The sequence below is a fragment of the Cupressus sempervirens genome, chromosome 3 (assembly GCF_028749045.1).
Source record: "Cupressus sempervirens isolate cs-2001-9-10 chromosome 3, ASM2874904v1, whole genome shotgun sequence".
In the NCBI taxonomy this organism is placed as follows: Eukaryota; Viridiplantae; Streptophyta; class Pinopsida; order Cupressales; family Cupressaceae; genus Cupressus; species Cupressus sempervirens.
The window spans coordinates 707,838,015-707,982,193 of NC_143120.1; the positions used below are offsets into that span (position 1 = coordinate 707,838,015).

The 144,179-nt window shown below is 33.8% G+C and overlaps 1 protein-coding gene and 2 long non-coding RNA genes across 3 annotated transcripts; 2 read left to right on the plus strand and 1 right to left on the minus strand.

Annotated features, from left to right (window-relative positions):
* The first annotated feature begins 63,893 nt into the window (after positions 1 to 63,893).
* Positions 63,894 to 66,324, plus strand: LOC149568715 (uncharacterized). The gene is made up of 4 exons (XM_089817614.1): positions 63,894 to 64,276; positions 64,367 to 64,557; positions 65,580 to 65,664; positions 65,787 to 66,324. Exons 1-4 carry the CDS (start codon positions 64,089 to 64,091, stop codon positions 66,211 to 66,213), a joined length of 891 nt encoding a protein of 296 aa, XP_089673740.1. The 5' UTR covers positions 63,894 to 64,088; the 3' UTR covers positions 66,214 to 66,324.
* A 14,472-nt stretch (positions 66,325 to 80,796) lies between these two features.
* Positions 80,797 to 81,590, minus strand: LOC149568716 (uncharacterized). Its single transcript, XR_016361698.1, has 4 exons — positions 81,520 to 81,590; positions 81,354 to 81,431; positions 81,191 to 81,253; positions 80,797 to 81,091 (listed from the first exon to the last, which is right to left on the minus strand). It is a non-coding gene; the product is annotated as an uncharacterized LOC149568716 (long non-coding RNA).
* An 18,513-nt stretch (positions 81,591 to 100,103) lies between these two features.
* LOC149568717 (uncharacterized) lies at positions 100,104 to 101,153 on the plus strand. The gene is made up of 2 exons (XR_016361699.1): positions 100,104 to 100,148; positions 100,893 to 101,153. It is a non-coding gene; the product is annotated as an uncharacterized LOC149568717 (long non-coding RNA).
* Positions 101,154 to 144,179: the final 43,026 nt, after the last annotated feature.

The window sequence follows — 144,179 nt, forward strand, 5'->3', positions numbered from 1 at the left end:
TTTTTTGAACTTATATTAAAGACATAGAAACTTAAAACAAACAAAATATGCCACCTTCCCTATGCACTTTGCTTCATTTTACTTATTAACTAGGTCTAATTGAAGTACAATTAAATAATTTGAGAAGTGTTAATAAAAACATCCATATTTCTCATCAAGAATTTCTTTAATTTTAGTGTTGTTGCAATATAATTACTTTGAAAATTTTGTAACAATTATTTATTTAAAAAAATACAGATCATTAGATAACATAATAACTAAGAATTTAGGAAAATAAAGTTTTCCCTTTCTTAGAAATTTACTTTTTAAAACAAGGAATGATTTAGTAGAATCAACCTAAGAGAGACCCTCTTTTAACTACTCCATGAAATGTGTATTCAGTCGTTTGCAATCACCATATATGACAAGTTAAATTTTTGCATTAAATAGTTAAACTCTCCTATGCTAAAACAATGGCTAGGTAAGCTAATCCATAGTTTTTTAAAAACTAAAAATGGCCTAGATCAAACATTAATTAAATTTAAATAATTGAATTAATTAGACTAATTTCCCTCTACTATGTAACGGAATTAAATATATAATTATATTTTCATCTTTAATTAATTATTTCTTTTTGAATTAAATCAAATTTAACCCATTCACGTCTTATTCCACCTCATCACATGATACAACATCTATGGCTAAAATAATTAATTCTTTTGAATTAATTAAATCCTCACCAACCACTAAAAGAAAAAGATAACTTGCAATGAGAGAGAAGCTCCCATCTATCACCAAATAGCTTTCCACCTAAGATACATCCCAAACCTTGAATAAGTTCTATTAATATGGATCACTTCTATTCCATGTGTAAGACCCCCCACCTCAATAAGGACTTGTATGATCATGCTTCGTAGGAGATTAACAAAGTCATAATATGTTTTCATTAGATTACTAAAGCTTATTTAATTAGTTGATTGTATTGTAATTGATGAGAGCAATTATTCGAACCGCCTCTCTGTATTAAATGTAAAAATACATATGTAGTTCTTGTTATACATCAAATATGTTTGGAATCATTAATCTTACAAAGAGTTTCTTATAACATCTTTTACAAATAAAATTTTATTTTCATGGGAGTATATATGTATTGATATGTATATGTATATGTGTATATATGTGTGTATACACATACACACGCATACATATATACATACATATCTTTGAGGTACTTGAGTTAAAGAATACAATTGGAAAATGGTTACTGATAGTAGTCTAAAGAATTTTTAACTTCTCTACCTTATGACATGATGATGCATATGTAATAGTGATACATTATGTTGAAAATGATTGATAGCATTAGATATGATATATTTCATGCTATGATGGATTACCTAATTTTTGTTGATATGATCATGCATATATCTTGATTAAATAATGCAATTGACTTTATGGATAAGCACCTTATCTTATTACATTTTATCTCATGATGATAATTAAATATTTTTTGTAATTGCATTATGGTCAATTGAATTGAATACATAATGTGTTTCAATAAATATGTTCTATACAAACTGACTCTAAAATGGTAAATTAAGTCCATGTAATGTGATTATGGTTTTAATGTGAATTATCCATGTTTTTATTTTTGAATATTGGAAAATAGTGAATTGATTTTTGGTTGAAATATGAGATAGAAATTCATTGATGTGATTTATTTACATTGTATATGTGTACAATTTTGTCTTCTACTGATGGAGAATTGAATTTGTGTAGGAAAATTATTATGGACTAGGACTAAGCCTATGTGTGACAGTTGGGTCTACAATACCTCAATGTGATTTTTTTGCAAATGGGATCACTTGAAAGTTTTCTCAAATGTGAATTAGCGAATTTCTAGTTACAAAATTATGTAATTTCCATAGACATTCCATGTGGAAGGTGTGATGTGTAATCATAGTGTCACTTGACACTTGTTATTTGATTAGGTGAAAAACAAAAATGTCCAACTAAGGGTGAGTAGGCTAGAAACTATGTCTTAGGATGAGCCATGTAGGTTCCCTATGTGAAACCCTTGATTAAAGAGCTTTGAATAGGGTCAAAATTGTTGAAACCCATATACAAACATTAGGTGGGTTAAACTAACTCCCACAATTGGGTTAGGATCGTTTTTGAAGGCCCGCATGGTAGGCCTAGGGGTTAGGGACATTTTTAACCATATAAACCCTCATTATGGACTTAGGGAATGACCGAAAAGTTGGTTTTCCCAAGACATCTGAGTTTGAAGGGTATATAGATCTTGTAATTTGTATTTAAGTTGTGGAATGAAAAGGGAAACCTGCAATATTATTTTCACTTCAAAAGGTCTTGATATTTCATTTTTTTCTATTTTATGAGTATTTCCATTTGCAAAAAAAGAGATTTTCTTTTGTAATTGACATATTGCATCATATATATAGTACTTGTCCTTATTATTTTAATTAAATGCCTATAATAGTATATGTGTTATAATGCATAGATGCAAACTTGAAAATAGAGAAAATAATAGAGTTTCGAAAAAATACACGAAGAACATAGATCAAGAAACACAAAAATAATAAGTTTTCAATTCATTACAGATTTGATATTAAAAGAAGAAACATGTATGCAAAGACATATAAAATGTTAAGTTAAATAGAACTATCAAAAAACACCTGAAATCCTCTTGATATTACAATAGCCTTATACCTATATTAGGACGATATCTTGAACAACCATTGTCTATAATATTAGTATTAGTTTGGAGTAAATGTCATGAGGAAAACTTAAAATTGTATATATCTTTGCATACATGTTTCTTCTTTTAATATTGAATCTATAATGATTTGAAAACATATAGTGTTTGCATTTCAAGATCTGTGTTCTTCATGGGTTTTTTTTCAACTCTCTGCTTTGCTCTATTTTCAAGTTTGCATCTATGCATTATAACACAAATATTATTATAGGAATTTAATTTTTATTTTTAAAGGAAAAGTTCTACATGTACGTGTGTGTGTGTGTGTGTGTGTGTGTGTGTGTGTGTGTGTGTGTGTGTGTGTGTGTGTGTGTGTGTGTGTGTGTGTGTGTGTGTGTGTGTGTGTGTGTGTGTGTGTGTGTGTGTACATACATACATACATACATACATACATACATACATATGGTGATATTTCTATTGCTATCAGGATTTAATTGTGTAGTTTTTGAGTTAAACTCAATGAGCCATGTTTCATGAGTAGTGAGTCACATGAATCCATCTCTCATGATAATAAATGGAACACTTAGCACTCATTTTTTCTAGATGATTCTCATAGAGGTGAAGCACCGAGACTTCTTGGGAGGTCACCCATCCTAGTACTACACCTATTTGAGCAGTACTAGGGCACACTCACTAGATCTAGGTGATGCTCACAGAGGTGAAGCATCGAGACTTCCCTCAAGGTATCCATCCTAGTACTACTCAAGCAGGTGTAGTATTGGGATGGATGACCTCCTAGGAAGTCTTGGTGCTTCACCTCTATAAGAATCACCTAGATCATATGAGTGTTAAGTATTCCATTTATTCTCATGAGAGATGGATTCATGTGACTCACTACTCATGAAGCATGATTTGGTGAATTTAACTCAAAAATGACACAGTTAAATCTTGATAGCAATATTTTTGTGTATGTGTGTGTGCACGCGCACACGCACGCGTGTGTGTGTGGGGAATTATGTTCTTGTTGGTTCTAAGCAACATGTACATAATAGGTAAACTTGAAGTTTGGAAAAAAAAGGTCTGTATATCATCTCTATAATTTTATTAAAATAGATTTATTTTTTAAAGTGTAACCATGTTACAAATTTGTAAGTAATGATTACAAAAATATATCAATAGACAATTTTAAATTATGACATAAATGAACTTGATAAATTGGAGTTTTGTCCACTTTTGTGTAAAATTTAATTATATTTATATAAAAATTTATCTGTACATAGATAAATGAGTACATATAAATACATTATTATCAATATATAAATGTAGATATTTGGAAACAAAAAAATACTATTCCACTCTCTTACACAAAATACAATAATATAAACACTTCACTTTAAACATAAATTACAATCTCTGAAATAGACAAAACATATATACCCCATATTTTATTATTTGAAATGAATATTAAACTATTCCTATAATTTTATAGCATCAAATGATGCATATATTAGTTTACAATATTTAAAAGTAGAAGAAATTCCAAAATTCAAAATTTACAATAAGATAGAGTAATTAAGCTCTGTTTGAGGGCGAGGGTCCAATTTTTTTCAAACCTGGTACAACCAAGTCATGCACTATGACATGTAGTACATTCGTCATCCCTCTAAGAGGGAGTAGACTATGGTGTCTAGCCACCAAAAAAAGGTGGTTGCCCTTCAGAAACAAGAGCCAGTGGCTACCTGACAACTTATATGGACCCATATATAGTGAGGCACCAGCTATGGTGCAACTTATTTGCACCATGTCGTTTAGTATTTCCATTTCTGTGAGATAGCTTTGATCTGTGTGCAAAGCGAGCTGTACTTTACATTCCATCAGCTGACTCAAAGTGCATTTGATTTCATAAATGTCTAGTCAAGCCAATTCTAGCCATTGCGTCAGTTGAACAATCAAAATATTACATCATCTTCCACATATGGTTTCTTTTTATTAATTTTAGATGATATTTTTTAATTATTTATTTCTTAAAAGCCATAAAAAGAGTGTTATATCATATAGAATATATGTTTGGAAATGTGTTCAAAAGATAAATCTAATTATTATTATTATTTTTTAAATAATTATTTACTATTAGTAAATAGATTATTTATGATGTAGATTTCTCTTAAGGCATAATTTTTGAAAGACCATTTGGAGGAAGACTATATTTAGAATAAGTTATTATAAAAGATTTTGTTTTTCAATAATATCAAGCACATGATCCTCTCTTATAAACTTCATAAATTTGAAAAGAGCAACCTATAGTGAATTTTAATAAAATTTAGCTCAACATTGATCTCTTTTTTATTTAAGAATTCTCTTGCTTGTAGAATATACATATGAATATATGAGGTTTAAATATTTGATTACTTAAATTTTTAAGAATTATTTTATTTTTATTTTTTACTTATTATTTATTATTTTTTCATAATTTAATATTTTATTCTTATTGTTAAATATTATATGTTTACATATTTTTATAGTAGTTTTTAAAGATTTTTTATGTTTTTATATAGAAAACAAATAATTCAAAGATATTTAGAGTTGTATAAAGAGAAGTGGAAAGCTTTAGATTTGATATTTAAAATAAAATAAAATTTAAAAAACTAGCATTTAATAATCAAAACTTAAATCAGCAAAGATAAGAGTAATTTTTTTTTTACACATAAAAAATAATCAAAATTTAAATAAGTGTAAATGCAAATTTGCATGTAGTATTAAAATGTCAAATGTATTATAAAATTGTGCCTATTAAATTTAAATAAGTGTAAATGCAAATTTGCATGTAGTATTAAAATGTCAAATGTATTATAAAATTGTGTCTATTTAATCATTCAAATGGTTTTTTTTAATTCTATTACATAGAAATCAAAATTTAAATCAATGTTAGCATTAAATGTAGGACATATAATAATGATGAATCCACATCCAACGAGATTAGAACAAAATATTTTTAAAATTATTTAACCAATATTTGAGCTAAAACAAATGCATCTTTAGTAAACAAAGAGGAAATGTACATATGATATTTTAAAAATGCTCAAATGTGATTGGATGTAAGTATCTAGTTAAATCAGTGGCATAGAAAGTTAAATCATAGCAATGGTTCTATGTTGGAACTAATAAGAGTAGTGAGATATAAATATTAGAAATATGTATAAATAAGAGTAGTGAGATGTAATAGAAATTAGAGATGAGATAGAAAGGTAAGATTAGACAATTGATGGGAAAACCAATGAGCAATGACACTTCTTTAATCATTATCATATGTCCTACATTTAATGTTAATAGTTATCATATGTCCTACATTTAGTTTGTGCTCCATTTACATTTACATTGATTTAACTTTTGATTTCTATATAATAGAATTAAAAAAACCATTTGAATGATTAAATAGACACAATTTTATAATACATTTGACATTTTAATACTACATACAAATTTGCATTTACACTTATTTAAATTTTGATTATTTTTTATGTGTAAAAAAAAATTACTCTTATCTTTGCTGATTTAAGTTTTGATTATTAAATGCTAGTTTTTTTAATTTTATTTTATTTTAAATATCAAATCTAAAGCTTTCCACTTCTCTTTATACAACTCTAAATATCTTTGAATTATTTGTTTTCTATATAAAAATATAAAAAATCTTTAAAAACTACTATAAAAATATGTAAACATATAATATTTAACAATAAGAATAAAATATTAAATTATGAAAAAATATTAAATAATAAGTAAAAAATAAAAATAAAATAATTCTTAAAAACTTAAGTAATCAAATATTTAAATCTAGTGTATTCATATGTATATTCTACAAGCAAGATAATTCTTAAATAAAAAAGAGATCAATGTTGAGCTAAATTTTATTAAAATTCACTATAGGTTGCTCTTTTCAAATTTATGAAGTTTATAAGAGAGGATCATGTGCTTGATATTATTGAAAAACAAAATCTTTTATAATAACTCATTCTAAATATAGTCTTCCTCCAAATGGTCTTTCAAAAATTATGCCTTAAAAGAAATCTACATTATAAATAATCTATTTACTAATAGTAAATAATTATTTAAAAAATAATAATAATAATCACATCTATCTTTTGAAAACATTTCCTAACATATATTCTATATGATATAACACTCTTTTTATGGCTTTTAAGCAATAAATAATTAAAAAATCTCATCTAAAATTAATAAAAAGAAACCATGTGGAAGATGATGTAATATTTTGATTGTTCAATTGACGCAACAGCTAGAATTGGCTTGACTAGACATAATGTAAAGTACAGCCCGCTTTGCACACAGATCAAAGCTATCTCACGGAAAGGGAAATACTAAACAGCACTGTGCAAATAAGTTACACCGTAGCCGGTGCCATAGAAATTAGACTACATACTTCAATTATGGCATCTTTATGAATCTCAAAATTTAAATTTGGCATACATTTACAAGTGGCCTCATGAGATTTTAACCTTAGGGAATTATTATTGTTGTCGTCTGCTTAGGATATGATATACATCTCTGTTAAAGTAAAATTCTTTCCATTATCGTATAGCAATAGTAATAATAATGACATTTGTTTATCTTGATAAGGGTAGTTTGACTTTTGAAGAAGAATACCTAAACTAAACGTTGCAATATTATGGGGGAAATATTTAATGTTTGAATTTGTGCACAAGGGGTAATGCGATATTAATTTGTTCGTACAAGGAGGAATTAATACACTAAGTTAATGACATCATTATGAACATGAGATATTACAAAAAATTTAGTGAAAGCATGAAATTGGTAATTAATATTGGATCGCATTGACACTTAAAAATTGAAGTCTTCAATATCCTCTTTCAACTTGACCATGCAATTATTACATTCAAAAAATGTATGCTAAAGGCAAAAGGGGATATTAGTTTTAAAAGTCATTAATTAAATCATCTATTAAGTATTTTTAACCAAGCAAGTAAATCATGTATGTTGTAACTTAAATGCTAGTATAAGGTCTCATATTTTAAGACTAGCATATGTTTTGAGGAAACATTAATATAGCATTATTGTAACATAATAACACCCATTAATTGAAATATAAAAAATATCAATGTTTTAAGAGATATTTAAGTGTATTCTTTTAGGGATTTTTTTTTTTTTTTTTAATTTTAAAAATGCGCTTGGTAAACTTTTTAACGTGACCAGTAGCGCTGGCGCGACACGCCCATCGGTACCACCAACGCTTTGACCTGGAGCTATGAACCAATGAGGCCACAAACGGGGGACCTCATCCCCATGAGATTTGAACCTGGATGGCAAGGATAACAACGCAACAACTTAACCATCACAACATGCCACTATTGGCAAAAGGGTTTGTGGTAAACCTAGTGTGACTCGAACTGGAGTTGATGCGTAGCACTGGGATCATTAGCCTAACACTACACCTCACGACTCGCCTTCACACCAACTCGGCTACTCACTCACCCTTAAAAGGGTTTGTGGTAAACCTAGTGTGACTCGAACCGGAGTTGATGCGTAGCACCGGGATCATTAGCCTAACACTACGCCTCACGACTCGCCTTCACACCAACTCGGCTACTCACTCACCCTTTAAAGGGTTTGTGGTAAACCTAGTGTGACTCGAACCGGAGTTGATGCGTAGCACCGAGATCATTAGCCTAACAGTACGCCTCACGACTCGCCTTCACACCAACTCGGCTACTCACTCACCCTTTTAGGGAGATTTTAATAATAAGGGGAGATCTAATGGACAAGGTATATTTATTCAATAAAAATATTAATGTTTAGATGGTAGTAGTAACAAAAATATGATCCTAGTTAATATGGTTTGATATTTTACTTTATTGCACTAGGGATGTTATATGTTAGTCATTAGAATAAGTTCCATCCCATTTGTTTATTAAGTTCTCATTTAATTTAGAGATAAATATTAGAATTTAATTTTTGGGATGTTAGATACTAAGGCAAGAGTTATGTTATAGTGCAACTTTATGGATTATCAGATGTATGTGTATTATTTTATAGCTTCATAATGGAGTTCAAAATATAATCAAAATTGTGTATTAAAGCTTTTCAAATATTATTTATTGTAATGTAGGTAGTTTCAGTTTTTCAAGAAGGGCACATCATAAGTTTTAAATTTATTCTATTGAGTAATGAAATTATCAAATGAACTTATTGTTGGTAAATTTAGGGAATATCATTTGACTGTATTATTTAATTAGATTCTAAAAAAAAATTTTATAAAATGCAAAGAACTAAATGTGTGCAAAGGTTTCTTATTTACTAGATATTTCACAATTTGGCAAGATGGTTGATAAAAGTAATGATCATAGTTTGTTGTGTCCCAAAGAAAAAAATGCATACACTAAATGTTTTAAATGATACACTCAATTATTTTCCTTGTTTAATAAGAATATGATATCATTTAGGATAATTAATTGAGTTTTGATTTTATTTTATTTAGCTAGTTTTAAGTTATCATATTGTGATTAGGATTTTAAGTTAAATGGAGCGATCTAAATATGCTAACTGTAGAGACAAATTTACTATAATTTTGCTAAGATTGCAATGATAATTTGTTAGATCATTTTGTTAACATCATTTAAATCGATAGTAGAAAATTAGAATGTTAAGAGTTTTGATGTCAACAAGTCTTTAGGTGTAGTAGAAGCGACATTATTATCTTATTAGTGTGGGCTTTTGTCTACCAAGGCAATTAGGAGATTAAAACATGAATGGTGTTTAAACCACACTTTATAAATTTGCTTCTTGTATGATTGAAAGGAGTATAAGTTGTTCTAACATTTAAAAAAATATAAATGGGATCTTAGTGATTTTAATCCTACATGGGGGTTAATATTTAAGTTCTCTTATGGGCAGCAACAAATTAGATAACTTGGGTAATTTAAGTTGGACTCATAGGAACAACAATTAGTAAGAATACTAGTGTTATTAGAGTGGCATGTTAAATCATAACATAATTAATTTTCTAACAATTTTAGACTTTAGATGACTAAGTTACTCTAGAAAAATTATGATGTTGCAATAGAATTAATAAGAGGATGACCTTAATTTAATAAGGCAGAATATTGTTTCTTGAAATAACAAGATGATAGGAATAATGCTACTCTAAATTGAATGAAAGTATAGTAGATACTTTATTTAATTGTTATAACCTCTTCATTTGAGTTTTTCAATGGAACATTAAGATTCTTTCTCTAGGAGAAGGTAAGGGACTATTCATTTAAAACTAGAAGTAAATTTGGAATAATAATGTGATTCCACCTCAATTTTGACAACTTTCAAGGATTAGAAACATAGTATTTAAAAAATAATAATAATGTATTCTAGATTTGTGTTTGATTTAATAAATGAATTTATATGTTAAAGTTATTATACACCTTTTTAAAGGATCTATGTAGCAAACGATAGGGATTGTAGTAAATCGTTATCATATTTTAGCAAATGGGACTTTATCTAATCAATTGTCATTATGGAATCATAGTTGTAAATATTGAAGGATATCTTTGAAAGGGAGTATATTATTTAAACTTATTAAAAGAATTAAGTCTAGAAAGGGGAAATATTATTAATTAGTGGTCCAGAGTAAAGCTATTTGGTTGGATTAATTTAATCGTATAGTTAATCCATTTGATTTACTGAAATTTTTAATTGAGGAGTAAATCCATTTTACACTCAGTATCCTCAACATGTTCTTTTAATGTAAAAAAAACTTGCACGTAGCCCATAGTAGTTAAACCATAACAAGAGATGTTGACATGACAACGCTAGTCATAATTACCTTAATTGCAAACTCAAATTAATATATTTTACGATTGCAACACTATGACAACATAGTTTGGGTTACAGTTCAATGACTAATTTATCCAACATTGGCACAAAAATTTGGTGACACAAATTTACATTTATAACAGATATCCTTATCAATATGTAAACATTTCAATAAGGGTAACAACATTATGGTAATTGTACTAAATTCGTTAGGGTATAATGCACTATTTTTACCAAGGATAAAATTAACTAATGTTCCACTATAAAGATGTGACCATGGTCATCTACTAATAAGGATATGAGTTGCAATAGATAAAGATAAAACTCAAGCTATAAATTTAGGTGGAAATGTAATCAACTACATTTTTAGGCGATCAATTGTGTCATAACCAAAAATCATCTTAAATTGATAGAAGTGGTCTAAAAATTATTCTTCAAAAGAATATTAAGTTTTAGTCTTTATTTGAAATAATAGAATTTTTCTTTGTTGGTGAGGAAGTTATCATCATTGTTAGATATCTTTCCGAATAGGTAAGTTAAGAAAATTATGTTTGGGTAAAGATTGTATCCTATAGTTCTATATTATTATCAAGTAAGAAATTATTTTTACAACGTATTGCATAAAAAAATAGTATGACTCCCTTTAGCATTATATTAAATTAAGAATAAATAATGTTCTTAAACCTTTTGTTAAGGTCTAAGTATGAGAATAATATAGAATGATATTGACAATGAAATTGAATAATTTAATTGATGTGCATTATTGTTATGTTTTTTTTCCTAGATATATTTTGTTTGTGATATACAATAAGAACATTGTTAATGGATGAACTTTCTAAGGAATTGTATTCTAGTATATTTGTTATGATTATAAATCTCACTAAAATGTACATGTAAGAAATAATTTCTACATTAAAAAAGTACAAAATAAATGTATTGGGAGGTCATTAAGTTAAGGCCTTAATTGTAATAAGGGTGTGCTTTAATTGAATTTACCCTAGATCATTTCTTAAAAATATTTTTAATAAGAATATTTTAATGGTTGTTCAAATTGAAACTTATGATGTTGTAACTATGTACCATGTAAGTGATGTGTGGGTAAAAGTACCAATCCGTGTCACCCTTTTATAAAAGAAAAGGCTAACAAAAATATAACTATTCAACTTCAATGATAAAAAAATTGTATTATTATTTAGATAAGTAAACTAATGAAATGTGTAGAAATGGATGAAGTTTAGGATTATTATTTTAATGATTATTTGGAATAATAATTGATATATTTTCCTAATTTTTAAGAACGATTTTTAAGTTGCTGAAAAATGATGAAAATGAGAGGTCTACTTTGCACCAAAAAACTAGATGGAAATAAACCTTTTCCTCTTTGGTCTTAGATTACGTTATAGATGACATATATAGCTAGATCAATCAAGAATAAAAATTGGCTTTTGACCTATATTTTCTCTTTTATAACAATTTAAATTTCAACTCACCTGAAATTGATAGTTTTCATCTCCCACCACATTGTTCAAAATAATCTATTCTAACCGAAAGAAAAATTATACATTTTTTAAGAGGACTCCCTTCTCTAGGTGTCATATGATTTTATTTTATTTTAATAAGATTTACTATATTTTTCTTTCTTAAAATCAACATATTCTCAAGTGTTAAAATATGTACTTGTAGTATTTTGTAATTACAATATACTGTATATAAGTAAAATACTATGAACTCTATATGAGATTTTTCTTAACTTTGAGTTCTATAAAATTGTGTTTATATGCTATTAAAAAAATATCATTAAAAATAATAAGAGTTATTGAAACATGAATTTTCTGAAATAATTTTATTTCTTTAATAATTGGACACAAAGTAGTATAAAGCATGTATTAAATACACATTTCCAATTGGAAAAGTGTGAGAACATATATAGCTTAGCTAGAATGAACTTATCTAGATCATATGTTTGAAAAATATTATTTTTAGATAGAAATACTCAAATTCAATCATTCTGATAAGTCAATTTGAAAGGTGACACAACTTTGTACTTTTACCTGTGTGTTATGGTAAATCCATAATTTTATGTATGTGAACCTCGTGAATTGTAACCACCATAATTTTTGTAGTAATGTAGTATGCTTGTGGGGATGTTCAAAGTGAATATATATTTTGAAGCATATGTGTATTGTCAAGTGAAGTAAGCTAGTAAATCTTGTGAATACATAAATGCCCATATATTTAATAATGTGAATGTGATTATATTTAGTAGGTGTGCTTGTGATGTTAATGTATTGATATTGTATTGGTATTCTTGTCCCTTTTCATTTTTATGTTAAAAAGGAAGGGTACTTATGATATTATAATAGTTTTTTTCTCATGCATTATTGTGCTAAAATGTGTTGCCTACTTTATGGTGTGTAAAGGTGTTTCAATTTATTTATTCTTGCTTTGAGATTTTGGAGGATAATCTCACCCTTGGGATGGAAGAGAAGCCTAAAGGTGGAGGAAGTGGTAGTCCATTGAGTGTAGAACCTCTCTTCTAGGAAGAGAGGGGGCTGTAAGGATTATGGGATTCTTGTTACTGGTTATATATTTTTGGGGCCACAAGGGAAGCTTTGTCTTTTGGCCATTTAGTGGTCAAAAGGTTCTTTAGTTTCTAAGAAAGTATGTGATGAGAAGGGTGGCATAGAAACTATTGAGAAAGTATGTGATGAGAAGGGTTGTGTGACAGTTGTTGATAAATTATGTGATGAGAAGAGTTGTGTAGAAGCCTTGTAAAGGAACACGCTGTCATATATATATTTGTATCCTTCTCCTCTTGGGCAATTTGTCCACCTTCACTCAGTGAAGGTAATTAATAGACACCCCATAGAGTGTAGAGACTCTCTTCTAGGAAGAGTGGGATAAGCATGGGATTATGGGGTCCATATGGATATAATTTTCTTTATGGGGGTTGTAAGGAAAGCTTTGTCTTGTAGTCATTTGGGGGTCTTAAGGATTGTGTTTGCGATGTTGATATATGTGCCTTGAGAACACAAGTATTACTTTGTTAATGAACATTCTCCTCATCAATACTTGGTCCACCTTTACCCCATTGTTTTAGTCAGTAAATTTTTGAAAACCTTAGGTTGGGAGTTCATGTTATTGTATTTATATATTCTTGTAAATATTGCTGACTTTACATGTGGGACTAATGTTGGTTATGTTTTATGTGGTAGATATCACCTCTAATGAGGTGTGTTATTAAATTATGTGGCTAGTGAATTGTTAACAATTTGGCTAAGCTAAACATTGGATGTTGTCATTTATGGCAACATTTCTTCAGTATGAAGATGACAAACTATGAAGACTAAATTATGACATTCATACTTAGAAAGTTGTCAAAGTATCTTATGGTTTTTCTAGTAGAATAGATAGAGTTTTGGTTGGTGAGATTCATAGGCATATCATGGACACATGAAAAGTTAGGTATGGATATGTGACACTCTGATGATGATGTACGCAAGTGCATAGGTCGATACAAATAATACAAATAGAGTTATGGACAATTTATCAGATACAACAATATACAAGTAGAACATAACATAACATAAAATTGGATATTTTGGGTTAAGGAATTTTTTTTTTTTTAAATAATTACTTAACTAATTAGGGACAACATCCTAGATGTTAGCCCTAAAAGGGAAATAGTTGATTATGTATTTTGTAAAATGTATAAAGACATGAAGGTCAATTGGGTAGTAATTTGTAAATTAGAAAGGTATAGAGGAAAGACTACGAATGCAAAGTTTAGAGAAGTGATATATGTGATGTGTGATATGAAAATTCTATTGTATGATCTGAGGAATGAGAACTAAGACAAAGTTCTTGTTGAGAAGAAACGGCAATATTAGATATTGAAAATATCAATAGTAGTGTAAAAGAGGGTTTTGTATCTATCTCTTGGTATTAAGGAACTACATTGTATATTGCATGTTTGGGCAATGAGCTCATCTTGCATACATTTTGTATTTGTATATCACAACTCCTAATAGGTTTGAGGATTCTAACAAGGTCTAAGACACTATACAGATCTAATAGACTCCTAAAAGGGTTAATATCTTTCACAAGATACTTTTGATTAGTGGATCATTTTGTGGGTACCATCTCCATTAGGGTTTTCCCTTGACCATGGTTTCCCTAATTAACAAAATATTATGTTATGAGTTCTCTTATTGCATGTTTATGTTTACTATTCAACATAATTAATTTACTTTCATATGCAAGTCATAAGCTTGTTAGTAATATCTAGTGTTGGGATAAAGTTTATAAAATAATGATTCACCCTTCTTGCTCTTAGTATTTCCTATTTCTAACAATTGGTATCAGAGCAAAAATTCTCACAAGAGGCTTAATATCTTGAGTAAGACCTATATGGATATGGAACAATCACAAAAGAACCTAGAAGCGGCTCTTGAGTAGATTAATATTCTCACTAAAGAAAGAGACACTTAAAAAGAAATATATGAAGATGCTAAAGACTACATTGGGAAAATGAAAGTCAAATTGATCACACTACTACATTTGGGCCCAAATTACAATGACCACTCATTGCCCAAGTGACAAAAACATGAATTGGCTCCAATCGGATGGGCATCAGACTTTTATTGTCGCAAATTGTGACAACAAGGGCATCTGTTGCAATTGTGATGGATAAAATGGTCGTAACTTGGAAGAACTTTGTTATAAGAGAACTTTATGTCATCGATGTTAGAGTGGGGTTTCCATTGCACTAAAAGACCAACCTTTCAATGCCCGATATAACCACTCAACTTATATTATACATGAGGTGGTTAAGCCCTTGTAAAAAATCTCAAGGGGAGTGCTGACCAAATTTCTAACAATCTCCCCCTCAACGCTACTTGAGGGTCTAAGGATTCGAACCTGTGACCAAGCTCTAATACCATTTGTTAGAGTGGGGTTTTCATTGCACCAAAAGACTGATCTTTCAATGCCTGATATAACCACTAAAGTTATAGTACACAAGAGGTGGTTAAGCCCTTGTCACAAATCCTTAGGGGAGTGTTGACCAAATTTCAAACAATCCATGTAGTGAAGATGGTTCTATGCGATATATCATCTCTCCAACACAAAAATCAATATTTATTGTAGGAATTTCATTGGGGACCCATTGTTTCTATAGATGTTTGTACTTAAAGGGCACATTAGAGTCACCTTCACTCTCATCATCATAAGAAATGACCCTTCTTGAGAAAGGAAACATTTCATGTGCTTATTGAATTTCTTTTTGATATTTTAACCTTGAGTTGATCTCCTTGATTTAGACATACCAAATGTCTCACTTTCTTCTCCCATTCCTACATTTTCCTCACTTGAGGAAGACAAATATGAAAAATACCTATTCCCTGGTACCTACATTCATGAAATAGGAAAGATAGGTGGCAATGAGAGAGATATTTTACAAATAGTAAAAGACATTAATCTCTATGCATGGGGTATACTAACTTATACCTTATGGTCCATCATCGTCATCGACATTGTTACCACCACTGTCATGGTCATGGTGGTCATCATCATCATCATTATCATCATCATCCTCATCATCATCATGATTAGTAGAAGAATCATCATCATGATAAGTAACAACATCAGGAGTTTCAAGAGCATCATTGACTAACTCTTGATCGTGATCCACTTCTTCCTCTTCCTCAATATCTTCTTCTTCCATCACATTATAATTTATTGGCCTTCCTCTTGGATCATGTCTAACAACAAATGACCAACCCAGATTGTGTGGAACCTCTAAGTAAAATACTTGCTCACATTGGCTTGGAAGAACATAGGGTTCATCCCCAACTGGCTCAAACAACCTTGAATTAATAATTGGAAATCCATTCTCATGCTCAATAATAATTCTATTAGGATCATTTTGATTGAGTCATAGTCTGTACCATTTGACAACAAAGAGAACTAATCTGAAGGAATTAAAGTCATAGTCAAGTATATCAATCAAAATGCCATAGTATTGATTTTGAGATTCTCAAGGATGTAAGTCATTTCTATATGAAATGTTGGTCACCTAGAAGACTGCACTTATCCTAGAATCACAAGTTCTCTTCATGTCATCAAAATATTTGATGCAAAATTTATAACCATTGCATAACATAGCCTTGTGGTGTTTCACCTACAATAATTTCAAACATGTATAAATTATTGTATCATGAGTTCAAAAACATACAGGTTATTAACAAACTTATAAGTACCTAGAGATCTCTTAAACCATATGATAAATCTATTTCCTTTTGTGTAACATTGGAATCTCCATTATAATGATCTTGTATAACCAATGAAGAGAAGGTTTCCCATTTTAATCTATGAGAAGAATGTTGACATTGTTCAATCCATACCATCATCCAATCTTTTGATTGTTTGCAATAAACAAATGTATTGCATCCCACTCTTTACCAATTGTACAAAAGTAAATAGATGACTTACAATAGATTTATTTTGAAGATTAAAAATTAATTAACTATAATAAGATCTCATAATTTATTACCTATCACTTTCCTAAATCTACCATTCCCCACCAAGTACTCCGCTTCAAATTTTTTAATAGAGTCAAGATCCCAAATGCAATCTATATGGGTCTTTTCTACAAGATTAGGAAGCTATTGAATAACGTACACCATCATCTAGTATACCATATATCCCTCAACCATAGAACCCTTGAGATGTACTCTTTGTCAAACCAAACCCTTCAAAAGTTTCAAGTGTCTCTAAACCATCCACATTAACCTAGGTTGTACAAGTCCACACAATTCAATCTCCTCAACTTGGTGTATGAGGTAGTGTTCTTGTGCAATGAAGAAAGTTGAAGGTAAATACTTTTGCATTTCACATATTAGTAGATGAATTATTTTCTTCCAATATTTAATATCTTCTTTATGGATTTATTTAGATGACAACCACCTACAAGGGATTTAAGACACAAAAACATATAAATACAAGACTTTAAATATATTACTTATTTGGTATATTGAACAAATATCAATGCTTACCTCATGTATTCTCCAAGATCATATATGACTTCTTAGATATTATTATCGAAGTTATCTAGGAGAAATAGGGGTAACATGTACTATAAAAATTGCCGACTAATCATTTCACTCTTTCCTAATGTAATATAATGAAAATTGAATGCAGTTTTACAAATATGCTATAAATACAAAAGACTGTGACTTACCTTGATGAAGGTATGGAAATCATGCATTTTCATCCTTGGCCAAATTCACTTTTCTTTGATACGAAATTGCTTATATTCATAGGAAATCCTATAGGAAATCAATTTTTTTGTATCACTTCTTTTATAGCATTACTTTTCTGCTCCATTAATAATCAAGGAAGGGAACTTGCATTAATATGTTCTCCATAGCTATTTGATTCAATGATATTTTTTATTGCATGATTAGAATCATGAATGTCACTACAAATTTTGGCAAGTTTTTCTCTATCACACCTTCCATCCAATATTTTACATAGTGTCTTTGTTACATTCTTTCCAATATGCATAGTATCAAAAAAATGCATAATTTGTAGATGCTCATAGTAGGGAAGCCTAATTAATTCTCTGAGATAACATTTTAGTCTCTTTGGAAGGTGGTTGATGATGCCTTAATGACCTTCATGATCATAAATTGCATAATTAGCCAACAAAACACAATCAAAATATATAATTTCTAAACATAAACCATTCGGTGGAGTGACACTACCTCGAATTATATTATATTCCAATTGCCATAGGTGAGGTGTCATTCTGCATGGCTTTGATGTAATCTCTTCTTTCCCATTGAAAAGATGTTTTTTGGCACTTTGATACTTAGGAATTCCATGCAGGAAGTTTCTGTGGAGGAAGTGCCTATTCTCATCAGGCTCCCGCTTTCTTAAACTTTTGGAATTATGAGATTTCATCTTTGGACCACACCTTGGACATGCAAATTTTCCCTTTGTTTGAAGACCTACAAGATAATGATACAATTGGATTAAATATGTTCATTTTTGGAATCAGTATTATCGTGTACAACTATATTTCAACATAACATTACACAAAAATGTATTAACCCTGAGGCATCATGAATTTTCCACACAAACATTGCATGGAATTAAAATTGATTTTGTCCAATTGGTCTAGAGATATCATACATAGTGAAACCATTCCATAACACCAGCAACTCATCGATAAGAGGCACAATATATACATTCATATATTTCACTTGGTACTTACTTGGTTGAATGAACAACATCAAATAATTATTGTAGTCATTTCACTCCAAGGCTTATAATTAAATATAGGTAACAAAATAATAATAAAATACCTACAACAATTATTGCCAACATAACATGCTCCCCCTTGATTGACATCCATGGAGGAAGGTTATTGTTGATAACAAAAATAGGCCACACCGAGTAAACAAATCTCATCTCTCCAAATAGATTGACATCGTTAGTTGCTAGAGAAAGCCTGATATTTCAAGGTTCTTCTTTAAAGTGTAGCCACTTCTCCTCTATGTCCATAAATGTTGAAGCATCTGCATGCATTTGAATAATGTCATCTCGACTTCTATTACATGCATGGTAATCCATAAATTGTGTCAAGCTACTACACCTAAATAATCGTTTAAGACATGGAATAATGGGGATGTAACAAAGAACATTGCGAGGCACCATTTTGTTACTTGATCATCTTGATATCTTCTTGTATGACATTTGGGGCATTCTATTGCATTTTTGTGTTCTTTATGATAAATGACATGATCTTCAGGACACACATCTATTGCTTGATACTCCATTCCAATATGTTTCATAGTGGCACATAATTCTTGGTACAAGCGAGAGAGAACATTTGATGGTGGTAACAAATAGTCACCTATCAATCTAAAGGAAAAAAAATAAGTCATTAGTATAAACAATCCTAATGGTACACATTTCACCTTTTATAAACTATAATAACATATATGACAAACCTTAGCATATGTGACATTATTATGTGGTATAAACCAATCATAACCTTCAACTTCACCAACAACAATACAACAGAGAGAAGATTTGATTAGGAACCTCTGTAAAGGGTCATGTTTGCCTTCTCAAGTAGAGGTATATCATGGATGGCCTCAATGCCATCCTCATCATAATAATAATCATCATCAGCAGCAGCAACAAAAACATCAGTATCAAATGTGTCATGGATCAATGCATTTGCACCATCATATTCAAATGTATTTTTTGGCACATGATCATCATCTTCCATGAGATCATGTTCTTCTCCTTCAATATTCACAACTCCATGTTCCTCTAAGATGTGGTGGTCCATATCATGTACTACCCTAAGGAGATAAACCTATACAAAATGATAATAATAAAACTCTTGTTTTGTGGTTCATATGTATATTAATTGCAAAAATAATATAAAAAACAACTTGCTAATGGATGATAAGCAAAGCCCCCTTCAATGTGACCATTCTCCCTACAATGTATCTTAGCTATTTTGATTTTGATTCTTCTTATTTTCTTTAAGTTGTTACAACTCTTGCAAGGACAATAATAGTTGTCATCATCTTCTCTTTGAAAGTTAGACAACAATCTAGCGATTGTCGCCCTATTTTGATCAAATTCTCTTGTATTATCTGACATAATCATCCTTCACAAGAATAACTTATTCTTGTAACCTTATTGAGTTGGTTGTACTTAATGTTTATATCTCCACATATGGTTTTGAAAGAAAAAATTGGTGTAATTAATGTGTATATCTACAAAAATATTGGACATGTACTTAACGTTTATATCTACACATATGGTTTTGAAATAAAAATTTGGTGTAATTAATGTGTATATCTATAAAAATATTGGACATGTTGTACTTAATGTATATATTTACACATATGGTTTTGAAAGAAAAATTTGGTGTAATTAATGTGTATATTTGCAAAAATATTGGACATGTTGTACTTAATGTTTATATCTGCACATATGGTTTTGAAAGAAAAATTTGGTCATGACCTTGTTCAAATTCACCATTATTCCTTTTCAATATCCCACTTTTGCATTTCATCTTTATTCTTCACATTTCTCACTCAATGATCAATCCATCTCACACCTATAAATATGCTCCATTTATATCTCCATCTACCATATCAACACAACTCCCATTTCATATTGATTACTCATTTGGACTATCTTTCTTCTATTGATAAGTTCTGATAGTGGCAAAGAACTAATTACCTTAGTTATTGATGAGAACCAATAGATGTTATTGTCTAGCTTAGGGACATAATGAGAAGATATGGGTGCAATGAAGGAAATGTCATAATTTGTGTTTCATTTATGCCTATTTTTTTTTATTTTGTTCAAGGGAAGCCCATCAATGCTAATAGAAAATAACAATGCATTTTCTAAGAGTTTACAATTGTTCAACAAAATTAATGTTTTACAAGAAAATGCACTTGAAGAATTTTTAGCTCATAAGAAAGAACATGGTGTTGATTTCCCTCATTAGGTTTGATGTAGACACCATGAAAATGATCTCATATTTTACTGGCCTACCATATTAAAATATTGGGCATCCTACACAACTTTTGTATGCTTTGCATCTTCAATTGCTTTATTAAAAAATTCATGAAAAAGGGAAAAGACATGTATCATTTCCCTCATTAGGTCCAATGTAGATTCCATGAAAATGATCTCAAATTTTACTGACTTGCCATATTAAAATATTTGGCATCCTACACAACTTTTGTATGTTTTGTGTCTTCAATTATTTTATTAAAATATTCATGAAAAAGGCCAATTAAACCCACCTATGCACATGCCACAAGAATATTGTTTGTCCTCTCATTGAAATAATAAGACCCAAGATCTACAATACAATATATAATGAATGCAACTCTTCATGAGTATGGGCACCAAAAGGGTTTCAATTTTATACAAGCTTTGTATTAGTAGATCTAGATAAATCAATTCCTTCAATTGGGTTTTTTTAATGCTTCAATTGGTTTTCTTGGGTTTGAATCCAAAACATCTATAATAGGTAATAGATATGCTTTATACTTAGATTGTAGCCTAAGGTGGTGGAGCTAACAAATGAATCTATTTATGTATATTTGGGATTGTTGCATTCTGCCAATATTTGACATAGTTCCTCCAATGCTAGCAAGAAGGATAATATGTGCCACCAAACTTAGTCAATTTCTATCTAAATCATTCAATTTTATTGGCAATTAAACTTGAAATTTGGAATGTGAGAATCGAAGATTTCCTATATGTTCAAAACTCAAACCAAATGGATGTTGGTAGTTTTGTACTAACAAACATGAGTGATTCAATTATATTCACACACATCTTCTTGGTTAAAAATGGATATAGGTGTTTGTATCCAATTAACATTCTCACAACCATTTTAATTGATTTTATTGTCAAAAATATCATTTTCCTCCCTTTGTTGAATTTCCTTGATTATGATTAAAGAATAACCCCCCACACATATAAATGTACAATTATATATCACTAAGTGATGTCTTGTGCATGTAAAGAGTTGCATTACATATGTTAGATCTGCCATCATAGAAAATCAATTGTAATGGGCACTCACATATATTCCAATGCAAATATTGCCTTATATGCACAATTGGTCAATGTTGTACCTTACACAAGATAAAAGAATTATAGGTACAATTAATCAATCTTGTACTACACTAGATAAGATGTTCTCTATTATGCATAATGTTTAGCTTTTCCATTGCTTATAAGAGTGTTTCAAGGTTGGGAATCACTTCAACATCCTTTGCATGGTTTAGAGATAATGTCATTGTGGCAAAGGCTTCTGCAAGGGAACAAGCCTTGTGATTATGGCATTTACACAAAAGCAGAACTTGCTTCTTCAACTCCTTACACTCAAATTATAATGCCTAGCTCAGAGATCCTTGGAACAAGGATTCAATTCAAGCCAAGATATTTTTTTTTACAAGTATGAATGTACATGACAACATCATACAGGGATCACATAGATCACAATGGAAGACTTTGCTACAATCCTGGCAACCAATGAATCTTCGAACGTCACTATCAAACTAACACACGTAAACAAAGGCCAACAACAACCACACAAATGATGAGGGCTCAAAGAAATGACCACTCATCAACAAAACACCAAGCTAGGCCATAAATGCATAATCCTAAAATTTGGAAAAGTTTGAAATCCTAAAGCCTTGAAATTTGGCTAAGTTCAAATTTTTGAAGCCATAAAATCTCCTAGAATCTTTATCTTATCTCGGAGAGGTCTAAAACCTATCTCAAAAGACTCATCACATATACTAAAATATATCTTAAGTATAAGGAATTAAAATATACATCAACTTATACTTAAATGATACATTTTAAACCCCTTAGAAAGACTATTTGAACAAGAAAGGTGTGAAATCCAACAAGGTGTCCAAAACCAACTTTCAAAACTTTCTTAGCCAAGCCTAACTGCTCCCTGTTTCTTGCACAAGGAAGTACACTGGTCTCCAATCTCATGTGAGGAAGTGCACAATCTCGTGTGAGGAAGTACCAAGAACTAAATGAACCTTCACATTCTTGCATGAGAAAGTACCAAGAATTGTGCGAGGAAACACATCAGCAAGCCAACACACTTAAGGAAAACAACCTAGGAAATGAATTTCCTCCACATTGAGGAGTACCAGATCCACATAAATCAAGGAACAAACACTCAAGTGCATAAAAACAACAAAGAGGAACATCTATCCATTTAAACCATAGCAGTAAAGAATGTACTAAAAGAAACATTGCAATGAACAGAAGTAACATCACAATGTACAGAAATAACATCATAATAACTGAACAACCAAACTAAGTATGCAGTTCCTCCCAATTCTCAATAGCATCATAAGACCATCATGGATCCTAGCCATCCCCCATGACTAACATCCCAAACTATTGACCAAATTGTCGATTTTATCTTATAAGGATGTCATACTATAACATGCTACAACATAAGATTAAGGAAATCTAACATGCTAAAAATAAAGCATTAGATAATCTAATAAATCAATCACATCATCTATCATATGCTAACATCAGATGAATAGGAAATCTAACATGCTAAACCAATAAGAAATATATATGCTAATACAACAATTCACATCATCTAATCATATGCTAAACACCATAATATGGGAATGCGTCAAATAGACTAACATCATCTAAACATGAAATCCAAGCATTCCAATAAAAGCATAAATAACAAGAAAGCATACTCCAAAACCTAAAGCATGAAGTGAAAACATCCAACAATAGTTGTACAAGGATAAAAGACCATCTCTATATACTGGTCCCTATTAGTGGTGAAGGTAGCTATGCTGCCCAACCACATGGAACCCATAGGTCCACACCCATAGTTTTGATGGAGATAATGATCCAACCACAAACACATGCAAAGAAAACATCCATGGCTAACACACATGCCAAGCAGTATGATGACTGAATCCAAGACATAGACAATGCATAAACTACAGGTCCTAGTCAAACACTCAATGGGCTACTAAGTAGGGGCTGACATCATGGAGAGTCACTTGGCATCGACAAGCCCAAGCTAGTACTGGTAGCTCTCCACTTCCCAATGGAAGGAGCACATCTCGAATCCTTTTTATTATCTTTAAGTTTTATTAGAACTCGCACATTTTATTTAGTTATCAATTGATTACAAAGCTTCTACACACCAACCCTCAGGAAATAGACACTAGGTTATGGAGATAGAAGCCCCCTCCATATGCTACCCTACCCTACCCATGCTTGTCCTACGACAAGTGCCTATGAGCATGCATATTCCCAACCCAACCCCAATGATCATAGCTTCTAGAAATACCACAAAAGATCAAGCCTCACAAGTCACCTGACAAATGTACACGTCCATACTCGTGTGTGGCGCACCACCATCATGAAGATCATAACACAAGGACTGGATGAGAACAGAAGAAAAATATCACTCAACCAAAAACAACTTGGGAGGATGGATTCTCCACGAATCCCAAAGAACAATAAAATCATACATCATTAAATCACTCAACCAGCCTCAACCTGGGAGTATGAATTCTACAGGAATCCCAATGATGCAACAAGACCAAACATCATGAACTCACTCAACTAGACTCAATCTGGGAGTATGGATTCTACATGAATCATAGTGTCCACAAAACAATAAGGGTCTAAGAGAGACCATAACATCCGGTACAAAATCATTCAACCGAACACAAAGTCAGGAGTATAAATGCAACACACGTCTCAATGCAAACACAAAAGTGCAACAAAGGTCTGACTGATATCCAAATGGATAAACTAAGTCTACAACCTAACGCATGCCAAGAAAACCTGAGAAAATAGGGTGGCACACAAAATGAGGTAAAAACCCCAATTTTTTGAAAACTTCAAAATTAAAACCCATTTGGCCTTTTGGTACGAAAACCTCAAAAATCCAAAAATAAATAAGTTTGGACACTGTATGCAAAAACAACCAACATAACAGGGAAAAACCCCAAACCCTCATCCCAAAAAATAGGGAAATGCTCATACCTGACCAACCAGGCAAAACTAACAAACAGAAGTAGAGAAGAACACTAGTTCTCAACCTCCAACCAAACGGCTACCAAAAATCGAAGCAGAAACAATAAAATGGGAGAGCCCTACCTCATAGCCAAAAGGGCAAAATGAAAATCTAAACCAGAAAATAAAAACCCCATAGAAGTGGCCAAAAATCACGGCAATCCAAGGCCTCCCTGAGCTAGATCCAACAAGCTCAACCTTGTGACAATCCCATGCCCATAGCTTCTACAACAAACAAAATAGTGAATCCTCATGAAGAGGATTTTGGGTTTTACTCTCCAATTTTCTAATTCAAAAGTGACAAGTGAGGAATTAAATTCCTTTTTGGATACTTATTCACTTTTTGAGTGAATAATCAATTAGAGCAAATAACTATCAAACCTAGTTAAATCAACCCAAACAAAAATAGGCTATTCCTAGAAATAGGAATTCATCTATGGAAAAGTTGCCAGAAATTAAAATAAATCAATTAAAAATCTTGAAAACCCAAAAACACAGAAATTTCCTTAACAACTTTAGCGACAATGCAAAACTCTGAATGCATAGACATGCTCACAGGTCTAATCACATAATGCAAAAGAATTTAGATTTGATAATCACTGAAAGGATTGATTAAACAATTAAAATAAGGATACATTGACCATATAGGGATGACATTGGTAAAATATGAATAGTTGAATCATCAACTCCATGTGTACTACTAGGGATATAAATCCTGCACAATAAACAACACGATCAAGTGTAATTGCATATAATAACATAGCTGAAGCAATAAATGCATTAAATCACCTAATTTAACCATTTATTTAATTATACTGAAATAATCTATTTACATCACTCACGTTTGCATAAAGCATAACAACACAAGAATGAAGTTTACACAATATAATAAAATCTAAAATAATTTCTATAGAAGTTCAACAAAAAATTTCATCTTTCATATATAAGACTTTAATGATAAAGTGACAAGGAAAATTTATTAGTAATGGGATTGAACTCAGACCTATTAACAAATGTGAAATCCTATTAATAGTAGCAATAGAACGCTAAAAAATTAGCAATGTAATTAATAATTTGTCATTTTGTTACAGTAAATTTTAGAGACATGAGTGATGTAAATAATCTTAATGATGTATGTTTGTGTATACTTGGGCCAGCCATACACATAGGGTATCATATTTTGATCTCATTGCTAGATCGTGTTTTATCAATTTGATCAATTTCTTCAAGTAAGTTAAAAGGTAGCATTAGTTCATTTATGAATCTAATAGTTTCTTTTCTTTTCTTAAAAGGTGGAATTTGCAACAGAAAGAGTTAAAGGACCAACTCAGTGATGCCATGACATCACTTTTTGGACCCAATGTCTTTCAAAGACTTAGGCCCTTTGAGAAAGAGGGCCAAGCTTTGAATTATATTACGTTCAACTATAGTACCCAAATGAAAAAATAAACTTTTATTATGAGCAGCCCCCCTATATTCCCATTATTGAATGGGATAATCTTATAAAGGATGCCACTCAGATAAAAGAAAAATATGATGGAGAAATAGTACCACCTGATGAAAGAGGGTATGTCATAATATTAAGAATGAAATTATGTAATAATTACTCTTAATACTTATGTGATTTAACATATTTCAAAACATCATGTAGGTTGCCTGACACGTCAAAGGCAATCGAAGCAAGAAAGCAGAAGCACAAGTAGCATAGGCTCGACTCAGGTGGATATTAAAAACTTGTTGCACAAGTTTTAAGTATAAGTAAATGAAAAATTATATGCAAATATTTATAAATTGTAAAAAATTTGGGCTTGATGAAATTGATTACAAAAAACAAAATCATGATACCAAGAAAAAATGTAGGCCATGGAGTTTTAAAAAATAATCTCTGGAGAGGACAGAAATTAGACTACATGAAAGGCTATATAGCCATGACTGAATGACTCCGAGCAATGAGTGTGCAAGGTTGTCTATGGGATCGGTTGATGAGGTAAATAAGTCAATTAATTTTTATTTCAAATTGAATACTTTATCAATTACTGTATTTGATATTAAGTTCCAAAAATATAAGTCATTATATTTGTTTAAAGTAAGAAAATAATGATTATATATTTGTTTAAAAATTTAAAGTGAATATATTTATATGTATTAAAATGAATGATTAAAAGATTTCTCATTATTTGTCTTGTACTTATATGTATATATTGCTGATAAATGCTCTAATTATTTACATTGGATTGTAGCTTGCCAATCTTGATACGTCAGTCGAGCACCGTGGAGGCAGTGATTCAAATGTGGATCCTAGTACTCAAGGTATATATTTTCTATTCAATTTTTTATTTCTGAATTATTAATACAAGTAAAAATTTTTAATTGAATTTGATGTATTAGTACCATTTTAACTATAATATGTGTTGGGATTAAAAAAAATCATGTATTGTAGTTGCAGGGGATGTAGAGGTTGTTCTTGATGAGCGTGTTGAGGTCCAAACCGACAGGCAAATTGATGTGGTTGGAAAAGGTAATGAGCACTACAATAATCTTTAAAATCTTTAAAGTCTCAATTTTTAAAAATTTAATCTTTTTATTTGTTATTGCATATAAATTTCCTTTGCAAAGGACAACGAGTGCACATTCACAAGTGAGAAGAAATATCGATGACAACATGGATATGCATCTCCAACAATATAGGGAAGAATAAAAAAAGAAATGATTCATGTAACTTATGTAACTTATTTGATAATGATTAATGTTTATGTACAGATGTTTTATTTATGCTCTATTAAATGTTCATGTGAATGTTCTAATGAATCTTATGTTTCAATGTTAATGTGAATGTTCTAATGAAACTATGTGTTATTGAATGTTATCATGTGATAATTCATGAATGTTACATTTTATTAATAGAATTAATGAATATTAGATGTTAATGGGGAATTTAGATGTTGACCTTGATTAGTATAGAAAATTAAACTATTCTTGAAACCAAGTGAAGCTCAACATTAACCTATGATTTCATGACAACAAAGTGTGTGAATCTCTTGGTTTTAGGCAATGAAGAAGGACACCATAGTCAAACTCATTCATTTATGAAATTTAGTTTCAATATATGAAGTATTCAAAAGAATGGTTTACTATGGGATTGCCTCAAATTATTCCTCTCTAAGGTATTTTATTGTTTCTATTTATCTAGAATCGTGTTTAATTGCATTTGATAACTTTTGTTGTAAATTGGGAGACACGAAGAAGAATTTGAATAGTGAAAAAAAATGATATTAGGTCATTCTAAATTATAAATTGATTCATGAACTATTATCATTATTTCTTTTGAGTGTGGTGATATGTTGAATAATATTACATAGAGGAAGTAGAGGATCATAAAGTCTGGTCAAAGATTTTTCTTCAAAACATGGCCAAATTAGCAAAGGAGGCCACCACAATATGTTGTGTACTTGAACCTATGTTTCATTTTTTGATAGTGGGAAAATCATAATCAACTCACACTATGTGTTCTATATGACATGCAACGCTTAATGGAGAAAGTAGGTAACATTTATAATTTTACAATTTATAATCCTTGTTGCAAATTATAATATGCAAAAGTCAAACTTCATTGGCTACATCTCTAGCTAGGTTTATATATGATATCTACTGATTTGAATTTTGAACTTTACTTTCAAAATACTTTTGTAGATCATTCTAGTCATTTTCTATTGTCCATGCTCATTAAACATCTTGATCACTAGAATGTTGTAACACTAATGAATGTTTTTAGATACTCTGGCCAATGTTGAAACTTCAAAATCTCAAATATTTGTAGGGATTGTATTGAAGTCCTCACTGAATTAGTGCTTAGCCAAGAATAATATAAGAATGCTATGGGACTATCACGCTTCACAAAATATCATAAACATTTACTTGGCAACATTGACATCAATGACCTATTATTATTTAGTGCGGTGGAAGACAAACACTATCATATTTCTTTGGAACTCGACAACCGACATGCATCCACACAAGAATGACATCTTATCTGGTGATGGTTACTCAACAATCTGACTATGGCTTTGTGAATAAGGTTGAGCTTGATTCTTCCTTTATCATAGAATAGACTCATTGATTACCTTCTTTGTCAAGAAAGAACTAAAAATTTTAAGGTTCCTTATATTAATTCACACACGCTTCATAGGAGGGTCTATTCATATATTTCCCATTCTCATGGTTATTCGTCCTATGCCTAGGTTACTCTATGATCTTGCCTACTATTATCTGATTTTGGAGTATAGTCATTGTCTCAAGAAAGAATAGAATACTCTTGAGATAGTTGAGCTTATATCATTAAACATCAATAGACATTATTTCAAACTCCACAGAATGTGCCATCATAGAAGAGGTATCTCTCTGAATAAATTTGATCTTTCTCTTAACTAGGCTTTGATACCATTTTAAAGATCCCATTTAAGATTAGAGTTAATATTTTTTGTCAAGTCTGAAATCACCAAACACCAAAATGAGAGAATATTAATAGATTTCAATATCTTTCTTAGCTTTGAGAAATTGGTATAAGTATGTTATGAAGGAGACATTTCATGAAAGAACATGTCTCCACGATGTAAAGCCATGTTTGTTCATGGCATGACTTCACCATTAACTAATCAAATCATAAAAATGGCCCAGATCTAATTAGTTAACTTTAACCAATATTATTATAAGCCCAAGTCATTGATATGCATAGAAGAAGAATGGATAATATACACAATCCCTTTCATGTATCAACATTATTGTATTTGATCATTTCTTGACCAATTCTATGAATGAATATTAGACCATTACTTAATATATTACAAATAAAGGATAGTAATCAGTAATATTTTGATCCCCTCCCAAACTGCATTTATGGGACTTGTCTAAAAAATCAATGTGGTTGAAGCTCTATTAGAATAGAGTAGAATCTTAAACACAAAATACAAAAATAATTATATAACACAACACAACTCTATTACAATAGAAAATAATCTCTTTTATTCCTTGCTCAGCCAACAAAATTTTCTAGAATTTTCTAGGCACATATTGGAGAAGACTAAACAAAGAGTGGTGTGTTGCTTGCTGCTTTTCCATACAACATATATGTATAAGCTTGAAGAAGAGATCCCCAACATTTTACTTGTGCCTTTTCCATATGATAATTTAGAAATGTTTAGTCCTTGGGATACCACTTTATCCATTGGCTAAGTATTGAAATAAAAGTAATGCATTTTGATATTTAGTCATTAGGCTGGCCTCTAATATTTCTAGAAATAATGATTCTTTGGTGACTAACACACACCAAACCGATCACAACAATAATGGATTTGATACCAATATGATGTAGAGGGGATTGTGATTTAACTAACCAAACACATTTTTTCTTAACAAGGTCTTAATGATCATCTAATAGTCTACTCATTAGTGGCCTTCCTAGTGTATCTAATAAGACAATCCAATAATTCTTGGTAGAGTTACAAACTCTCCAACCAAACAAACCTTGAATCCTATTCCTCTCCAAGGACTACCTTTCCACAAGTGCTTTACTAACTAGGATATAATCAAATTAGAATTTCTCATAGAGAATGAATGTGTTTTTAGGGTATGTGTACGATCATGGTGTGCCAAAAAGTGGCGATGTGAAAAGAATAGAGTTTGAAGACGTCTAAAAGCGCTTCAAAATCTGCTTTGACTTTTTTTCACCTATCCAGGTACCAAACCTGGAAGGTAAGGCTGAGCCTTACCGGATATTCGATCACATATTAGATATCCGATAATTAGTGTAATCATATTATAACAATATAATTATTATAATTATTATACTATAATATAATAATAATATTATTATATTATAATCGTATAATATTATACTATAATAATAATATTATAATGTATTATATTATAATAATATATTGTATTATAATAATATAATATAATATTTAATATTATAATATATAGTAATGTAATATAATATATATATATAATATAATATAATATAATATAATAATAAAAAAGTAATATATTATAATATAATATATAATAAAAAAATATAATATATTATAAATTATAATAATATAATATAATATAATATAATATATAATATAATGTAATATATTATATATAAAATATAATATAATAATAAAAATGTAAGATATTATATGTTATAATTAATATATAATATTGCAAGCATATCGGATATCTGATACTTGTGCATAACATAAAATAAAAACATAGACCTGTGGGCCCTCTTATTACGTTAATTTGGGGCCAATATTATAAGAGTGATCAGATATACGATTCAAGATCGGATATCAAATATTAAGGCATTTTTTTTCCAACTCATTTTTAACCTAAATTCAATAGATTTTAGGATGATTTTGTTTGTTTTAGTTGAATCTAGGGTTTTTTTGAAAAAAATGGTTAAAATTAAGGTTTTTAAAAAATATATATTACATTTTGCAATTCAATAGGAATGGCTTATCAAAATAATGACACTAAGGCAGGAAATAATATTCCTCGTAACCCCCCACTAAACGATCCAGTACCCCCACAAAACTGTCCACCAAATGATCCTCTACCCCCTGAAAACCCTCCTCAAATCGAGGATTTGATAAATGAAAATCTCACCGAGTTGAGAGGTTTGCATAGAACATATAATAATGCACCTGCATTGGCTCCTATGTTATCCACATTAAACACCAGAGTGGATAACATTGAAACCCTTATGAACCAACAAAATGTCACTCTTCATTGGCGTGATAAAATGCACAAGATGTTTGATGATGGTTTGGATTATGATGGGGTTGTGGCCCTCAACATAACCAAAGACAATTTGGCTAGCTTTTTTGTGAACCCAAAAATGGGTTTACCAATCGACGCAAAAAAATCCAAACTATCGATTAAATGGTGCACAAATGACGCCATACGCGCAAACTTTTGAGATTGTTGGTGGATGGTCTTTGATATCCCTCCACATGGAAATTTAGACATACCATTTTATTTCCTTAGAAAATTATATGCAAAATTTGTGTTGAAACTTAAAGTGAACTATTGGAGCATGAAGCCCAACATGAGCTTAGGTCTAGGAGCTCCCAACGGAAGAAAGCTGGCACTTTTGTCCCCCCCACTGATATCTCCCCCCCTCCTTGAGTGCAACATCTAGATATTGTGACAGAGGCTAGCTCTCAGACCATTAGAGCCATTCATAGGCTGAGTAGCCTAATGATATCTTAGGCTAGGTCAGTCCTACATCCTCGTGTCGATGATGCTAGTGCTAGTTCATCATCGGCTAGCTCATCACATGTTTGTGTGCCTCACACTTTCATTACATGCAAGACTATTTGCCTTGGTCCCATAGGTGATCTTCCTGAGTATCATTTTGTATTAGATGAGGATACACTAGACACATGCGTAGAGGCTACAGACCCTGATGCGAGAGAGGAGGGGAATGTAGAGGCATGGACTCCTTCAGTATCGATACGTGTATATATTTTTTTGTTATGACATATTCGACTTAAATTTAATTTTTATAATAGGGTAATTTTAATTTTAAGCCATATTGACTTTTATATGTATGCGATCTTCATTCATGTTTAGTTGATGACCAAGGAGGAGCTCAGACAGATTGATGATGCCACGTTCTCGGCCATTTCATTTGGCCTTGAGACATCTACAGTACATTATGTTTTGTTCGCATTTTTTTTCTATTTGATATTGTAGCATATATGGTTGCTAATCTTTCTTTTATCTTGCAAGTACCACCTATCCCAGGGGGGTAAAGTACGAGGGGTGATCCAGCACACATTGAAAAAGGAAAGGTAATTAGGAGCTTTCTATTTGATTAAATATCAATGCATTCTTGTAAAATGTTTTTGGTAATCCCTTTTAATTACATTCTTTATTGTATATAGGGTGTGGCTATTCGCGATGAGCTTGTATAGATTTCACATCGTAGACCATCAGGGATTTCTATTCGCACTGAGAGCCCCATTGTATGTATAAGTATCATTTATTTTTTATTATCCTTATCTTCATAAATAAATTCAAAACTAATTTCCGTGATATTAACAACTACTATTTTGTATCTCATAGGAGACTCCTAGTGCACATGAGGTCTGACGAGAGAGTTATGTAGATTTGATGATGCAGCCACTCTCTCTTCAAGAGGAGCCTACAATAGTAAGTTGTAGTTTGAATTCATGATTAAATATTTTATAAATTTAGCATGCTATGAATTATAATGTTATAGTTTAAATTGTAGATTCATCTGACAAACGTATTTGAACATATATAGCCCACAATCAGAGAGGTACAAACATTGTCGAAGGCATACGAGAGGACTCGTAACCGGCACAGGAGGTTGATGAGAGAGGTATTTATTATGAAATTTTGATAGTATAAATCTTCATTACAAAAAAGATCATTATGCATTTGAGTAATTCAATGTTAGATACAAAGAATCATATAAATTTAGTAGTATCACTTTGGGTTTTCCTTTTTTGTTTATGTAGGAGGCATCTGATCCACCTAGTGCAGTGAAGAGGCTGCATTTTGTTCATCCACCAGCACCCTAAGATAGTATAGTTGTTTTAGGATGCATCATGAGACATTTTGAGATGGCATATGCCACATTGTATACAGAAACATTGATATTATACACATTCTAATGGCATGATCAGCCACATTTTGTATATGGATCTATGTATTTTGATATATATTTGAGTACTTTGTCTATGGATACATCATCTTTGATATATATTTGTGTAAAATTTTGTCTATGGATACATGTATTTTGATATATTATTTTGTCATTTATGTGCACAATGATAAACATATTAATTTAGTATCTAGTATTGTTCAATTTATCGTGGATCATGTGTATTGTTCATGTTTATGTAATATCATTAATTTTGATTATGTTTTTTATATTCGATTCAAATGCAATAATTTTTTAATAAAATTTTAACAACCTTTATTATCAAATTTGGATGCAATGTATAATTTGAAGTGCTATCATGACATAAACACACTTGTTAACCTCCTACACAAGGTTCAGATAACCCCAAATCTGATTTTAAACTCCACCTTCAACCTTGAAACTAACTCTTGGCTTCAAATATAATCTCAACATAGTTAAGGAATCTACTCCTCAACCATGGATTATATTCCCAACCACCAAGTCATTCATAGATTCACAATCTTTGATAACTAGCACTTCACTTTGTTACTATCCTCATACTACAACTTTTTAATTTCAACATAACTTCAAAATATCTCAACTTAAGAGACTTGATTGGATAGTTCATTGATAGCCCTCACAAGCTCCAAGTTATTTTATGCCTCAACATCATTTTCCTGTAACATTCAATAGTTCATCGATAGCCCTCACAAGCTCCGAGTTATGACCCTCAGAAGATCGACCTTGAAATGCACTTAGAGCACCTTAGAGACTCCTTGGTATGGGATGGCCACGGATGATGGATGGTCTCCATGGCCTAAACAAGGATGTGACTAGGGTTCACCCACCCACCCAGAGCTAATGGCACTGATAATTCGATGCCAAGATCAACAATTTCAAAGTTACATTGTGGTGCACCTATGAACTGAGGCACACTGCGAGTTTTGGCATCGAGTGAGATCGTTGTGTCGAATCCAAATAGAATGTGATCTCTCAAAAATGAGATAGGTTATTTTAGGCCTCAGCATCACCATCCTATAGCATTCAACAGTTCATTGATAGCCCTCACAAGCTCCAAATTATGACCCTCGAAAGATCGACCTCAAAACGCACTTAGAGCACCTTGGAGACTCCTCGGTATAGGGTAGTCACAGATGATGGATGGTTTTTGTGACCTAAACAAGGGTGTGACTAGAGTTCACCCACCCACTCGAAGTTAATGGCATTGACAATTCGATGCCAAGATCAACAGTTTCAAAGTTACGTTGTGGTGCACCTATGAACTGAGGCACACTGCGAGTTTTGGCATCGAGTGAGATCATTATGCCGAATCCAAATGGAATGTGATCTCTCAAAAATTAGATAAGTTATTTTAGGCCTCAGCATCACCGTCCTATAGCATTCAATAGTTCATCGATATCCCTCACGATTTTTGAGTTATGACCCTCGATAGATCAACCTCGAAATGCACTTAGAGCACCTTGGAGACTCCTGGATATGGGGTGGACGCGAATGATGGATGGTCTCCATGGCTGAAATAAGGGTGTGACTAGGGTTCACTTGCCCACTTGGAGCTAATGGCGCTGACAATTTGATGCCAAGATCAGCGGTTTCAAAGTTACACTGTGGTGCACCTATGAACTGAAGCACACTGCGAGTTTTGGCATCGAGTGAGATCGTTGTGCCGAATCCAAATGGAATGTGATCTCTCAAAAATGAGATAGGTTATTTTAGGCATCAATATCATCATCTTGTAGCATTTGATAATTCATTGATAGCCCTCATGAGCTCTAAGTTATGACCCTCGAAAGATCAACCTCGAAACTCACTTAGAGCACCTTAGAGACTCCTTGGTACAGGGTGGCCACGAACGATGGATGGTCTCTGTGGCTAGAACAAGGGTGTCATTAGGGTTCAATCGCCCACCCAGAGCTAATGGTACTAACAATTTGATGCCAAGATTAGTGGTTTCAAAGTTACATTGTGGTGCACCTATGAACTGAGGCACACTGTGAGTTTTGGCATCGAGCGAGATGGTTGTGCCGAATCCAAACAGAATGTAATCTCTCAAAAATGAGATAGATTATTTTAGGCCTCAACATCACCATCCTATAGTATTTGATAGTTCATCGATAGCCCTCACAAGCTCTGAGTTATGACCCTCGAAAGATCGACCTCAAAACACACTTAAAGCACCTTGGAGGCTCCTCAATATGGGGTGGCCGCAGATGATGGATGGTTTGTGGCTAGAACAAGGGTGTGACTAGGGTTCACCCACCCACTCAAAGCTAATGGCACTGACGATTCAATCCAAGATCAACAGTTTCAAAGTTACGTTGTGGTGCACCTATGAACTGAGGCACACTGCAAGTTTTGGCATCGAGCGAGATCGTTGTGCCGAATCTAAACAGAATTTGATCTCTCAAAAATGAGATAGGTTATTTTAGGCATCAGCATTACTGTCTTGTAGAATTTGACAGTTCATTGATAGCCCTTATGAGCTCCGAGTTATGACCCTCAAAAGATCAACCTCGAAATGCACTTAGAGAACCTTGGAGACTCCTTGGTATGGGGTGGTCGTGGACGATGGATGGTTTTCATGGCCCAAATAAAGGTGTCACTAGGGTTCACCCTCCCACCTGGAGCTAATGGAACTGATGATTCGATGCCAAGATTAGCGATCTCAAAGTTATGTTGTGGTGCACCTATGAACTGAGGCACACTACGAGTTTTGGCATCGAGCAAGATAGCTGCGTTGAATCCAAACATAATGTGGTCTCTCAAAAATGAGATAGCTTATTTTAGGTCTCGGCATCACCATCCTATAGCATTTGATAGTTCATTGATAGCCCTCATGAGCTCCAAGTTATGACCCTCGAAAGATCAACCTTGAAACACACTTAGAGCACCTTGGAGACTCCTTGGTATGAGGTGGTTGTGAACGATGGATGGTCTTCGTGGCTAGAAAAAGGGTGTAACTAGGGTTCACCCACCCACCTAGAGCTAATGGCACTAACGATTCAATGCCAAGATCAACAATTTCAAAGTTATGATGTAGTGCACCTATGAACTGAGGCACACTACGAGTTTTGGCATCGAGTGAGATCGCTGTGCCGAATCCAAGTGGAATGTGATCTCTTAAAAATGAGATAGGTTATTTTAGGCATCAACATCAGTGTCCTGTAGTATTTGACAGTTCATCAATAGCCCTCATGAGCTCCGAGTTATGACCCTCGAAAGATTGACCTCAAAACGCACTTAGAGCACCTTGGAGACTCCTCGGTACGGAGTGGCTACGGATGATGGATGGTCTCCATGGCTAGAACAAGGGTTTCACTAGGGCTCACCCGCCCACCCAGAGCTAATGGAACTGACGATTCAATGCCAAGATTAGTGGTTTCAAAGTTACATTGTGGTGCACCTACGAACTGAGGCACACTACGAGTTTTGGCATCGAGCGAGATCATTGTGCCAAATCCAAATGGAATGTGCTCTCTCAAAAATGAGATGGTTTATTTTAGGTCTCAACATCACCGTCCTATAGCATTTGATAGTTCATCGATAGCCCTCATGAGTTATGAGTTATGACCCTCGAAAGATCAACCTCGAAACGCACTTAGAGCACCTTGGAGACTCCTCGGTACGGGGTGGCTAGAGATGATGGATGGTCTCTGTGGCCGAAACAAGGATGTCACTAGGGTTCACCCACCCACCCAGAGCTAATGGAGCTGAAAATTCAAATAGTTCTAGCCATTAAGAGTTAGATTTTGAAAAGTTGTCAAGAAAAATGCAAAAGTTGCTAAGCAACTTTTTCCAATTTTTACAATTTTTGCAATAAGACAAGTTTTATTGCAAATTGTTTGCAAATGGACTCTACAAACTCCTAGGGACCCTAATAATGTTCTAAACATGTATACTTACCTAAAAAATATGGAATTTATCAAAAATCCACTTTATTGGACCAATTGATGGCCAAGGCTTATAGTTGCACCATGGGGTCTTGTGTCCATAAAAAATGTGGATGGTCACAGGGAGATCATTAGATCTAACCCTAGACCTTATTACATCAAGAAAAGAAAATTGATTAGGTGCTTTGCACTAGTGTTCCATGTATTGATGTGATAAAAAAGTGCATAGAATGGTTAGTGATTGTGCATACCTCATGTATGCGTTACTTGATTTATTTATTTTTGATGAGATGTGGTTGGTATGTGATCGATTAACAAGCTTTCTTAGCATGAGAATTTTTGGATAACCAATCCATTTTTCTACTAATTCAAATGGGTGTGTCTAAGGGCTCAACATGTTTGGGTGATATTGAATCCACATGATAATCACTTGCTCTTCTAGAAATGCTAAAGGGTGTATGAAAAGGGACTAGCATCCTTTAATATTATAGAATTTCATTTTTGTGCATTTTTATGGATATGCATTTGGAAACATGTCATGCATTCTTGAAAATTCTTTTTATTAGATGTAGTAGGTATGTGGATGATCAACAACCTTGTATTTCATTAATTTTATTGGACTAAGAACCAGTTTTCCTCTCAGTTGGAAGGGTGGGCCTAAGGGTTCAACACTAATTGGTAATGTTGAACCACCTTGGTAATGAATAGTTCATTTGGGGAGGCTTGAGACTGCATGAAAAGGGATTCTTTTCAATTTTACTCTTGTTTCAAGGGGTGCGCCTAAGAGCTCAACATGTTTGGTGATGTTAAATAACCATATTAAAGAATAGCTCATTTGGAGATGGTAGCTAATCACAGCTTACAAGATTATTTTTATAGTATTGTAAAAGTTTTTTGTGAGAACCTTGCTACTAAAAATTTAGAGTATATGCAATTTTCCTAATGATTCTAAGCATGGTAACCAATGGAAAAAGAGTTGGCATGGTTGTAATAACGCATGGTACAAATCATGAACCAACAAAAAGGAGACACATTATGAACCATGATGGAATTGAACATGAAGATCATTATCGAGAGGATCAAATGCAACATGTTGCTTCAGTCCCAAATGTTGAAAATATATAAGGGTTTGACTTTGACAATATACAAGATCACATTATTAGAATAAAATAATAAGTAAAATTACATGACGACATATGTCCCTAGGGGTCCTAGGGACATGTTAGAATCCTTCATATGGGTCGAAGGGGGTCATAGGTTGACTATGACCCCCTTCAACCCATTACATGATGACATATGTCCCTAGCGACCCCAAGGGACATAGTAGAATGTTTCTTATGGGTCAAAGCAGGTCATAGGGTGAACTATGACCCCCTTCAACCCATTTCATGAGGACATATGTCCCTAGGGGTCCTAGGACCCCTAAGTACATATTAGAATTCATCCTAGGGGTCGAAGGTGGTCATAGGTTGACCTATGACCCCCATCGACCAATTACATGATGACATATGTCCCTAAGGGTCCTAGGACCCCTAGGGACATATCAAAATGCTTCCTATGGGTCGAAGGGGGTCATAGGTCACCCTATGATCCCCTTCAACCCATTAAATGATGACATATGTTAGAATCCTTCCTATGGGTCAAAGGGGGTCATAGGTTGACCTATAACCCCCTTCGACCCATTACATGATGACATATGTCCCTAGGGGTCCTAGGACTCCTAGGGACATGTTAAAATCCTTCATATGGGTCGAAGGGGGTCATGGGGTGACCTATGACCCTCTTCGACCCATTACATGATGACATATGTCCCTAAGGGTCCTAGGACCACTAGGGACATATTAGAAATCTTCATATGGGTCGAAGGGCATCATAGGGTGACCTATGACCCCTTTCGACCCATTACATGACAACATATATTAGGGACATATTAGAATGCTTCCTATGAGTCGAAGGGGGTCATAGAGTGACCTATGACCCCCCTTCAACCCATTACATGATGACATATGTCCGAACATATTAGAATGCTTCCTATGGGTCCAAGGGGGTCATAGGTCAAACCTATTAAATGACGACATATTTCCCTAGGGGTCCAAAGACCCCTAGGGACATATTAGAATGCTTCCTATGGGTCGAAGGGACCTATGACCCCCTTCAACCCATTACATGACAAAAAATGTCCTTAGGGGTCCTAGGATCCCTAGGGACATATCAGAATGCTTCGTATGGGTCGAAGATGGTCATAGGTTGACCTATGACCCACTTTGACCCATTACATAACAACATATTAGAATCCTTTGTATGGGTTGAAGGGGGTCATAGGTTAACCCATGACCTAATTCAACCCATTGAATGATGACATATGTCCCTAGGGGTCCTAGGAACCCTAGGCACATGTTAGAATCCTTCATATGGGTCAAAGGGGGTCATGGGGTGACCTGTGACCCCCTTCAACCCATTACATGACGACATATATCCCTAGGGGTCCAAGGACCCCTAAGGACATATTAGAATCCTTCATATGGGTCAAAGGGGGTCATAGGTTCACCTATGACCCCCTTCGACCCATTACATGATGACATATATCCCTAGGGGTCCTAGGACCCCTAGGGACATATTAGAATGCTTCCTATGGGTCAAAGGGGGTCATAGTTTGACATATGACCCGCTTCGACCCATTACATGATGACATATGTCCTTAGGACCCCTAGGGACATATTAGAATGCTTCTTATGGTTCAAGGGGCTCATAGGGTGACCTATGATACCCTTCGACCCATTACATGATGACATATGTCTCTAGGGGTCCTCAGACCCCTAGAGACATATTAGACTGCTTCATATGTGTCAAAGGGGGTCATAGGTTGACCTATGACCCCCTTCGACCCATTACATGATGATATATGTCCTTAGGGGTCCTAAGATCCCTAGCGACATATTAGAATCCTTCCTATGGTTCGAAGGGGTTAATAGGTTGACCTATGACCCACTTTGACCCATTACATGATGACATATGTTAGAATCCTTCATATGAGTCGAAGGGGGTCATAGGTTGACTTATAACTCACTTCAACCCATTAAATGATGACACATGTTAGAATCCTTCATATGGGTCGAAGGGAATCATGGCGTGGCCGATGACACCCTTCGACCCATTACATGATGAAATATCTCCCTTCATATGGGTCAAAGGGGGTCATGGGGTGACTGATGACCCCCTTCCACCCATTACATGATGACATATACCCCTAGAGACATCTTAGAATCCTTCATATGGGTCGAAGGGGATCATGGGATGACCTATGACCCCCTTTGACCCATTAAATGATGACATATGTCCCTAGGGGTCTGAGGACCCCTAGGGACATATTAGAAAGCATCATATGGGTTGAAGGGGGTCATAGGGTGACCTATGACCCCTTTTGACCCATTACATGATGACATATGTCCCTAGGGGTCCTTAAACCCCTTGTGACATATTAGAATGCTTCCTATGAGTAAAAGGGGGTCATAGGATGACCTATTACCCCTTTCGACCCATTACATGATGACATATGTCCCTCGGGGTCCTAGGACCCCTAGGGACATATTAGAATGCTTCTTATGGGTCGAAAGGAGTCATAGGGTGACCTATGACCCCCATCGACTCATTAAATGATGACATATTTTCCTAGGGGTCATAGGACCCCTAGGGACATATTAGAATGCTTCCTATGGGTCGAAGGAGGTCATAGGTTGACCTATGACCCCCTTCGACCCATTACATGAAAATATATGTCCCTAGGGGTCCTCAGACCCCTAGGGACATATTAGAATTCCTCATATGCATCGAAGGGACCCATTACATGATGATATATGTCCCTAGGGATCCTAAGATCCCTAGTGACATATTAGAATCCTTCCTATGGGTCGAAGGGTGTAATAAGTTAACCTATGACCCACTTTAACCCATTACATGATGACATATGTTACAATCCTTCATATGGGTCAAAGGGGGTCATAGGTTGACTTATAACCCACTTCGACCCATTAAATGACGACACATGTTAGAATCTTTCATATGGGTCGAAGGGGATCATGGGGCGACCGATGATCCCCTTCGACCCATTACATGATGACATATGTCCCTAAGACCCCTAGGGACATGTTAGAATCTTTCATATGGGCCGAAGAGGGTCATGGGGTGATCGATGACCCCCTTTGACCCATTACATGATGACATATGTCCTTAGGGGTCTTAGGACCCTTAGGGACATGTTAGAATCCTTCATATGGGTCGAAGGGGATCATGTGGTGACCTATGACCCCCTTCGACCCATTACATGATGACATATGTCCTAGGACCCCTAGGGACATGGTAGAATCCTGCATATGGGTCGAAGGGGGTTGACCCATTACATGACAACATATCTCCCTAGGGTTCCTAGGACCCCTACGAACATATTAGAATGCTTCTTATGGGTCAAAGGGGGTCATAGGGTGACCTATGACCCCCTTCGACCCATTACATGAGGACATATGTCCCTAGGGGTCCTAGGACCACTAAGGACATATTAGAATCCTTCCTAGGGGTCGAAGGGGATCATAGGTTTACCTATGACCCCTTTCGACCTATTACATGACGACATATGTCCTTAGGGGTCCAAGGACCTATTACATGATGACATATGTCCTTAGGGGTCCAAGGACCCCTAGGGACATATTAGAATCCTTCCTATTGGAAGAAGAGGGTCATAGGTTGACCTAAGACTCCCTTCAACCCATTACATGATAACATATGTCCCTAGGGGTTCTAGGACCCCTAGAGACATATTAGAATGCTTCCTATGGGTCGAAGGGGGTCATAGGTTGATCGTTGACCCCCTTTGACCCATTACATGATGACATATGTCCCTAAGGTCCTAGGACCCTTAAGGACATATTAGAATGCTTCTCATGGGTCGAAGGGGGTCATAGGGTGACCTCTGACCCATTTCGACCCATTACATGACGAGACATATTAGAATGCTTCATATGGATCGAAGGGTGTCATAGGTTGACCTATGACCCCCTTCAACCCATTATATGATGACATATGTCCCTAGGGGTCCTAAGACCCCTACGGACATATTAGAATCCTTGCTATGGGTCGAAAGGGGTCATAGGTTGACCTATGACCCCCTTCGACCCATTATATGATGATATATGTTAGAATCCTTTGTATGGGTTGAAGGGGGTCATAGGTTGACCTATAACCCACTTTGACCCATTAAATGACGACATATGTCCCTACGGGTCCTAGGACCCCTAGGGACATGTTAGAATCCTTCATATGGGTTGAAGGGGATCATGGGGTGACCAATGACCCCCTTCAACCCATTGCATTATGACATGTCCCTAGGGGTCCTAGGACCCCTAGGGACATGTTAGAATCCTTCATATGGGTCGAAGGGGGTCATGGATGATCAATAACCCCCTTCAACCCATTACATGACGACATATGTCCCTAGGGGTCCTAGGACCCCTAGGGACATGTCAAAATTCTTCATATGGGTCGAAGGGGGTCATGGGGTGACCTATTACCCGTTTCGACCCATTATGTGATGACATATGTCGCTAGGGGTCTTAGGACCCCTATGCATATATTAGAATGCTTCATATGGGTCAAAGGGGGTCATAGGTCGACCTATTAAATGATGACATATGTTCTTAGGAGTCCTGAGACCCTGGAGACATATTAGAATGCTTTCTATGGGTCGAAGGGGGTCATAGGGTGACCTATGACCCCCTTCAACCCATTACATGATGACATATGTCCCTAGGGGTCCTAGGACCCCTAAGGACATATTAGAATGCTCCCTATGGGTCGAAGGGGTACAAAGGGTGACCTATGACCCCCTTCAACCCAATAAATGATGACATATTTTTCTAGGTGTCCTAGGACCCCTAGGGACATATTAGAATACTTTCTATGGGTCGAAGGGGGTCATAGGTATACCTATGAGCCCCTATGACCCCTAGGGACATGTTAAAATCCTTCATATGGGTCGAAGGGGGTCATGAGGTGACTGATGACCCCCTTCAACCCATTACATGATGACATATGTCACTAGGAGTCCTAGAACTCCTAGGAACATATTAGAATGCTTCTTATGGGTCGAAGGAGGTCATAGGGTGATCAATGACCCCCTTCGACCCATTACATGAGGACATATGTCCCTAGGGGTCCTGAGACCCGTAGGGACATATTAGAGTCCTTCCTAGGGGTCACCCTTCGACCCATTACATGATGACATATGTCCCTACCTGTGACCCCCTTTGACCCACTACATGATGACATATGTCCCTAGGGGTCCTAGGATCCATAAGGACATGTTAGAATCTTTCATATGGGTTGAAGGGAGTCATGGGGTGACCTATGACCCCCTTTAACCTATTACATGACGACATATGTCCCTACTGGTCCTAGGACCCCTAGGGACATGTTAGAATCCTTTAGATGTGACGAAGGGGGTCATGGGGTGACCTATGACCCCCTTCGACCTATTACATGATGAAATATGTCCCTATGGGTTCTAGGACCCCTAGGGACATGTTAGAATCCTTCATATGGGTCAAAGGGGGTCATGGGGTGACCTATGACCCCCTTCGACCTATTACATGATGATATATGTCCTTAGGGGTCCTAAGACCCCTAGGGACATGTTAGAATATTTCATATGGGTCAAAGGGGGTCATAGGTTCCTTCGACCAATTACATGATGACAATGTCCCTTGGGGTCCCAAGACCCCTAAGGGCATATTAGAATGTGTCTTATAGCTTGAAGGGGGTCATAGGGTGACCTATGACCCCCTTCAACCCATTACATGAGAAAATATGTCCCTAGGGGTCCTAGGACCCCTAGGGACATATTAAAATCCTTCATATGTGTTGAAGGGGGTCATGAGGTGACCTATGACCCCCTTCGACCCATTACATGAGCAAATATGTCACTAGGGGTCCTAGGACCCTTAGGGACATATTAAAATCTTTCATATGTGTCAAAGGGGGTCATGGGGTGACCTATGGCCCCCTTTGACCCATTACATGATGACATATGTCCTTATGGGTCCTAGGACCCCTAGGGACGTATTAGAATCCTTCCTATGGGTTGAAGGGGGTCATAGTTTGACCTATGACCCTCTTCAAAATATTACATAACGACATATGTCCCTAGGGGTTCTTGGACCCCTAGGGACATGTTAGAATCCTTCATATGGATCATAGGGGGTCATGGGGTGACCTATGATCCCTTTCGACCCATTACATGATGACATATGTCCCTAGTAGTCCTAAGACCCCTAGGGACATATTAGAATGCTTCATATGGTTCAAAGGGGGTCATAGCATGACCTATGACGCCTTTTGTCCCATTACATGATGACATATGTCCGGACATATTAGAATGCTTCCTATGGGTCCAAGGGGGTCATAGGTCAAACCTATTAAATGACGACATATTTCCCTAGGGGTCCAAAGACCCCTAGGGACATATTAGAATGCTTCCTATGGGTCGAAGGGGGTCATAGGGTGACCATGACCCCCTTCAACCTATTACATGACGACATATGTGGACATATTAGAATGCTTCCTATGGGTCAAAACCCTATGACCCCCTTCGACCCATTAAATGACGACATATTTCCCTAAGGGTCCTAAGACCCTTAAGGACATATTACAATGCTTCCTATGGGTCGAAGGGTGTCATAGGTTAACCTATGACCCCCTTTGACCCATTACATGATTACATATGTCCCTAATAGTTCTAGGACCCCTAGGGACATATTAGAATGCTTCGTATGGGTCAAAGGGGTTCATAGGTTGACCTATGACCCACTTCGACCGATTGCATGACAACATGTGTCCCTAGGGGTCCAACATATTAGAATATTTTGTATGGGTCGAGGGGGGTTATAGGTATACTGATGACCCACTTCGACCCATTAAATGATGACATATGTTCCTAGGGATCCTAGGGACATATTAGAATGCTTCCTATGGGTTGAAGGGGGTCATAGGTCATCCCATTACACAACAAGATATTAGAATGCTTCTTATGGGTCAAAGGGGGTCATAGGGTGACCTATGACCTCCTTCGACCCATTGCATGATGACATATATCCTTAGGGGTCCTAGGACCCCTAGGGACATATTAGAATGCTTCATATGGGTCGAATGGGATAATAGGTTGACCTATGAACCCCTTCGACCCATTACATGATGACATATGTCCCTAGGGGTCCTAGGACTGCTAGGGACATATTATAATCCTTCCTATGAGTCAAAGGGGGTCATAGGTTGAGCTATGACCCCCTTCGACCCATTACATGACAACATATGTTAGAATCCTTCGTATGAGTCGAAGGGGGTCATAGGTTGACCTATAATCCACTTCAACTCATTAAATGATGACATATGTCCTTAGGGTCCTAGAACCCCTAGGGACATGTTAGAATCCTTCATATGGTTCGAATGGGATCATGGGGTGACCGGTGACCCCCTTCAACCCATTACACGATGACATATGTCCCTAGGGGTCCTAAGACCCCCAGGGACATGTTAGAATCTTTCTAATGGGTCTAAGGGGGTCATGGGGTGACCGATGACCCCATTAGACCCATTTTATGATGACATATGTCCCTAGAGTTCTTAGGACCCTAGGGACATATTAGAATCTTTTGTATGGGTCAAATAGGGTCATAGGTTGACCTATGACCCACTTTGACCCATTAAATTATGACATATGTCCCTAAGGGTCCTAAGACCACTAAGGACGTGTTAGAATCCTTCATATGGGTCGAAGGGGGTCATTGGGTGACCTATGACACCTTTCAACCCATTACATGATCACATATGTCCCTAGGGGTCCTAGGACCCCTAGGGACATATTAGAATGCTTCCTAATGGTTAAAGGGGGTCATAGTGTGACCTATGACCCCCTTTGACCCATTACATGATGACATATGTCCCTAGGGGTCCTAGGACCCCTCGAGACATATTAGAATCCTTCCTATGGGTCGAAGGGGGTCATAGGTTGACCTATGACCCCCTTTGACCCATTACATGACAACATATGTCCCTAGGGGTCCTAGGACCCCTAGGGACATATTAGAATCCTTCGTATGGGTTGAAGGGACAATATTATATTTTATAATTATGTTATATTATATATTTTAATATAATTATAATATATTATTCGATTATATAACAATAATAATCATATGCGTTACTAGATTATAGATTTAATAATAATAATAACAATATATATTATTATATAGAATAATTTTATTATATAATACTAATATATATATTTAATAATAATAATATGTCATATATATCAATATATTATATTTAATAATAATAATCATATATATTACTATAATATAATAATAATTATAATATTAATGTTCACACATTCACGAAATATATTTTCTAAAATTTTCTAAAGTTATTATTTTAAGTTTATTTCCCTTTTAATTTGTCTCCCTCAAAATTTAAAATTTAAAAAAACTTCACTTTTGAAATTTCCCTCCAAAAATGGGTTGGAACTTACCAGACCATATCGGATATCTGATTTGAAATCGGATATCCGATTAGGCCTGGTATTTACTAAGCCTACCCAGTCAACCCAAAATACCTGTTTGAGGAGGGTTTCAGTGACACTCAGACTTCGGGTAGCCATCCGAAAATTTTATTTTGATCGAAATTGAATGAAACTAAAAGGATTTTTTAATATCACTCTCAAGATTCTATTGATATAATTGCTATCAAATTATGAGTTCGATAAGTATTTATTAGCTAATTTTCAATTAAGATTATTATAATGTGTTGATTGACATGCTGATTGAAAAATAGCTATAACTTTCAAATGGTATAACATTTTTTAAATCTAAAAGTTGCGTCAAATTCTATGCTTCACCTAGTATAAGAAAAAATAAATAAATTAAATTTGGTAAAATTTTCTATTAGTTAAGATGGTCAGACACGGGAGTTTTTTTTTTCCAAAAAAGTTTTGATAGAAAATTCATATTTAATTATTTATTTAGAATTAAAATACCAAAAAATATGCATCACATCTGAGCATGAGTCTAGTTTTTATATCCATAATTATATTTTAAAAATATTATCATTTGGTTTTGATTATGGTGGTCAGACGTACACCTACTTTTTATTTTTTCCCTTAAATTTTTGTAGTACTGCATTAAAATCCAAACTTTCGACCAATCAATTATTTTTTTCTCCTAATAAGGCCTTGTAGTTTAGAAACTACATTCAATTTCCTACAGATTATTTTTTTACAACTTTTGAATATAAAGTCCATAACCACTTTAAAATTATGTGTCAAGTTGACATAACCCTGATTTGCTGATTTTTCACTACCATTTAAGGCCATAGTTTGGTACACCATGATCCTGCACATACCCTTTATGTTACTTAGACCCAACATGTAACCATAGATACTTTGGTTCTTGTCCATGAATAAACCTACATTCCAATTTGTTGCAGTGAGGGCTAAAAGAGACATGATAAAATTATCCCTCCTAATGAGGTATTTGAGTTTTTTCTCCTACAAATCCTAAATGACCCCCAAATTAAATTGCATGTTTAGAAACTTTTTTCAAGCTATGAAATAGTATCAAAGAATGAGAGTTTTTTTTTTCTCCGAACTTCCTTCACCTAGATTGAGAAAGATTAGGCTTGGTTTGTAGATTTAGGACCAACTCACTCTATAAGTTAGTATTGAAAATATTCACTAGGCATCTCTATTACTAAGGACAAAATCCTATACCCTTGATGGTATGATTTTTATATGTTTTCATTGTTGGTCAAAACCTTTATATTATGTTGTATGACATAAGGAGAAGTGTTATCAAAGAAGTGTTATTGATATACTTGTAATCTGGTCCAACTTCCATTAACTTCTAAGATAAATATATCATTGGATTCTTTATCTTGTATTTACATTCTCATTGGGACTTATTTATAGTTTTCTATTGATTTTTCACTGTTATATTTTCCAATTTGCTTCTAGTGTTTTCGCATCATTCTTTCTTTGTTTCTACCAAATTGTCTATTTGTTCTCATCTCAAATGCATCCTTTTGGAATAGGGTGAAATCATTTGTTAGACAAAGGATTTGTATTTTTGTGGAGTAATATGTTTACAAGAACAAGAAATAACTCCTTGTGTTGTTTGTATTGTAAAAAAAGATTGAATCTTTGATCTCACATGAACCTTGATCTAATATCTCCTTTTATCCCCCAAGTTTTTAGGATGGGGAGGATGGTAAGGGGCATCCTTCCACTGAAACAAGAATATCATGCCATCTTAGGGTTATTTTGGCACCAGGTATTTTTCTCTCTATGTTGCTAGGCTTCCCATTTTATTAGCCTTTTAAGCTCCCAATGGGTTTGCTTCACATTTCTTCTTAAACACTATTTTTTTGTCATTTGCATTTATTGTTGTTTCAATTGTTTTCAAAATGTGTTACAATGTTTAACAGTTTTTGAATTTAATTGTGTAAATAATTTTTTTTTATTAGAATGCAAGAGAGCTGAGTTAAAAAAAAAATAGGAAAAGTTAGTTTATTCAATCATTACTTTTATGTACTTATTTTCTTCTAGTTTTGATTTATTTACAAGTAATTACAAGAAGGGCAAGATTTGTTATTTTGTTGATTTTAGAATTAGATTTTTTTTTTTGGCTATAAAGAGTTTCCTTTCATGCAAACATGAATACAGGAACATAGAAAAGAATGTTTTCCTTTCATGTAAAATCACTCCAACCCAAAATTCCACTTTAATCATTCATTGATGACATCTTCAAATTTTTTTCACTGCTATGCAGTCTTCCAGTGTAAAACTATTCTCGATATTATGGGGTGTAAAGCCAGAAAAAGAAGAAAAGTTTACATATGATTGACTATCAAGAACACACACCTATTGGACTATTTTCTTGTACCCCTTGTGTTTTGTGTGATTGACTACTAGGAATACAAACCTAGTACACTATTAAATCCTACCACTTCAGTGTGCTTCACAATAAGGAAAGTAAACCTTTTTGGGTGAATTGACCCCTCTCTCTCTATATGTAGATCGTTTCATGAGTGATAGAGTTTAGATGCCATAATATTTTTGAATTCCCTAAAATCCAATATTCTATTGGAATCTGAATCAAATCTGCGAATCATACTCTCGCACTATTGACCTTGTGTGAACCAAGCGAAGACAACACCTATTGCAGGTCAATCGAAGATATGTATCCATCTTCATTCCTATCAAACACTATAAATTCTTCCCTCATATCCTTCAACTCATCTACTATCTCTTTATCTTCATTAATTATGATTGACTAATATAATTGTACAAATTGTTCAAACTAGACGTACCTACAATTCATGTCTTCAACTTTGCAAAGAGAAGTGAACATGTGTGTGAGATCTTGTTCCAAAATTGGTATTCCAAGTTTGGATAGGAAGCCATTGATTTCACCAATAGTCATAACCCCATCAACATTCTCATCTATAATTTCATAGACTCTTTTGATCTCATCAAGATGGGTCATTAATTTTCTAATGGTTAGACGACGGAAACCAAAATAAGTAGGAAATACTTGTGTAATTTGAAATAATGTAGCTTTTTATATGAATGTATTTATAGTGTGAGTGAAATAATTTTTTTAAAAAAATATTTCAATAGGCCATCACAATTGCAACAACCTAGTTCGACGGAATGACATTGGACGAACAACATTTTTGTTGCATGGTCATTTCCATTGTGATAGCTAAATCTAATAGATATCTATCACACCCATGGCATTGTTGTCAAAAACCATCACAATTGTGATGCCAACTCTGACATATGACCGTTGGCCTTTGAGTGTGTGTGTGTCACTATTACGACGACATAGTAAAACTATCAGATGTCATAATTATCATCCCAATTGTGATGGAAAAGCCTTCAATCACAATTTGTGACACCAAAAGTGTGATGCCCATCTGATGGGAGCCAATTCTTTGTATTATCATTTGGTTAATGGGAGGTCGTCACAATTGCGATGGCCTACCATCATAATTCGGGTCAAAATGTAGTAGTGCCAAAAGAACTTAATCTCTATGGAGATAGTCAAAAGACTAAATTTTAAAATGACAAGATACCCACAACCGTACTCTATGGAATGGTTTAATGAAGGGAAAGATATTCAAATTAATTAATATTGTCACCTATCAAACTATTTAAGGATGAAGTAATTTGTGATGTAGCACCTCTAGATGTATGTGATATTTTATTAGGGAAACTATACATGTATCAAAGGCATGGGGTGTATGAATCTAGACCATGTAGTTTCACAATCAAGCTTGGTGAAAAGAGGTATCAAATACCAGAGGTATGTCCAACTCAAGATGCTTCTTTGATAAATTCTAAACAATGTAAATGTTTAATTTTTCAAACTATAACTTGTGTCTTCCCAAAGATTTATCCTAAAAAAATTAATTTAGTTATTCTTAACACACATGCTAAGGTGGACACAACCATATACCAAAAAAAGGAGATGGATATAATTTTGAAAGAGTATCATAGTCTATTTCAATCATTAAAAGGGGTCCCAACACGTTGTCAAGTCAAGCACTCCATTGATTTAATTCTAGGAACACCATTACCACATGAGCCAATATATAGGAGGTTAGTTTTGAAAAATGATGAAATTTAGAGACAGATTCAAGAATTGATTGAAAGAGACACATCAGGCCAAGTGCTTCACCATGTAGCAATCCAATTGTTTTGGCAAGAAATAAAGATGGAACATGGAGACTTTATATTGATTATAAGGAATTAAATAAAATTATTATGAAAAATAGATATCCAATTCCTTGAATTGATGATCTTTTGGATCAACTTAGTGGGGAGGCTAAGTTCTTTACAAAAATTAACTTGAAGTCTATCTATCACCAAGTACCAATTGATCTAGCAGATGTATGGAAGACTTCATTCAAGTTCAATGAAGGTTTGTTTGAATAGTTGGTCATGCCTTTTGTCCTTAAAAATGCTCCTGCAACATTTATGAGGTTGATGAATGAGGTGCTTAACAAATTCATTGATTCTTTTGTAGTTTTTTACTTGGATGATATTCTCATTTTTAGCAAAACCTAGTCTAAGCACTTGCAACATGTTGAAAAAGTACTTTTGACTCTGCAAAAACATAAACTCTAACCCAACATATAAAATTTCTCTTTTGGCATGAAAATAATCTACTACTTAGGGTATGTCATTGATAGAAAGGGTGTTCAGGTGGATCCGACAAAGATACATATAATCATAGATTGGCCACCTCCTAAAAATTTCACAGAACTTCACAATTTCTTGGGTCTAGCTAACTTTTATTATGGATTTGTATTCTGTTTTCCCCATTCATGGCGTCTTAATCAATCACTTGGGGGTGGAGCATAAGTGAAATTTTAGTGTTGAGGAATTAAAATTAAGATTATGTTCAGCTCTAATAATTGTCCTTCCAAACCTACAACAATTATTTGAAATAGAAACAAATGCATTAGATTATGCTCTTGGTGATGTACTCATGCAACATGGGCACCCCATTGCATATCATAGTGAAACATTTTTTTTATACACTAAGAGAGTACCCCACATATGACAAGGAGTTCTATACCATTTTTTAGGCCTACAAAAATTGGAAGTATTATATATTGGGATAGCAAACTATGACACATACAGATCATAAACCTCTTCAATTCTTGCAAACATAAGGGAAGTTACAGAATGATAGACATCAAAGGTGGTCATCTTATTTGTAATAGTTTCACCTCAACATTTTTCATAAAAAGGGGAGAAATGATAAAGTAGTAGACTACTTGAGTAGTGTTAGAATATATATTTCTCCAATATAATTAGTTATCCAACTATTATCATAATTATCAATCTTAATCAAACTTAACCATGTGAACAATATAATCAAAAACCACAACAAGATACTCATGCACAATAACACCATATATGTTAACTAGGAAAATCCTCGATCAAAGGGAAAACCCCAGTGGGGATGGTACCCACAAGATGATGTACTAATATAAATATTCCTTGTTAGAAGATGGACCCTATTAGGAGTCTATAACAACATTCAGTACATATCAGTCCCTCTTAGGAGACTTTGAATCCCTGTCAGGAGATTCCAACCCTATTAGGAGTTGTGCCAACCTTGTTAGGAGTTGTAGAAGATAAATAGGCCCACTATCCAAATAGCTTCAGGGGCAAGATCAATGAGCCCACTATCCAAATTTTCTCTATATTATTCCTTGTAGAATAATAGAATTGAATTTTACTTCCTTCCTCTTTCTCTATATTATCAACCAGACCTCTACTCCTTCTGATCTTGATACCAGATCACAAACTTAGCATCCAATAATCCCTTCGATCACTTACTCACATTTGCCACAACACTCTGCTCCTTTTTGCACATCCTTGATTACTTCACATTCAATCATTGATCACCCACTTTTATAAACAAGGAAGACATCTTTCCTTTATACCATATCTTGAAAATAATTCCTTGAGTCGACCTTGAGGCTTTCCCAAATAATTATAATAAGATAATTAATTAATTCACAATTAAAATATCATTTTTGGCTCACAATATATACAAAACTTCACACGTGTGACTTTAGAACTTTCACACTCACTGACGTCACCATCAAATTGTCCTCTATCATTGGCTAACCATGCATAACTAGACTATACCTCTGCTAGAAGATATAATAGGATCATTAGAAATTGATTTCCATGCACTCTATCTTTGCACTACTTCCTACAAATCACTTATAGCTTTCGTACATCCGTGACTTAGAATCTACACATTTAACCACATCATCAAGACACAGTGTAGAAAATGTCCATGACCACACATCACAAGAAAATCAAAACATTGTCTGTATAACTAAGATCTATGTTTGCTACTCTGTCAGTCTTCACAGACTTACAACTATGTTGACATCATTGACAAACATAGTCATAAATGCAACATGTCAATACTCTCCAATGCTTAAGATACTCCCCCAAAGGAATACCATCAGCATTCATGCTAACAATATCCCCCTTTGACATTGATGGCAACATAGATGAAAAACATCTAATTTTTGAGAATACCAAATAGTACTTTGTTGTTAATGAGGCTCTCATATTTTCAAATCCTCTTCATCAATCAAATCTAAAAACCTCTAGAACACTACTTTGTTCTACATCTTCTTAGGATTAGCGACCACTTTCACATTTAAACAACTCTCAACTTTTCCCTCATACATCAAAAACTCTTCATGTTGCATATCTCCCCCATGGAGATATTCCTCCTTCTTTCTTACATGAATCTTTCTAAATCTCCCTAATAAATGTCTCTCCCCCATTCATGTATTTATCTCCTCCAATCATACTTCGGAGATATTTTTCACACATTCTCTGCTCCATTGACATCAATGACAAAGTCCTCATTGTGTCAATTTACTACTTCAATTTTCAACTAGCTTGAGCGTCCAAAGACATTATTCATTACCAAATACCAAGAATTCTCAATGAATCAATTCATCACAAATAGTCCCCCATACAGGAAGCATCAACCTTCAGTCCAGTCTAATAATAGTGTTAGGTGCCACTGGACTAATGCACTCTTTGTATCATCTACTCAAAAGTAGGCAAGGGCATAACACAAAGCATACCTCTCAAGTACTCAAAAGTATCTTTACATAAGGGCTTTGTAAAGATATTTGCAATCTGATCTTAAGTACTCACATATTCTAATCTGATCTAATTTTTTGTTGCCTTCTCTCTCAAGACATGATACTTAATAGGTACATGCTTTTTCTTAGAATGAAATATAGTATTCTTAGACATACTAATTATACTTGTGATATCACAATATATGATAACAAGTTCAACAAACTCAATCCCAATATCCTTCAACATTTATTTCATCCACATAATAGTTATTTTATGCTGCTACATGCTCTACCTCAATTGTACTCTATGAAATACAATCTTGTTTCTTGCTTATCTAAGAAACCAATCTTCCTCCAAGAAAAAATGCTCTGCCACTGGTGCTCTTTTGATCATCCATATTGCTTGCTCAATCCATAATAGTATACACACATAGAGTAAAATAGCTTGATATCATACCATATTCCAGAGTTAGATGTTCCCTTCGAATATCTAAATATCCTCTTCACTAATGCATAATTATACTTGTTAGGATCAGCTTGAAATTTAGCTACAATCCCAACTACATTTTCTATATCTGGTCTAGGGTGAGTTAGATATTGCAAATCTCCAATCATGGATCTATACTTCTTCTTCTCAACTGTAGGTGTCTCGTCTTTGCTAGTAACTTGCAACCAGTTATCATATGTGTACCAATAGTCTTGCAACTTTCCAAGCCAAATATCTTCAACAAGTCTTTCAAACACTTCTCTTGTGAGATGAAAATGCCATCACTATTCTACACAATCTGCAAACCAAGGAAAAACTCCATTTATCCTATCATACTCATTTCAAACTCATTCTTCATTTATTCAGGAAACTTATAACTTGCTTCATCATTACCTCAAAATATTATGTCATCAAAAAATATTACTATTATCAACAAACCATTCTCAATTTCTCTCAAATACAAATTACTATTTTTCATACCTTTAACAAATCCAAGCTTTGCCAAATACTTATTCAACCTTGCATACTAAGTTCTAGGTGCTTGCTTTAGACCATATAGAGATTTCTTTAGTCTACATACCATATATTTGTCTTCTATCAAAGGGAAACCTTTAGGTTGCTCAATGTATACCTCTAATTCAAGTTCTCCATTCAAGAAAGTTGGTTTAACATCCATCTGGTATACTTTGAGCTTCTTATTCGTTGCATAAGTCAAAAATATTTGTACTGCTTCCATTCTAGCTATAGTGGCATATGTCTCCTCATAATCTATTCCTTCTTGCTATGAATAACATTTGCACACAAGTTTGGCCTTGTTTCTCACAACTTCACCTTGATCATTCTATCTTATTTGATATACTTATGCTAGGATTTTTCAACTCAACTCTTTCTTCTTGTCTAGCCTCATATCTTTGTTCTTCAATTTGATTCCCATTATGCAAATCATTGTTAGTCTCAATGATAACTTCCACATTTAAATGGTTTTCCTTTGGATCAGCAATAGTTACCAAAGCTATCTCTTCTACTACTTCCTCTTTCTTAACCAATTTAGGCTCATTATCTTTATCATCACAATCATTCAAGAATCTTCCCATACTTGCTCTAAATTCCTCCTCATCACGAGAAAGAGAATTCTTTATAGTTTTTCTTACTCTCTTAGGACATCTAGATGCATAATGACCAAACTCTTATCATGTCCAAAAAACAAAAAAATTCATACCTTCTAGCTCTCTTTTCATAAGCAGATACTACTTATTAGAGTGAGATTGTTGTTACACCAAAAGACGGATCTATCAATGCCTGATACAACCACTCAACTTATCGTACATGGGAGGTGATTAAGCCCTTGTCATGAATCTCGAGGGGAATACAGAACAAATTTTTGATAATCTCCCCCTTAGCATTAACCGAGGGTTTGAGGATCTGAACCTATGACCAATCTCTGATACCAATTGTTAGAATGTATACTCAACCAATATAAGTGAGAGGGGGAGGGATGAATCAATTATCCAACTATAGTCACAATTATTGACCTTAATCAAAATTAACCATGTGAACAATATAGTTAGAAACCAAAACAAGATACTCATGCAAAATAACACCAGATTTGTTAACTAGGGAAACCCTTGATTAGAGGGAAACCCCAGTGGGGATAGAACCCACAAGATGGTGTACTAATATAAATATTCCTTGTTAGAGGATGCACCCTATTAGGAGTCTATAACAACATTTAGTACATATCAGTCCCTGTTAGGAGACTTTGAATCCTTGTTAGGAGTTGTAGAAGATAGATTGACCCACTATCCACATAGCTTCAGGGGCAAGATCAATAAACCCACTATCCAAATGATCTCTATACTATTCCTTGCAGAATAATAAAATTGAATTGTACTTCCTTCCTCTTTCTCTATCCTATCAATCAGATCTCTGCTCCTTCTAATCTTGATACCAAATCATGAACTCAGCATCCAGTAATCTCTTGGATCGCTTACTTACGTTTTCCACAAATTTTTGCTCCTTTTCACACATCCTTGATTACTTCACAATCAATCATTGATCACACAATTTTACAAAAAAGGAAAAAATATTTTGTTTATACCATATCTTCAAAATAATTCCTTGAGTTGGCCTTGAGGCTTTCCCAATTAATTATAACTATAACATAATTAAATAATTCGTAATTACAATAGCACTGTCGGCTCACAGTATATAAAAAACTTCACATGTGTGACTTTAGGACTTGTGCACTTGCTAACATCACCATCAAACTGTCCTCTATCATTGGCTGACTACACATCACCAGATTATATCTCTACTAGAAGATATAATAGGATCATCACAAACTTATTTCCATGCACTCTATCTCTGCACTACTCTCTACAAATCACTTATAGCTTCCATACATCTTCAACTTAGACTTTGTGCATTTAACCATGTCATTAGGACATAGTGTAGAACATGTCCATGACCGTGCATCACCAAAAAATCAAAACATTGTTCACACAACTAAGATCTATGTCTTCTACTCTGTCAGTCTTCAAAGACTTATTGCTATGTTGACATCAATGACAAACACACTCATGAATGTAACATGTCAATACTCTTCAATGCTTAGGATACTCGCCCAAAGGAATACCATCACCATTCATGGTAACAAGTAGGACTCAAATTAAAAGTTTGACAATGGTGTTGGATCTCTATGGTCATCAAATAAAAACTTGGGCTCAACTATATGGTAATGATCCTATTTTTTGTGACATTTACAATAAATTTTTAGAAGGGTAGCATGTTCTTGATTTTTATATACATGATGGGTTATATTATAATCTTGGTCACATATGTGTCCCTAGTAAAGAGAAGAAGAAAGTGATATGGGAAGCACACCATAGTCAGATAGAAGGACATTTTGGTATTGTTAAGACTACTACACAATTCTCCAAAAGTATTTCTATTGGAAAAAAAATATGAAGCAAGACATCATTTTATATGTAAAATATTGTGTAGAATGTATAATTGCAAATCCTTCCAATCATAAATTGGGCCTCTATCTAACATTACCTATACCTGATAAACCATGGCATTTTTTTTGAATGGATTTCATGTTTTGACTTCTAACTAGCAGAAGGGGAAATGGTTGTATATATGTGGTGGTAGATAGATTTTCTAAAATGGCTATCATGATGGCTTGTAAAAAAATGATTTCAGCTTAGAAGACGACCAAGCTATTTTTTGAATATGTTTGGGTCCATTTTTGGTTGCCAAAAAGCATTATTTCTTACAGGAATAACACATTCATTAGTAATTTTTGGTCTTCACTCTAGGCTAAAATGGACACAAAGTTGACAAGATCTACAACATTTCATCTTGAAACAAATGGCCAAACATAGGTAGTAAACTGAATAATTATTTATATCCTTCAAATGTATCATTCCAAACACCCAAGTGCATAGGATGAGAGATTTCCTTATATGTAGCATAGCTACAATCATGCACTCCATACTACTACAGGGCATAGTCCATTTGAGGTTTATCTTGGGTATCAACCATTGGCACCATATATGTAGCACTACCTATCTTGCAATCTAGTAGTTTGCTAAATATTGAGGAGGTGGATAAATTGGAAAAGTTTATTGAAAAGATCAGACAATTACAACAAGTTCATGATATTTTAGAGTATAGAAATAATAATTATAAGGATAGACGTGATCAACATATAACTCCCCATGATTTCTAGATTGGTGATAAGGTATGACTAAATCTTTAGAAGGAGTGCCTCCAAGGACTTAATAGAAAGCTTTGTCGTATTTGTTATGGCCCATATACCATTAAGAATCTAGTTGGTGAAAATGCTTTTGAACTTGATTTTCCATAGTTTTTGGGGTTACATCCAATTTTTAATGTGGAAATGTTGTGACCTTATTTTCCTCCACTACTGGACATATCTCAATCTATTGAACATATTCATGCTATAGATTTAAATACATCCACTACTACTCCATTACAGTGTGATCATGTCACTAAAGTCATGCTCAAAGATTTGAGAAATCAAAAAATTCCTCTATATTGGGTGGTTCAAGCTGGTCAATTCTATCATCAGGGAAAGTGGTTAACAAAGCAACAGGTTGGAGTATAATTCCCTTATCTATTGAAAAAGCTTGAATCAATGGGGTCCATTACCACTTAAGTGGGGAGGAATGATCCAGAGTATCCAAGGACTTCAAAATAAAACAATAAAAAAAAAAATTTAATTCATATAAATGTTTTTAAAAATTCTAGGTCTTAGTTAATGGCTTTTTCAAAGGTCTTTTGCTCAAAATTTGAAGTTGAAACTTTCATTGGTCCTCAAAATTGGGTGGCCAAAGGCTCACTATTTTAGTGATTGAAACTAGATTTTATTTTTTCTTTCCAATACTGCAAACTGTTTTGAATTTCAAGCTTCAGGTCAAAAATTATGACCCCGACAAGTTGGGGTAAATAAATTCCTAGTTTTTGAATAGTTTTGGATAAATATTGTTATTTTATTATAGCCACATAAAAATTTCAAATTCATGGATGAGGTGAATTTTTATGTTCCATAATTGTATATATTCTTACACTTTTTAATAATAAAGTGGCTTTTGGTTTGCATACAACTCTTTTGAGTTTTGCAAGTGTTTTTCCAAAATTTGAACATTGATATCGCATGTTTGAATAACATCAAATATTGTTATTTTAGCCCATTTTATAAATCAGATTAGATGGTATGCTATTCAGAATAATTTAGTTGTGCATTTGAAAGAGTTCTATTCCATGAGGGAGAATTTCATCAAGGAGAAGTATAGTAGAGGGTTGGCTAGACATTTTGGTCAAGATAAAACCATTTCTCTAGTTAGTGAGAATTATTACTTGTCACAACTATAGTAATACGTCAAAAAGTTTGTATAGAGTTGCAAGACATTCTAAATGGAAAAAGGAGAAAAGTAGGATACAAGGTTATATCAGCCATTACTTGTACCAAAGGATCTATGGAAGGATATCAAGATGAACTTTCTTCTTGGTTTACCAAGGACTCATGAGGGCATGATTCAATTTTTTTGGTGGTTGATAGGTTCTCAAACATGACACATTTTATTCCCTATAAGAAGGCTAATAATGTTGTCCATGTGGCATAGTTATTTTTCAGAGAAGTAGTGAGCCTACATGGTCTACCAAAGAACATAGGTTCATATCAAGACACCAAGTTTGTTTGGTGTTTTTGGAAAACATTGTGAAAGAAGTTAAAGATAGATTTGAAGTTTACCTCATCACATAATCCATAGATAGATGGATAGGAAGAGGTGGTGAATGGGAATTTGGTTAATTCGCTAAGGGCCCATTTGTTTGTCAGCATAGGAATAGAAAATTAGAATGGAAAATTAAAATAGGAATGGAAATGTGGAATGGGAATGGAAGAGCATTCCCATTCTTGTTTGGTTAACTTGGTATTTGATTGGGAATATGTCACTCCCTTGTTTGGTTGTACAAAAATGGAATATGAATAAGGTGAAGTTTTGTATTTTTAAAAATAGATATAATAAAAAATGGTTTTTAGAAAAAAAAAAAAATTGGAAATAAAAAAATTCAAAAAAAATCGAAAAAAAAGATTCGAAAAAAAAATCAAAATTTTTTTTTTGAAAAAAATTAACTAAAAAATGTTTTCTAGAGAAAAAATCAGATTGGAAATAGGAAAGGCCCATTCTAATAACAACTATTATTTGGAATGGACATATGCTCATTTTAGGGGCAAAATTGGAATATGTTTGCCTATTCCTTATTCCCATTTGGGGTACCAAACAGAGAAAACATTTCCTATTCCTATTCCAGCAAACAAATGGGCCCTAAGATATTTGGTTGGAGATAACCCAATGGGATGAGATTCAATTAAATCATATGCATAATTCACATACAATAATTCTATAAATGGAAAATTTGGTTGATTGCCATCTAGATTTTATATGTATGTAGTCCCAAAAACCCTTATGAATTGAGGAATCTAGAAAAAGAAGAGATAAGTAGTGACGAGGTTGAGGATTTCAGATAACACTTGAAGAACATCGGTGAGGAGGTGAGAAAACACATTACAAAAAAGAATACATAGTAGAAGGATAAGGAAGATGAGAAAAGGAGGTATACTAATTTCAGGTTGGCAATGAAGTTATGTTTCATTTAAGGAAGGAACAAAATTTAGTGGGAAATATAATAAGTTAAAAATGAAGAAATTTCAAGGACCATGTAAGATTGTGAAGAAGCATGGCCAAGAAATTCCTATAAAGAAGAATATCTTCATGAACTATATATTTTACCAGTATTTAACATTTCATTTTTGGCAATGTATCATGTGAAGGGGGTGTTGATTATTAGATCAAAAAACCACAATGGAGTATTATAACAACTACTTCATCTATAAAAGATATTGATGATATACTTGACAAACGTGTTGGCAGAAGTAAAAGGGACATGACATATGAAGAATATCTCATCAAATGGAAATGATGACCTATAAAAGATTCATTGTAGCTGATAAAGGAAGAGGGAATTTCTTTTCTTTTCCTCTAAACACTTGAGATGTGATATGGCCACTTATCAAGTTACCCTTGGTGTTTTATACAAGATCATCCTAGGTGTACGAGCAATCTTGTATCACAAAAATATTTATAATTCCATTTTTTTCAATAGGAGTTGTTTCAATACAAAGTTATTTTTTGTAGAAACTTTCTATTTTGAGTAACTTAGCCGTACGAGCTCAGAATCTTTTGATTTCATAGGTGGGGGTTCATCTTAGTCATATCATCAAATGAGCTTAATCTGATTCTCATACCATCTATATTGGTGAAGTTATTCAGAATTTTTGGCACAAAATCATGGAGCTCAATTTTTGAGGCTTTAGAGGCTCCAAAGAAATAGTCAAACTATAGTTGACGATGATTGCATGATCAAGGCATTCTAGATAAGGAGTTGTCATTTCCAAAACATAGTTATAATATCTAATTAGAGTTATGTTTCAAATGCCATGGCCTCTAGATGTTGGACTGCCTAAAATTATAATTTGTAAATAAGTTGGCTCTAATATAATAAATTTGAACAATAAAATAATTTTAGGGTTCGTTAACCTTAAGGGTTAGGGCTAAATTTCTAGAACCTTCTAAGGTGGTGGAAAATTGCATATATAAGGAAGGCCCATAGGGTTCTCTAGGGAACTTCTAGGTGGTTGTTTGTAGCTAGGTCTTACAAAGTATTGTAAGGAAAATATCCATGTGGTTTCAAATGTTGTGTTTCTCAATTTTTTATGTGTTTGCGGTATTAAGGGAAGCACCATTAATAATTTGCATAGAAATCTTTGAAACCTTCAATTTGGCCAAAGGAAATGTGTCAACAACCCTATTAATAGGAAACCGCTAAAAGTTGACCATCTATCCTTAACAAACATTGAAATAAACATAGAAAAGGAAATAAAGCAATGCTATTAGCTTTTAAGAAAATGATTAATCATGCTTTACGTATGTTTAGCCCTCCACAAGAGTTCTCTACCATTGAAAAAACTAATAATGTTATATTATTTTTAAATAGTTTTAATATTGTATAAAAGAAAGTAATAATTTGGTGAGTACTTAAAGATTATTGAACTACTTTATTATATAGGATCTAATTTAGATTGGTATAATGTTCTTATTAGATATATTTATTATGTTTTACATTTAAACTAATTTATATTAAGTAATGGACTCATTATACTTTTAAATAGTCTTGATAATATAGAAGGAAAATAAAAGTTAATGAGAATGTAGAAGATGTTTTTTATTAAATACAATCATTATATGATAAATTCATAAAATATAGATATAGAAATAGAAATTCAATATTTTTCTAAATAATATATGTTAGATAAATAAATTTATTATGTTTTTAAATAATATTTATTAATACATTTTTAAAAATAATCTTTAATAATGTACACAGAACTAAATATTGTAAAAGAAATCTAAAATATTTATTCAAATCAATTGACATCTTTACAAATTCAAACATATTAGGATTCATTCAATTTAGATAACTAGACAACCAATAATATAATTATTATTTAAAAATTAAAGTGCTTTCATAACAATCAACAAACTATTAAGAGGAGGAGACTACAAATTTACTTCAAATAACTACATATCAAGGAAGAAGAAAGAGCTTTATTCTATTTCATGGTCATGGATCTTTTGTCAACCGGTGGTTCTTTCTCTTAAATCAAGTGTTTTAACTCATAATAGGTGAAAAAAAAGTATTATCTTGACCCTTCAAATAAACACTATTTAAAAGCTCATAAAAATCTACAAACTAGTAAAAGAAAAAGACTCCACATGTAAAAATAAGAATCAAGTCAACAACTATGAAAGGAGAAAGGTCTTTGTTCTATTGTATGATCATGCACCCTTGATTAAGATCAAGTTTTTCCTCTCAAATCTATTGTTTTGTTTTAGTTCATAACAGGTAAAGAAAAATATTATCTCGATCTCTCAAATAATAACAGTAGAAATTGAATGACTGTCATTATACAAGCTCTTAAAAGAAGAAGACTATGAAGATATATATATTGTACAAATAGAAGCAATAATCAAGTCAAGCCAATAACCAAGTCAAGTCAATAATAATAATCAAGTCAAATCAAAAACCAAGTCAAGTCAATAATAATAAGAGAAAAATAATCATGGATCCTTGACCAAGACCAAAGTCTTTCCCTGAAATCAAGTGCTTTAACTCAAAATAGTTGAAAGTGTACTTTTCCATTCCTCGAATAGCCAAGTCGTTCAAGTCTCCACTGAAGCCGTCCGGTTTGAAAAGGCCCAACATTGGAAATGGTAAAGAGAGACAATCTGCCGTGTGCATCAAGAAATCCGGATAGAAGTTGGCAGTGAAGATTGTATTGACTCATTGAGAAAAGAATGCTAGTCACATAAATTCTCCACGGCCATTGAAACTCTTTAAGAATAGAATGGTACTCACATAGTTTTATGGTTTAATTTGCAGACAACTTTCACCTCTTTGTTTTCATTGTTCATTGAGAGAAGAAGAAAAGAGAGAAGAATGGGTATCAAGGGGAAATTGGCACGCCTTATAAGAAAAGGAACAGACTATGTTGCAACCAAAATATCTGAGGCAGCCGACAAAACAAAGACATTAATTCATCGATGGAAAACTGATGCCATCCAAAGAATGGAGGGTGGGATACGAGTCGTCAAAACCCATTTATTCCTTAAATCAGTATTATTTGGGTAATGTTACAATATATTTTAGCTTCTATATCTCCAACATATTTTTGGAGCATTTGAATTTATGTTTGCTAAGCTTTCACCTACGTGCAGGTTGTTTGTTTTGGTTAGAGTGATTCTTTTGGCAATGAGAGTTGGGAATTGGGCGACTGAGAAAGTTGCAGCCGTTCTGAAGATGATAAATGGGGTGTTGACAGTTGGTCCACTCCGCTTCAAATGGGGAAGAGAGATTGCAAAGAAGTTACCATTTGGAGAAACGCTTGTTGCAGTGTTAGAGAGTTTTGGTACCCTTCTCATCATAAATTCTTTTCTTTCAATCTTTTCAGTATTGGGAGTTATAATTAAATTTTTTTAAAGACCATTAATAGTAACCTATTCTACTCAAAAATATGAAAATTTCAGTTCAGATAGAAGTATACATATTTACATAATGAGTGATGACACAACTAAAACCCCAAGTGCGAAGCATAAATCAGCCATAACTAATAAAATATCTATCGATCTATTTATAGATAATTCATATAGAAAAACTAACTACACATCTATCTGCATGTCTACCATAGTAATTGAACCTTAAAAATAAACTATCTCTAAGGCCTCCAGACCTGAATATAAAAGTATAAGCTTGACATAACCAGCAGTACAATATCACGACCAGAAAATATAAATACACAAGGCTTAAGCTTTGTTCTTCTCTTTCCCTTTCTTTGCCAGTAGTACTTTAGTCTGATCATCCACCAAGAAGCCATGGAGCTTGACCGACCTCTGCCCTAAGACTGTTCCCCTCAGTCATGACAAAATTTGTTAGTATGGCCTAATTGCTGTTTGGCAACAATGTATTCTGTAGGAGGTGTTATATGCAAGGGTCTAATAGTAGTCATTACAAGTATTACCAATGCTCATTTAAACATGTCAGTAATCATGCACTACAACAATTTGAAAGATTGTCAATACTAATGTTCTTAATTAATTTTTCAGTTATCATTTTTCGATTTCTTTTAAGTTAATAATTTAAGATCTTATACAAATAGATTGTAAAACTATTAGAATTTAGATATTATTATTATTATTTATTGAAATTAATTAAAGTTGGAAGAGATTGAAATCTAAGATCTTCTAGATAAGATCTTACAAATTATCATTGTATTATAAATTCTTGACTACTTTTACACAATTATTATATATATTTTTTATTTATTAGTATTTCAGTTGCCAAAGCTTTAGTAATAAAAAATGGAGTAATATCTCTTATCTCATAGCTATTATAATTCACTACAACATCTAATGTTCCTTCCGAATGGAACAGGGAAAATCATTGGTACATGTACCAGTAAAACCAAAGAAGTGCTCAAATACTTCACCGTGGAAGCGACTTCAGTTATGCGTCTGAAGTACTGACTCTTTCCATAAACAATTAAGTTTCTAATGAAGCTCTGTAGCATATCATTCATGTTATTTCTTTTTCATTCTATCTTCTAAAATATCATCTTGGATACTGCCAAATATGACACAGGTATGGGGATGAAGTTGGTCGTTTATTTCAGGATGTTTTGATATGTTTTGGGCTGGCATTAAACATGTCATGGAATCTGGTTCAGATTCTGGATCCAATAGGTCTTCCACTAGATTCAGTGGAACTCTTCAATGATTTGTACGACCAGATATATATCCATGATGTAGAAAATGATATTAAAAATTTTGTTCATATGCCTGAGAATATAGCAGAGGTAAACAAAATTGTGGCCATGGAAGCTCTTGCTCTTAGGGAAGAGAAGAAGAAGAAAGTTGCTTATAGTCAACATAAGATAGTTTCTTCTAACCAAAAGAAGGGAGCTTCAAATTATAGCGAAAATGGTGTTTCAGTCACAGATCGGTACCCAGCTCATTATGCCACATCCAGAGCGACTTATCAAGGAAAACCCACAATGTTATTAGCTTGAAAGGTAGTTTGATAATTTGATTTGGTTGATATATTTATCATTTTAACTATGTATCTTCAATTCAAACCAAAATATATTTATACATATCTCTCTTATTCTTCTTGCACTAAATTCGTGTGTGTAGATTATTTTCATAGAAAATACTTTGTTAGTATTGGTATTACTTGGAATGAGATAATTGTTACTAGAAATAGTCCTAAAGTTGTTATTTTGAGTACAAATGTTAAAAATATTAGACCAGATAGAATGATTTGGTAAAGTATTGAAAGTATATTTTAATTAATGTTTGATTAATTGAATAATATATATGTGATCATTTGGAACCTTCTTAAATGTTGTTATTTTTCTTTTAAATTTCAAGGATGGTAATATAATAAATGTGTTTATAAATTAAGTAATTTAAATGAATAATGCATGTAATTTTTATTGGGGCCTAATGAATGTATATAGATATACAACAAAACATTACATAAATTCTGATATTATATTTATTGCATTAGCTTAGCCTAAGATGTTTCTATGTGACAATTGACTTATAAGTAAGCACGCGCGCACACATGCACATATTCCTATATAAATTACATCAGTAGATATCCTATTAAAGCACCTACTCAACTTTTTAAATTAATTTTTGATTAAAAATTAGATGTCTCAGAAAATATTCAAAATTAAATGTATTTATGACTTGATTTTTTTATATAAACTATTATTCTTTATATAAAAACATGTGTTATTCAAAATTTGAATTTGTTCAATTCTATTCAAAAGGAGTTCAAAAAAAATACAAGAAGCACAAGTTGCAAAATCACAAAGCAAACGAAACATATATATCTTACTTTAAGTCTAAAATAAATGTATTTAATTTCAATCACAAAGGTCTAATCAAATGCATCACGAAGATAAACAACCTTCTCTAGAAAACATGTAAGGGGACGACTTGATTACCAATAGGGGGTCTTTAGAGAAAGTTTCATTCAATGAGGTTAGAGGATGCAAATTTATATTCATTGGGGTTAGTAGAGTATTGTTGAATATGTCCTTATGATATGTCTAACCATACAAAAAGAAATATGAAGATTGGTGTTTGTTATAGTAGTTTTTCATAAGACTAGTTGTAGGCCAGTATACAAGAAACTATATGTTGATGAATGTGTTGTATCTTTTTGGCAAGGTTAATTCTTTTTTAGCGGGATTGGATTTTTGTTAGAGACATGTTCATTGTTATGTGTTCGAGGTAGCAAAATTGATTGATCATTCTGTGAAGGTTGTTGAAGTGTAACGTTTCATATGTTCATTATCAGGCCGATTATGTTATGTAATTGATGTAAATTATATTGTAGGATGTGAAACTTAATTGTAATATCTTATGATGGTCATATATTACTCATTGTACATTGGGGAAGCCTCAAGGATGAATCAATTAATTATTTTAGGTCTTGGTATAAAGGAAAGATTTTTTCCCTTGGTTGTGAGTGTGAAGTGATTATGTATGACAATGAATCATATGTGATGTATGTGAACTTTGTATGCAAATTTGTTGAGGTTAGAGCATAGGATTATATTGTTGTTGTACTAAGAAAATTAAAGGAATTGTATTGGCAAGATAAGTTGATGTATGAGTCAATTCATTCTTTGAATATGTTATCTTCAATTGTTTAGTGAGAACAATTTTGAAGAAATTTGGACAATGGATTCAAATGACTTCTTCTCAACATCTAACTAGATTGAAGCAACTCCTAATAGGGTTGGAATCTTCTAGCAGGGATTCAAAGCCTCCTAAAAGGGACTCACATGTATTAATTTTATTTTATTGACTCCTAATAGGGTCATATCCTTTCACAAGGAACTTTCTATATTAGTACATCATCTTGTGGGCATCATCCCGCCAGGGTTTTCCCTTTGATCAAACGTTTCCCTAGTTAACATATCTTGTGTTATTGTGCATGGTTATCATCTTGTAGTTGTTGTATCTATTTCTTATATGTTTAAGTTTTGATAAAGATTATTTAAAGGGCATAAATAATTCACCCCAACCCCCTCTCTTAGTTATATTAGTAGACTTTACTTTCTAACACATTTTATGTTTAATTTATGCACATAGATGCACAATTATTGGTGTATTATATATTTAGTCAACTACAACACTTTCATATGGACATTCACCCAAAAATGTATGAGATCTTCAAACATTTAATTCAAATACAAATTTTACTTGCATGAACAATTAATGGTGTAAGGCTCACCATTTGAGATAAAATAAAAAATACAAATACAATATAAATTAAAATTAAAATATTACAAATGTAAATTCATGAAGCCACTAAATAAACATAAAACTTAATGCAGTTGCTTGTGCATGAGCTAACCCATTCTTTCCCACCACAATTTGAATTTCAAATTAACTATCTACTTCTTCAATGACCAAATTTCTATAAGAAGGATACAACTCCACATAAAATGATATAGGGAGCATCATGGGTACAAGGGCAATCTTACATCACAGACAAACATTTATGTTTCTATAATAGGGGCTATTTTAGTATAGAGTTACTATTTGTTGAAATTTACTATTATTAGTAAGTGGGCCATATGATCTTAGAATGATTTGATTTCAAAAGTGGAGGATCATCTTACTTATTTTAGCTAGAAAGTAGAGTTTCATTGTCATTATTAGAAATTAAAGTCCACCTAGATAACTGAGAGGGGAGGGGAGGGGTGAATCAATTATCCAATCAAAACAATTTTTATTATCCTTGTTGAATCTAAAACATGTAATCAACAAGTGCAATAACCACAAGAAGATAACCATACACAATAACACTATATTTGTTAACTAGGGAAAGCCTCAGTAGGGATGGTATCCACAAAATGATGTAATAATATGTAAGTTCCTTACAAAAGGATGTACCTTGTTAGGATTCAATGAAATAAATTTAGTATATATTAGTCCTTGTTAGGAGACTTTGAATCCCTATATGGAGATTCCAACCCTATTAGAAGTTGTGCCAACCCTGTTAGGAGTTGTGGAAGGTAGAAGGACCCACTATTCAAATAGCTTTAGGGGAAAGACCACCGAAGTCACTATCCAACTAGCCTTTCTTTTATTCCTTTGAGATTAATACCAAATAATTAACTCTCCACTAATATAATCACTTTTCTCTTTCACTATGCCTCTGTTGCACCAAATAATTCTCATATCTCAATATCAGATCCACAAACTCACATTACACAAATCTTTTAGATTGATTACTCATATGAAATTTGCACTTATACTTCTCTTACATTCACTTACATCATACTCATGCTTAATCTCAAGGAAAAAAAAATTCTTTTATACCAAGTCCTCAATTAATTTATTGAGTTTTCCTTGAGGCTTTCTCAATTTAAAATTAAAATAGGACCACATTAATATTAAATATTACACACTATAGTACATCTTTTCATAATTGCATAACATTGTCGGCTCATAGTCTTCATAAATCGTCACACATGCAACTTCAAACTTTACACACTCAACTACATCATCATCATGAAGTCTTCTTCGTAGGTCTAACGGTGCTTAACTAGATTCTATCCATGTTACCAGATATAATCTAATTACCATGAATTTCTTTTTAGGAACTCTATATGTATATTATCTTCAGTAAATCTCAAATAACTATCACCAGTCTTCAACTTCTTAACCATGACATCAAGACACTCTGTAGAACATGTCCTCAACTGTGCTTAAGGACCTCATCTTCAATACTTTAACTATATGATCTAAATGTCTATCTATTTCTTTGTCAGTCTTTACATATTAACCAATATGTTGACATCAATGACAAACATTGCCATGAATGCAACATATAATCATATCAACAATCTTCCAAATGCTCCAACAATACTGGGATACTCCCCCATAGGAATATAATTAGAATTCATGCTAACAATTTTCCCATTTGGCATTGATGACAACATAGCTGAAATACATCTAAGTTCCAAGAATACCAAATGTACAACTCTGTTGTTATACTCTTTCTTTTCAAATTCTCTTCATCAATCAAATCTGTATCTTGGGACCAACTCTCCATTTGTGCTGCTAGTCCTCCATTGATATACTTCCCTCATTGACATCACAATTTTCTCCATTTCATGTACAACTCTCCCTCATATCCAGAAGATAGCTTTCATGTACTTCTCTCCTCTATTGACATCAATGATAAATGCATCATTATGTTAATTCTACCTTTATCAAGGTCAAGTATCCAAATACATTGTTAAATACAAACTACCAAGATTTCTTCATGACTTATCTCAAACACAAATACTCCCCCATAGAGGAAGCATCCAACATCCGATCTAGATGAAAAATAGTGCTCTATACCATTGGACTTATGCAATCTCTGCATCAACTACTCAGAAGTAGGTAGGGGCATAAACCCAAGAATACCTCTCAAATACTCAAATGTATCCTTCAAAAACTATTATATAAGTATGTCTCCTATCAATCCTTTTTACTGATAGACTCTAGTCTAATCTCTTTTTCTACAAATGCCTCTCTTAAAACATGATACTTAATAGATGTTTTCTTTGTCTTAGAATGTAACATGGGATTCTTAGACATACTCATTATACTTGTCTTATCACAATGTATGATAACAAGCTCTGTAAACTCAAATCCAATATCCTTCAAATTTGCTTCATCTACATGATCTGATTGCAATTATTAACTATTGCTACATACTCTACTTCTACTATGCTCTTATAAATACAATCTTTCTTGTTTCTTATCCAAAAAACCAATCTTCATCCTAAGAAAAATGCTCCACCACTTGTACTTTATTCGTCATCCATACTCCCTTCCCAATCTACATCCGTATATGCACATAAGTAAATTCATTTAATCTATCATACGATAACCCTAAATCATGTGTATCCTTCAAATATCTTCAAATCCTCTTTACTACTATATAATTTGATTCTTTAGGATCGGCTTGAAATCTCACAACAATACCAACTATATTTTCTATACTTGGGCTTGTATGAATCAAACATTGTAAACCTCCAATCATAGATCTATACTTATTCTACTCAAAAGTAGGTGTCTCATCCTTGCTAGAAAACTTAAGATGAGTTACCATAGGTGTACTGATAGGATTACAACTTTCCAAATCAAAACTTTTCATTAAGTCTTTTAGATACATAGTTTGTGATAAGAAAATAGCATCATTGTTTTGTACAATATACAAACCCAAGAAATACTTCATTTCACCAATCATGCTCATCTCAAATTCATTCTTCATTTCACTAGCAAAATTGTCACTTGCATCATCATCACCTCCAAAGATTATATCATCCATAAAAACTTAAATAATTAGTAAACTATACACAATTTCCTTTAGATATAGGTTACTATCTGCAGTACCTTTAGCAAATCCTAATTTTGCCAAATATTTATCCAACTTCGCATACTAGGTTCTAGGTTCTTGTTTCAATTCATACAATATTTTCTTCAACCTATAGACTGTATCTTCTTTTTTCAAAGGAAATCCTTCAAGTTGCTCAATGAAAACTTCTTCTTCAAGTTCTCCATTCAAAAATTTTGACTTCACATCCATCTAATACACTTCAAATTTCTTGTTAGCTGCCTATGCCAAAATCATTCTAATTGATTCTATTCTAGAAACAAGTACAAATATTTCCTCATAATCAATACCTTCTATTTGTAAATAACCTTTATACATACTAGTCTTGCTTTATTTCTCCCAAGCTCACCTTGGTCATTCATCTTATTTTTGAAATCCCACTTAGTTCCTATAATATTCTTGTTCTTAGGTCTATGAACCAATTCCTGTATATTAGTATTCTCAATCTGATCTAGCTCTTCTCTCATAGCTTAAATCCAAATGTGACATTTACTAGCTTCATCTACACTTTTAGGCTCTACTTGAGAAATCAAACATAGTTCATCTCTTTGTACCTTTATTCTTGTCATCACACCTTTGTCCTTGCTACCAATAATTTGATCAACAAGATGATTCTTTGTTCGATTCTTATTAGGTGTCATAGTCTCAACTCTTACTTCAACTCTAGGTTCACTCCTTTTTTCTTCTCTTTGTTCCACAATCTATATGTCATTCTACAATTCTATGTCAGTTTCATAAAATAGCTCAAGATTCTCTTTGTTAGACTTTGTATTAGTCTCTTCATCAAACTCATAATCAATTTTATTTCTTTCATTCCAAACTTCTCACAACTCTAATATTTTCCCTCTCAACAATAGTCTTATTTCTTTGATTAAAACATCTATATGCTTTACTCTTCAATGAATAGCCAAGAAACATACCTTCGTCACTTATTGAATCAAACTTACCAATGTCATATTAGTCTCTCTTAATGTAACACTTCCAAGAATTCTAAAATACTTAACTAAAGGTGCATGTCCAAACCAAATCTCATAAGGGGTCTTACTAGTACCTGTCTAATCGAAACTTTGTTCATTGTATATACTAGTGTGTTAACTACTTCTCTCCAAAATGTCTTTGAGAAATTATTCTCAAACATCATAGCTCTTGCTACCTTTGTTGTTGATTTATTTCTCCTTTCTTCTATACCATAATACTTAGGTGTCACAGGGGCTAAAGTTGTCTTTTAATGCCATTTACTTCACAAAATCTATTAAACTCATTCAAAGTAAACTCTCCACATCTATCAGATCTTAAACACTTGATCTTTAATCTATGTTGGAATTCTTTACAATAACTGGGGGGGGGTTGAATCAGTTATCCAAGGTCTAGATGTACAAATAAAACTTTTCAATGCTTAGTAGAGTCATATCCATAAAACCTTATTATGCATGCATCCATTAGATCATGCACTACTTAAACTTTGCAGGTTATTGTCCTAGGTCAAAACAACTTTGTAGAAATGTAAACATGAAACATAATAGATTTAACAACACATTTGACACAAGGATTTTATGTGGAAACCCAATTTGAGAAAAACCACTAGTAACATGCTACTAATTCTCACTATTTTGAAGTGATGCCCTGTGAAAGGCCAACCTTGTTAAAGGTTACAATGCACACGATTTTAATGTGACTTAGTTAAAGGATTTCAATCATCCTATTAGGAGAGAACCTTGTTAGATGGCTTTAGACCATTCCATTAGAATGTCACTCGATTAAAGAATTTAAAAATTACTATTAGGTCAACCTTAATCCAAAGGATTTACCCTAAACTGATACAATGATTAGAAAGTAACACTAAGGCTTGATCTGATAACAAACTACAACTCACTTATAGATTACAAATCTTTGTTTCAGTCCTCCATTCTGCTTAGCATTCACACACTTCAACTTTGATAGCTTGTTCACCCTTCAAGCATTCATACTCTCAAGCCTTCTTTCTTTGCATGCCAATTGCAGTCTCTTACGTTCAACCACTGAATGAAGCAATACCCTAGATTCCTTGTCTTCCTTAGGTTCTCGCACATGACAACCTTTTCTTCTGACCATCTCTATCTATAAATAGAGAAAAGAAATATTTTGTCGCTTAACCATAATCATCCATTTTAGGGTTAGGTAGGATTAGGTAGGATACAATGAATCTACCCACTTTTCCATTGGTTCCTCTAGAAACTTCTTCAATCTTCTTTCAATTTTCCATAAAATTCTTTACCTTGAATTTTGTGCCACCATCTCATCATAGTTATCTTCCAAATGCTTCACATAATTCAAGAAAACAAAATAGTCAGCTTAGATTCATCAAATCTTCCATTTAACATTAATACTAGTACTCGGCATCAATATGCTATCACTAGGCTTATATATTATTATTCCACTCGGACAACACTAGTTTACTCAATGAACACTAAAGTTTACTAATGTTTGGCACCAACTAAACTTTACTTGGCATATACTAACAATGACTTGGCTTGTGCTAATTTTTATCTTTGCTAAGAACCTCTTGTTTTTAACTCAACTTCCACTAATTTCTTCTCGGCTTGCACAGACTGCTCGATAAGGCTCGACAAACACTTTTCATACTTGATCTTCTTCTAGTCTTACCTTGAGTACTCTTTCATTTTAGACTTTAAGTAGATAAACAATACACTATAGTAACAATGTCTTACTTGGTCTTAGGGCTTCTTTCACACACCAAATAACTCAATCTTTCTCTAGGTGCTACTGTTATCCCCTCTTCTCAAATCCTCTTCATCAATCAACTAAATGATAGCTTTTAGACAATAAAACAATTGTCTCACTAGTAGGTTGCAAGTTTGAAATCATTGACAAAATAATGATTGTTCCATTTCAAGTTCTTCACTTCAAAATAATCTCATATCAACAATCTCCCTCTTTGGCATTGATTGTGAACCAATACCAACAACAATACCAAAAAGAAAATAAATCTTTGAAATTTCTCCCTCTATCAATGTAGTATATGTCCTTCCTCAGTGTAGGGTAATGTGAGCTTTGTCAAGTTCCTTTACTGAATCTTCTCCCTCTAACTTATATCTCCCTCTTTTTGATATTTAGGTATCTATCTCTCTCTAATCTATTCTTATATCTCCCTCAGTACTTTCTCCCTCTTACTAGGTAGATGTAAATATCTTTTAGTCATTTCTCCCTCAATAGATCATTTCTCCCTCTTTAGGTCATCTCTTCCTCTTTGACAACAATGCCAAACACTTTTCATCTCTATATGCAAATATAATCAATTCTAGATACTCCCTCAATCACCTTTCATTGTGACTGTAAATCTTCTAATTCAGCTCCTTCATTACTTTAGGTAGCTCCTAAAGTAATATCCACTAGATCAAGTTGTAAGATACAACATTCAGCTTGGTTGATACAGGGCACTACTTATGCTTCTTAAGTAGCTTAAGATAGGGGTATCATCTCTAGTTTACCTCTTCAATAATCATGAGCATCCTTAGGTAAATCTTTTGTGAAGATATCAACTATCTGCTCTTTTGTATTCACATATTCCATCCTCACTTCTTTATCTTGAACTAACTCTCTTAAGTAATGATACTTGATTGCAATGTGATTAGTCTTTGTGTGCATCATAGGGTTCTTTGATATATTTATAGCACTTGTATTATCACAATAAAGTACCATAGGTTTAGTGATTTCCTCCTTCATACCTTTGAGTAGTTGTTTGATCTATACAATGTTTGTACAATTTACTATAGCAACTACATATTCAACTTCAACAATAGATTGAGATATGCAATTTTGTTTCTTGCTGGTCTAGGCGACCAACCTCTTTCCTAAGAAAAATGCTCCTTCACTTGTTTTTTCTATATCATCAATGTTTCCAGCCCAATCAACATCAGTGCAAGAACTCAACTCAAATTTCTCATTTTTCTTGTAGTCTAGACCATATTCTTTTGTTCCTTTCAAATATCTCATAATTCTCTTAACAACCATCAAATGATTCTCCTTAGGATTAGTAGAGAATCATGTAATAATCCCAACAAATAATGAAATCTTAGGTCTATTATGCACTACATATTACAATTTTCCAATAATAGACCTGTAAAATGTTTGATTAACATCAACTGAATCATCATTTTTTGACAACTTGTGTCCTATCACCATAGGTGTGCTAACTAGTTTGGAATCTTCCAATCCAAAAGTTTTCAATATTTCATTGACATACTTAGACTGAGTGATGTATATGCCATATTTCATCGAATATATTTGCAAACCAACAAAGAACTTGATCTCTCCAAACATAGACATCTCAAATTCTTTCTTCATTTCATTTTCAAATGCCTTATATAATCCATCTTGACCTTATAAATAGGATATCATCCACAAAAATTTCAGCTAGTAAAATACCTTTACCTCCTTCTGTCTTCAAGTATAGATTGTTGCTATCATCAATCTTCTCAAATCCAATCTTTACCAGGTAATTATGAAGCCTTTCATACCATGATCTTGGGGCTTTCTTTAAACCATATAAAGTTTTGTTTAGTCTACATACCATATTCTTATTGTGAGCATCAACAAATCCTTCTGGTTGTTCTATGTAAACCTCTTCTTCTAATATGTCATTCAAAAATGTTGACTTCACATCCATTTCATAAACTTTGAAACTTTTGTATATAGAGTAAGCAAGAAGAGTTATTACTCCTTCCAATCTTGCAACATGGTCAAATGTTTCTCCTTAGTGTATTCCTCCTTCTTGTGCATACCCCTTGCAAACTAATCTTACCTTATTCCTTGTTACTTCACCATTTTCATCTAACTTGTTTCTATACACCCACTTGGTTTCAATCACATTCTTGTCCTCTGGTTTAGAAACTAGAGTCCATGTTTTGTTTTTCTCAATCTGCTTAATCTCTTCTTTCATGGATTTACTCTAGTCCTCATTTTTTAAAGAATCTTTCATTGTCTTAGGTTCATGCATGCTCAACAAACATGTGGGTAAGTGCACCAAGTTGTGGTGCCAAAAGGGGGGTATAAGTGGACACCATTTTTCTAAAATCAACAATTTTTAAACTTCAACAAGAATTTGAAGATAGTTACACACAAAATTTTAAGATATGACAAAAATAAAAGTAGTAGTCCTTTGAATTTAGTTTCTAAACTACTAATTTTTTTTCAAAATGATTTAGTTTTAGGTCCTCAAAAAAGGGGCGCACAGAAAGTGGTATTGCTTATTCCAAAAATATATAACACGGTACAACATGTGCCCCCCCTAAAACTTTAACTTTTCTTTTGAAATTTTTTAATTGCTCTTGTAAAATATTACCTAACACTATATAGTTTATCCCAAATTTTTTGGGTAATTTTATAATGTGTATTTTTTTTAATGAATTTTTTAATTAGACACATTCCAAAAACATGAAATATTTATGTGCTCCCCTTAGAAATGATTGAAAACTAATCTAATATCAAAACTTCATTTTTTCAAAGTGTGTAGAATGGAGTCTAGTTTCTAAAAACTTAATTTGTTGTAAAATTCGATGAACGAGCTAAAATCTACAGCCCAATTAGTACATGTTAGTTTTTGACAAAAAATAGACATAAATTCAAAAGAAATTATAGTTGAAAGGCTTGAAATGGTTCAAATAAAATATAAATTATATGGTTATATAGCTAACACAGAGACCTACAATGTCATGTAACTTGATTTTATCGATGCTCAACCATGAAGAAACTTGAAGGAGAGCACACAAAAAAAATCAATTATTTTTTGTATGTTGCAACAAAATACGTCTCAGACCAGTTTACAGACTCCAAACCTTTGGGTTGGATCCCAAATGCAAAACCAAGCTTTAGGCTTGGTAGAATGCAAAGCTTTAAATAGTGCATGCGCCCTATAGCGTGTGTGTGCTATAGCATGCACACACTATTTAAAGCTTTTTAAAATTTGAGACTTAATAGCACGTGCATACTTTAGTGAGTATGCGCTTCAGTGCACATGCACTATTAATACCTAAACAGTGCATAAAGAGGGGGAAGGAGAGAGGTAGAGCGAGAGCAAGAGCGAGAGAGAGAGAGAGAGAGAGAGAGAGAGAGAGAGAGAGAGGGGGTGTGTGTGTGTGTGTGTGTGTGTGTGTGAGAGAGAGAGAGAGAGAGAGAGAGAGAGAGTAGGGGGTGGGAGAGAGATAACTTACAACTTTGTATCACAATGAATCAAAATCCCATAAAAGTCTATTAATGCTCTACAACAACCCAAATCATCCTTACCTCTGTGAATAGTTAGTTTTAGATGAAACTTTTGAAGATTATTGATTTGTTTTAGTGTTTTCAATTAAATTTATAAGCTATTTTAATGTTTTAAGAAAACTTATGACAAAGAATACAAGGATACAATTTGATAAAAAAAATGGTATTTATATAATTTAAAGTTACATGTAGCATGTCAAAATCAACTTAAAAATATTATTTGTTTCAAAAAATAGAAAAACATTATGTACATTTAAGATATAATTTTCATGTTGATAATTTAATTTTGACTAATTGATTTCTTGAATCCTCAATCATTAATAAAATCTCTATTGAACACCTAACATCCTAGAAGTTTCTTATCTAATTAATTCATTTCTTGATTGACTTCAATCATAAATAAATTCTCTTTGAAAATCCTAACCTCCTAGAAGTTTCTTATCTAATTGATCCTTTGATTGATTGATGTCATTAGACCCTTATTTTGAAGTTCATTTTTTTACAAGTTTCTTACTTGTAATTAAATTTTATCTTATTTTCATCAAAAGTGGTCACAGCCACTGTAGTCTATATTATTTATTATTATTATTGATTCAGATTAATTATTACTTTGTGTTAAGCTAGACTCAGTCCAAAACCTCCCACATGCAAGACCTACAAATTATGTTGTACTATAGACATCTTCTGTCTGAAGTTCAGAAATTTGTTACAAGCCCATTAAAAATGAAGTAAAAACTTTCTAGACTATTCTTTAATTATATTAAATATCCATAAACCATCATACTATTTTTTTTTAATTTAATTAATAAATAATAGAAAGTAGTCAATTCTGCCGGCTGGATATCCATTCTTTGCCGGCTGGCTATCCATTTTCTGCCATGAAAGGAAACTTCGCTGCATTTCCAACCACCGTAAACGCCACTGAAGTTCAATCAATGATACATTCGCCACGTCACAATAAGTAGGTTGTCTAATATTTTAACGTAAACATCATGTGTTTCTTGAGCCTAGAAAAATGTTGACTAAGCTGTGCAATTTGGTAGCGCCTCTAGAAAGAGGATCCAAGACTAAATACAAGAGCATTGAAATGGGGCAGATTATAATAATACTTAGAAACGTCCAAGAAAAGAATTGTGTCTGAACTATCTATAACTCAGAAGGATTCCTTCATCTTCTTCAAGAAAAGCACAAAGTTGAATGAATTGAGAGGGAGAGGGACACTACTACAAAGTGAGTCGTTTTAAGACGTTTTTTAAAGACAAAAAATTATTATCGTCTTTAACTTTGCCTTCATTTTCTTTTTAATTTATGTTTTAATTTTAAATTATTATTTTTTGTCTCACATAACGCTAAGTCTGAGGGGGAAATTTATTTCATCGAAAGATGAAAGAAAGTTGGAGCGGCAAACTAATTTCATCCCGCCCAAAAAGATACACGGCAGAAAAAAATGTGTAGAAGCCAGTCATGAAAGGTGTGCGGATAGATTGGATGTTGCAGAGTTTGATGATTTCTTTGCTACATGGAAATTTGGGTTTTGAAAAGGCCTATGGATAGATAAGGCTCCACTTTCGGCTGTTCACGCATTTTCCGTACATCTCAGTTTAGGGGTTTTTTTAAATCCAAGGGGGTTTTCAAATCGTAACCATGGTGGAGATCTAGATTTGGTCGGAGTAAGAAGGGTGATATTGCAGGGCGGAAAGTGGATAAAACCAAAGTTGATAATCCTAATTTCATCGCTTCAGCACAGAATAATAAATTTGTTAACTCAACCTAATTTTTTGAAGATGGATTTGGGGAACAATGGTGGGTTGGGGGAAAACGTCAGGAGAAAGAGAATTCTTGCGGAGGTATCTCTTTTGGGATAAAATCATCTTGGTTCTAACATTCACAAGCGGATCCACTGTAAGTAGTTTTGAATTCTATACCCCCAGATTTTTTCTTCCTTAATTTAGATATGTGAATAAGCTTTTAAAAAGTCTTTCTTTTTGTCTGGGGCAAGTCTGTTATTTGCTTATCTATGGAAGCGTCATTTTCACCCTGCCCTGTTCAGAACACTTTGTCCCTACAACATGTTTGGTTTGTACTTCCCCAGTTGCCATTAGAGCCTCCAGATCTGGATATTTTGCCTAAGATCACCGGATCAGAGAATTCCTGTTAGGCACTGTAAATTTGATTTTTTCATAAATTGATAATTATTTTACCATTCAGACTTGTGCGCTAAGAGATCCTAATTTTGGCCTCTAAGGACCCTGCATTGGAAATATTTAGGCCTCCAGATCTGGATTGTTTTGCCTAAGAATAGACAATCCTTGTTAGACACTGTAAATTTGATTTTTTTTTAAATTGATAATTATTTTATCATTTAGATCTGTGTGCTAAGAGACCCTTATGTTGGCATCTAAAGACCCTGCGTTGGAAATATAGAGGTCTCTAGATCTGGATATTTTTCCTAAGAACACAGAATCCCTATTGATAATTATTTTTTCATTTAGATTTGTGTGCTAAGAGACCCTAATGTTGCCCTCTAAGGACCATGCATTGGAAATATGGAGGTCTCCAGATCTGGACACAAGGCCCCACACCAAGTTAAAACATAATGAAGGGGATAAAATAGCTATTTTAACACTGATAAAATTTATTGCTGATCAATATTGTATCAAAAATTCAAACTGGTTAGGTATTGAATTAAACTTGATAAAAAAATGACAAAGAAGGAAAACTTTAAACATGAACAAGATCATAAATCATTTGAAGATGATATATTGCAAATGATAAACTTATGCTTAAACAGTGATAAAGTTTATTATTAATCAATATTCTATCAAAGTTTCAAATTGATTAGGTATTGGATTTAATGTCATTCATGAAGATATCTAATTTAATGTCATACACGAATATATCTAATTTAATGTCATACATGAACAAACATATCATATATTAACCAATAATTTCATATGTCTAATAATGTCATGCATCAAATAAATGTCATATATACATCAAATGTATATCGAATATGTCCACTGACATAAAATCCAACATATATGTCTGATGATGCCTATACATGTACATGTCTATCAACTATATCTTCTCCTTCCCACGAGGGGAAGGAAAAAAATCTCTAGAGGCCTTTGGTCATCGTGTGGAGAGAGATGGTGGTGATGATAGGGTCCTCTTCACACACTTTCTTGTCCTCTTGTTGAGGCTCTTCTCTAACTCAAGTTGATACAAACAAAGTATAAATGAATGAATAATTATTATACATTGAAATCAAATATATGTACACACAAAGTTAATTATTTTCTTACTACCATCATATAGTCACTCTACAAGTCCACCTCGAACGCTCGTGGATGATCAGGTGTGACAAGACCCTACAACAATTGAATCAATATAATCACTTATAAATAACATTAGAAATTCTGATACTAACTATAATAAACAAAAAATAAAACCAATAAAATTCTTTCATGCCTCAGTCAATGGCTGTGAACTAGCCATAGTTGCAGCCACTCCATGATCGACGGACTATCGGAGATGAGATGTCATGAGCTGCATGTCATACAATACACGTGACATGTAACATGCAACATGAAACAAATATAATTAAATTAATTAAATTAACATGAAACAAATGTACCTCTACGAAGCTCGTATGATGTCTATGCTCTGAGTCTGTAGTAAATGTTGACTGTCTTTTAGAGAGCTTGATGCACATGCATAATTTTTTTTGTCAATCCTTAATATGATTACTTAATAATATATATGTATTAATTTAAATGATTAAATTGACACATACCTCTAGACTCATGGACGAGGCAAAAAATGGAGCCAGGGGATCGCTACTAGGCCTGCCAACACTCTAACCCTAAATTTTGAAAAATGTCAATAGATGCTAATTAATTAATCATTCATTATACATATGAAATGTGATCAAATTAGTAAATTATAATTGTAATTTACTTGTGTGTCAATGCCAAATGTGTCATTCAGGAACTGATCAGTGACAAGCTCATCATCTGCACCATCTCTAGCATGAGTGCTAAATGTGAATAAGGATCCACATGATGTGCACATGTGATCGTGGTGCACTGAAGGCTCCCCCTTAACTAATGGACTCATGCAATGGATGAGGGTTTGTGTTAAAGCATTAATGGTCCCTAGAGCGTTGGCCTCTACATGTTCCTTCACAACTAAAGGAATAGTCGCATGCTCACCCTGTGGCATGACCACAGGTGCCCTAACTACATTAGGGTCACGACCTACCCCTGGCCTTTTAAATGATGAACCCCCACCTCTACGCTGGGAGTCTAATATATCAAAATAATTGGGGATCTCCCCAAGGACAAACTCACAATACAATTTCTTTAAAAAATACATGGGGATCTCATGATTGTTGCAAGGAGGGGCATCAAAAACCATCCACCATCTATCCCAAAAATTATTTATAATAGCATTGTGTATGCACCAATGGATGGGGAACCATTTAGTACCCTCTCTAATAGTATTTTGTTCACCAGGTTTTCTAAAAAATGCACATATTCTACCTTTTGGTATTTTTTTTTTTTTAACATCTTGATATGACAATTTATTTGCATAAAATCCTTTTTTTTCATCCCTCTTAACCCACCAAACATCTAACTAACCACTAATTGAAGCTATCTAGGTCTTAATGGATTCGAGGGACAATGCCAATTGAGCCCTCATTGGATTGGTTAGTCTAGATTCTTTCAACCAACCAATGAGTCCTAATTTTGTTTTGCCTCTTTCTATTTCATTTATTATATTTTCTTGTTTGCCAGGTGGAAGTCTTTCAATTGGTTTAAGTTGCAAAATTTGTTCTTCTTCTTGGGGAGGGTTTTGGTATTGATTTTCTTGAGGGTTTTGAGTTTCTTGGGGATTTTTCGGTTGATTATTGACATTTTCTAATAAAAAATTAATTGAAATCTAAATAAATAAACAAATCTAAAGAAAATTTGTAAAAACCCTGCAAAACAATATAAAAAACCTACAAAAAAATATAAAAAACATATCAAACAATGCAAAATGAAATTTAGATTACATACAACATGTTTGTGATCTTGTATTTCATTGGCGAAGAGGCACATTGGCAAGGTAGGTGGTGAAAACTTTGATTTTCTACAATTCGTGTACGTGTTGCTATGAGGAGAGGGCAAAAAAAAGAGTTAAAATGAATGGGCTGCAGGTATGTAGCCCATTTATAAGATTTTGATTTTTTAAAACTATTTACATGCTATTGAAAATTGAAAAAAAAGGGTTGTCACCTTTTTGGCACCACAACTTGGTGTACATACCCAATGCTAAGTTCAAAAATATGCTAATAAGTGTAAGGATTGCAACCTAAAATGAGTGTCATATCAAAAATTACCATAAAATGAGGAAAAGTCTACAAGAGTCAAGGTTGATGTGCACATTCACTAGTCAACAAAATATTAGTCCACATTACATCATAAATCAATTCAATTAAAAATCAACTATTCCCTTATCTCAATGCTTTCAAATAAGTTTCACAATACCTTAAAATCACAACAATGCACACACATACCTTTGCTTGCTTACCATACCTTGGTATTACATAGAATTGACCGTATTAGTGGATAATTCATATCTACTTCATATTATACTCATACATATATATTCACAATCATTTCGGTTCATTCACAATGTCAAGAGTGACCTTTTTTATTTTTTTGGGATATGATTGAAAATTTTGATTAATGCATTGAAGAAAACACATTAATTAAAGGGGGAAGAATGTCACTACCCATTTTTCAGAGACCTAATAAAGTGATATTTTCATTGCAACCTTGGATTAGTTGAAGCCATTTGGAATCAAAATAATATTAATAACAGATGCATATTGTAATGCCCCACCCAAAGATCCTTGGAACACAAGGATAAAATGTGCACTGAATAATTTTTTTTTCTTAAGATAAGTTATTAAATCAACAACATAAAGTAACCATATACAATAATGAAACATCAAAACAAGGTGATACGAATAGGGAACATGGCTAAAATCACATATTGACCTACACCAACGGAAGTCTTACAACACTTGCAAGGATCTCCAAGCACTAAACCATAACTCACAAACCAAAGATCACATGAATTATGAGATTATACAAGAGGATGTTCTCTTTCAAACCCAAAGTAAAAGCTCCTAGCATGGTTAGACAAACAAGTCCATTTCCACTAGTTACAACATAATCAAGAATTACAAGTAGAGACCAACAATGGTCATACACAGCACAAGGGCTCAAAGTTACAACCTCACTCTTGAAATTTTGTTAAGTCTAAAATCCTAAAGCCCTGAAATTTGGCACAGTCTAACCTTTTGAAGTCCTAAAATTTCTCAAAATATTTATCTTAACTCAGAGAGCTCTGGACCTATCTCAAATGAATCGTCACATATATTAAAATATTTCTTAAGAATATATTAAAATATGTCAACTTATACTTAAATGACATATTTTAAACTCCATAGAAAATATGTTTTGAACTAGGAAGGTGTGGAACCTGGTAGGGTGTCCAAAACCAACTTCCAAACTTTCCTCAGCCAAGCCAAAATGCCCATTATTTTTCATGCGAGGAGACATTGATCTGTAGTTTGGCATGAGACTTTGCTTCTCCACACGAGACCTTGCCTAACTGTGCGAGAGGATTTGTATTGCTTCATGCACAGCTTCGCAATGTCATGCAGTCTTTGCATCATATTGCGCAACCCTTGCATCACATTGCACGAGGAATGCCAACAACAAAACATTGAGGCCTTGCCCTTCTAAGGATGTGTCTGATTTACTTTAACCTCTTTTTCTATTTTCTCCATATTTTGTAGTAGTTTGTTTGATTTTAGTATCATTATGATTTTATCATCAATTCCCATGCAACTTCTTACTTTTTAAGGAAGATTTTTGTATTTATATCAAATAGGGACTTTCTATTCCATTAGATTGTTCAATACAGCTCAAACTTGGAGATGCTTCAAAAAGATTTGATGGTTTAGCCTGACTTGTACTTTTATAAGTTCAATTATTCAAGTAAATTGTGGATTGTGGGCTTGCAATTTTCACTGCAGATTTTTGTTTGACATCATTATGCTTTGTTTATTGCAATTATTTGTTACATGGTCAAATATTTGTTCATTGAGAAATATGCTCTCTACTCTTACTCATTTTCTCCAAGTTAACTCTTAAGGAAATCAATAATTCCCTTGTATCCTTGTGTTGTCATGGTTCTTATTTGGCCATCAAAAATGTTTTCTCTTGATGGGCCACGTTCTGTGTTGTGGCACCATCTCAATCCATCGCCTATTTTCTAGTCTTCATCATCTAACACTAGTTATCCCTACTTTCTCTTATTACCCTATCTAATTCTTGTATGTTAATATATGATGTTGTTTTCCCATTTTGATCTTATTGATTATCTATTCTTCATATTCAAATTAATCACTCCTCTAATTGATATCTTCTTTCTCATCCCTTAGCTATTTAGATCTAGTGGAAAATCGAGTAAATAGCTTCTTTTACATTTAATTAAGTAGTTGGTATTTGTAAAGTTTGAATTATAAGGGATAGTTTGTGAATTTGAATTAGTTGATTAATAGTAATGATTCTTTTAATTCATATTATGAAAAAGCATGAAGCGATTTATTTATATAGTAATTTGTTCATAATATATATATACATACATACTTGTAATTTATTTATTAATTACAATCAATACAATAATATAATAGATTGATGTGTTACCTTATTCTCTAATCCAACTAATTTCAAGAGTTTTATTTGTTAATGTTGCTCTTATGCTCCTCTAAGTTAAATACATCTACGATTCACGATATACTAGGTATAAAATGAGATGTCATGTGATGCAATTCCATTACTCCCTATAGTTTTACTTGTTTAGTATTTCTCATGTTAGGCTGGGTATTTTTCATATTTACTAGATTTTCCAGTGGAGCTATATAGCTAAGAGATAAGAAAGAAGAATCAAGTAGATGAGCGATTAGTCTGAATATGAAAAATAGATAATCAATAAGAACAAAATGGTAAAACAACATCACACCTTGGCATGCAAGAATTAGATATGGTAATAAGTGAAAGTCAGGACAGTTAGTGTCATATGATTAAGATTAGAAAAGAGGTGATGGATTGAGATGGTGTTGCAACAAGGAATGAGGCCCATCAAGAGAATACATTTTTGATATCCAAATAGGAACCATGACAACACAAGGGAATTATTGATCTTTCCTTAAGAGTTAACTCAAAGAAAATGAATTAAACTACAGAGCATATTTATAAACCAACAAATATTTGACCATGTAATAGACAACTGGAGTAATAAAAGTGTAATGATATTAAATGAAAACTGCAGCGAAAATTGTAAGTCCACAATATGTTTAAATAATGCAAATCCTTTTAAGGGCTCGTTTGGTTGTGGGAATACAAATATGGGAATAGGAATTGTTATTCTGGAATAGAAAATAGGAATATATATTCATATTCTTTGTTTGGTTCAGCTAGAATTCGATGGGGAATTCACAGACCCAAAGTTTTCTAAAATAAATAAAACTGGAATAGGAATACATATTCCAATTCCAGCTATTGAGGTGGAATTAAAAATATTTATTTTTGGGACGAAATTGGAATACATATTCCTATTTTATTCCAAGTCGCAATTCTGATTTGGTGCACCCAGACACAAAATTCAAAATTTTAAGAATTTACATATGCCAATTCCACTTGTATTCCCGTTGCCAAACAGACTTAAAAGTTAGATTGAAACAACCCAATGAAATTGAAACTTCCTATTCAATATAAATATACAAATATCTGCCTTAACAGTAAGAAGTTGTGTAGGAATGGATGTTGAAATCATAATGATACTGAAATCAAACAAAACTGATGTGAAATCTAAAGAAAATAGAAAAATAGGTTGAAGTAAATGTCAGAAGCCAAATGGGTGAAAATATTGTCTTTTAGCATAAACATTCTGATAGAAAATGAAGCGTCAAATCATGAAGTTACATGATCACTTCAAAATAGGAAGAGACACCTATGCTAAAAGGAATAACAGAGTCAATAAGTGTAGATATAAAAGTAGTAAGGTTCGACAGTAAAAACTCGAGGAGCGATGACCAAGGAGAAGACACAACCTTAGAAAATCTCACATAGCAAGGAAAACTTTGAAATTGTCAATTATATTTCTAAGAAAAGTTTTGAATGAAACCAATACAAACAAGTAGACCATTCTCTAATCAGCCGAAAACCAAGTCCACAATGATACAGTCTTCGCCAATAGTCCCCAAACTTGCCACTGACTCCCAACTTTTCCCCCACAATCAAAAGGACCTCTTAGATGTCCCTTGGAGCATGGTCAAAGGCCATTCTATTTAACTTGTAAATTCCAGGCTACCAGCCATATATCAATGTCCATTATCTCAAACCACCTACATTATGGCCTTGAGAGAAGAAAGAAAAAACAAATAGAAACATCAAAGGAATCATTTACAATCCAAAGTCTTTTAGGCTGGTCATGGTGATTTAGGAGCTAGTAAGATGCAAACTAATCAACCAATCCTTAATCCAAGGCTAGATAACATGGAAGCTCAGGTCAAAAGAGAAATAAAGAAAAATCTAGTGCTTAATCAAGCTTCCTATTACTCCGACTACCTAATCTTGGAGGAATCTAAAGGCTAATGGCGTTATACAAAAAATGCATCCAATATTTCAGTTTGACATTAATTTGTTGGTTAAGCGGAGAAAAATTATAAGGTACGCATGCACGACCATATTCAATAAAGTAGGTGAGGATAATATAGATGGCAATTTCCTAGGGATCTCACTAATATGCAGAACAAAAACAAGACGATGCAAGAAAATGTTGAAACTAAGGTGTTATACAAGTGCAATTAACAAGATTATAGCAATAAATTTCACAAATAATGCTAATTGAGAGGAGAATGAAGAATTTCTTGAAAGTTATATACAGTTAACCTTGAATAGAATATATGCGCATACCTCTGAGTATCAAGCAAAAGAAAACAATAGAAGAAAACCATTGAAGACAATGAGTTCCCTTCCCAGTTTTCAGCGCTTCCCCCACCTCTTCCCTCAACTCTCCCATTTAACTTAAAAATATGCATGTTGTCCCAATTAGCAGCTAGGGAGTACGTTTTAGTTACTGTCAGATGATGGTTCTAAAAAAAATTAGTACTAAATTAGATTCCCCCAATAAATTTGTAACTGCTATTCAAAATCTAGGTCATCAGTATGCAACGTAAACCTGTTATTAATATTATTTTGATTCCATTTTTCAATATATATATTTTTAAAAAGAAAATGGCTTCAACTAATCCAAGTGGCAATGACCTATTTGGTATCTGAAGAATGGGTTATATGACAATAAGCCATATATCCATAGACACATCTGCATCCAAACTACAAAAGGCACATCCTGTAATGTAGGATTTTATGTACTCAATCATATTAAGATATTAAGAATTGAACCATATCCACAAATACACCCGCATCCAAACTGCAAAAACATATTAAGATTTGAAGCATTGTTGAATAAAAGTTTTGACCACACAAAATAAGTTTGGAACAAAATCATCAAAAACAATCCAAGATTTCACAATAATAGAGAAACAAAATTCCTTCTCAACTTCCAATCAGAATTTACTACTACTAAACTTTTATCATATGGGATCAACACTCCTACTAGTTTCCTTTCAAGAGTTTCTGTTGATAAAGAATTGAGCAGGAATAGGAATTGAAGTCCCATATGTGAGGTCCCACATGGTAGGAGTCTTGGAAAGATAAGATGCGCCATCTAAAACACCATGTAAATATTGAACCATTAATAGAAACCACAGAACACATGACAAACCTTTTATGTGGATAAATCTAAGAGCTTAACAAAACCTATGACTTTCTCCTCAGAACTCTATTTTATCAATGCCACAGAGAGTCACAAATAAAGGAAACAACTAGGTGGAGGGTGTGTTAGGGCATGAGATATTTTGTATCAATTTAGGAACCACTCTTCTACTGTTGGTTACAAATCCACACCATCTTAATTATTGACCTCCTCTCCATTTCAAATGGAATACAAAAAAATTACTTACAAATCATGACAAATGGTACAAGTGGCAATGGGTTTAATTCAATGTTACTTTGGAATGTGTTTCCAATATGTTTTTCAGCCATCCCCGTCTTGGATAAGTTTCAGGGATAGTGTATGCCTAAGGGACACTGACTTTGATTTCTAGAAGATATTTGTCTTTGACTCTTGAAGTAACAAAGTAAGAGAAATTTGAAAAAATTAACTTTGCTAATTCTTATATTTTAAGTTTCTATTATGTATAAGAGCATGCTTTGTCTATTCTTTATGAATCTCTAAATTTTTCTACATATTTTAATTTGATTTCCTTATTGTTATATAGTTGTCCCCAAAATTGCACAAAAAAGTTGTCATCCCAAAAACTCGTCCCCTGATCTACCAATCCCAGAAATTTGGGGTAGCACTAGTTTTAATTTACCATTTGTGAGCTTTTCTGTAGATGGGTTGTTCAACACATATACCGCTGTAGAATGCCTCTCAGCACAATAAAATATTAGCTATAGATAGAGAGAGATACAGCTATAGAGACCTTTCCTTTAACATATTACAGAAACTTGAAGTCTTCCTATAATCATTATTAATATTAATGTATCAGAATGTCTCTAATATTTTCTTCAAATTAATACATTTAAAATAGAGATTAACTATACATCGAAGGAGTTCTTGCTAAATTTGCTTAGAAACTACAATCAGCTATATTACAAATGTGAGAACTAGAATACAACCACCAAGAATGTTGAAAATTACATGTCAGTGGAAAAGGAATGAACCCAGACAATACTACAGTTCTTTACAAAACTTTTCCCTTAGGCATTCTTGCAAAATCGACAACTGTCCCTCCCTAACTAATACATCTTCATCTAGTTTGTTTACTTTGAGCTTAAGTGTTCCAACTTCAGCAATGAGTTTAATGTTTTGCAAGGTAAGTTGTTCTGCATCTTGCTGAAATCCATTCCTTTCTTCTAAAACTTTGGGTATCTCTGCTCTTAACAACGTCAGTTCTTTCTGACATTCTTCTAAGTCAATCTGTAAACATTTTATGGTATTTTCCTTCCCTCCAAGCTGTAGATAAAATATATCACAGCATTAGTGCTCATAATCTGAACTAAATATAATGCTCTTCAAAAGTAAGTTAATCTTCCATTTAACAAACTGTTTGACATCCTAAATATAAACAATTGAAAGCATGACAACACATACCAGAACCTCCAAATCTTTCTCTTTCTGGTTTGAGAAAGTGAGCCTAGCCTGTAGTCTTTCAATGTTACTCCTCAAAACCTCTTGACTCCTTTCAAAAGTTGCAACTTTTTCCTCAGTTTGTTCTACATCAGCCACATTGGAACATAATTTCTCCCGTAGAAGCTTGACCAGTAAAGTTTTGGCTTTAAGTTCTTGCTTTAGTTGTTTGAAAACCTCCTCACTCTAAAATAGCAATGAAGAATAATGGTTGATCACAAAACCATGTTAATGAACACTCCCTAAAATAGCAAAATAAATAACATTAATTACCTCTATATGCTGTTGTTCCTGTTGATATGCCTCTGGATTTGCTGCATGTTGCTTGAGGGATTCATCATAGGATATATGAGAATTTTCTTTCAAGATTTCTTCTTGCATCCACACACTATTCTTCCAAGATGAAACTTCTTTTTGCAATTGTACATTTCGCTCAGCCAGATCTTGGATCCTCTTTCTCATCTTCCTCTCCTCTGACCTAATTTTTCCCAACATAGAAGCCCATTCATTTGACCGCCTATCTATCTCCTTTTCTAATGTCTGCTGCAGATCATTCTTCTCACTCTCCAGTATCTTTGTTCGACATTCCATCTCTTCTTCGATCAACCTTAGCGATTCAGTTGCTGAAGATGTTTCTCTCTTGTTGCTGGAAAAGATGGAAGTGGTTGATGAATGACTTTCTCTGTGATGGCGTACTGAATGGGGAGATGACCGCTTCGAATGTGGAGATGAACGCTTGGAATCCCCTCCCCCAGAGATAGTTTCCTTTGGAATAGCAGAAGAATTATCTGCCATCAACTGCTTTTCAAGCAAATTCTCCTTCGAGCTATCGCTTCCCTTCTCCAAACAGGGCAGCCCATCCTTATCAACCCTCTGGCAGGGTAAATTATTACTGATATTGTTGTATGCAGAGATCTGTTTCAATGGAAATAACCCCTGCATCGCTGCAACACTAGCAATCACCTGTAAAAATTAATCCGTGTCATTTTCAAGCCGGAAGTAAACTGAATTATAAAAAGCATAGTCGAACACATTCACACCAAAAATGAATGGTTACAGCCTCGGCCGTTAGATTTGAAAGATGGCATTATAGTACCAGACAGCACAGGAGAACCCTAATGACGGTGAATTCCAGGCAGAGCTTCACACTCTTGCTCGCATCGCTGCTCCACATGGACGACAGGGGCGGCTTGGATCCTGCTCAAACCAGTAAACGTATAAACATCGGGAAATTTAAGAATACAAAGTTGAAAGAGTATGGCGATGCAGGTGAAGAAAAATTGGGGGTTTCAAACATCTCGGCGACAGTTAAAGAGGGTACCAGGTTGAGAAGCACGACAATGAAGCAAGAATTGGAATAATGAGAAGTAAAAGGCACAAAGTAAAAACTAGAGTGAGGAGATATGCACCAGAACATTTGGATAAAATGGAAGCGCTGATATTCTGCTTCTCCTGCATGTCCCTCGGATGCAAGACTCCCATGCATAAAAGAAAAACTATGCAAACCACGTGCTTCAAGGTAATCGCATTCATTTTGTTTATGTAACTGCGACCCTTGCCTTGAACCTGTGAGAGGATGAACGGTTAGTTTCAGGAGAAGGATAGCTTAATTGTTCGTATGCATACGGAAATCTCATTGCATACTGATTTATATATCCTGTAATTTTATGAAGCCGTTGCAGCTGTCTTGAATGCGAATTAGGACACCTGTCCTCTTTAATTTCATTCAATTCCGCGCATTTAAATTCTCGGAGGGGCTGAGAAATATTAATGTAGGGACTTAATTTTGCGTAGATACCGAAGGATGGATATGTTGGAGGAGCATTTATACCCTGTTTATCCCTCAATCTTTTTACTGTCAAAAATTATGCAGTATCTAGTTGGAAAATCTTACATAGATTCCCAAACTGAAACTGCATATCTTTAAAGATTGAAGAACTCGTTTCCATACGCGTTCATACACTTCTCCTGTCTTTGCTTTCACCCCACCTGCCAAGACACTCCTCGTGATATCTGCTTCCACAACAGTCAATTCGCAACTTTAGGTATCTTGCTTCTCTGGGCCCCCGTGAAAACCACCAAAGTGAAAGTGCTCAGATACAACTCTGTAGTTCAGGTGATTCTTCAGGGGACTAATATCTTCACCGCCGAGAGCCATCCGATTCATTTGCATGGGAATGACTTTTACATTGTGGGAACGGGATTCGGCAACTATAATCCCAAGAAAGATCCTAAAAAATTCAATCTTGTGGATCCTGTCATGCGCAATACCGTCAATGTTCCTGTCAATGGATGGGCTGCTATCAGATTTGTAGCTGACAATCCTGGTAAGATATATCTTTTTCTTTCATCTAAATTTGTGGCATGATCTTTGTATTTGCAAATTCTAATTATAGTTCGATTCAATTTTTTAAAATCATACCCACAACGAAATCTAAAATCGGAATACATTGTTATGAAAATCTTGATCATTCTTCTCGATGTCGTATCCTTCAGCACACCTTTAGGTAGCCTTGGGAAGTTGGGTGATCACCGTAGAATCAAGTCCGTTCTTGTTGAAATGAAAGGAATGGACATAAATCCAAATGTTATCACTTATACCGCTCTCATCCGGAGGATGCGTGAAGAGGAGAGAGTGAAGGGGATATTAGCATATCCGATAAAGAGGACTTCAAATCACTGTGTAAAAGCAATCCTTCCCTTTGCCCACAAAATTATTCATTTGCAGAATCGAGTTAAGGTTAATTTGGCCACCAACATTAAACCCACACAGAAACCAGCCAAGATCAGTCTACCCTACAAATTAGCATTAAAAGGGTATTGTTGTTTATATTGTGAATATTATAGTTTCTCCTATAAAATTATAGATAACTACTGAATTTTGAATATATATTTCATTCGTTGGTTTTATTAAAATTATAGATAACTTACAGAATTTTGTCGCTTGCCTGTTTTTCACGGTGCGCAGGACAGTTAAGATGTTGTGGATGGTGTATTGGTCGACAACAGGTGCAACGAGAACTATAAAGAAGATAAATGCTCTGTAAACTGTTCCTCTCTTACATTTTGAAGGGGGAAAGAAGCTTGTGAGGAAATTACCCGTCGGAGCAGCAACTATAGAGCTTTCAATAGCTGTGGGTAGGTACCGAATTGCTTATAGTACTCTTTCTTACACAACATAAAAACCTAATATTACTACGCTGAAGATTCAATTTTAATGTTTTATGAGTGCTGTTTGAACGATATAGGGTGAAGTGGAATATGAGTTTGTGAGTGTTATGTTATAGCATCAACAGGTATGTTCCAAGAACGAACGGCTTAAACATCACATATTATGGAATTTCCCTATAGTTCATGATGTATTGGTTCATTCATGGGAGAAAGAATGTCTGGTTATTTTCAAATATTATTATTATTATGGAATTTCCCTATAGTTCATGATGTATTGGTTAATTCATGGGAGAAAGAATGTCTGGTTATTTTCAAATATTATTATGCAATTTCTAGCTCATGAAGTATTGGTTCATTAATGGGGAGAAAAAGTGTCCAATTATTTTCAAGTAAGAATATTTGACTGTTCTTCTTTGGCTGGATGGAAGGATTTGGATGAGGTCCACATCCCAATCAGTAAGAAATGCTAGTTAGTTAATATCTTGAAATAAAGAATAATCAACCTCAATATGGAGAGTGAAAAAACTTATTTGGGAAAAATGTCTTAGCAGTAAGTACTCGGTGAAAAAAGGATACAAATCTTTAATCAAGATGGGTATTCAGAATGGAAAGGGAGAATTAAAATATTGCTAGCATGATGCCATTATAACCAAAGAATGTTCTTTTTAATGGTTTTTTATCTACCATAGGATACTCTCTAGTGAGAGACTTATAAGGCTGGGAATCACAGATCACTTCTCTTGTATTTTATGTAGAAAGACAAAGAAGATGTTCACCATTTTCTGATTAAGTGTGAGTTTTTTCAAAATTGTTGGAAATAATCTTTGGGTAAGTTAGGCTGGGAAGGTCCCGTCTTGTCCACTCCCTAATTTTTTTACTTGGCTTTCTCTTGTCGAATAAGGGGTCTATTTTGCAAAGTTTAAGAAGATTTATCTTTCAATAGTTGTATGAGGAATTTGGTGGGAGGAAAAAAGGATATTTAGGAGTGAACCTATGAGAGTTGATAAGGTGTGTGCTCAGATAGAGTCTTTATTTTGAGAAATAGTTAATACCTTTTCCATAAGATCATAATCTCTTTTCTCTACATATACATCAACAGATAATAAAAATTTAAATAAGTGGCAGAAAATAATTGTACTATTCAAAGGGCCCTAGTTGGTAAAGCATGGAAGGTAGATATAAGGAAATTAGTAAGGTGGGAAAAACCTATTGATCCCTTTGTCAAAATGAATTTCAATGACACTTTCAAGGGTAACCCAAGAGACTAGGGATAGGTGTTGTATTTAGAGACCGCAAAGGCCATATTCTCAAAGCATTTTTTAGAACTCCATATACTACAAAAAATCTAGAAGAGACTATGGTTTTTTTAGATAGTGTTAGAGAAGAAATCCTATCTAATATTAGTCATATTCATATTCAGTGTGACTCACAAATTGTGATTGGTGTTCTTGCCACCAAGAAAGTGGTCAATTGGGAGCTCCAATATGTGCTGGGGGAGGCATGGAATTCGTTTCTTTGCTTCCTCGAATTCAAAATTTCCAATTGCTATAGAGAGGCCAATATAGTTGTAGATTCATTAACCAATCTAGGGGAAGCATTGGAACATGGGTCCTCTACTGTGATCTACCCCACCTCCACATATTAAGTTTGGATTCAAATGTTTCCACCCCTCTTATCTCAGAATTAAAATGATAATTTCTCTCATTAGGCATTTGGAGGTGTCCATTATATTTACAAGACCAGGGGCTACATGGTCCCACTAAGAAAAGTCTCATATTATCTTCCTTTCTAAAATCCATAGATGTTTCCCTGTAAGTAAGATAGTCTATGATGATAATACTAGTAGATCATGTGAGGTTCTTACCACCAACATCACATAGTTTGCAATGTAAGCCTTAAACATCACACACTAATGAAAAGGTTAAGCTTGGAAAGAGTAAGTCAACTTTGACTATTTTACACTTTTAGCCTAGGAATCAAGCCTTAATGAGTGATGTTTAAGCTATCAATATTTGCAGTGTCTTTAAGGGACCGTGCAAACTTAAGAGAAGTAATTGAGCTTGGCATCCTATAAATCTTGGGGTAACCACTTTGCATTGAACTACCCCCCACCCTGTGCCCATTGCACCCGACTCCTTCACTTCCATTTCATTTTGTGTTTCAATTTTTTGTCCTCTTAACCTCCATCAGAACTTGCTACCTCTAAATTTTCTATATGTTCGGTACTAGGGGATATCATTTATCCATCTCTTGGTGACATTCAGGATCTACCTTCCTTGTCTTGTCATTTCTTGAGCTAAGAATTATGTTGGAAATCCCCTACCTTCATTGTTGGTTATCGTGGCTCCTCCCAAGGTAAGGCTTTGAAACATGTTGGTGGTATCTGTGTGGGTTTGAATGGTGTTGTCAAGTTCCTGCCTGACTGCTTGGGTAGTGTGTTGCTCTTACCCTTTTTTCTTCCATGGTCTTCTAGGAACATCCTTGGGATTTGAGCTTCTTAATGTTGTATATTATATATGATGTTTTCCACCACCCTTAAACATCACACACTAAGGAAGAAACTAAGCTTGAAAAATAAGTCAACATTAACTATTTAACAATTTTGGCATAGGAATCAAGCCTTAGTGTGTGATGTTGAAGCCATTTGAACTTTACCTAACTTGATCCTTGTGTTTTTCTTCCTCACACTCCCAACAGGGGGATTACAAAGTTCTATGATCGTAACACTAGCCAATTATCACCTTCATCTCTTGCAAAATTTATAACATGGGGTGTGAATCCCTACAACAACAAAGTTTGCTGACTGATATAATTAATAGAAGCATTTCACTTAAGATGAATGAATGGGTCACTTGTCTTGAGCATTAACTATTATAGTCAATGTTGACTATTATTAACATGATGCATCTATTTTTGACTCACTTCCAAGCTTCCCTTATGGGTTTATCATAGTGTGCTTGATTCATTAGGATCTTGTGGCCTGGTTTATGTATTGGCTTCCCCATTTTAGAATATATATATATATATATACATATATATATATACATATATATATATACATATATATATATATATACATACATATATATATATATATATATATACATATATATATATACATATATATATATAAACATACATATATATATACATATATATATATATACATACATATATATATATACATATATATATATATATACATATATATATATATACATATATATATATATATACATACATGTATCTATATATACAGATGTATAGATATATACACGTATGTATAGATATATCTATATATATATATATATATATATATATATATATATATATATATATATATATATATATATATATATATATGGGAAAGGATAGGGACTTTTCTTTCCCATTCTTTCTCCCTTGAACTCTTGAATCAGTTTCAATTCAATCTTTAGATCTTGAACTAATTTTAATTCAATGAAGTATGGTGGATTGTGACCTGTATTAAAAAAATAAAATTTAAACATTAACTACACTACAAAATTCATGGAACTCTTGAACTATAAAATAATCCTAAAAATCTTACCATTTCCCTCTAAAGTTTTATAGGAAGGTACCTTCATGGAATGCTACTATAAACTTAGATTAAGGTAAGAATCTCAATTTTATTACCTTCTTACCCAATAGAGTGGAAAAATCAATATTCTTTAAAAGCCAAAGAGTCAAGAACAAGGTTCTTGGAGTTCCCATAATGAGTTTGTAGACCACAAGCATCAGCTATGAAATCCAACTTGAATTTCTTTCCACGGTGCCTTGAAAGTAGCTTGAGAAGAAGAAATTCAAGGCTCGACTTGATTCCACCTTCAATTCATTTGGATATAGTAAACTCTTGTAGACCCATCTAGTTGTGTACCACCACCTAGTTTCTACTTAGACACAAATCCACAATCTTTTTACAAAAAAAAAAAAACCAAATACAATAATATCACCATTTACAAATTCCAAAATTATTTTTTAAATTTTATTGTAAAACTATCTTATTTATTTCCAAATTATATTATATTATATTATTCATTTTATTTTTATTTATGAGTTAATTATAGTTATAATTTTTCTAGCCAAAAAACAATGTCTCAAATTTTTATATATTAATTGAATGAAAAATAATTACAATGTTAAGGACATCTACATAATAGACTATGAAAATTTATATTTTTTTATAAATTAATATTTCATACTTTTGAGTTTTTACAATAGAAATAACTTCTATTTGTTTCTCAGCATCAAAAAATATGATAGTGTTACTAATAAAATAAATTTTTTTATTAGTACCATTTAAATGTAGAAAAAAAACTTTCTTTTAAATTTTCTCTTATGGATATTATATTTTATAAAATATTTATGATATAATTTAATATTTTTTACACTTGAGGAGGTAAACTTATTGCCTTGGAACGAAAGAAGTACTTGAAAACTTCGGTAGTGTGACAACTTCACTAGTGTTTAATAGGTAATCTGAGCTATTCTCTTTTTAATTTCATTTCTTCATACATAAACACAAATAATGTATTTTTGTCAAATTTAATATATTTTCTCTATACTTTCTCATAGATATGGTGAGGAGGTTTCTCTCACGACTAATGACTACATGGAAGCATCAACACATGCATTAAATATTCTATGGAATGCAATTCAAATATTGGATCGAATATCTCTTCCATTAGATGTAGTACTAGAATTCCATGACTTGTCTGAAGAGATTGGTATAGAAGAATTAAAAAATGAAATAGAGGATGCAATAGATATCCATTGGCCAAATTCAACAGAAGAGATAAATAATATTAGTGCATGGGAAGCTATAGCTACTTATGAAAAGAAGGAAAATTCTTCAAAAGCTTACTCTTAAAATGTTAATCACATTAAAACATAAAACTTGTTGTAGTATATTCTTTTGATTCAATATTGCCTACACTAATGGTGAAAGCACTATTCAACTGTTGTTTATACAATATTTTATCCAACTGTATTGTAGATGCTCATGTCAAGTTTCTTTTCCTTGACATTTCTAATATTGTGCTTCATAAATGATACTAAAAGTGAATTGATTATTCAAATAATAATTTATTTTTTATTATTTTCTCAAATTCCAAAATATTTTTGCAAGGATCAAGATAATACCATTCTTTGATATTTCCTTCAACTACTTTGAGTTAAATCAATTAATTTCAGTGAAAGTTGGTACTTAAACTCACTCAAAAAACCTTCATTTCTCACATAATCACCATCTTGATTTACTTTTTGTGGGTGCCATGTATTGAGTCTTCTTTATGCATACACTTGAAGTATAATCATAGTCTTGCTTTTTTAATTGAGGGTTCACATCCACAAATTTGTTTTAGATATTCCGAGCATGAGCTTTGGCTCATCCCAACTGAACATGTTTTTGAATGTTGGAGTCTTACACTCAAGAAGACTAAGCCTTGGCAGGCTCATTAAGAACCTTTCAACTTTACCAATAAACTAAGCGCCCATTGGCGGTAGTCTTAATTTTGATTATTTTGCAAATAAAGACAATATTGTCTCCCTTATTTACTTTTAAATATTGATAAAATTAATATATGTCTAATCCGTTAAATTGAATAATTTTTAAATTTAAATCTAAATTATTTCTTTTATATATTATGAATATTATTTCAAAGTGTAACTGTTGTTATTTTATAATTATTTAATTATACTTATATAGACTAAGTAGAGTAAATAATTTGGAATTCAAACCATATATTAAAATTCAAAAGAATTGTATGAACCTTCTCTTACTCATAGAAATAGTAGACACTAATCTTTTTAAGTTGCCTACCGATATTCATAATTTTAATTCACAACGTCCAACAAACATTCTAGATGAATTGGTCTTCAAAAAGAACACTAAAAGAAATTTAAATGATTAGTCAAAGAAAGGAAAAGTTTTATCTTGGGACTCCACCATGTTGCTTTTTAAGGAGTCAAGATAATAGGAAGAAATTAGAATAATCTGTGGGACTCTACTATGCGTATGTTTTTAAGAGGCCATTATAATACTTTTCTTGGATGTTTCCTTCACCCAATCTAGGTTGATCTAGTTGAGTAATGTTAAAGTGGGTACTTCAGAATCTTGGATTTGAATGATAAGACTTCCCTGCAAATTTGAATTAGTTAAAGTTGATCGACATGGCTTCCAAGGTCTTTACGTTGAATGGTTTGGTCAAATTTGACCAACATGGCCTTCAAGCTCCTTACATTGAATTTGTTCATCTAGCGGCTCTATAGATACGTTGAGATGATTTTTTCATTAATGTTAAATTAGTGCAGGTTAAAGAACATTAAGCTGATAAGCAAAGCAAAGTATAACATTAATGTAACATTAATATAAAGCTGATAATTAAAGAGCATTAATGTAACAAGTGTGAAAAGAAAAGAGTTAAGCTGATAAAAGCATATATGTATGCAATAAGTAACAACAAATATTACCGTGTAAAAGTGATTCTTCTCTTTTCTCTCAAAATAATTGTGTTACAAAATCGAGTTACTTAATTATATTATGCATAGGAGAAGAAAACCTGTAAACTATCAATATATTTTTACTTCGTAGTTCCTTTTAACCGAATTCTGAGAGTTCTTACTTGTTTTTCATTGTGTTAATAGTGGTGAGCTGGAAGACAACTAGACCAAAGAATATCACAATAAAGGATTCATGTGAGTAAATTGCCTTTCGGAGCTGCTAGGAACTTTCAATAACCGTCGATGAACACCTAATTATTTATGCTGCTGATTACAATATAAAAATCTTATTAAGCTGATGATGTTGTAATTTAATCTTTTATGATTACTCTTCTTATAATAGTACGACGTGGAATAGGATTAATCTTTTATCTTTTATGATGTAAAAATCATAAAATAAAAGGTCTAACAAATATTTATCTTTGAATCTTTTTATATTGATTAGTTTGGAGTTACTCAGTTTTTACATATTTTTTTTTCAGATTCGAAGAATTAGTTATAGTACTTTTGTTCTCATAAGAGATGGATTCATGTTGAATCACTACTCATGAAACATGGGGTCAATAAGTTTGACTCAAAATCACACAGTTAAATCCTAATAGCAATATCACAATTTGACTTGCTGTGAAAATTATCTCCTACTTATCAATAATCTATTTTTAGACTACTAACTTATATAAATTTCAATAAACAATATATTAATATAATCTAGACATCTACTTTCGAAAAAAATATATTGATCACTATTTATCTTACAAAACTTCAAAACTTCGGAGGGTATCAAGTAATGTGAGTTGTGTTTGGATTGTTCTTTGGTTAGTGAAATTTATGGATATCAATAGTGATGGTGGTAGGCACTACCTTTTTTTAACAGAAAAGTATATAAAAATTTCGCTTACATGACAACGCACAATTTATTTTTTAGCTCTTCATGTTCAGGACATGGTTTTTTCAGATCATCATGGGATCGTTTCAGTTCCTCATGGTATTTTTTCAGCTCTTCGTGGGATTTCTTCAGCTTCTCATGCGATTTTCTCAGCTTCTCGCCATGGGATCGTTTCAGCTCCTCATGAGAGTTTTTCAGTTCCTCCTCAAGATTGCGAATTTTTTCAGCTGACACTGAAATTTCTTCCATCTTTGATATCAGGACACGTTTGTTTTCTTCCATCTGAAATAATGTAATCCAAATCAATTTCCAAATTCAAACAAAGGTTAGCTTTGGAATAGGTAACCAAAATAAATCATATGCAAGGAAAAACATTTGGGTCTCACGTTCAGTTCAAAACCAAGTTTGGTTTAAAGAGATACACATTTTTTCATAATTTCCATTTTGATAATCACTTTGAACAATAATCAAAGTGGAAACAAAGGAAGTTGCCCAATGCTTGAATGACAATTAATAATGTTAAAATGTAAGTTCCAAACACAGACATGAAGGATAAAAATTCAGAAAACAATCTGTCATGATAGACATTAGCAAACAAAAAACAAAGAAGAATGGAAGAAAGCGAGAAAACCAATCAAAAGATACAAAACCTTTGTGTTGTTGTTTATACATGTAGAACAAGTGTCGCATAGTGACTTGTATTTGCCTTAAACTATAATAGTTTAATAATATTAAAATAAAATAGTATATTAAACTTACTTAAAAAATAGAATAGTATATTAAACTTAAAATAGTTTAATCCTTTAATTAGATAAAATAGTATATTAAACTTTAAATAGTTTAATAGTTTAATTAGATAGAATAGTATATTAAACTTAACGATTAATAATTATAAAAGTCAATTTATTTGATTCTAATGATAATATTTAATATAATTGAATTTAAATTTTAATATTTTTCATAAAATCATAGATATAAAAAACTACTAATATTCAATTTCTGATTTAAAAATATATCATTCTATTTTTTAATATAAAAATATTCATCATAAAAATTGATTTATAATTTATAATATAAATATAACTAGCTATATATACCTCTATATATATTACGCCGCGAGGCGCCTATTTTTATTTAATCCCAAAGTTATTTTAATCGAAGTTGGGATTAATGAAAATAAAAATAGGTGCCTCGAGAACGATTACTCTCGGCATAATATATATAGAGGTATATATAGCTAGTGGCAGTCGCGGCGCAATAGGAAAAATATTTACTTTTTATTTTTTATTTTGATAAGGTTACTATAAAATTGTTAATTAATTTTTAATTAGAGTTGTATGAAGTTAGTATAAAATTATGCTTCAAAATATTTTTAAAATTTTAATATAAGGAGTTTAATATAGATTAAAAATATGTTTTTTATTTTTGGGATATTGTAATGTAAAATGTTATAGTCATACATAGATATATGGTTAGGGACAAAGTTACCATTATAGTTAATGTTAACCTTAGGGATAGAATTAGGGTTAGGGTTAGCATTAGAGTTAGGGTTGGAGTTAGGGTTAGGGTTTGAGCTATGGTTAAGGTTAGGGATAGAGTTATGGTTATGGTTATTGTTAGAGTTATGGTTATGGTTTAGATTAGAGTTATGTTTATGGTTAAGATTAGGGTTAATGTTATGGTCATGGTTAAGGTTAGGGTTAGAGTTAGGGTTATGGTTATGATTAGGGTTAGTGTTAGGGTTATAGTAAGGCTAACGTTAGAGTTATGCTCATGGTTAAGGCTAGGGTTAGAGTTATGCTTATAGTTAGGGTTAGGGATAGGATTAGAGTCCAATTATGGTAGAGCTAGAATTAGGGTTAGAGTTAGGTGTAGAGTTATGTTTATGGTTAAGGTTAGGGTTAGAGTAATGCTCATGGTTAAGGTTAGGGTTACGGTTAAGGTTTGAGTCAAATATTATTTTAAATTTAATATAAGGAGTTTAATTTAGATTAAAATATATATTTTATTTTTGGGATATTGTAATGTAAAATGTTATAGTCATACGTAGATATATGGTTAGGGACAAAGTTAGGGTAAGGGTTTGAGCTAGGGTTAAGGTTAGGGTTAGGGTTAGATTCTAATTATGGTAGAGTTAGATTTATGGTTAGAGTTAGGGGTAGGGTTAAGGTTAGTGTTAGGATTAGAATTAGGGTTAAGATTAGGATTGGAGTTAGGGTTAGGATTAGAGTTATAGATAGGGTTAGGGTTAGGGTTAGGGTAAGGTTCTAGGTTAGGGTTAGGGCTAGGGTCAGGTTTAGGGTTAGAGTATGAGTTAGGGTTAGAGTTTGAGTTAGGGTTAGGGTTATAGTTTGAGTTAGGGGTAGACAGAGCATTATAATTTGGGTTAGGATTAGGGTTAGGTTTAGGGTTATGGTTAGAGTTAGGGTTAGAGCTAGAGCTAGAGTTAGAGTTAGGATTAGAATTAGGGTTAGTTTTAGGGTTTGAGTTACCAATAGAGTTAATTTTATAGTTGGGTTAATGTTAGAATTAGGGTTAGGGTTAGAGTTTTGAGTCAAGGTTAGGGTTAGAGTTAGGGTTAGGGTTAAAATTAAAATCCAATTATGGTAGAGTTAGATTTACAGTTAGAGTTATGGGTAGGGGTAGGGTTACACTTACAGTTAGGGTTAGAGTTAGATTTAGGGTTAGGGTTAGGGTTAGGGTTAGGTTTATATTTAGAGTTAGGGTTATATATAGAGAGAGTTATATCAATGTTAAGGTTAGGGTAAGGGGATTGAGTCAGGGTTAAGGTTAGAGTTAGGGTTAGGGTTAGGGTTTCAGTTAGGATTAAAGTTAGGGTTAGGGTTAGAGTCTAATTATGGTAGAGTTAGATTTACAGAAAGAGTTAGATTTAGGGTTAGAGTTAGGAGTAGGGTTAGGGTTAGGGTTAGGGTTAGAGATAGGGGTAGACAAAGGGTTAGGCTTAGGTTTAGGCTTAGGGTTAGGGTCAAGGTTAGGGTTAGGTTTAGGGTTAGAATATGAGTTACGGTTAGAGTTTGAGGTATAGTTAGGGCTATAGTTTGAGTTAGGGGTAGACAGAGTATTAGAATCCTAGCTACGATTAGGGTTAGGTTTTGGGTTACGGTTATGGTTACGGTTAAGGTTAGAGTTAGGTTTAGGGTTATAGTTATAGTTAGGGTTAAAGTCCAATTATGGTAGATTTAGATTCAGGGTTACAATTAGTGGTAGGGATAGGGTTACAATTATAGTTAGGGTTAGGGTTAGGGTTAGAGTTAGAGGAAGGGTTATATTTAGAAGTTTTCTTATGGTCACAGTTATAGTTAGGAGGGGAGTAAGGGTTGGGATTTTAGATTATATTTATTATTATATAAGGTTCCCTATATAATAATATGTATATTCCCACGCTCATGGATAAGGTTAGGTAAAGAAGTAGGACTGTGGTTATTAGTGTTACATTTAGAATTTCATTTAAGAGGGCATTGTGTGCTATTTTTTCCCCCTATTCAACCCATCACTGATGTCTGATCTGAGAGACCTTAAATGGGATAGGTTCTTTGCAGAGGGTTAACATCGCTAAAGTTGGCGGCTAACATTTTGTGTTGGCTCGGTTTCTTCATTGACCACGCTGGATCATTTTTTCTTGGTCGGGTTGATTCATGCTGCGAGATTCGATAACTCTTATTTCTTCGCGAGCTATCTTCCCATCTTCCCAAAAGTGCAAGATGTTTCCATGCATTCCCATTCTAACGTTTCTTTATATGCTAGTGTCTTCGAAACACTCTAAAGCCTAGAATTGCACAAGATGCTGCCATGCATCTCCATTCTGATGCATCGTCATGCTACATTGTTTCTTCAATTCTCTGAAGCCCAAAATTGCATCATGCTACCATGCATTGCCTTTCCAACATTTCCTCACTCCACAATTCTTTCATGAGTCTTTAAGACCCAAAATTGTGCCACATGGAGGGGTTCACACCTTTTGTGCTATCTGCTTTGTTTGTTGGGAGGAATCTCTTCACTACATCTTAGTCATCCATTGGAAATAAAGCCAATCTTGATCGACGAATGTGACTTAATCCTTCATTGGGAGGAGTTTCCTCGTTGCATCTCAGTCATCCTTTTTGAGGGGAGAATCTACATCGACAGTTGTGACTTAATCCTTCATTGGTGAGGATTCACGATGCATCTATGCCGTCTATTTCGAGAGGAAGACCTTCATCAATGACCATCATTCATTTTTGGGGAAACCAAATTCCCCCTTGGGATCAACCTTGCATTTTTTGTGGGAGGTTAAGACATCATGTTATCTCTTTTCATAGTTTTTTGCCAGCGACATGAATGTCTTTCCTCTTCTTTCCATGAGTCTCCATTCTAGCGCCTCCTTAAGTTGCATTGTTTCTGCAATGCTCTAAAGCCCAAAATTGCATCATGCTACTACATGTCACCTTTATGACATTTCCTCACTCTGTAGTGCTTTCGCAAGGCTCCAAGACCCAGAATTGTGCCATGTAGCGGGGGTCCCCACCTTTCTTGCTATGGTTACAATTTAGATTTTAGGGTTATGGTTAGAATCAAGGTCAATTCTAGAGTTTATAGAATATTTAGAGTTAATATTAGGGATTAAATATACATGAGGGTTAGCATTGGGTTGTATGATAATTACAGTTAGGATTATAGTTAGATATATCATTTAGATTAGGTTTTAGTCAGGGTTTAATTAGACTTAAGATTAGGGTGAGGATCAAGGTGAAGTCTATATTAGGGTTCATATCATGGTAGGATTGAAACTAATGTTAGGGTTAACATTGAAATTATGATTAGGGGTAAGGTGAAGATTTATATTTGGTCATGATTGTGGTTTGTGCTAGGATTAGGGTCTAAGCTATGATTAATTTTATGATTGTACCTTTAGGGTTAGGGTTTTGTTTAAGTTTATGATTATGGTTACAACTATGGTTTATGGTTCAAGTTTAAAGTTGGGAATGTGATTAGGATCAGGGATTAGTAAATTTTTTAAGAGTTCGGTTATAGGTTTACACCATGGTTAGGACCTTGGGACTGGATTTAGAGTTTAATATCATGGTTATCCATATAGGTATGTTTAAGATTTTGATCAATATTTTGGAGTTTTTTTTTACATTATGGTTAAGGGTTAGATTTTAGGGTTAGGACTATAAGCAATATTAGTGTGTAGGTTTTTGGTTTAGATTATGGTTTGGACTGAGATTTTCATTATATCAATAGGGATATGTTTTAGTGCTATAATTATAGTTTAATGTTGGATTATAGTTATATTGTACATCATTGTTGGGGCTAGGGCTAAGGTAGGGGTTGTTGTTAGGGTTAACTAAGGATGACAATTAGGATGGTTTATCTTTTCAAGTAGAAAAAAAAAACTCATATTGATTCAAAAACAAAGAAATTATACTTCGAAAATATTTTTCTATGTCATAATAGATTCATTTATTTTAATTATTGTATTAGTTAATTAGTTGTTTGATGTTTCAAAGTAAACATGGCTTATTTTATTTAAATTTAAATAATATTATTGTTTTGAATTGAATTTAGCTTAATTGTTAATGATCATATTTATATTTCTAATATTAACTCCAATTTGATCAAAGACCAAATATATTTTTGGTATTTTTGTAAACGAACTTGCTTAACACTTCCTTATTTCAAAGTTAATAAAATATCATTTCTATTATCTTAGATTTGAGAGTAAGTATATTAAATAAGTAATAATAAATGAACATTATGATTAATATATTTCTAAAATAAAAATATATTACTTAAAAACTTGTTTACTTTAAATGAATAAAGTACTCATTTACTTGTAAATTTTAAAAATAGAAATTAATCTACATATATATAAAATATTTATTCTTTTTCCTATTTGCATACAAATTAATTAAAATCTAAACTTTAAACTACATAAATATTTTTAAAATATATATCCATCAATAAATAGTTTAGAATAAAGTAAAATCTAAAAATTAGACACATATAGAATCTTTTTAATTTCTATATACATGTTTTTCTAATTTATTTCTACAAACATACAACTGATATTTCTATTATCCATTTTTTTCCATTCTAAAAAAATCTAGATGGAAATAGAATTTTTTTAGATGCATGCAATCTTTCTAATTTTTTCTACATACATATATTAACATTTCTATTTTATATTTTGTTTTTACATTATGGTTATTTCAATCAAAATATGTAGATGTAAATAGAATTGTTTTCAAAAAAAATTATTTAAATTTAAATAACATTATTGTTTTGAACTGAATTTAGCTTAATTGTTAATGATCATATTTATATTTCTAATATTAACTCCAATTTGATCAAAGACCAAATATATTTTTGATATTTTTGTAAACGAACTTGCTTAACACTTCCCTATTTCAAAGTTAATAAAATATCATTTCTATTGTCTTAGATTTGAAAGTAAGTATATTAAATAAGTAATAATAAATGAACATTATGATTAATATATTTCTAAAATAAAAATATATTACTTAAAAACTTGTTTACTTTAAATGAATAAAGTACTCATTTACTTGTAAATTTTAAAAATAGAAATTAATCTACATATATATAAAATATTTATTCTTTTTCCTATTTGCATACAAATTAATTAAAATCTAAACTTTAAACTACATAAATATTTTTAAAACATATATCCATCAATAATTAGTTTAGAATAAAGTAAAATCTAAAAATTAGACACATATAGAATCTTTTTAATTTCTAGATACATGTTTTTCTAATTTATTTCTACAAACATGCAACTAATATTTCTATTATCCATTTTTTTCATTTCTAAAAAAATCTAGATGTAAATAGAATTTTTTTAGATGCATGCAATCTTTCTAATTTTTTCTACATACATATATTAAGATTTCTATTTTATATTTTGTTTTTACATTATGGTTATTTCAATCAAAATATCTAGATGTAAATAAAATTATTTTCAATACATCTAGATGTATATAGAATTCTTTTAATTTTTTACATACATAAAATCTTTCTAATTTTTTTCTACATACATAAAAGAATAATTTCTATTTTCTATTTTTTTTTAAAAAGCTATCATAAAGATTGATAAAAAAATTGATTGCATATGCATTCTTTAGTTTGTGCACTAAATGCACAAAATAAATTGTATAGATTAAAACTTCCCGTGCTGGGCACGGGAATATACAATAGAAATATCAGTTACCAAGAATAGTCGGCCATAAGCAATCAAATCTTAAACTCTGCAAAATTTCTTGCAAGCAATCTTTGTTCTGTCTTCGGCTGAAAAGGAAAAAAAGAATTTCAGATATGAGATTGTTTAGATTGCCCTATTCGATTCAAAAAGCCATGGAAGTCACCGCAATTACATCTCCAAGAGGCCTAATGTGCCTTGATTCAGTACCCACATGCTTATCTCCACGAAAAACTCTGCACAGGTCCTCCAGTGGCCTCAATTTCGGTCATATGAACAGAATTCTAAATCTAAATGAAATTAATTAAAATTGAAATATAAATCAAAGTAGAATATTATAACTAATTTTGAATTTCAATTTACTTCTACATCTAAATCTAAATGAAAATGTAAATAAAAAATAGATATCTCACCTGCAAAAATGTTACTCCAAAACTTCAATTTACTCCTATTCAAAAACTCCAATCTAATCCTACAATAACCTCCACCTCTTCCTTCCTGCAAAAACATAAAATGAAAATGAAATGAGGAGCCTTGGTTTTATAACTTCTGAGAGGCTCCTCATATCCCCCAACAGACGTCTCTTCACATTCCACGAATTTGTTTCAAATTCCCCCACTCCCCTCAAAAAAAAAGCATGAATGTGCATGCAAAATTATATTTAACCAAAAAAAAAATCATATTGAAATTATTTGGCCCCTATTTTTTCGGGCCCTATTTTTTCGGGTCCTACTTTTTCGGGCCCTACTTTTTCGAGCCTATTATTTCGGCCTCCATTTGGCTTCCTATTATTTCGGCCAGCTATTATTTTGGGAATTCTTTTTTAATATTTAATTTGGAAGTTTGTAACTGCTCCCAATTCTTTTTTATTGACAGGAATCTTGGCATATTCCCGTGCTGGGCATTTGTGCTGCCATTGTATAGAACGCCTCTCGGCGTAATGATATCTTAGCTATTGATATTGTGTTTTATTTGATTTAAATTCCAAAGCTGTTAAAATTTATTTGATTATCATTAAAAAAAACTGATCATTTGTAATATAAATAAATATATAGTTAGTGTCTCCCCATTTGAATTCAAAACCTTTAAAAATATATTTGATTCCTTTAATATTTTCATATATCTATCCTTCAAAAAATATTGTCTCACAAGGGTATGCTTCCTGCAAATCCTCTCCTATAAGACCTAAATGTATAAGCCAATCATATTGAAATAAATGATTTTATGGATTTTAGAAATTAAAATCCTTTTATATATACATTAGAAAAATTGAAAATTGAAATCCAAAATAAAAATATTTAGATGTGATTGGTTGGGATACAAAAGATTAATCACTACTTAAGTAGAAGTGATTGCAACCATAGCATAATCACAAAGAGACTAAAGTAACCATTAAATACTAGCTATATACATATAGATAAAGCTGAGATATATCAAGGCTTTAATTTTTTATATGAGTATTTTTTGTGTAAATTAAAGCCTCTATATATCTCACCTTTATCTATATATATTATATAAATATATAATATGTATATAGCTAGTAGCATCCGGAGGGGATGTCAAAAGAATACATTTCTAATATTTATTATATAATATTATATTATTACATAAATTTTCTAATATGAACTTGTATAATTCTGTTATGTAAAAGACAAATTTTTGAATTTGACAAATAAGTCTAATTTAACATAGGTTTGGGGTTGTAGTTGCTTAGTTTAATACTAAAAAATGTCAAGCCTTCTGAGTAGGTTTAGAGTTTGAATTTATTGAGGTTTATAGTTAGGGTTAAAATTAGTTTATTGTTAAGGATACAATTTTTTGTTGATTTAGTATTATGTTTAGGATTCATAATCATTTACAAGTTTATTAGGTTTAAGGTTATGATTCAATTTGGGTCAGCATTTAATCACTAATAGAGTTCACTTTTGGCTAGGGTTATTATGTAATGACTTAATGAAAGGTTTAACATTAAATTGTATTTAAGGTTATTTTGTGGTTAGAGTTTAGTTTGGTTTAGTTTTGCCCCTATCTTTCAATTTCCTCTCTCTCTCTCTCTCTAATAATCTTTTCCCCCTACTTAACATATACCTCAAACATGCACATCTCACCCTCTCCCTCTTCTCTCATTCACTATATCTGTCTCACACATATCTCTCACATTAATTACTCTCTCTCTCTCTCTCTCTCTCTCTCTCTCTCTCTCTCTCTCCCTCTCTCTCTACACACACACACACACACACATATTCAATTTTCTAATTATTGCCTATCTTTTCCTACATTACCTCTCTCTTCCCTCATCACCATTTGTATCCTTTTCTATCCCTAAATTTTAACCTTTTCAAGATTTGTTTCATATGAACCCCTCTAACCCCTCTTAATTTCCCTTTATCATTTTGTCCCTTTTCATTCCCTCGTAATATCTCTTCCTAATACTAACAATATATCTTTAGCTTGTGTTCTCTCTCTCTCTCTCTCTCTCTCTCTCTCTCTCTCTCTCTCTCTCTCTCTCTCTCTCTCTCTCTCCCCTTCCATATTTTCCCCTATTTATCTTCCTAATCTATCTCATGTCTATCACCTTGTCCCCATTATATATTATCTACCACCTATAATTAATCACTCTATCTCTTTATCTTCCATTCACTCTTTTTCTCAATCCCTCCTGTCACCATATCTTCCCCATATCTATCTCCTATACATACACATTTACATCTCTCTCTCTCTCTCTCTCTCTCTCTCTCTCTCTCTCTCTCTCTCTCTCTCTCTCTCTCTCTCTTTCTCTCTCTCTCTCCCCATATTTTTACCATGTTTACCTTATTTATCTACCTCATGTCTCTCACCTTGTTCCTATTCTATCTTATCTATGCCCTATAATTACTCACTCTCTCTCCTCATCTTTCACTCACTCTTTCTCCTCATCTTCCACTCACTCTTTCTCTCACTCCCTCTTTTCACCACATCTTCCCCTTCTCTATCTATTATACAGACAAATCTATATCCCCCTAATTAATATCTTTTATAGTCTTCCTCCCATCCCCCCTCTCTCTAAAACTTTGTGATCTCAATACTTTTGCCATATTTTCTCCCTATTTACCTTATTTATCTACCTCATGTCTCTCACTTTGTTCCCATTTCATCTTATCTACCACTTCTCTAATAGTTAATCAGTTCCCTACTCTCGCCATATTTTCCCCTTATTTACCTTCTTTATCTACCTCATTATATATTCCACTAAAGGTTTAACATTAAATTGTATTTAAGGTTATTTTGTGGTTAGAGTTTAGTTTGGTTTAGTTTGGCCTCTTCATACATACATACATACATACATACATACATACATACATACATACATACATACATACATATATATATATATATATATATATATATATATATATATATATATATATATATATATATATATTCAATTTCCTACATTACCTCTCTCTTCCCCCATTACCATTTTTTATATTTTTTTATCCTTAAATTTGTACCTTTTCAAGATCCATTTCATATGAATTCCTCTAACGCCTTTTAATTTCCCTTTCTTATTTTGTCCCTTTTCTTTCCCTCATAATGTCTCTTCCTAATACTAACAATATATATTTACCTCATCTCTCTCTCTCTCTCTCTCTCTCTCTGGCCATATTTTCCCCAATTTATCTTCTTTATCTATCTCATGTCTATCACCTTTTTGCCATTATATCTTATCTACCACCTATAATTACTGACTCTATCTCTTTATCTTCCACTCACTCTTTTTCTTGCTCCCTCCAGTCACCATATGATCCCTATATCTATCGCCTATACATACACATCTCTCTCTCTCTCTCTCTCTCTCTCTCTCTCTCTCTCTCTCTCTCTCTCTCTCTCTCCTCTCGTCGTATTTTTCCCATATTTACGTTATTTATCTACCTCATGTCTCTCACCTTGTCCCCATTATATCTTATCTGTGCCTTGTAATTACTCACTCTCTCTCTCTCTCCTTATCTTCCACTCACTCTTTGTGTCACTCCCTCCTTTCACCACATCTTCCCCATCTCTATCTGTTATACATACAAATCTATATCCCCCTAATTAATATCTTTTATAGTCCTCCCCCCCCCCCCAACCCCCGCCTCTCTCTAAAACTTTGTGATCTGAATACTCTCACCATATTTTCTCCCTATTTACCTTATTTATCTACCTTTTTACTTACCTTATTACTCTCTCTCTCTCTCTCTCTCTCTCTCTCTCTCTCTCTCTCTCTCTCTCTCTCTCTAACAATCTTTTTCCCCTACTTAACATATACCTCAAACATACATATTTCACCCTCTCCCTCTTCTCTCATTCACTATATCTATCTCACACATCTCTCACATTAATTGTTCCCTGTGTGTGTGTGTGTGTGTACACACACACACACACACACATATTCAATTTTCTAATTATTATCTTTCTTTTCCTACATTACCTCTATCTTACCTCATCACCATTTGCATCTTTTTTTATCCCTAAATTTGAACCTTTTCAAGATTCGTTTCATATGAATCCCTCTAACCCCTCTTAATTTCCCTTTCTTATTTTGTCCCTTTTCATTCCATTCATTCCCTCGTAATATCTCTTCCTAATACTAACAATATATATTTAGCTCATGTTTCTCTCTCTCTCTCTCTCTCTCTCTCTCTCTCTCTCTCTCTCTCTCTCTCTCTCCTTCCATATTTTCCCCTATTTATCTTCTTTATCTATCACCTTGTCCCCATTATTTATTATCTACCACCTATAATTACTCACTCTATCTCTTTATCTTCTAGTCACTCTTTTTCTCAACTCCTCTTGTCACCATAACTTGCCCATATCTATCTCCTATACATACACATCTCTCTCTCTCTCTCTCTCTCTCTCTCTCATATTTACCTTATTTATCTACCTCATGTCTCTCACCTTGTCCACATTCTATCTTATATATGCCCTATAATTACTCACTCTCTCTCCTTATCTTCCACTCACTCACTCTTTCTCCCACTCCCTCTTTTCACCACATCTTCCCCATCTCTATCTATTATATAAACAAATCTATATCCCCATAATTAATATCTTTTATAGTATTCCTCCCCTTCCCCTCTCTCTAAAACTTTGTGATCTCAATACTCTCACCATATTTTCTCCCTATTTACCTTATTCATCTACCTCATGTCCCTCACCTTGTTCCCATTCTATCTTATCTACCACTTCTCTAATAATTAATCAATTCCCTACTCTCACCATATTTTCCACTTATTTATCTTCTTTATCTACCTCATTATAAGTTCCACTAAAGGTTTAACATTAAATTGTATTTAAGGTTATTTTGTGGTTAGAGTTTAGTTTGGTTTAGTTTGGCCTCTATCTTTGTGTGTGTGTGTGTGTGTGTGTGTGTGCGTGCGCGCGCGCACACATGCGCCCACACACACACACACATATTCAAATTTCTAATTATTATCTTTCTTTTTCTACATTACCTCTTTCTTCCCCCATCACCATTTTTATATTTTTTTATACTTAAATTTGTACCTTTTCAAGATCCATTTCATATGAATCACTCTAACTGCTCTTAATTTCTCTTTCTTATTTTATCCCTTTTCTTTCCCTCATAATGTCTCTTCCTAATACTAACAATATATCCTTACCTCATGTTTCTCTCTCTCTCTCTCTCTCTCTCTCTCTCTCTCTCTCTCTCTCGCCATATTTTCCCCAATTTATCTTCTTTATCTATCTCATGTCTATCACCTTTTTGCCATTATATCTTATCCACCACCTATAATTACTGATTCTATCTCTTTATCTTCCACTCACTCTTTTTCTCGCTCCCTCCAGTCACCATATCATCCCCATATCTATCTCCTATACATACACATCTATATCCCTATAATTACTCTCTCTCTCTCTCTCTCTCTCTCTCTCTCTCTCTCTCTCACACACACACACACACACACACACACACACACACACACACACACATTTGTTCTAATCCCAAATCATCATCCTAATCCTCTAATGCTTTTATATCTAGATACCTAGTATATGTCCCCTCTCCTCTTCCTTATTCCATCACCATCTATTTATATTGCATAGACTAATTATTCTATTCCTCAACATTCTCTCTCTCTCTCTCTCTCTCTCTCTCTCTCTCTCTCTCTCTACGACATATGTGTTTATTCTAATCCCAAATTTTCCTCCTCCTAAACCTCTATCTTATCTCTCACACTCTCTGCCTTTTGTCCGATGGTCATCTCTACCATCTCTTGCTTCACCCCATCAAATGACCATGTAATCATCATAAATATCATATATCTATATAGCATTTATCTCCCCTCCCCTCTTCCTTATTCTAGCAACATATATTTCTATTTCATAGACTTCTATATATCATCTCTCTCCTCCCACCTCTCAACATCACATCCCCCATAATCTCTCTCTCTCTCTCTCTCTCTCTCTCTCTCTCTCTCTCTCTCTATATATATATATATATATATATATATTACTGCTCACTTACCTCTTATTTCTATCTTATGTCTCTCCCTTTACTTTCACTCATACATCACCCTATGATCACAATAATCCAATATATTTTGATAAAATGCACACACACACAATATATATATACTCCTAATATCTCTCATTCTCATCAACATATTTTTCTATTCTATAGTACAACATGCACTTAAATAAATGCAAAAATAAAGTTAGAAAAAGATTGTTAAATCTTGATTCAGCACCTGCTTTGTGCTTTCAGTCAAATAGAGCATCTTTCAAAGATAATTTGGGAATTGGTCATTAGCATTTGACTTCAATTTTTTCCGTCCGTATTGATAATTTTTAAAATTAAAATGTATTGTTCAGGAGTGCGAAAGAACACAGTTAGACAAACGATATTAGTAAAATTAAATGTACATTAGAAATAATGTACAAAGGATACCTCACATGACTCGGATCCGCGACATAGAAGAGAGGAAGGATCAAGTGTGGGGTTTCCAACATTACAGCAGCCTCCTATGCTGACTCTGCATAGCCCTATGAAAATATAGTATCTGATCGCCATGAATTCACTTGACTCATAAACGAATTTAACTAGGTAATCCATTCTCCAGGGCGAAAGATTGGTTTGTGAAATCATAAATAGGATGATTATAACCAACTCCTGCTAAATATGCCCTTGTAGGATATACTCAATATTGGTTGTTTCAAGACGATCAATTGAATAGCTTTAGTCATATTTAATGGGAGATATAAAACTTAGTGTGCAATGTTTACGATGTGATAGTAAGGTGGAAATCATGATCAGAAATTCACATAGGTTCAACCCTTATGAGACACTCTGAAGGGAGGACGGATCACCATCTCACTTTAAGGACTGTACATTCAGGATGTTATTAAAACTTATATTGATGTCAGAAATATATCTACTAATCATCCTACCTTGAAAGATCAGAATATTAGTTGCACGATCACAGTAGCCTTTATAGAAATAATATTATCTTCAATGACATTTAGGGGAAGTCATGGTTGAAATTAGAATGGAGGATTATATTTAAGAGAGATTCACTAGAAGTTGTCGGGGGTAAATCTTAAATAATATTTATATTTAATAAGTTGAATATGATAAATTGTTATGTATATTTTTATATCAAAAAATAATTAAATATGCTAAAGGGCAGTTTTAATGGTTATCTAGAACTCTCTAAAAGAATGGGAAATAATTTTATAACATTTCTTTTCTTTGAGTTTAAACGCAATTTAAAAAAGATGTATGTAACAAATTGAAATTTAAGAGAGATTAAAAATTAAAAGATTCTTCAAGTTAATAGAAGTTTAAATAAAGTATTCATTTCATATAAGTCAATAATAAATCAACAAGTACCATTTTAAAAATGTAATGAAATATGTTTGATTTGATTGAAATCCTAATTTTATGTTTCTCAAATATTTCTTCTCTTTCACTTTAAACATGATTCAAGTAGAAATTCTCTCATCCAAGTCAATGGAAATTTAAATTAAATAATCTTGTTATTTACAATAGAAAGTACCTCACTAAAGAACTTTAGATGACTATATATATAGAAAGAGAGATGGTTTTTGGGTTTGATTGTGGATTAGAACTACATAGAATAAAGAGGCAATTAGATATTCAATATTATCTTATACTATATAAAATTATTGAAACAAACACACACACACACACACACACATGTTTTGGTTCAACCACAACACTATAAATTTATGATGATGTCAGAATTGATTGAAGGATTAATTTGTACTATAATTAGCCATTAGTTTTTTTGAATTTTTACAAGATTTTGTATTTCAAGCATTTTTGTACAAAATTTTGTTTAGTTTATGAATGAAATTGTAGAATTTCTTTGATTTTTTTTTTTAGTACTAAAATTCTTTGTACAAATATTTGGATGGAATTGGCTCAATTTGAACACTATTCATTCAAGTTCAATTAGAAAATTATATGTTTGATATTTTCAATGACAAAGATAAAAATATTTGTTGTTCCATGTTTTTTTATAAATTTAAATGGATTGTTAAGTAGTAAGTAGGAATATTCTAATTTTTCTAATTGACACACTTTATCAATCAAATAAACCAAACATATTTTAAATTATATGTTTAATTTTACATTGTAGCTATTCCACCAAGGTGTTTAAACTTTTAGTTTGAGGAGGAGTGAAGGCAATACAAAGGGATTATCAAAGAGAATATAGGCGAAGGCGAAAAGAACAAATGCATGATTCAAAAAATGGGTCACAACATTTTGTTCATACTGAAGATGAAACAACAATGTGTTCTACAAAAAGAACAAAAATGATGGATAGTGAAATAAAAAATCAAAATATAGTTGGGTATGTGCAGGATCATGGTGTGCCAAAAAGTGGCGATGTGAAAAAAAAAGAGTTTGAAGACGCCTAAAAGCGCTTCAAAATTCGCTTTGACTTTTTTTCACCTATCTAGGAACCAAACCTGGAAGGCAAGGCCGAGCCTTATCGGATATCCGATTTGACATCGGATATCCAATTTAAAATTGGATATCCGATTTGATATCGGATATCCGACATGTGACCAAATATCTGATAATTAGAGTAATAATATTATACCGCTATTATTATTATTATTTAATATTATTATTATTATTTAATATGATATATTATTTAATATTAATATTTAATATGATATTATTATTATTTAATAATAATATTATTATTATTTAATAATAATATTATATTAAATAATAATAATATCATATTAAATATTATTATTAAATAATATATTATATTAAATAATAATAATAATAATAATATTATATTAAATAATATATCATACTATTATATTATAATAATAATAATATCATTTAATATAATATTATTATTATTATTATATTATAATCGTATAATATTATACTATAATAATATAATATAATATTTAATATATTATAATATATAGTAATGTAATATAATATATATATATATAAGATATAATATAATAATAATAAATAATATCTTATAATATAATATATAATAAAAAAGTATAATATATTATAAATTATAATAATATAATATAATAATATTATTATTATATAATATAATATTTTATATTATAATATATATAAATTAATATAATATATATATAATATAAAATGTAATATAATGTAATATATATTATATGTTATATGTTATATTATATGTATTATACTCATTATATGTTATTGCGGCCATATCGGATATCCGATACTTGTGCATTGGATTAAATAAAATCATAGACCCGTGGGCCCTCATTTTACGCGAATTTGGGGCCAGTATTACCGTTATCAATCGGATATCAGATATTTAGGTATGTTTTTTTCCCCCCAACTCTTTTAAACCTAAATTTAATAGATTTTAGGATGATTTTGTTTGTTTTAGTTGAATCTAGGGTTTTTTTAACAAAAATGGTTAAAATTTAGATTTGTTTTTCATATATATTACGTTTTGCAATTCAATAGGAATGGCTGATCAAAATGATGACACTGAGGCAGGGAATAATATTCCTCGTAACCCACCACCAAACGATCTAGTATCCCCACAAAATCATCCACGAAATGATCCTCTACCTCCTCAAAACCCTCCTCGAATCGAGGATTTGATAAATGAAAATCTCACTGAGTTGAGAGGTTTGCATAGAACATATAATAATGTACCTGCACTGGCTCCTATGTTATCCACATTAAACACCATAGTGGATAACATTAAAACCCTTACGAACCAACAAAATCTCACTCTTCGTTGGCGTAATGAAATGCACCAAATGTTTGATGATGGTTTGGATTATGATGAGGTCGCGGCCCTCAACATAACCAAAGATGATTTGGCTAGCCTTTTTGCTAACCCAAAAACGGGTATACCAATTGACCCAAAAAAAAACCAAACTATCGATTAAATGGTGCACAAATGACGCCATACATGCAAATTTTTGGGATCGTTGGTGGATGGTCTTCGATATCCCTCCACATGGAAATTTAGAGATACCATTTTATTTCCTTAGAAAATTATATGCAGAATTTGTGTTGAAACTTAAAGTGAACTATTGGAGCATGAAGCCCAACATGGGCTTAGGACTAGGAACTCCTTAGGATAGACCCTCTTCCCAGCAGAAGAAAATTGGCACTTTTGTCCCCCCCCCCCCCCCTGATATCTCCCCCCCTCCTCGAGTGAAGCATCTAGATATTATGGCAAAGGCTAGCTCTCAGACCATCAGAGCCATTCATAGGCTAAGTAGCCTAATGATATCTCAGGCGAGGTCAGTCCTGCCTCCTCGTGTGGATGATGTTGGTGCCAGTTCATCATCGGCTAGCTCATCACACGTTTGTGTGCCTCACACTTGCATTACATGCAAGAATATTTTCCTAGGTCCCATAGGTGATCTTCTTGAGTATCATTTTGTATTAGACGAGGATACACCAGACACACGTGTAGAGGCTATAGACTCTGATGCGAGAGAGAAGGGGAATGCAGAGGCATGGACTCCTTCGGTGTCGGTACGTGTATACATTTTTTTGTTATGACATATGCGATTTAAAGTTAATTTTTATAATAGAGTAATTTTAACTTTTAAGCCATACTGACTTTTACATGTATGTGATCTTCATTCATGTTTAGTTGATGATCGAGGAGGAGCTCAAATAGATAGACGATGCTACACTCTCGGCCATTTCATTTGGCCTTCAGACATCTACAGTACATTATGTTGTGTTCGCATTTTTTTTTTCTATTTGATATTGTAGCATATATGGTTGCTAATCTTTCTTTTATCTTGCAGATACCACCTGACCCGGGGGGACAAAGTGCAGGGGGTGAGCCAGCATGCACTGACAAAGGAAAGGTAATTAGATGTTTTCTAATTGATTAAATATCGATGCATTCTTGTAAAATGTTTGTGGTAATCTCATTTAATTACATTCTTTATTGTATATAGGGTGTGGCTACTAGTGATGAGCCTGTACAGATTCGGCGTCCTAGATCATCAGGGATTTCCATTCGCACAGAGAGCCCCATTGTATGTATAAGTATCATTTATTTTTTATTTTTCTTATTGATGCAGAGGAAAGTATGATTTTTGTTCCGTACAATTTCTGTGATTTTTTTCGTACCAATAATGATTCATGTCTTGCATATGTTCATTACAACTTAAATAGGCTTATATGCAGTTGTCCAATCGACCAAGTTGGTTACAAAGTTTTATTTAATCAAAAAAATACCAAATTACTACTTTCCCTCCAAAACTAATGATCGTTTGAATTTGAAATTCAAATTTCAAACTATAGTTTTTATGCATTCCCTAACTTTCTAAACTATTCCATTGACTCAAAATTGGTCATATGGATTTATTAAATGCAACTAAGTATGAAACTATCCTAAGACTACCCCATATGGCTCTTTTGGCCATTTTACATCATGTTGCCCTTAGGTCCTTACTAGGACTTTTATGACTTTTTTCTTTCAAAGTACATTGTTTATTACATAATTCCATTATTGGTTTTAATATATCCCAATTAACAATAAATGATGTCTTTGATCCTCTATCTTCATCTAGTACCAAGGCTCTCTTAGATGATTTAATAGGTGCCCTTGCACCAAACACCCCAACTTCGAAGCAACTCTTGTCCCAAGAGTTAAGGGGTACTATCTTCTTTCCTCCCATCCTTCTAAAGGGATGTTTGCAACTTTGCACCTGCAATGTATTACCCTACACACCTGCATACAAATCATTAGACACAAAAAGCATTGGATCCTTGTTACCAATCATGGTAACCTTACTGCCTGCTAATTGTGAATAGTCATGTTTTATCCTTGACAAAGGCTGAATAACTTGTTGTCTGAGGTCATGCTGACCCTGTCTCTTATCCTCCATGGATATGTTCACTTCTTTTTTCACTCTCGTCACCAAAGGACACCATACTATTCCTATCATCACTCCTTTTGCTATCACTGTCTGCTTGTAAGCAGAATTCTGAGTTTTGTCTTGAACAATCTCATCCTTCATAACCAAAAGAGATGGCTTCAGTGGCAGATCTGTCATATCATGTTTACTCTCCCTCTGCTCCTGCAAGTCCACAAACTCTTTCTTGCCAAAACAAATAACTCTTTCCTCATCATGACCAGTCAAAGGATTTAGCTTAAACTTCACACCATCTTTGTGTACTATATAAATATTTGATGAGCCAAAATGAATAGTGTTCCTTGAGGCTTGCCAAGGCCTTCCAAGGATTACATGGCAGCATGTCATTAGAATGACATCACATATAACTTGATCTTTATATTCTCCTATAGAGAAATCCACTATTGCTTGCTCCCTTACAACAATATTTTGTGCATCACTGACCCAAGATGCCCTATATGGTCTATCAATAGGATACTTCTTCAATCCTAGTTTATTTACCATTTCATAAGACACTAAATCATCAAAGGAACCAGAGTCTATTATCATCTTACAAATCTTACCATGGCTCATGCAATTTGTCCTGAAAGTGGATGGTCTAGTCTCCTTTTGCTGCTGCATTTGTGGTCCTCTTCTCACCATCAAAGATTCTCTTTCAAGTTCAGGGTTTGCATTATCGTACTTCTTTTCTTCCTCTTCTCCTTGGGTCAAGGTGACTCTCCTCTCCTCCTTCCTGAAATCCACACCTTTCTCAGGGAACTTGTAGGATTGATTGCCTACTCCTCCACATGTGAAGCATTTACCTGTAAAACACTATTACCTCTTCCACTTCCAAATCTTCCTCCCCTGAAACTTCCCCTTGTCTCAGATGTAATCTCTTTTCCTTTATCTTTGTCTTGATTGTTTGAAGTGTCAAACTAACTTCTTACACCTCCTCCTCTCATTGTTCCACCTCCTCTCTGATTTTCTTGCCTCTCATTCTTTCTTTTCAACTTCTCCTCTACCCGGATTGCCAACTGAAAACATTCTCCAAGTGTCCTTGGTACATTCAATCCTATTTCATCTTGAACATTGTACTTGAGGCCATTAATGTATCTAGCCACCTTCTCATCTTCATCTTCCAGTCCTCCCCTAATACTCGGGGTATGGAATTGCTCAATATGAGACATGACATCCATATCCCTCTATTTCAAATTGTTCCTTCTTATCTTTATTTGGATTACTAAATCAGATGGCAAGAATTGATTTCTCACCATGGTCTTCATTCTCTCCCAATCTGAAATCTTATTCAATCCCCTTTTGATGTAGAGTCTGCAGCAACTACCTTCCACAAGCCAATAAATGGCTGTCACAATCCAACTTAGGATTGTAGGACTTCTCACAAGTCCTCTTACCCACTCCGGGTATACTCAATCTCCAAGCCAAACAAGGCAATCCCACTTCAAAAGCCTCACCAACTATCACCAGAAATGGATACAATCATGGACATGCTGTTCCAACCCAAAATCATCAATTTTTTTGGTTCCACCAAACTCTCAACACACCTTTGCACTTCTAGGCCTACAAACCTTATAGCCTTCCAATTAGCTTCTTTGCACTTTTCTCCCAGTATCCCTTAATAGCATAGGGACTTCTCCATAGGTCCAAACACCCTTCTTTGCACCTACTAAGAATCCAAAAGCTTTTGGGCTGATCTTGCTCCAGCACCCTCCAAACTGCTTCTTGGTACCTAGGCCTAGTTGATCAAGTTAGGCTAGGGCTTCAAGGAAGAATGGGCAAGGTGGGTTCCCAAGACCCAACACACTTAAGGAAATCTCCAACACACTCAATGCATCCAACTCCAGCACTCAAACTAATCATAAGTGCTTGCAACCGTGACTGTCACCAATTACCTTGCAAAAACCGGTCAAGCACATGGGCTTGCTTGACCTAGGGCCGACTTGGAAAAATAGTTGCCCTTCTCTCCAGGCCTCCAACTGCTGGGATTATGTTGCTTAGTCTCCTAACTTGCATATCCCTCAGTTTAGAGGGTGCCACCAGTGGGAATGCAAGTTAGGGATGCATTTGTGGAAGGGTCTAGGAAACAAGGCTTTTCAGACCACCTTCTACTAAAATGCAGATAACTTTTAAACCCCAACTCCTTTTTGAGTCAAACCAAAACCAAAAGTTTCCTAACTCACCCCTACAACTATTTCATACACTTATAAATCATAAAAGTTCTGTACGGATCCATACCAGTTTAACAGTCAAGCGATTACCAGTAAATTTCTAGAAAATTGAAGTTTTTATTGTTTTTTCTCCAAACCACCGTACACTCTGATCTCCCCCTTTCAACTGAGATCACATATGAAATATATAAAGGTCTACATGACCGTTGGAACAACCATATAGGCATTGCTAACCATAACACAAACAAACAACCACTTTTTGCTAATACTGGTTAGACTCTAAATATCCTATTCTAAGGCCTTTTGGTCCCATGGAGTCACTTAGTTTATAACCACACCAAAATGCTCATGGGCCTTACATGTGCCTTTATTATAAAACATAGAACAACTTGTAAAATATGGACCAAACCTTTATTCCAACTTCCTAATCTACTTGAATCCTCGCTTTCATGGAGTGACAAGGTGTCCCGCAACATAGATACTTGTTCCCCCCTACCACATAGGTTAGGTGCCCTGCACCACCTTTCCTCTCTCTCATTCTAAACACTAGTCCACCAAGTGAGTGTTTTTCCTCTTAGTCTTGCTTTTGCTACTTTTACCTTCTTATCTGCCTCTATGTCTTCAAGATCAAAGTAGTTCTCAAGGGCCTCTATCCACCCTAGCACTTCTTCACTATCCATTTTACCCTGGTATATTGGCAAATCAATATGGTTCTTCCCACCATTACCTTGTACTTCCTTAATGATTCTCATAAATCTCCTTTCTTCAGGATCATCTATTGTCTCATGCTCTTGCCTTGCATTACCAACCTCTTCTTCTTCATGGTTGTCTCCATGATTTCTTCCTCTAACCTCTTCTCCTCTAGGTTCTTGCCTTTCCTTTTCTAAGGATTCTATCCTTGCAATAAGCTTCAACTCTCTCTTTTCATATTTCTTTCTTCCCTCACTCTAGATGCTTCAAGTTCTCTCCTCTCTCTTTTCTCTCTTGCCAACTCTTCTCTCAATTCTTCAAGTTCTCTAGCCATTTGATTTTTAGGAGGCATTTTCACAACAAGTTGTCTTCCTTCCCAAGGGCCAACTCACTAATTCTCTTTCTTTCCTCACCAAGAAATATCTAGACACCACTTATGTACCTTTCAACTTTGGGACACACAAGGAGGAATTAGACACTCCAAGGCTTCAACAAAGGGACCAGCACACTAAGGATGACAAAGACTCCTATGATGATGAAACCTACAACTTATCTACTCCCAAAAGACCTTGTTGATGCTCTGATACCATTTGATGTAGAGGATGGAGGATCTAACCACAAACTTGCAAATTCAAGCACAATATGGACCCAACACGTATGTTTCAATGGTGTTCCCAAATGCACACAATGCCACCAAAGACTCCAAACTTGGATTTACATTCACCAAGTATTCCCTCCACCTCTACACACCTTTAAAAACTTCAACCAACATGTTTTTAAGGTTTCCAAATCCACAAATCTTTAGTAGATACAAAAGAGACCAGTTTTTCCCTTTACTAGGCTATTCTCTTCTTTGGATCAACAGACCCTATTTTCCTGATTTTTCTCCCAAACTTTCCAAAATACCAAGAAAATAAACTAGCTTTTCAAATACCCTTTTTTGAGTTTTATAACATATCCAAAAATCAAATATCACTCCTTTGGAAAGATTGTATAGAACAGGGCAGTTTGTCTCAAAATTAGGCCTAATTAGACCACTTTTACAAAGCAAGTACCCTTCAAACTTGCAATTTGATTAATCCTTTTTCATAGTCTCTATTAATGATATAAATCAAAGTATTTTCAAGATTATAGGTCTTGGTCACACTCCTAAACACCCAAACTTCAAAAGCCTCCTTAAAATGGCTTAAAAACCAGGGCCTGCTTGTTCAAACCCCAAAACTCAATTCTAGAACTTCTCCTTCAGAATTCATCATGAATTTACATATCTAAGATGATATTACCACTCATTCCAATATCAAAAAGCACTTACAAAACAAAGGATTCTTCAAGTTGCTCTTGAAAACCAAGCACTTTCATTCAATTTTTTGAGATAGTCCGTACAAATCTGACCCTCCAGGCCGTACAATCACAATTTATAAGTTTCAAGGGATGGTTAGTAACCCCCTCAACCACCTCCAATCGGTTTCATTTGTTAACTCTTCATAAAATTTAAATTATGGAGTTCTCCCTCCAAAAAACACATAACCGTTACTATTCAAATTTTTAACTATTAAACTATGCTTTTAATGGGCTTATTGAACATTTTGACTTGTCTAATGACAAGATATGATCATGACAACCTACATGCACCTATGAAATGACTCATCTACCATATGAAATCCTAAAATCCTATCTCATGCCGAATTACAACTTTTTTCCACATATGAGTCCAACATTATAACTGTATGCTTCCATGAGCCATAATTGGTGCAAGGATTGCCCAATTAACTTCAAGAGATGCTCTATGACCTCTGTAATGCCTTGAATCTTCAATGTTCCCCTGATGAGCATGGGATGCTCCTGCATCACTTATCTTCATAAATAAATTCAAAACTAATTTCTGTGATATTAATAACTACTATTTTGTATCTCATAGGAGACTCCTAGTGCACATGAGGTCCGACGAGACAGTTATGTAGATTTGATGACGCGGCCACTCACTCCTGAGGAGGAGCCTACAATAGTAAGTTGTATTTTGAATTCATGATTAAATATGTTATAAATTTAGCATGCTATGAATTATAATGTTATAGTTTAAATTGTAGATTCATCTGACAAAGGTATTTGAACATATACAGCCCACAATCAGAGAGGTACCAACATTGTCGAGGGCATATGAGAGGACTCCTGACTGACGCAGGAGGTCGACGAGAGAGGTATTTATTATGAAATTTTGATATTATTAATCTCCATTACGGAAAAGATCATTATGCATTTGAGTAATTCAATGTTAGATACGTAGAATCATATAAATTTAATAGTCTAACTTTGGGTTTTCCTTTTTTGTTTATGTAGGAGGCATTCGATCCACCTAGTGCAGCAAAGAGGCTGCATTTTGATCATCCACCAGCACCCTAGGATAGTATAGTTTTCGTAGGATGCATTATGAGACATTTTGAGATGGCATATGCCACATTGTATACAGAAACATTGATAGTATACACATTCTGATGGCATGATCAGCCACATTTTGTATATGGATCTATGTATTTTGATATATATTTGAGTACTTTGTCTATGGATACATGATCTTTGATATATATTTGTGTAAAATTTTGTCTATGGATACATGTATTTTGATATATATTTTTGTCATTTATGTGCACAATGATATACATATTAATTTAGTATCTAGTATTGTTCAATTTATCATGGATCATGTATAATGCCCTAAATTTTACTAGTAAAAACACAACAATTTTTTATTTTTTTTGTAGCTTATGAAGTCGCATAAGAAATTACATATTGTAAAACAAGGTTATCATTGAATAGGAGTTCAAGACTCATGTGGATAGTGTCATCCGGTTGTAACATTTTAGTCACAGGTGGTTTTCAAATAGATTGGATGATAGTCTAGTTCAAGTTAGCGTCACGAGTCAAACGAGCAAGTTCAAGATACAAAACTCATAAATTAGTGAGGTAATTCATATCTTAACAAGCCTCTGATACTAATATTCTATTAGGGTCTGTCTGTTGTATCATATGGACTAGGTCGTGATTCTAGCATGTAAGGGAAGGGGATCAGAATTACTTATTATCCTCATTACCAATGTACACACATTCATTAATCATTACAATATATATTAATGTGACAATTACTATATGGTGTGGAAGTGTAGTATATCTTAATCGATTAAACACACGTATCTAGAGAATTTAGATTTAGTACTCATCACATGAGCACCCTTAGTCAAATAAGAAAATGTGCACTTATCTACCACACTATATCGGATCTAACCATTTGAAATTAGAAAAGATATGCCCCAAAGGTAGCTTTGAAGTCTACATGATGGAGAAGGAGCCACTTGCATTGATAGTATCCATCATTCAACACATTAGTTACACAACTTATGGAATAGATTATTTTTTTATGTGCCAAACGTGTATCATGTGCTTGCATCCATATCTTACTGGTTACAGGTCCTCTCAAAGATTGGACCAATACTAAGTCATTTTCTCCCTCTTTACTCTATTTAGTCATCCTTATGCATTCTATCAACATTGCCTCCTCACCAAACTAGCACTCACTACAGTTTCCTAAACACAAAATTACTATTTCAATACATAAATTAAACTCACTCTAACAAAAGAAAATTACTAACTATCTAGCTCATCAACTACTAACTAATCTAGCTACATTGCCATGCTTTTAAATTTACTATTTTAATTACTATAATTACTATACTATTACATTTACTTTTTACATTATTACATCTAATTATTCACCATAAGCTCACTTTATCACTATCAATATTATTATTATCAAAGCATGTAAAGATTCAAAGTAGTTTCATAGTATGAATTAGTAAGCACATAAAATGAGGAACTCTTAGTAAGTCTAAGGGCCAATTCAAAGTACTTAACTCAATAATAATTCACGATCTGTATTTAAACACATTCTACTACACCATCGTATTGAGTGTGTCAATTTAAATTTGTTAGGTGAATTGTTTATGCAAGGATTAGGTGCAAGCTTATAAATAAGGTTTTTATATAACATACCTTGTCATTCTGACATATATGTATTCATCATTTCATGCAACTAACATAGTAAAATGTGGTGTACATGAATCATATTATGATTAATTATACATAGGGTACATGAGCTGACGCGCTACTTCTAATGACATGCCTATTGACCCTTATTACATACTAGCTAACTAATGCTTTATTCCTACAGTACATTTTCAAATTGGTATATATATTCTATCAACTTTGATATTCTACTAATATCTTCAATCGAATCCACAACATTCATTATCTAACTAACATTCCCTCAAGCCAAATATAAAATTCACTTGACATTAAATCCAACATCTACACAGGTTTGTCATGCATTCAATTCTATCTAGTAACTCTTATCTATCAATGTGCTTTATTGACTAGATAAAACTAGATTTTAGTTATTATTTTAATCCACCATCCATCCTTATCCTTGATTCTCCAATCCCATCATCCCGACAACTTACTTCATATTAACCCTATTATATGTACATCCAACCATCCTAATTTATAGTGTCAACACTAATTTAATTAAAACCTCCGTACTTAACATCATGTTCAATTATATATGCATTCTCGTAAACTTATTTATTTCATTTAATTTATTTTCCTATATTGAGCTTTTCCATTACCATATGGTTTAATTGTTACATGTTTCTAAATGAGCCCCTTGATATAAACATTACCCTCAAACTAAAGTCAAATACGCTAAGTGTCATTATCCTCTATTCAAGACTTGAAATGATTAAATAATTATCTGATAAAAACAAAAACAAATCTAAAGGGTGAATCTCCTATCTATCTTAAATCCTCATCATTCCCTAACTCTTACAAAGGCCACATTTCTTCCTACACGTGGTCCCCACAAGGTCCCACGTGGGTCATGTGCAGAATTTTGACTAATCCAAGCCTTAGGACATCTTCTTCCCATCCCTCCAATCAACAATCCTAATGCGAACAAGTCATATTAAATGTCAACTTGACATTCTCCTAAGTACAAATCCCTTGGGATTGCTATCCCACTCCCCCTTAATTTCAAGTCGACTACCTATGCTTGGGAACACGTGACCACTGCTGCAAGAAATTTCAAGTCGACTACCTATGCTTGGGAACACGTGACCACTACTGCAAGGAGGGGATGACTAGTGCATAAGACAAGGTTGTGACATAAACCCTTTCTCCTATGCACCCAAGTATATTAATGGGGATGAAACCCCTTTTCAAGAAGGCAAGCTCAAGGATAAAAGTTTTGACATGACATGTCAGAATGAATGTCAGATTTAACAATACGCCTTGGGGAGTGGAGAAAACTTTTTGCATTATGATGGCTTAGGAAATGTTGGGGGCTACTATAGAAGGGCGGTCAAGATCAATCTTGGCTTTTATTTTATTTTTGAGTTAAATATTTAAATTTGTCATATTCTCTAACATGCACACTAATATGCCTTTATTTATTTAATTACTAATTTATTATTTGAGTGTTGGATGTGACTTAGAGGTCACAAGATTGTAATGTGTACCATTCTGTCACTTAGGAAATATATTAGTCTAGGACACTCATTAGTCTCTATATGCTATTATTATTTTTATTTTTATTGGATAGCAGTCTAGAATCTAGGAATATTCTTTAATATTTTATTGCTCTGTATTAAGGAAGGGATTTATTTGCCTTTACCATACATTTTCTAGAGAGGAAAATGCATGCCTACAGCAATGTATCTCATAGATTTTATTATGTCTTCTCTTACAACAAATTTCATTTTGTTATATCATGAAATTAATTTGATGATTTCCTTGCTTAGAATTGCATTAAGCTTGGTAATTAAAATCAATGTTATCCATGCATGTGATATGAACATAAAATTTTCCTTCCAAATTATTGAGTGCACAACAAGATTGTAAGCAATCTACTAAGTTTTAAATTTATACAATCAATGGTATCACATAACATCTATGGATTGTTATTATCAACTAGTCATTTACAATACCACAAGGAGAAAACTTTCTTTCACATTTTCAAATGATAACAATGATTTCAAAGAAAATCTGTGACTCATACCAATGCTTTCATAACAATATAAACTCCAAATGAAACATGCATATACAACATTATCAATTATTTCCTCTACACGTACATTAGGTAACAATGATACAATCTCCTTCCATCACAATGGGGCAACATAAGGGACTTTTCAAAATCATAAGGAACATGAACATTGAAAGATATGGACAATGAGTAGCATGAACATTGTCCAACATGATTGTTGAGAACATGAACAAGCTGGTGAATCCTCCTTCACAAATGAGGGCACAATGTCAAGTTTTCTCATCCAACATCAATTTGCAAGATGATCATTCCAAGCCATTTCCATTGCTCTCTTGGACACAAATCTGCATATGCAACACAACAAAATAACAAGGACCATGGGTGCTTTCCACCCAACCATAGGCCTCAAAGAGACCACCCCCGCGCTAGGGAACAAGGCTAAAACTGGGATACACATACAATCTTTCAATGCATAAACATTACATTTCAAACTTGAACAATTTCCCCCCAAGGCTATTTCACAATGGCTTCACAAATGGAACCATAAACATAGGGTGAAGGTGTGTTCTAAAATGGAGACTATACCAAACCATATCTGCAATAAACAATTTTCATGCCCTCTCGGGGCTATCATAATTCAGAAAATTTCATGCCCTCTCGGGGCTATCATAAATCAACAATTTAATGCCCTCTTGAGGCCTCCACATTTCCTCCTCCAAACCCACTACCATCAGCTGTAACTCCTCAAACTTCCTTTCTACACCATACTTTCCTTATCACCCCCAGCAAGATATGAAATGTTATGGCATACAATGGAGCCCATGCTCCAAGGTTCTCAATACATTTTTTGAACCCAACTTAAGCCCTTCACCTTGGACTTCTCTTCCCTTCCCACAAGGGTGAGTGTAAGTCCCACGCCCATTACAATACTCAAGCACAAAACAAGAAAATAAAACCAAGTAGAAATAAAACAAGAAATTTTCAAGAGCACATCACATTTTCACAACACAATATCAACACCCATAATACAACAAGGAAATAGACGAAATCCAAACCTCATACTCACAATACTCCACACAATACAACAAGATGCATAATGGTGTCACACTAATCTACATGGAATGAACACCATTCAAGCACTCACATGAATGCTACTCCACAATGCAATGCAATGCAATGCATACTCCAGTGACAAACTCCACACTTGCATATTTGCTTAACCATGCTAAAAGAAAGAAATGGAAAAGAAGAAAGTTTGAGATACCAACCTTGGTCCAAGCTAAGGTAAGGATAGTTGTAGTAGAGCTCCATTAATCTCCCTCCAAAACCTAACTGTCTCTAAAATTAGAGAGTGGGCAAAAACCCCACTAGTTTGGTCAAGACCCTCTAATAAAGCCTTCCCACAAACTTATTTTAGCAAAAACACTAAGCCACTACTTCTTACAAACTTGTCTCCTCTAACGCTTGATTGATAGCCCTCACGAGCTCTAAGTTATGACCCTCGAAGGATCGACCTCAAAATGCACTTAGAGCACCTTGGAGACTCCTCGGTACAGGGTGGTCGCAAATGATGGATGGTCTTCATGGACAGAACAAGGGTGTGACTAGGGTTCACCCGCCCATCTAGAGCTAATGACACTGACGATTCGATGCCAAGATCAACGGTTTCAAAGTTACACTGTGGTGCACCTATGAACTGAGGCACACTGCGAGTTTTGGCATCAAGCGAGATCGTTGTGCTGAATCCAAACAGAATGTGATCTCTCAAAAATGAGATAGGTTATTTTAGGCCTCAGTATCACCGTCCTGTAGCATTTGATAGTTCATCGATAGCCCTCACAAGCTCTGAGTTATGACCCTCAAAATATTGACCTCAAAATGCACTTAGAGCACCTTGGAGACTCCTCGGTACAAGGTGGCCGCAAATGATGGATGGTCTTCGTGGCCGGAACAAGGATATGACTAGGGTTCCCCCGCCCATCCAGAGCTAATGGCACTAACAATTCGATGCCAAGATTAGTGGTTTCAAAGTTACGCTGTGGTGCACCTATGAACTAAGGCACACTACGAGTTTTGGCATTGAGCGAGATCACTGTGCTGAATCCAAACGAAATGTGATCTCTCAAAAATGAGATAGCTTATTTTAGACCTCAGTATCACCATCTTGTAGCATTTGACAGTTCATTGATAGCCCTCACGAGCTCTGAGTTATGACCCTCGAAAGATCGACCTCAAAATGCACTTAGAGCACCTTGGAGACTCTTTGGTACGGGGTGGCTGCAAATGATGGATGGTCTTTGTGGCCAGAACAAGGGTGTGAATAGGGTTCACCTGCCCATCCGGAGCTAATGGCACTGACGATTCGATGCCAAGATCAACAGTTTCAAAGTTATGCTGTGGTGCACCTATGAACTGAGGCACACTGCAAGTTTTAGCATCGAGCGAGATCGTTGTGCTGAATCCAAACGGAATGTGATCTCTCAAAAATGAGATAGGTTATTTTAGGCCTCAATATCAACATCTTGTAGCATTCGATAGTTTATCGATAGCCCTCACGAGCTCCGAGTTATGACCCTTAGAAGATCGACCTCAAAACGCACTTAGAGAACCTTGGGGACTCCTCGATACAGGGTGGCCACGGACGATAGAGGGTCTCTGTGGTTGGAACAAGGGTGTCACTACGGTTCACCCACCCACTCGGAGCTAATGGCACTGACTTGTAGCCGTTAGGAGTTAGATTTTGAAAAGTTGTCAAGAAAGGTTGACCCCTTTGACTTGTATCATGAAAGGTTGCTTTGTGCCTTGCTTGATTATTTGAAGACTACTCCATGTGTCACTATCTTTCTTGGAAAAAAAATTGCTTTTGAACATCAAGCTTGCAATATTATCAATTATTGTCAAACTTTTTCAACCAAATCAAAATGTTAAGTGCAAATATTTGTTTGCATTTTTTGCTAAGGGGAGTTTCATAAATTGACTTTGATTTTCTATGTCTCTAGTGCTTGAACATGCTTAAAATGGCTCTTTGGTCTTAGAGCTATTGGTATTTTCTAACTTCATGGTCTATGATAAGCATACTAAGAATTTCTTTCACTAAATGGTTTCCTTGATCTATTGACTACACTTAAATTTGTTCACTTGGCATCTCTCTTTCTTTATCTACATTGCTATTTGGGATTTTTTCGTAGCTCTTGACTTGAGTCACTAGTGTTGTAACCTGCTTGAACAATTTGTTTGACAAGTCACTCATTCATTTCTACCTCTCTTTGACATGTGAACACTCTACCTCTCTAGTTTGGACATCAAGTTATCTTGTGTCACCTTATTAGCTTCCTCTAGTCTCCTTCATGCTTTCTATCTATCTACCACTATGGTATTCAAACCTTGTGCTACCAAACCTCAACCAAATCTAGATGATCATGATATCCTCCATGCCACTAAAGAGTTTCAAGATCTATATGTTCAATACAAAGAGCTAGAAGAGACAAATAATCTTTCTTACCTTCATCTCTCTAAGCACATGATAGAAATCAATTCTAAACTTGAGAAAAGGTTAGAGGAGAATATTGCATTCTTGAATTAATCTCCCTTAAGACCTTTACATACACATAGGTCATCTTCTTCAAGGTCTACATATTCTACGCCAAGACATCAAATATCTTCATCTTCTAGATATAAATACCTCTTTAGAGAACAAGCAAGTGATACCTCCTTTGAGCCTATGCCAAACTTTCATTATGGACCTATCTTTGACCAAGATAGTGATGAAGACATGGATGCATTATATTCACTTAAGAAACAACAAAATTATCATGGAGAAATTTTTGAGAGAACTTTTACTCCATTGGAAGATTCTCATGATAACATCTTGCAAACACTTCTTGATAATGAATCCATCACATTACTAGACAACTCTAGACCTTATGAACCCAAAATCAAACCTCCATGGTGGAGAAATTATCATTATTGCCACTTCCATGGAAGAAAATTTCATAAAACTAAAGATTCCATAGTGTTGAAACATAAAATCCAAGATCTCATTTATGATGGGATTGTTGATACCTCTAATGACTCATGTGTCACAAGATCATGTTGATGAACCTATGTCAAGTGATGATTTCCTTGACACCTTCACTTCTTATAACACTAATGAACCTCCTAAAGTGTCAAAGCTTTCGAAAATGCCTCCACCAAACAAAGAACCTAATTCTTTCCATATAGACCATGTGTACCCTCAAGGGCTACAACTAAAAGAAAATCAAGCTAACCTTCACTTGTATGCAAACCTTTTCCATGCTACTAAGACTAAATATCCTCAACATTCATGCAATACTATGATTACTATGCCCACTTTAGCTAATCTTGCATTATTGCTTTAAGATTCTATCATGCACACCTCACATTTTCTCTTGTCCTTATAAGGTGCTCCATATCAAGATGACTCTCAAAAAGAAAAATATATAAATAAAGATCAAGATCAAAAACCTTTTCATCTCATCCAAAATTTCACCTTTCTATATCCTGTGTGTTACCCACCTCCTACATATGATGAGGATACCATTTCCAATACCTCCATTGAGCTTACTGAAACTTATGGGAAAAGTGATCTTTCTATGCTATATAAAGAAAGATGTCAAGATCAAAGTGTCCCCTCATGTTCTACTTCTTCATATCCACTTCAAAACTATGCTCAAGATTCAAACACTCCTATCAAAGGTCTTTCTCCTATAAAAGGTTCTCATGAGTCTATTGATGACTTTGGTCATGCTACTAACTCTAAAGATGTTGAAATCCCTAGCCACTATCCCTTTGCATTTCATAATTCTATCCTTGGTCCTTATCCATCTAATCTAAAGTCTTCAAACCTTCTCCTACACTTTCTACTTCTAGCTCTCCTAATGTACCTCAAGATCAACAAGACATTCATCCTAGAAAATAATCGTCCACTCAACCATCTAAACCAGTCATATCAGCCTTATTCATCCATAAGTCCCAAATCTTTTGGAAAAAATTTGGATGTTCAACACAAGAAATATAATAATACATTAAAAAATAGAGATCATTATGTCTCATCTAATCAACATGTGAATGGACATAACGAAAATATATTGAAGATACCACAAAGGTTCACTATTCAAAAAGTGAAATCAAAGAAAATATGGGTTCCTAAACCCATTATTGAAGAATGTGTTATAAAGTATCCAAAGGAAAATCTAAAGCTATATGGATTCCAAAGTCTCTCTTGAAAGACTTCAATATTGAATATAAATCTAAGTTGACATTCAATATTCCAAAGGTTTCCACTCCATTTTCTTCCAAACATCTTTCTCAAAAGCTTACAAATATTCCACTCAATCTTCTTCTAACATTGTCCTACCAGCTCATTCATCTAAACCTTGATCCATTTCCTCCATGATTCCTCCATCATTCAGAAACCCTCCAAGGTGTGTGTAAATGTTGATCTTCCCCACTTTGTCACCTACCCTTATGCAATTTTTTCAAAGCTACACTTACCTACTATCCATACTCATACAATCCTTTGAAGGAATGAACTCTTATCCTACTATCATCTCACTTCCTTCACCCTATCAACATCATTGAGCATACTTATCTATGGTCTTGGCTTATCATAACTTATCTTTCCTTTAGGAACACTATCTAACTTGAAAATAGTTGACCTATTTCTAATTTTTTTTTTTAAATAGAAAAGAAGATAAAAAATGTGCCTTGGTGAAAACCATTATCTTATCCATGAGATTCCCTATTTTACTTTCGTATTCACTCATAGCCTTCATATCCAACTTCATATCATGTCATTATGCATGTGCTATCTTGCTTATTGGCTTTAATTGCTTATCCTACATGCTATCTTCTTTCATGGATTTCATGGCTTATCCCAAATGTGCTTCATACAACTTTTCAATATGAAAGTCTTTCAAAACATTATACAATATTATGACTCTTTATGCTTTCAAATGCTATGATTGGTTGCAAAATGGAAGAAATCAAGTATTCTAATTGTTCATCCGTACTTTCTAGATTTTTCTTATTTGATTAGTTTGATAAAAATAGTTTTAATAATCATAATGTTAGCTTTATGTCAAATAAGGAAAAAACCAAATTTGTAATAAGATATCTGCAAGCAATTATCTTTCATATAGTTATAAATACTCTTAAAATTGTCCTTATAGCCTTGTATCACATGCAAATATGATTTACAAGAACTTGTTCAATATCTTCCTCTTATAATTCCTTACAAAGAACCTACTAAAATACAAATACCATATACAAAACAAGTACACATTTTACATCATAAATTTTAGAAATTCTCCCCAATACCACCCCCCTCCAACTCTTCATGACTTACCTAAATTCCAATATCATAAAAAAAATTAGTAACTTATTGTATTAAACAAGATAATCATCACTTCATTAAATCATTATGAAGAAAATAACATAAAAAGTATATTAACCTAGTCGAGTATTCCAATAGGATCCTCTCTCTATTTTAGGGTCTCCAACAGGGCTTCATGATCAGCATTAGCAATAGTAAAAAGTTCTTTTACTTTTGGTCTTCCTTGATGCTTCAATAACTTTACATTTGTTGCTATAATAAGATGCAAATATATGAGAATTACTTTGTGCTTCTAATAGTCTTCGAATGCAGGAATTTCATTCCTTCTAAGCATGTATGTCTGCAGCCATGTTCCAACAACAACCGCTGAACCAGTAGGATATGTGAATCCATCATCATCTGTGATCGGTTGTGCAAGATTTTTTTTGCCTCTTACACAACATGCTAACCAATAATCGAATTTCTCATCATTCCCCTGTGGTGCAACCAATGCAAAGACATGTCCTGGCTGAAGTAGATCTGATAGATGGTTATGCTCAAGTGAACTTTCCATGTCATCATTTTTTATAGAGGTTATGATAGACAATGGAGTAAGATAATGTGGAGCCCATGTGTCCACCCACTCACTTGACTCACAATGATCCCAATCACACTGAAAAAAAGTACGACAAAAACAAGCTAGTTGTCGTGTCCAAATGGTCCATGTACTAGAATCAAAGCTCCGAAATGAATGCATTTTTTATGAGTCTCTCACTGTAGCACAATCTGATCTATCACCTATGGACCCTTCCTCAACCAACCAAAAGAACCTACGTACCACTGAATCAAGAGTCCCCCCCTGTGATAATGATAAACTACACCAATCAACAATGCTACGAGCATCAAGAAGCTCTATTATTGAAATCTTCAGTTGCTCCTTAACTAGAGCTCTCTTCACACATGCCCCTGCTCCATCATGTTCCCCTTTTCCATGGCCGGACTCAAAAAAACTCCAAATATGAGGCACCCCTCTCTCTACGTGCATCCTACACAACCAATAAAACATGTGAGCATTCTTGAATTGACCTGTACAGTTATCTGACCAAATGATATGTCTATCCATAGCAATTGCATGCTCATGTAAGAAATCAAAAAAATTCTCAAAACAATGTTGCACAAACTCGTGAGAGTGAGATCTATCATCACTCATAAAAAAATGATACTCTCTAATAATCTTTCGATTATCTTCCGCACTATCAGGGGCATGTCTATATGTTATGTGAACAAAAATTGCAATCTGAATGGAGTTGTAATACTGAGATTGTGTCTCATTTTGAGGTTGCAATGTGTAGTTCTCAGCAAAATCAACAACTTATATAATAGTGCCAATGGGAAAAGTCTCCATACACAATCTAAATTGTTGATCCAACCACTGAGACCTGTGACTATGTCTTGCATACTTGTAAAAAAGATTTGCCTTGAAATTTGAAATAAAATTAGCCACACTGATATCTTTTCCAACCAATTCACATCTAGAGCTCTCACTCTCACTCTTCAATGTGTATCTCACCGTTTCATATACCCTTTTTTTCAGTATTGTCTTTCTAAGATCTTGTTCGCACCCCTCATGGAAACATGTGTCAAACTTAGATAAGCCACCACATTCTGAACACTTCTCATTTAAGCAAGCATTTCTATAAAAGGAACAACCATCAACTCTACGACATAAGAGTTGATCTAGTAAGTCTCTTGATGATTTTGGAAGCCCACTAGCCCCACAATCCTCCAACATTTCTTTACTATGCAAAGTAGAACAAATGGAGCGTAATAGTTCATGGTGCATAGAAAACTCAACATGATATTTGCAACAACATGTATTTTGAATTTTGAGTGGCACACAATAAAATGACTTCGAAGATTCAAAAGACCTTTGTGATATATGAAGACTTGGATGATGTTAGGATAAACCACGGACAGAAATTTAAAAACTACATGCAAATATAACCAATAACAGAAAAAATAATAGAACACACAGAAATGAACACAAGGCACCAAGATTTAACGTGGTTCGCCCAATCCCTGGGCTACGTCCACCAAACAACAAGTTCGATCTTATTACAATCTAGTGATTACAACCTGATTACAATCTGTAATCCCTTACAGCTCAATACTGCCGCAAGGACCAATTTCGCATCACAACATGATGAAAAATACCCAACCCTAAGCCCTTTTATACAAACAAACGATTCGAATATGTTCCTAGGGGTCCTAGGACCCCTAGGGACATATGTCGTCGTTTAATGGGTCAAAGGGGGTCATAGGTCACCTATGACCCTCTTGACCCATATGAACAATTCAAATATGTCCTTAGGGGTCCTAGAACACCTACGGACATATGTCATCGTTTAATGGGTCAAAGGAGATCATAGGTCACTCTATGACCCCCTTTGACCCATATGAACGATTCAAATATGTCCCTAGGGGTCCTAGGACCCCTAGGGACATCTGTCATCGTTTAATGGGTCAAACGGGGTCATAGGTTACCCTATGACCCCCTTTGACCCATATGCAGGATTCGAATATGTCCCTATGGGTCCTAAGAACACTAGGGACATATGTTATCGTTTAATGGGTCAAAGGGGGTCATAAGTCACCTTATGACCCCCTTTGACTAATATGAAAGATTTCAATATGTCCTTAGGACATATGTTGTTATTTAATGGGTCAAAGGGGGTCATAGGTCACCCTATGACCCATATGGCCCATTCAAATATGTCCCTAGGGGTCCTAGGACCCCTAGGGACATATGTCGTCTTTTAATAGGTCAGAGTGACCTATGACCCCTTTTGACCCATATGAACGATTCGAATATGTCCCCAGGGGTCCTAGGACCCCTCGAGACATATGTCGTCATTTAATGGGTCAAAACAGGTCATAGATCACCCTATGACCCCCTTTGACCCATATGAACGATTCAAATATGTCCTTAGGGGCCCTAGAACCCCTAGGGACATATGTCATCATTTAATGGGTCAAAAGGGGTCATAAGTCACCGTATCACCCCCTTTGACCCAAATGGCCCATTCGAATATGTCCCTAGGGGCCTACAACCCCTAGGGACATATGTCATCGTTTAAAGAGTCAAAGGGGGTCATAGGTCACCCTATGACCCCCTTTGACCCATATGGCCCATTTGAATATGTCCCTCGAGGTCCTAGGACCCCCAAGGACATATGTCGTTGTTTAATGGGCCAAAGGGGGTCATAGGTCACCCAATGACCCCCTTTGACCCATATGAACGATTCAAATATGTCCTTAGGGGTCCCATGACCCCTAGGGACATATGTCATCGTTTAATGGGTCAAAGGGGGTCATAGCTCACGCTATGACCCCCTTTGACCCATATGAACGATTTCAATATGTCTCTACGGGTCCTAGGACCCCTAGGGACATATGTCATCATTTAATGGGTCAAAGGGTGTCATAGGTCACCCTATGACCCCCTTTGACCCATATGAATAGTGTAAATATTTAGTGTTTATTTAAATTATTATTATTATGCTACAATATAGTATTAATATATATATTATTATTATAGCTATCATAGTATTATTATTACTATAAATATAATAATATTCATATTTAATGTTTATTTATAATATTATCATTATTATCATAAAATAGAGTATATATATATATATATATATATATATATATCATTTCATTTTTTAACCCATATACATACAAATGATTCGAATATGTTCCTAGGGGTCCTAGGACCCCTAGGGACATATGTTGTTGTTTAATGGGTCAAAGGGGGTCATAGGTCACCTATGACCCCCTTGACCCATATGAACGATTCGAATATGTCCTTAGAGGTCATAGAACACCTACGGACATATGTCATCATTTAATGGGTCAAAGGGGATCATAAGTCACTCTATGACCCCCTTTGACCCATATGAACGATTCGAATATGTCCCTAGGGGTCCTAGGACCCCTAAGGACATCTGTCATTGTTTAATGGGTCAAACGGGGTCATAGGTCACCCTATGACCCCCTTTGACCCATATGCAGGATTCGAATATGTCCCTATGGGTCCTAAGAACACTAGGGACATATGTTATCGTTTAATGGGTCAAAGGGGGTCATAAGTCACCCTATGACCCCCTTTGACCAATATGAAAGATTTCAATATGTCCTTAGGGGTCCTAGGACCCTTAAGGACATATGTTGTCATTTAATGGGTCAAAGGGGGTCATAGGTCACCCTATGACCCATATGGCCCATTCGAATATGTCCCTAGGGGGCCTAGGACCCCTAGGGACATATGTCGTCTTTTAATAGGTCAGAGTGACTTATGACCCCTTTTGACCCATATGAACGATTCGAATATGTCCCCAGGGGTCCTAAGACCCCTCGGGACATATGTCGTCGTTTAATGGGTCAAAGCGGGTCATAAATCACCCTATGACCCCCTTTGACCCATATGAACGATTCGAATATGTCCTTAGGGGCCCTAGAACCCCTAGGGACATATGTCATCATTTAATAGGTCAAAGGGGGTCATAAGTCACCGTATCACCCCCTTTGACCCAAATGGCCCATTCGAATATGTCCCTAGGGGCCTACGACCCCTAGGGACATATGTCATCGTTTAAAGAGTCAAAGGGGGTCATAGGTCACCCTATGACCCCCTTTGACCCATATGAACGATTCGAATATGTCCCTAGGGGACCCCTAGGGACATATTCGAATCATTCATAAGGGTCAAAGGGGGTCATAGGGTGACCTATGACCCCCTTTGGCCCATATGGCCCATTTGAATATGTCCCTCGAGATCCTAGGACCCCCAAGGACATATATCGTCGTTTAATGGGCCAAAGGGGGTCATAGGTCACCCAATGACCCCCTTTGACCCATATGAACGATTCAAATATGTCCTTAGGGGTCCCATGACCCCTAGGGACATATGTCATCGTTTAATGGGTCAAAGGGGGTCATAGCTCACCCTATGACCCCCTTTGACCCATATGAATGATTCCAATATGTCTCTACGGGTTCTAGGACCCCTAGGGACATATGTCGTCATTTAATGGGTCAAAGGGTGTCACAGGTCACCCTATGACCCCCTTTGACCCATATGAATGATTCGAATATGTCCCTAAGGGTTATAGGACCTCCAGAGACATATGTCATTGTTTAATGGGTCAAAGGGGGTCATAGGTCACCCTATGACCCCCTTTGACCCATATGAACAATTTGAAATGTTACTAGGGGTTCTAGGACCCCTAGAGACATATGTCGTTGCTTAATGGATCAAAGGGGGTCATAGGTCACTTTTGAGCCCCTAACCCATATGAACGATTCGAATAAGTCCCTAGGGGTCTTAGGACCCCTAGAGACATTCAAATCGTTCATATGGGTTAAAAGGGGTCATTGGTCACCCTATGACCCCCTTTGACCCATATGACCCATTCGAATATGTTCCTAGGGGTCCAAGCACCCCTACTGACATATGTTGTCATTTAATGGGTCAAAGACGGTCATAGGTCACCCTATGACCCCCTTTGACCCATATTACCCATTCGAATATGTCCCTAAGGGTTCTAGGACCCCTAGAGATATATGTCGTTGTTTAATGGGTCAAAGAGTCATAAGTCACTCTATGACCCCCTTTGACCCATATTACCCATTCAAATATGTCCCTAGGGGTCCTAGGACCCCTAGGGACATATGACACCATTTAATGGGTCAAAGGGGGTCATAGGTCACCCTATCACCCCCTTTAAACCATATGAACGCTTTGAATATGTCCCTATGGGTCCTAGGAACCCTAGGGACATATGTCATCGTTTAATGGGTCAAAGGGGGTCATAAGACACCCTATGACCCCCTTTGACCCATATGAACGATTTGAATATGTTCTTAGGGGTCATAGGACCCCTAGGGACATATGTCATTGTTTAATGGGTCAAAGGGGGTCATTGGTCACCCTATGACGCCCTTTGACCCATATTACACATTCAAATATGTCTTTAGGGGTTCTAGGACCCGTAGAGACATATGTTGTCATTTAATGGGTCAGAAAGAGTATTAGTTCACCCTATGAACCCCTTTGACCCATATTACTTATTCGAATATGTCCCTAGGGGTCCTAGGACCCCTAGAGACATATGTCGTCATTTAATGGGTCAAAGGGACCTATAACCCCCTTTGACCCATATTACCCATTCGAATATGTCCTTAGGCATCCTAGGACCCCTAGAGACATATGTCGTCATTTAATGGGTCAAAGGGGGTCATAGGTCACCCTATGACCCCCTTTCACCCATATGAACGATTTGAATATGTCCTTATGGGTCCTAGGACCCCTAGGGACATATGTCATTGTTTAATGGGTCAAAGGGGATCATAGGTCACCCTATGACCCCCTTTAACCCATATGAACAATTCGAATATGTCTCTATGGGTCCTAGGACCCCTAAGGACATATGTCATCGTTTAATGGGTCAAAGGAGGTCATAAGGCACCCTGTGACCCCTTTTAACCCATATGAATGATTCAAATATGTCCCTAGGGGTCCTAGGACCCCTAGGGACATATGTCATCGTTTAATGAGTCATTGACCCATATGGCCCATTCGAATATGTCCCTAGGCGACCTAGGACCCCCAAGGACATATGTCGTTGTTTAATGGGTCAAAGGGGGTCATAGGTCACCCTATGACCCCCTTTGACCCACATGAAGGATTCGAATATGTTCGTTGGGGTCCCATGGCCCCTAGGGACATATGTTGTCATTTAATGGGTCAAAGCGGATCATAGGTCATCCTATCACCCCCTTTGACCCATATGAACGATTCCAATATGTCCTTAAGGGTCTTAGGACCCCTAGGGACATATGTCATCGTTTAATGGGTCAAAGGGGCTCATAGGTCACCCTATGACCCCCTTTGACCTGTATGAACAATTTGAAATGTCCCTAGGGGTTCTAGGACCCCTAGAGACATATGTCGTCGTTTAATGGGTCAAAGGGGGTCATAGGTCACCTATGACCCCCTTGACCCATATGACCCATTCGAATATGTTCCTAGGGTTTCGAGGACCCCTAGCAACTTATGTCATCATTTAATGGGTCAAAAAGGGTCATAGGGTATCTCCCTATGACCCCCTTTGACCCATATTACCCATTCGAATATGTCCCTAAGGGTTCTAGGACCCCTAGAGACATATGTCGTCGTTTAATGGGTCAAAGAGAGTCATAGGTCACCCTATGACCCTCTTTGACCCATATTACCCATTCAAATATGTTCCCTAGGACCCCTAGGGACATATGTCGCCATTTAATAGGTCAAAGGGACCTATGACCCCCTTTGACCCATATTACCCATTCGAATATGTCCCTAGGGGTCTTAGGACCCCTAGAGACATATGTCGTTGTTTAATGGGTGAAAGGGGGTCATAGGTCACCCTATGACCCTCTTTGACCCATATGAACGATTCAAATATGTCGCTCGGGGTCCTAGGACCCGTACGGACATATATCGTCATTTAATGGGTCAAAAGGGGTTATAGGTCACCCTATGACCCCCTTTGACCCATATTAACCATTGTAATATGTCCCTAGGGGTCCTAGGACCCCTAAGGACATATGTCGTCGTTTAATGCATCAAAGGGGGTCAATGGTTAACCTATGACCCCCTTTGACTCATATATATTAATAATATACATATATGTTAATAACATACATATTAATATAATTATATATAATTATATATATTACGTTATTATATTTAATAAAAATATTACGTTATTATATATATTAATAACACACACACACACACACATATGTATGTATTACGTTATTATATTTAATGAAAATATTATGTTATTATTATTATTATTATTATTATATATAACATACATATTAATATAATAATATATATAATACATATTATATATTTATATTTAATATATTACATTATTATATATATATATATAATAATATATATAATACATATTATATATTTATATTTAATATATTACGTTATTATATATATATATAATATTATTATACATATTAATATAATAATATATAATACATATTATATTTAATGAAAATAGTACGTTATTATATATTTATATTAATAACATACATATTAATATAATAATATATAATACTTATTATATATATATATATATATATTACGTTATTATATTTGGTAAAAATAATAATAATATAAATTATATTTATAGATTGTAATAAGATTACCATAATATATTATTATATATTGCTAGATTATATCTTATATCTTTACATTACATTATATATATATATATATATATAAAATATTAAAATATGTCTTTACATAATAATATAAGTGAAATAATTTATAAATCGTAAGCT

What these genes read in the sequence shown, in the direction of transcription:
- LOC149568715 (XM_089817614.1), top strand. Translation starts at nt 64,089, where the DNA reads ATGGGTATCAAGGGGAAATTGGCACGCCTTATAAGAAAAGGAACAGAC. An exon ending in CTTAAATCAGTATTATTTGG is followed by an intron (nt 64,277 to 64,366) that starts GTAATGTTACAA and finishes ACCTACGTGCAG; the next exon opens with GTTGTTTGTTTTGGTTAGAG. An exon ending in TGCAGTGTTAGAGAGTTTTG is followed by an intron (nt 64,558 to 65,579) that starts GTACCCTTCTCA and finishes CGAATGGAACAG; the next exon opens with GGAAAATCATTGGTACATGT.